Source organism: Falco cherrug, chromosome 2 (assembly GCF_023634085.1).
Source record: "Falco cherrug isolate bFalChe1 chromosome 2, bFalChe1.pri, whole genome shotgun sequence".
In the NCBI taxonomy this organism is placed as follows: Eukaryota; Metazoa; Chordata; class Aves; order Falconiformes; family Falconidae; genus Falco; species Falco cherrug.
Genome location: NC_073698.1, coordinates 72,567,389 through 72,711,567, shown reverse-complemented (window position 1 = coordinate 72,711,567; position 144,179 = coordinate 72,567,389). Strand labels below are relative to the sequence as shown.

Genomic DNA, 144,179 nt, shown 5'->3' with positions numbered 1-144,179 from the left:
ATGCCCTGTTGTATGTCATGGATCCTAACATAAAGTGGGTTTTAGTGATGACTTGAAAAGGCTTGAGTTGAATTTGGTGTGAATTCACACAAAGCAGTCAGCAGGAATGCTAACTAACTTAGGTGAAAATGGAAGTGATGTTTCTGGTCCTTGGCAGATGAGGTACCAGGGACACAGGACAACTATTAGACTGAGTTACTGAGTTTCTTCTTGTTTCAGGTATTCTACTTACACATTCGGGGTCTCTCTGGCACGCATCTGTTTTAAAGATTTCTTTCATGGTGTTTGCTCCTCAAATACTTATTCCAAAGGGGTCAGTCCCTCTTACAGTTCCGCTGATAGTTGGCACAGTGTTATGTTTGTCCTGGGTATACAAAGATCATGATTACTGGTACCCTGACAACTGACTTGCACACAAAAGGCATTAGGGTTGCTACACTGTCAGAATGAGCTGCAAGAACAGGAACCCCTGTGCTTAGCTGTCAATAGCTTTGAAGTGCCTAAAACCATTTACTGGCTATATGTGATATCCAGCAGATATTGTAGGTAGCATCAACATTCGGGGCAAGTCTTCCTATGTACAGACTGCAGAGAGAGAAAGTGGTCATTAGTGTACATCATACTATCTCTAGTTTTAATGATTAAGAGTATATTAATGAAGATTTTAATGTTAACCACTGCTGACATGAGAACTTGTGATTGAGAGTCAGAGACGGCTGTAACAAATAATAGTGTCTCAGGTCTAATGATCTAATCCTAAACTCAATGAAATGATGAGGTTCCTATGTCAAATAAATGTGATTTAAAAAAAAGAAACAGAACAAACCAACACTTTACAAAAGGAACTTGCGAATGAAAGAGTATTTTTAAATCTTTTGTCTCAGAACATCTTTCCTTCAAATGAGGCTGAGTGCATAATAGCACTGTGAAAGGCAGATAAGATAATTGCTACTTCAGCAATAGAACAGCAGGAGTGCCTGAACCTCCTTCCTCTCTGTGATTTAGCCAGTAGCTGAAAAAGAATAATTCTCTACCTTAATGTTTCTTTTGGACTCTATTTGGCTGACTTTGCCAACCAAGTTTGCCAACCCCTGAAATTAGTATCTGGGAGACTTCCCTATTTTGGCCCTTAATAAATCATCGTTTTGTCTGTTAGTTTTGTTCTTTTTAACTTCTGCCCCACTCTGAGTTCAGGGACAATGCTAAGTGCAGCAACACCTGCCAGGTTAGAGCAGGGAAGGCTTTCAACCACCGTTGTCAGAGCTCCTATTCCACAAAAAACAAAAGGCCAGCTGGATTTTGAGATGGCCATTAGTCTGATGTGTAGGGAAAAGGAAATAGGCCAGCTGCAGTATCAAGTAGGAAAACAGAGAACTTGACTCAGGAACCAGATGTATACTTCACTAACACTGCACTGCACCCAGGACTATTGCCTGGCTTAGGAGGAAGACACATTTTGGGTAGAGGTTGGTTCTTTCTGCAGGTTCCTATACCCACGGCAATTCTTCCTGCTGGGGGAATGGCTAAGGAGTGCTGTGCATATAAGCTGTCATCGTGTACAAGTCATGGGGGGCCACCAAGCATCAGCTTATTCTTCCTTTGTGATGACAGTGTGGCTGAGTGGTTGATGACAATATAGCGGGATGTAAAAGTGTTCTTCCCTGTAGAGCCTGGGCACCTATATTGTGACACAAACTCTTACCAAATGATCTAAATAACGGGAAAAAGAGTAGCAGCAGAATCAAAGCCATGGCTTGCTTTGCTGCTAGCAGATAGGCTACAGCCATGCAGTAGTTTGAGAAAATGACCACCCTGCTGAGATGCTGAGACAAAGTAGATGGGAATTTTTTTTTCTGTCAAGTAAGAAAACAGCCTGCTATTTGCAGTAGTGCTTAAAGCAAATACATGCAAACACTTGCTCATCTGAACTGTGAAATGAATGCATTACAAGTGAGCCGCTGAGATTCAGTCCTGAGCTCTTCTCAGTAGTTAAGATGAAGCACATGGATCTATTAACACCAGCGTGCTGAGCAGGAAGTGGCACACCTAAATACTGCCTGAGTGTCTGGGCTGTGAGCTGTCTTCTCCACTGATTTGCTAATGTTTAGGTATCTTTTTCCATGCCCAGAGGATTGCAAGCAGCAATATACAGGCTTTTGAGTACAGAATGATTCTTCATTGGTGAAGACACAGAAGATAGCTAGGTCTAACATACTTAGCATGCAAGGCTCAGCACCCCAGGGTGACATGTTCTTGTTGGCCACACCATTGTCAGTCATGCGGGAAAACACCTGTCTTCGTTGCTCCTTGGAGCAGGTTAGTCCTCTGTCGTGTTGAATTGCTGTCTTCTAACTACTTCTGGTTTTTTTCCTCAGTTTTCTAACTTTCACATTAGTGTTTTTTCTCTTGAGGCCTTGAGTTAATAAGTAATATCAATCAACATCAACAATTCCACTTTTATGTGTGTGTGTGTGTGCTTTTCTTGTCTTGCCTGGCAACAATTTTCTTCAGTAAAGCCACACAAATTACTTAGTTAATTGGACCCTGGGCTGTGGGCTACTGTTTATAGTCTTTGGGGAAGATGTGGCAGTTTAGCACAGCTATTCTCAAACTGATAATGGTTGCTCCTTTAGGGACCTGGGGAATACAACGCCTAGTGAGGGAAGGTGGCCTGTCCCTGGGGAGCCGCTGAGAGATGAGTAGGGAAAGGAGGAAAGCAAGAAGATGGCCTGGGAACACAGTCAGGAGGTGAAGTGCTTAAAAGGTTCCCTCTGGATGAGGAGACAGGCAGCACCAAGAATTGTGGCTAAGGCAATCCACGGACTTTGAGAGCTGCTGGGAAAAGCATTCTCCTATTTTCTCTGGTCCTGGTGTCCCTGCTGAGGGGTACTGGTTTCACTCTGTGGCTTGCAGCAGTTATAGACTTCTGTGTCCATTCTCAGCCTGGCTGTCAGGAGCATCTTTGCCCCCTTCTCCTTCTGCCCTCTTCTTGCCATGTCCCCTGCTGCACTCCAGCCAGCACTCCCCCTGCACCCATCCAAACCAAAAGCAACTCTTACGTGGGAAGAACGCCCCAAATCCAGAATGTACTTATGGTGGGGGGGATGTAGAAAAGCAATCTGAAGACTGCTGGCTTGGTGCATCTTCTCCCACACTGCCGAGGAGGAAGCGGCACTTCTCTGCACCCCAAAATAGCATGACAACATTTGAATGCCCAAATGGCGCGGTGTGCATATATGACAGGAGTTTCTCCTTTGCCACAGGAAATGTCTCTGTAGGGGTGAGGTCATGCTAGTACCTGGCTGGCTCCCAGGGGAAGAGCTAGGGAGCCTGTGGGGACAGATGGTCACTCCGAAGAAACTGCAGGCAGCATCCATCCATCTTCTTTGGCCCTTCTAGGCAGTTGTCCACTGCCTAGCAGTGACTTAGGGGTAAACATTTCAGTGCATTGTTGTTGATGAGCTCTGGTTTTCCTTTGAGCTGGTGCTCAGAGGTGCTCCCTCCATCAGAGAGAGCCTTAGGTCTATCTCCTGTCATCACATGACAAGAACTACAATCTGCATCATTCATACAAAACATAACAGCTAGGAAAATTGTCATTTTGGCTGCTGGTTTGTACTTGGTATTTGAGTGTTGACAGAGTTCCTCTCCTTCTCTGGAGCTCCCTCTCTGCTGTTTATTTAGTGGTGTTTTGTTCCTGGATTTTTTTTTTTTTCAAACTTCAAACTCTTCTCCTGTTCTACTCTTCTTGCTCACCTGTGTTCCAATGACTAATGTTTCTGAAGGGGTTTGAAGGTGGTTTTGTGCTTTCTATCTCCTTTCTAGTCAGACACTTAAATATTACTACAATCGATCTCTTATACTGAAACGAAGTGTAGAAACAACAGGAAATCAAGATAATTTCTCGAAATGTTATGCAACAGCAATCATTAACTTCAATTATGTTAGAAATAAATGAACAAAGTCCTTGCTATGAAACTATTTTTCTTCAATATAATAAATACTTGCAAACTGAACCAGTAACGTCACTGTAGCACACATATTTTTATAGTCAGTTAGTTTGACAGTCTGGCCAGTTGTGTGTTAAACATAAAGTAAGTTTAAAATGATGGTTCAGACAAAAAATGCTCAAATTCAGCCTTCCCACGCAGTTCTAATATGGCCTTCTAGTGAAAGTATATGCTGATATAGCAATATTGTATCATACAGCTGTGACTCATTGTATTTGTACAGGAAAGGTAGAAGTCAGGAAGAAGGCTGCTATGAGGCAGAAGTCCTCAGCTTCTTGGGGAAGTTGAAAGATGTCAGATCACTTGGGCATCCAGATAAGGGGGACTGTCATTTTCTTCAACAACAGAATGCTGTGTGAGAGGGCTGGAGGGTGCTGCTGTCGGGGCCCTGTAGGTGTGACTTGCCCTGACCAGCCTCAGCCGGGACCCCCACCCACACTCCCTGCCCATTGATGCAGGAGCTCTGCTGGAGCTCGAGGCCGGTGTGAGCTGTGTCATAGCGGTGTGTGCTCTCAGCTAGGTCCCTGGTGTGCCTGAACTGTTTGCATCTCTTAATACTCACCTGAGACCGGACTTGTCACCAACCTGCCCTGCTTGCCCAGCTCAGAGGACTTAATCCCCTGTTGCTGAAGGCACTGCCTGCTCTGTGGTCACCCTCAGCTCCTGGCTTGCCTTCCCTTCTAGAGTAGCTCTCCTGTGGCTGCTCCCTGGCAATGAGCTCACATCTTCCGGAGCCTGGGCCTGAGTGCCATGGAGCCTGTTCACCAGGCTATGACAGGGTCTGTCCCCAAAAGCTTACACACTGGCTCCCAGGCTGCACACAGTGGCTTGCTCCTGTGGTTCCCCCGGCTGCTCCTGGCTGACCTCCAAAGCCTGCAGGAAGCTGTGGTCAGCCGTGCAGAGGCAGGCAGCAGCCAGTCAGGTTTCTTTCACATTCACCGCACCCAGAGCAACCTCTGTTCCCCAGCTCCTTGAACCCTTCCGCTGGAGTTGGGCAAGGCGTGGTGGTCCTGACCAGCAGACCGTTGTACACTGAGGAGTTCATGATCCACATAACAGTCAACGTGAATAAGCCCAGGTCTGTGCTTTGCTGCATGTACAGGTTGGCCCTCAGGCTTGTGCCGTGCTGCGCACCTCCCTTGGCTGCAGGACAGCCTCTGCCAGCCCACTGCAACAGCTTCCACCCAGTCCTGGTGATCTCACCACCTCTGTGTCCTTGCCCTTATCTAGCAGCACAGCATAAAGTCCTCATGTAACCATCCTTTCTGTTGGACAGTAGCAATGATGAATAAAGTTGTTTTCTTGTAAGAAAATCCCATAATAGCTTGAATGACCAACATGATATAACCTTTTCCACAGAGAGGGTCTGCACAATGTGCTGTGTGTGGACCAGAGGCCTGTTCAATGCTGTGTGACTTGGCGTTTCCAGTATTTCCACCATCTAAAGGGACATAAGATTATCTGTACTCTCTCTTTATAGTTTAAGTTTAATAAATAGGATTTTATATGACACTTACAGAGTCTGAGTGACTTGTTTACTGGTATCATCATGGACTGGCATCTCCAGGTGCAAAATATAAGGATACAGGATTCACTAGTCAGGTGCAGCTAACCTTTACTGCCTACCCAGGGACCCACTCAATAGATACCAGCTGCTCAGCAGTGCCAATCGCTGCACCAGAGAGGAGTGTACTCAGATCCTTGGAGGAGCCCTGCCATGTCCTCCCTTACTACCCCCAGAAGGGGAGCCCACAGGGGTAGATGGCTGTTGCAGCATTCTCCAAACTATCAAGCTGCAACAAGGTCTTTTACCATCTTATACCATCATACCCTTCATGCCAGTCCCTCTGCTGTCTTCTCCTCATCTCTCCTCACCGAGGGTATGCATGCACACTCTCTTCTCCTTCTCTTCCTCCCCTCTCTTCCTTGGCTGCTCTCTCTTCACTGGCTGCCCAATATCTTAACCAGCCACAGCTGCACCTTATCTACATTGACCAACCCGCCGCCCCTGAGGCCAGCCCACAGCTGTATATTATCAATGCTAATTAACCCAGCTTCATTCCTCTACAGGTGTCATCCAGCATCACTCCCCATCCCAGAGGCAGCCTGCAGATAGAAAGAAGGGATGAGAAGGGCCACTGTGCTGGCAGAAACTCTGCCACCCCATTGCTCATATAACGGCCCCATTGAGACGAACATGGGAAAAGAGGTGCCCTTTGGGCACATTTATGCCTTGTCACACTCTGAATTAGTGGTACAGCTCAAGGGCAATCTGGCACATGGGTTCATTGATCCCCCTGCCTCTCTTGCTGGGGCCCCTATGATTTCTTGCCAAGAAGAAGGGTGGGATCTCCATCCCTGTGTAGATTGCTAGTCTATGTATTAGACTGAATTAAATAGCTGTGAAAATGAACTGATTTGTGGATAGTTTTAGAGCTATCATCTGTTAAGAGTTTTGGGAGAAAACATAACATTATATTTAATCTCTGGTTTAAGCAGCTGAAGAGACAAACCTTCCTCACGCAAGCCTTTTCTTTCATTAAAAGTTCAAATTAGTTGTAAGATGCTGCCTCAGTATCTGGTGTTCAGCATCTAAACACACTAGGAATTGATAACGAGATGGGCCCAAGCTGCAGTATCAGAGCGGGAAGAAGGGAGAGGCTTATCACTCGCTAAGTTTCAATAGAGTATAAACACGGAAAATTAAAGAGCAGTGAAAAAGATGATGGCTGGCTTGTCAACAGTAAGGGAAGTATTGTGAGCAGGAGAAAGGTGATTAGATTGTCAACTGCAAAGAAGCAAGACTTAAAACCAGCCAGAAAATGTGTAGGTCAGCAACGGCAATGAGAGGGGGTGAATTCTGAGAGTAAGAATTGTGCACCACCCAGGGGTGGCAGAAATTAGTCTCAAGTGAAAAGCTGTCACAGGGAATAGGCTGGCCACTGTCACTAACAGGGTGGAAGAATTTTATTACTTTTTTTTAATTAAAGTTTTTGCCAGGTGCAAAATTGGCACAACAAAACGTCACCCAATCACACACACAATATTTCATGACACTGAGCAACTTCATTTTTAAAGGTCATGGCATTCTGATTCTCCTATCCTGCATTTTAGGTAACTAATAGGCAGTGCCTCCTTTATTACTTTTTCTTAAAAATAAGGGAGGTAAGCATCTACCTTAGAAGAAGCCAATTTTGATTTTAATGTCTAAAATTGATTGAGAAACTAAACAGGTATGAAATGACAGCATAGAAAATTCTAGTACATGCACTTTCTAAGCAAATCATCACTTCAGCAAAAGGAAAACATTTACTAGCTTCAGATTTAGTTGTTTCTGGATGCTGATCTGTGCCTATGATTCCAAGGTGTCTAAACTTACCATCAGCTTAGCTGGGTATGTATTTAAATAGCTGGTTGACCTAGGATGACTCTCCCTTTCCCCATTTCTGTGCTGTATCTTTTTGTAACAGGATTGACATGTTTGGGAAGAGTGGAGTAAGACAATGTTGTCATCATAAGTCTATCCTCTTTGAAAAAGAGAGGTCCAAGTTTTCATCTGACACTCCCACCATGAGAAACTGATCAGTGAAATAGCAGAGTAAATTTTGTGTAATGCTTTCTCTTCTCAGCATCACTTATTTTTGTTGTTCACTGTGCACGTTCCTCCCACGATGTGGAGCTCTCTCACCAGGGAAATGGGAGGATGGGCTGGTAAATCCCACACTTGCACTGAAGAGCAGCACTATGCTAAATTATTGGGCAGTAGGCCGTCATTTTAAAGGGAAGGACGGTTATTAAAGAGAAGAGCATCAGTGATATATTTAACACCTTGCTCTAATGCCTTAAATGATTTTCTATTCACTTAGTGAAGGAAATCTAATGTTTAAGATAAGCAATCGGTGGCAAACCATCAGGCAAATACTTCCAGCTCTCAGGGTTGCAGCCCTTGGTTTCCAGCGTCCTTTCCCCTTCCTTGCCAGCACTGAACTAGATCTTTATAAATTATGGCTCACTCAAGGCCAAGATGTTGGAAAGCTTGAAAGTACAAATACTCAGGCAGCTCTTGTGAAATATGGAAAAAAACCAGGTTCTTGAATGTGTATCTGAAAAGAACACTTCATATTTCTTTTAGAGAGATAACTCATTTAAAATCCTTTGCAGCTAAGGCAAGAGCTGGCCCCAAACCCTGACAAATGTCATTTGTAAGCCATTTCAGAACAGCTTGCGTAGACCAGTGGCTACCTCTGTACTATGTGGTTTACTGTACCTGTATAGCCTGATTACACCCATGTGTAGGTTTCCTCCCCTCCTTTATGGCAAAGGAAGGGAAAGGTGTCTGAAAGATTTTGGCAGTTGTAAAAGTCTTGATAAATTTTAATCTTGTGCTACATGGCTACGAAAATGGAGAACACCAGTATGAGTACAAGTATTCCCATGACAGAATTATTTTTAACTTGCCTATGCTTCAACATGGGAATATAGCATGTTGCATACCTATGGCAAAGCCATGTCCGTGGGCAGCAGGGAGAGAGGCTGCCTGTTTACCTCCTCCCAGCTGCTGAGCTTTGGTCACGCTGGACCTTACGGCAGGGAGGCAGGAGGGACCACGACTCCTGTGGAAGGACCAGCAGAACAGACTCGCTGGCAAAGTGGGAAGAAAGGCAATCAGCAGGAGGGGAGCAAGTATGAAATGGGGAGAGAAACTCTGGATGAAAATGGGCAACTGTCGCTGCAAAAGGCAGGCCTGCCACGATGCTTCATGGGAAAGAGTTTCCATATACTCTTCTTTGGGTCCCCTTGCACCTGGTTAGCATAAAAACTGACTGTGAGGAGCTTTTAGACTTCAGAGAAATGGGGGGGACCCCACGATTCAATGGACACATTCTCAAGTCTTTTTAATATGGCTCTCCCAACAGATCTGAGGCTGGGTGGGTGATCTTGCTCCACTACAACACACAAGACTCACACAGAAGCCCTTTGGCCTGTTTACTTCAGGAGAAAGGAGGGAAATCCATCACTGCTCTTGGCTGACTCATGGTCCTCTAAGGCATGGAGAAAGGTGTAGCCTCCACATGGACTGTGCATGGTCCTACAGCCATGACATTCCAAGTTCCTAATCCTGTGAATATTCATACCAAAACACAATGCAACTTGTACCTATCCTTTTATTTTAAGGGGTGGTATTTATCTGAAGAAAGTGGAACCTACAGTTTTTTATTTACATTGCATGCAGACTAAGGCAATCATAAGTTAGATACTTTATATTCAACTACCCTACTGATGCTTAAATGAGTAAGATTTATTCAAATGATTTCTCATTCAGGGGAAGACGTAACTGGTGAAACTATAGTATTGGAAACATCGTGGAAGTTCAGATGGGACATGAACTCTTAGATTGTCCATGAGAAGGGAAAGGTCTGGAGGAGAACAAAGGACCTACTTGTTCCTCTACTAAAAGAGCTTCAGGGCTTTATGATGCCTGCTGCCTCCTAGGGCTTTCGCTGTCTTTCAAGGAGAGGCTGGGTAGGCTGTTGCTCTTAACCAGTACTTTTGTGAGTAATCTTCATGAAAACAGACATGTTCCTAATTCTACCACTCACTGTGTGTAAGTGCTCACTAACGTGCAAGAGGCTTATGGTCTAGTCTGTGCTAAAAAACACCCCAAACCTATGCAGTCTTTCATGCAACTGTTAGGATGTGCGCTAGGTAAATAATTTTCACTTTCTTGTAACTCTGAATGATGCACTTCAGCTCAAACTCCTCATTCTTGGCCTCAACCCAAGGGGACCCAGTTAAAGTTAGAGGGTCATATTTTTTGATACAGATTCCTGTACTGAGTTTTTAACCATATGCAATATTGCTGTGATGCCATTTCTGCCTTAAAGAAAACTTGTATTGTTACAGAATTAAGGCTTAAAATATTAATGAGTTAGACACTGAGACAGAAACAAATATATATGCTTCCTTCAGTAATAACCTATGTGCAAATATATGTGTATTGCTAAAGCCTAATGGGAAAAGATTTAAGGAAAGGAAGTGTCAATTTGTCCAGGTCCCCTTCAGACCCTTCCCTGAAGCCCAGAGGACTGGCAGCAGGGAGGAGGCGAGAGGCTAAAGGCAGGCAGGGTTAAATGACAATCGCATCCTCGCTGCTCAAGAACTGTGCTGCCAGTGAACATCGAAGCTGAATTCTCTTCTGGAGCACTCGCTTGCCTATTGAGGAGCAGGATTTGCAGGAGGCTTACTTTTAGTAAATGAGCAGACGCTGCTGAGGAGAACGGACATGCCTTTGAGTGGCTGGGGCTATATACAGCTTATATATATCTTATAGCAAAAGCTAAAAACAGCAGAGTCAGGTGAGTGCCTGCTAGCAGAACATGGGGGAACCAGGGTGTGTGGAAGGACAGCCGGTTGTGGCCCTTGCTGCTTCTGACTGGAAGGTAAAGGCAGCACATGTCTCTAATAGCCCTTTCCCTCTTTGTACAAATAAAGCTTGAGGATAATCTCTGTAAACACAAGCAAGCTTTCTTTCCCTGTTCCTCATAAATAGTCTTTCCCCCTCAAAATCCAGTTCCTGTGAAATTATTGTGGGTGACTTGGAAATGAGACCTAGCTGGCTCTGAAGCATTAAATAAAAAGGGAGATACGCTTGTTCCATTTGTATAATTCCTTTCCCCCCCCGTTTCCCCCCTCAAATTGCAAGTACAAACAGAAGCTGATTTTTTTCTTTTTCTTCCTAGAACAATTATCTTCTTTTTTGGGCTGGAAAAGGAATTGGTCATCTCTGAGAGGGCAGAGGTAAAAAATTAATTAATCCAACAATTTTAGTAAGACTAATGCTGACAGACGCACTGAATCATTTGTTTTCCTGCTCACAGTGGTATCCGACATGTAAATCAATAATTATATTTCTTGGCTTAATCTCTAGTGTGATGAAGTTAATCCCAGCAGCTGGGCTGGGATTAATGCAGGCCATGTGCTGCTCTCCATTCTCTCCCTTCATAAAAGGTGAGGATAAAGCTCGTTAGCTTCATCAAGCCAGAGAACAAGGTACCTTCCCTTTCTGAGCCCCCTTCTGGGAAAAAAGGTTGGCCAATCAGCTCCAGACTGGTTTTGGGGCAAATGTTTGCCATTATTAGAGACAGCTTATGCTGCCAGCCAGCCAGCCAGCGGAGCAGCAGGTGCCATCTCGAGTCTTTTGCCTTTCATAGTAAAAGTGGATCTACCCATCCCAGCTCAGAGGCACAGGATATTGTTGACAGTAATTAAGAATACTTCATCTACTATAAAACATGATTTTAGGCTGAGACTAACAAACACTAGGATAATGTTCAATGTGAATTTTGCAATTTTAAATGGCTGTTGTGGGAATAGCTGCAGTTACAAGACTGGGAAAAGATGAACAATAGTTAGATTTAAATTCAGAGAGCACTGAGCTCTCAAAACAGTCCCAAATGAATACACGTATCTGAAAAGTATGATAGAGAAATAAAAGCAGGAGGACAAGATGGGATATGACTTAAATTCATTTCCTTAGAGAGACAACTGATACTGGCATTGGTCCAGAAATGTAGATTAAAGATCCTGAAAGAAATATTAAGAAATAAATCACTCTGAAGCTTAAATATGTGGGTGTTTTGATAAAGTGGAAGGGATTCTGGAAGGATGATGGGTGGAGGAAATAGGCTGAGCTTCTGACATTATGAAGAAACACTTAAATGTATTTTTCATTATGATTAAGAGTGAAAATCTAAGTCATATTGGGCAAAAGATGTGGATAACTCTATTAACCCTGTCTCTACCCAGTAGGTAAGGTACTTTTCTGCTATGCCATGGATGAGGAGCAAGTGCAGCAACACCATTTCCATCATCTCTGGCATGAAGAAGAAAAAAACTCTCATGAGTTACCCCCAGATCTTTTCACCACACCACACAAGCCATTTATCTTTGTGTGCTAAGTTCATTATGTATGCAGGGAAGGGGGCACAGTCTTTGGCAGTCTCCTGCCTATAGCGTTTGAAGACTGTGCCCAAGCTCGGTGGTGTCAGTGGTGCAGACACAAGGTGTGTAATGATTATCTGAAGTCATTGTCTTACAGGCTTTGTACATTCAGCACTTTGGGGCTGAAGACTTAAATGCCAGCCTTTCAACTACATAAAGCCTATATGATCAGTCCCAGTCAACAGCAGTGTGTGTCTCATTGCACTGTACGCCCTCTCCAGTGCTCCTCTGGGCTGCTGGTATCATTAAAATCCCTGATCTCTTTTAGAAGCCAAAGGATGTGGAATTGAGCTGTCTTTATGGTCACCTTTTCATGGATCAGATCTAAGTAACTTCCCACAGAGATATTTCAGCTGAATTTTGCATTGCTTATGCTAATATGTCGGAGAATACTGGTGGAAATTAAAGAAAGATGGGGTGTTAATGGTGGTCTGGCCTTAGGACATCTCATCTACCCTTTTTGATTGATTAGGTTTGTTGGATTGACATTGATCCTAGGCAAAATAACAGGGGGAAAACTGATATAGCATTACGCTTACAAGAGTTAAAAGAGAAGGGATCAATGTAAGGAGATTTGGAAAGCATCCTTGCTAAGCAAAATGGATCTTCATTTTTGCTGAGATGACAAATTTGATAAAAGTAATTCTATATATTTAATAGACATGTCTTTCTTTAGATATTAGACTTTGTTTGGACTAGAAATTAGTTTTCTACAGCATTAGGCAAGTACATAGCCGATGAAATAATTGGGAGGGTAACTGCGCGATATCAAGATCATGAATATACACTAATACAGCTAATATAGCTGTTGTTTTGGAATCACTGAATAGACATGTTCCAGTGGGGCGCTGCACTATTCCCAGTGCGCAGATCACAAACCTTGCAGATGACACAGGGACAGGACGAGTTCCCCCCTCTCATCAGGGAGAGAAACCTACACTGTCACATAATCTGGGTTTCATTAAATTCGGCCTAAGAACAAGGAGGGCAAATTACAACTTGCAGAAGCAGGGTGGGAGCTGGAGAAGAAGAGGAAGAGGAAGCATATCCTCAAAAGCAGTTTGCTGTGAATAGGATTAGGCACCTTAGTGGACAAGCACCTGAATGTGCAATCTTGATATACCGGAGCAAAGAGGATTTATGGAAATAGGTAATGGGACACAGAATAGGATCTCTGTGTGATGTACTGTATATAGCATACTGAAATAGGATGTGTAGCTCTGCTCATAATGTTTTAAAAGCATGTTAAAAAGCCAGCGACGTAGAAAAAGCTTGTAAATTCTTTGAGAGATAAAAGAAAATGTCTGAGAGCGCACAAATTCAAGAACTTGGTTTATATCTCAACAGGCAATCAAAGGGTGATTTGATCAAAACATATAATCCCTTCCTTCATGGTGAGAGGGTATTGATGTTCTTCAGTTCAGTGGGAAAAACAGCAAAAGTGAGCAGTTACTAGTTAGAAAAGAGTGTATTTCTTTGATTTTGTTTAGCAGTGGTGATGACCTGTTGGAGCAAAATCCCAAGGAAGTAATAGAAGATCTGGTCAGGAAGCACCAACATGAGCTGCCCAGTAAAGGAAGGGGAGCGAGGTGTGACACAGGGCAGGGAAGGGCAGTTACCTCAATGACAAGGGGTGCAGTCCCATAGTAGGGTGGGTTCATCCAACAGTCCAGATCACTCGCCAAGTCCAAAGTGGTGAATCAGGTCTGAGGTCAAGCCTGAAAGTCAGGACAGCAAGTCAAGGTCTGGATCATTGGTACATGCTAGGCACGGTGGAGCTGCTGTGTAGCTTAGGCAGAGACCAAGGGCAAGAGTCTCATCTTAAAAGCATCTCTTGAGAGAAGAAGGGTGACCTACTACCAAGGGTTCTTACAGTTCTGATTCAAGTCTGGACAGCTGCACCACAGAACAGCCTGGAGCCCAAGCAGCCAAACCACCAGGAGCTGGGGGAGCATACACACAGTCCCCCGACTGACCTTCGCCTCTCGATGACTTCACATCCAGGCTGGGTACGTATTTTATGCCATTCTTATTTGATCCCAAAAGCATAATTTTTTACTTTACAGCTTATGTTATGTGGAAAAATGGACCGGATGATGTAATAATTCTGAAATTAAGGTCTACAATTGTATGCATGAGCAAGCTGTAAAAGTTACCTTTGTTTAAGATATGGAAGGTAATAATGCATCATTTAATAATGCAAGTGGAAGTTGATCAGAAAACATTTAGTGAAGAAAAACCATTGTATCTGGCCAGCTTTTCTTGTTTACCTATGCAAGCAGGTAGTACAGTAATTACAGCCACAGTTTCCTTTTCTTGGTCCTGAATCGCGCTGAAGTATTTTAATTCATATCCTGTTAGAATCTGCAATGTTAGGCTTTTCTGGTTCTAAGGCCAGTAGTTCACTACCATTTCTTGTTTGGTCTTATTCCTTCCTGCTCTACCGTTTTCAGAAGCTTTGTTCTCATGGACTACAGCACCCAAGTCACTCAATCCCATCTCCCAGTATTCTGGCTGCCTCACGGCTGCCCTGAAATACTGGCAAGCATCTCCCTTCTGCCTCGGAGAAGCCCACTGCCTCCAGAGCCCCTCCCACCATGTGAATGCATGCTCGGCCCCCCAGAGCGTGTGTCATCCAGGCTGCTCTCAGGCTGCGCGTATTCAGCCCATTAGCCATACTCCAGGCCGTTGGGTCTTTGCTCTTGACAGACTCAGCTGCATCATGCGAGGGCTTGGGCTAGTCCAGCATCCCTTAAATTATACAAACAGGCCTTGGACAGAGAGGCAAAAGTGACTGTACTTGAATTCCAGGAAACTTAAAAGCTATGACCCTTTCTAACAAAACCACACAAGGTGAGCGCTTCAGCTGCTCTTTTTGCATGGAGCTGCAGAAGACCTCTTGCACAAGAAAGACATTGAATCAACCATTTAAATGGAGTTCTAGTCAGCATACCTCTTATCTGCTTGAAGCTAAGGAATGCCTTTGTGATTAAGGTAGAATTATCCTGGTTTCAGCATGCTGAGAGGTCTCGGGTATCCTAGAACTTAACAGGCCTTTTGCAATGTATATTTATTTAGTGCATATTTTTTTTTTAAACTGATGCAGTGCAATTCCACCTCCAAATATAAGGGTAGTGTACTGGAAATGAGTCTGATTAAAGGCACCCAGCCAGTGCTGCAGCTCCTAAAATCTTCCTTCTGTCCAATAATGGTAGGACGGGTAAAAATCACCCTCTCCTGTCCTTGATCTCCACAATGTTCTGGCTATGGTGAAGTGGATGTGTTCCAAAATACACAAAGCTGTTACCCCTAATTGTTGTGCAGTTTCAAATGCAACGGTTGCATAAATCTCTGGCTCTTCTCCCAGGCATTGATCTTGTACTCCAGTAAGCCTATTCTAGAACAGGAAGGGTTTTTTCAAGTTCATTGAGATCATCTGAGATTTTTCTTATAATATTTTTGCACACTGAGATTACGGGGTTTGCCTATGACTTCTAGTAGTCCAGATGTTGTCTCAGCTTTGCCCATTTGGTTGCTGCAACTCAGAAATTTTTAATTGATTTTTGTCACAAGTACTCAGGAGGTCATTCATCTGCTTATGCAGTATACTGTAAATGCTGGTCAATATTTTTAGCAAACGAAGTAATTTATGAGAGGTTCTGTTCAAAATATGCAACAATAAAATTGTTCCAGACTTAGCCATGACACAGCAGTACAGTAGGAAGGAAAATGTTTACAGAGTTTGAACGATGTGACTTGTGAAAGCAGAGCTTATAAATCTCACCCAAGTGGGTAATAATCAAACAAATGGCTACTAGTCTGCTTTTCCTGCAGATGCTTTGGCCTGTGCTGTTTAGTTCTAATATTCAATTTTCCTTTAGTGTCATTCTGATGATCAGAGACAGCTCTTCCATAGTTTTCTTAACCTTGTTGGTGCTCTCTGGTAATACAATAGTTTTTGAATGTGTTTCAATGTTTACATTATGTTCATAACACAATTAGAATAGGATTTTATTAATAATTATATTTAGATAATTACATATACTTGCATTTATATTTATATGATTATATGACATATAATCTATTCATACATCAATACATTTATTATATTAATTATACATATTGACCAATTATATAATAAACTCTATATTACTAATATAATTTTAGTTCAGAATTGCAGTAAATTAAAAAAATCAAACAAAAAATTGGCTGATATATTATTATTGAAGTCCACAACGAATTACTATACATTATAGTGACGAAAATAGTAAAGCTTTTGTGGTCTCTATGGCGTTGTAATACCCTTGAGTGAAACACAGAAAATCAAGACTGCTCAAGAGCTGTAACCTTTAATTTAGAGGACGAATTCTGTTAAGTATATAAGATGGCTCTGCAAGATGCTTTCATTATAAATGACACTGATCAGAGAAAAAATTGATTGCTTATTACTTTATTTACCAGTTGGGTTGTTAATGGAAACTAACTGCACACCATTTGTCATTTATTTTCATGTCCAGGGTGGGTTTCTTAAGGAAATACATGGAATGCTGCTAGAGGTAAATTTGAATGTAGTATTTGCATAAATGTCTTACAGTGCAAAATCGCATTTACTCTGTACTGCCAGCACAGTTCTGAAACAAGACTCTGAAAAGCTAAACAGCAGAGCTGAATTAATGCATGCAAATTAATTTCCATTGGCAGAGTTACTTGTTTTATACTTTTTCCATTATTATCATTCTTTATACTAAAATCAGTGATGTGTTAGTTTTTATTGCAGTTATGTGATAGACATTTAATGCTTTAAGGGTCAAAGTCTAACTTAATTTAGCCCAGTAGCAGCCCTTTCCAGCTAAACTAATTTAACACGTCTGTCATGTGGATTTAAGAGCAGGCACTATATGCCAGTGAAGTAAGCCAACACATCACTGAGAGTGTATCCAAATTGTCTGTCTTTGTGATCACTGTAATCTAAAAGACATCCAATTTACCAAAATGTAGTCTAGTACTACAGAAGCAGTTGTGAAAGACTGGGATTTAAATTATTTCCTTTTTGTATTAGAGCAGCGAAATATGAAAGCTACATCGATGCCCTCATTGCTGCTAAAATGCCACTCAGAGTCGGCAGCCAGAGGCTTTGTTACATGCAGAGGAATTGGTGATGTGTTAGCTACTGAAACAACAGCTGTTTGTATACATACAAGTCTGCAAAACTTCTGCCTATCTGTGAAGCCACTTTCAACAGTTACATTAGTTAGTTAGTTAGTTGGAGGTCTGTTTGTTGCTGATTTTATGAAGAGCTAAGGTGTTAACTAATTTTGGCTCATTGGCCTCTGTTAGGGAAGCCAAACGACAGCTAAGATGGTGCATGACTCTTCCACAGAACAACAAAAGATGATAAAATCAAACGTAAAATATGTTTATGCAAACTGTTGAAGATAATTGAAACTTACACTATTTTCTGAGTGTGTGAAAAATCTGCCAGGATACATACAACTATGTATGTGCAGCATCTCCTACCTTACCATCTTTATAGGCATGGGACTGACATAGTGGTGAGGATGTTACCTCAGCATTGTCTCTAATACTCTGGACAATCTGTAAAAGGTGAAAAATTAGGGCATGAGTTGGTGGACATGCAGCAACATTTGCACGGGCAGGCCTTTTTAGCTCCTCCCTTTTGTTTCCAATTCTATTTGCCTTCATTCCGTGATAGCAAAATTTTGTATCACCAACTCTGCTCTGTGGAGTGTTTCTTCTTCCAGTGACGCCACTGCATTAAATGGTGGAGGCACTCCCTGAACTTTTAAAAAGGTTCTAAAAGGACCTAACCAGCTTTTTGGACTGCGGTCTGAATAACTCCTGTATCTGGTAACCAGAAGAAGGAAGATAGAGGCAAATTACTATTAATTAACCACTGAATGAACAATGAAAATAGACATCAGACACTTCTGTTTGCAGCTTCCTTTTGCATCCAAAGACTGAATGAAGTAAGAAAGATTCCAGAGAATAATCTGCTCTAATGCCCCAATCTAGCATGGATTCGTGCCAGGGTTAAAGATCAGAATATGCTAAAGTAATTTGTAAAACAGAGGTATCTAGAGCTTCTCCTCAATGCTGGAGAATCTTACTATCTCACTGTACAAAAGTCTTCAGTAAAAGATACCTCCTGGTGAAACTCGTGTCAGCTTGAAGGTCTGAGAAAATAGATGATCTGTGACTATAAGCTTAATAGATGATAGATGATCTGTTCCCAAGTGGATCAAGTATCTGTTTTGTTAAATGTAGTCATCTTATATTGTAGAATTACTTTTTTCCTAACTTGTTTTTTATGTACATTTGAAATGCTTTATCCTATCTTGGTATTTTTCTATTAAACAATGAAAACTTAATATGACAATTGCATTTGTATTGCTATTTTTGCTGGGGTGGCTTAGGTTAATAAAATTTATTTATACTTGGGTAGCATAAATTATCTGCTGGAAAACTATTCTGATACTTCAGGGAAGTTGTAGTGACAATTTTGAACTAGCATTTTCTGCACAGAGAATTCAACTGTCCACACATAATATGCTAACCAAATCCAGTTTGTAATTTCCTGGGAGTAAACCAGCTCTAACATAATGTAACAGGACTAACATTAACTGGAGCAAGTGGAGTTCACTTTATTATCAGAATTTATTTTAGAAATAAGATTGGAGTCCTGTGACCTTCCTTCTCATTAAAAAAAAAAAGTATTGCATATTTTTCCTAAAGATCAGTGAAAGAGCCAAGACAAGATTTTATTCTCAGCACCGCCAGCAGAAGTCCATTCTTTCAGCTTTACCATCTTACCATAGAATTCACTTCACTATCTTGTGCAGTGAGTGGAGCTGTCTGTACTTCTGAGCGCAATTCCTCCACTCTGCTTTGGCGTAGAATGAGTTGCATTTGAGATGCCTATCCCTCATCACTGGCACTAGAAGTAGTTGAAAGGACTAGCTTAGAATGGATAATACTAGCCAAAATGAATCCTGCCTGTAGTTTACAACAGTGTAAGTGGGACGAGAACTGAGGATCACAGATTATAATAACAATAGTATGTCTCTAGAGGATTATTTGTGATATTTTTGTATTTTATATGTACAACCCTGGTGACAGCCCTCCAACTACATCCAGTTTATAGCACTGAAAATCATTTATATCTGCTTTACTCTACATCAGACCTTGTGCCTGCAGTTGTTTTTCCCAGGCAAGAAGTAAATACAACTGCAGATTTCAAATGGGATTGCAGCTGTTTGTCCTCTAAGCAGGAAGAAAGCTTTTATTATTTGAGTAACTCATAAAAGTAAAGGGATTTTTTTACCTATGAAATGTTGTTCATTAATAACATATTAATAAACAACTTCATTAATGTCAGCCTTAGAACTAGTTCATTATAAATGTGACAGGCTGTAAAATTTGATTTACCTTTTGGCTCTGCTTTCAAGTGTAGTATATTAGTTTCAAAGCCAGCTCAGATTTTCTCAGCTTCTTTTGAGGCTGTCAATAAATCATACAATCAAAGCAAAAAGAGAATAAACAAGCAACTGAAAATAATGTAAAATGCCACCAGTAATTGAGAGGGTTGATGGTATGAGTGACAAAGGCTAAAAACTTTAAAAAGCATTGCTGTCTCAAATACATTATGTTGAAAGTTAAGAGTTCATCTGGGACAGAAGCATGAGCAGGAATCAGACTCCGCAGGTGGCAGTGGAGGAAGACAGGCATGTAATGTTTTGAAATGCGTGTGTATACAGAGCCAAAAGTGCACACAATTACAAGGGGCCATATTGTGAGTGGCAGGGATCCTGTAGAAGATGGACCCTGAACAACTTTGTGATAAGGTGGAGTCTTACCACCACAGCACAGACATCACAGCTTTCTATCATAGTGGAGCAGTCAATCAACCTTATAGCACAGGTTTCATAAATGTTTGTTAAAATCTTATATACTGTCTGTAAAGGGAGCAGTAATTTGAAATTGGTACAGAAGAGAAGATTCACACTGGCAATTTCCCAGGCACTAATTTTCTTTGAAGGATTATGAATGAACCAAGATGAAATAGCCATTCAATGTCTGATTTTTCAAAAATACCAGTAACTGGTATCTTGAAATGACACGGTATAGAGACAAAACTGTGATCTGCTTGAGAGGTGACACAAAACTATGGCTCTGAAGAAAGCATTAAAAGCTGGGTGCAACTGCTATACAGTATTTAGTGGTGTTAATACGCTTGTACTGAAAGCAGAAAAGATAACAGGTGCAAAAGCTGTTGGTTGCAACAGTTTGTTGTGCTTGCAGTGAACACACCACAAAATCAACAGAAGACTGGTGCTGGAACAAGCTGAAGCACACATTGTCTTGGTAGATTGTTTTCCTTCCTGTTTGAACTAATTACTTCATTCCTGTTTGAACCAACGACTTCATTTTAGACCACTAACATTGTCGGTATCCCCTCTTCAAACTTTAAAGGTGCAACATACATTAGCATGTCTGAAATATCATGATTCTCCCTTGAGGATAAAACAGTTTCTGAAATTGTAGTAAGTGGGGTTGAGGCCGGCAAAACAGACGAGATACAAACCCCTCCCTTTATACAAGGGCATGTTGGAGAAACACTGCAGAGATGCTCTAGAACTGTTACACATCTGTGGAAAGGGAGCTGTGGACAGTTGCCCGATTCATAAGCCAAGGAGCCTGAAGCTGTTTTGGGCTGGTATTCATTTTACATATTAAGAGTAGACCTAACAATTTGTCTTGATTGCCTTCCCTCCTCCCCCACCCCATCCCCCGCCCCAGCCATTATCCCTGGGCTTGTGCTTTGACCAACCCGACCTTGACCTTTCCATTCCGCTGCTAGCACCCCTCCCAACACCTGGCAATAAGGACAAAACATGGCATAAGGCCAACTTGTTTACCTTTTTTTTTAAAGTTTTTTTCCCGTTATGAACCGGTTTTGTATGAAAGGATACCATATGGCTCTAAGCTTAACAAATCCTTTATAGAAATAATACTTCCTTTCCCGCTTAAATGAGTAAAGATTCCTATCAGCATTCATAAAGTGTTTCCCTATATATTAAGCAATGTCTAAAAGCTGAAGTGTTTTTGGCCACCTTCCAGGTATTAGGAGAAACTCAATACTTGGTAGCTTCTAAATGGAAAGAATTAAAATTAGCATCATGCCTCCTTCTTATATATTAGGAGATTTTTCTCATGCTCTGATCGTTGCCTAAAGAATATAGTTCCCATCTCTGTCTAGTAAAGTTTCTTCCTACTGCACCCACCTACCCTAACTAAGGGGCATAAGACACTTTTATTTCAGAGTTCTAATGGATATGCTTTTCTCATTTTGCTAAATTATTTCCATTTTGTTTCTAGGTTTTCTGCAATGACCTATGCTTTGCATAATAATTTAGGAAAAAAATACAACATTCTTGTTTATGCACTTAAAATTCAAAATGTTCTTGCTGATCAACGTGCCTTGTGATCATCCCTCCACCGTTTTAAGTGATTGTGAAGCATATTGCATTGCCTGTTGGTTGGTTAATTTGTAAATGATAACTAGGCAACTAGCCTCCCATCAGGTAGAATATATTCAAATACTGATAATCTCTTTGCATGGTATTATGATAATACAGACTCATTCTGCCCTCAATATATGGGTTAGTATAATAGTATATTTCAATTTCCAGTGTAATACCATGTTGATTTCTACTACCCTTAGCATTGCCTTGATGTTTGGGCGGATTTTTAAATTGTATCTTTATCACTTTGCAAATCTAGTATTTGTAGGTGAAGTTTTATGAACATAGCTTAGTACTGTAACATATCTTTAGATCGTATTGTTAGCAAATCTTATACAGAACATTCCTGTAATTGAAAATGCCTTTTAAATACAAACATTTTCTGCTTGGCTTTAAGTTAATAATTGTATTTAATTTGAAAATGATAGAGAGCTTATGGAGGTTGCTGTTTTTTAGTATATATATTTTACATCTGAATTTATGATATATCCATTACTGTATACCAAATGCTTTTAATTTCAACAGGTCTGTAATGGATATCTGAATATTTATGCAGTGTTCCCTTCCAAGATCTCCTGAAGATCTAAGCATACTCAAGCTGGCATTTCCAAAGCCACTTTGCAAGTCAGAAAACAAAATCCATCTCAAATATTTTATGAACTGATTATTTTGAATTGATAATTTGAAGAAGTAACAGGAACAGCCATGGAGAATTCATTATTGTTGTTGAGTTCAGAGATCAGATCAGACTGGTTTGGGCTGTAAGGCAAGAGACTCCCCGGACAGAAATGCAGGGGCTGAAGAGAAGAAAACAACCTTTCTTCTCTGTATCGGAGGACATAATGTGGAAAGCAAGCTTTTGGGATTGTGTTTTTCTGGGAGAATAAAAATTAATGTGGTTGGCACTGGATGACTAAAATAAAGAATATATGAGGCTGAATTTCTGAGCTTAATGAAGTCAATGAAAATGTTACTGCTTGCTTTAACAAGGACAGGATTCACTCCAATTTAAAAAATAATTAACTATGCAAAATGTAATTAACAATGGATTCTAATAAGCTACCTGTGGAAACTGTGCCTTTATTGTGACTGTTTTTAGTTGCTCCATCCCTCTTTTTTCTTTTTTTTTTTTTTTTTTTTCAGTTCCTGGTACTCTGAAATTGCTTTTCCAACACCACCTCTGCAATTGAGCTGTGTCAGCTGTACAATATACTGTGATTCACACAAGACTATTTTCGCAAAAAAAATTGTCACAGAAGAACTTGTTGAAATTTTGGGTGTAAGCAATAGTCATCATTTAAAATCAGGGTGAAAAAAAACAGGCAGGGAGGGGTTACTCTAATTCTGTTTAATGGAGGAACAATACAGTTTCCAAACTAGAACAAGTATGTATCACTGCCCAGTAAAGGTAGGAGTGTAATGATCCTGAAAGTGTGAAAGAATGTGAAGGATATCAGTTGGAACAGAGATATATTAGAGAAAAAGATGAGAAGTAGCACGGCTGTTACCACTGAAAGTGGGAAAGGAGCAGAAAGCCATGCAGACATACAGCAGATCTTGTTTCATTGTCTTGAGGAGGCATGAGGAAAGAGAGTTAGGATATTGATTGCAAGAGGCTTCGGTTTTGGAACATGGAAGCTGCTTCCTTTATTTGGTTGTTCTCCTCCTTATGTAAATAATATTTATTTAATAATAAAAACAGCTAGTAGAAAGTGCCATTGTGACTATTTACACACTAGTGTATGTGGGAAGGAGGAGAATCCTATTATGTCCCTTCTGCCCTGTTTTCCCCCTGTAGGAAGCACTGGTGCGGCGTAATAATATGTATTGATCCATTTGAACTGATAGCATTTTTTGCAAATAATATAATAAAGACATAATGGGCCTCATCATGAGCTTTAATTGTATAAAACTGAAATTTTGGCCAACAGTTCTGTTCAGAGAATATTAAAATAACAAAATTGTAGATGTTTCTAACCTTCTTTGGGAATGCCTTCATCACCGAGAAGTAAGCCAGGAAATTCTTTAAACTTGTTTGAAGCCCAGAGCGGACTGGATTTTGCATTTTGTGGATAATAGTACACAAAGGCTTCTAAACTCAGTGGGAGAGCTCAACACAAATGGCTCTTGAAAAAAATTACAAACAAAAAAGGCATTGTCTTGCAGTGAACAGTTAGGCACTGCTCTTACAGAGACGGTTTTGTGTTCCAATTGCATGCACAACAATTATTGATATTCACTAATGAGAGAAAAAAATGCCCCACATTCCACTGCTTTTATAACTAGAATGGATTTCCTAGAGCTCACGCATTTAAACTAATACTTAATTAGTGAAGATTTCATGCTTATACCTAGAAGGCCTGCATTTAGGACTAGATACTATTTTTATGTAAACATACACTTGCTCATTTTTGTCCTTTTTGATTAAAGAGTCCATTCTCACCATTTCCTCATTGGCTCTTAAGGTTTTTGATTTAGTTAGCTAAGAAAGCAATTGCCTCAATTTTTGAGACTGATCTTGTCAATACTTAGGATACCATCATCACATGTGAAACAAAAAGAAATATGGTGCTGCCCAGATTGTGCAAAGATACTTTTCTTCCTTCTGCCTGTTCTGCTTCAGATTACTGTGATAGTTTCACTTTATTCAGTTAGTGTCTGTTCTTCCCCATCTCCTCAGGCCTGCCTGACAGTGCTACAAACTGGCATTGCACGGAGGTGAGGGGAGGGCACCAATCATGCCACCAGCCCTGCGTTCTTCTTCATGGTTAACACGGATCCCTTGTGCACCACTATCCTTTCCCTCTAAATCCTGCACCTCTACAGTGCCTCTTCTCTTGCAGAAACTAGTATAGCTTCTCTGCCACATTTACAACAAAAGAGAGGTCTCTTGCCCAGAGCCAGCCATTTTTAAAGCACTCTGTATGTAGGTGTTCTAAGAGGTGGACCAGAATATGTAATCCCTTGGTTTTAGCGTGCCTTTCATTCTGATGTATTTAATTCTTGCTTTAATCTATAATAACAGTGATTTGACCATATGGCTAGAAGCAGATACATATAAATGAGTGACAGTATGTGACCACAGCAACTAGATTATTCCATGTCCAGCCATTTCTCTGGAGGAAGTAAGAAAGATGTAAAAGGATTTTGGCAGACTTGCAGTGAGAGTAGAGAGCTGAAGTTACTTCCACCTCACTAGTGGTCTGCCCTGCAGCTCCTGAGGATGCCGGTGTCTCTTAAGTCAGGGCCATCAGATCCATTTAATGATGTTCTTGGGTGTAACGTAGGTTACTTTAGCAAGCTGGAGCACAAAAGAGGATGGTTGGAGAACTGATTTGCGGGATCATATAACCCTGCATTAAGATGGAAATATGCATCAGGAGAGCAGAACATGAGGCTTGAGTGGTAACACTTCAACTCTTTGGATTGAACTTGCTTTCTGAAGTCCATCAGACCTGTACATCACCTTTATTACCTTAGTCAATCTGAAGTGAAACAAAACACCATTGTTACCTAAAAATCAGAATACCAGTTATTGGTGGACTTAATAACTGCAAAAGCTTCCAGAGTCTTTGAATTTTCTGATTATTTGTAGAATTTTTAATAAATTAGTTTTAGTAATGTTATCAAAGTACGTATTCATGTTGTTGTACCAGACATACTTTTATCTTTGGAAACCATGGTGGGTACATATTTTTATAAATGAGAATGCCATTTGAGATTGTACCATGCTATTACAATGCATTTCAAATGCAAACAAAAATTATTCATCAGAAGTGAAATCTAAATTTGGAAATACAAAATAATTCATAAATTCTTCAGAAGTATCTCTAGCTTTGAATTTCCGTGGTTACTGCACCCAAATATATTTTGTTTTTTGTTGAAGCGCGTGTGTACCTGCTAATTGGGCCAGTGATTCAAGTCTAACAAGTTAGCTTGTTATGCATTCTTCAAATTATTCACATCAAGAGTCCCTGCAAAAGGCTACTGCCATTTGTTATTTAGTAAGAAAACTCTCCAAAATAAATGCAGATTGTCTAAATACGATCTCCTTGAAGACACAAACAAAAAATGGCAGTGAATGTTGCACATGCAAAGTATCTCGTATAGATCTGACTTGCAAATCGTTTAAACAAGCAGTAGGCACAATCAGTAGGCACTGTGGTTTCAGCGAAGTTTTCCTAATTCCTTCTGGTTTGGGCTCCATACATTGCAAAGCGGTTTTTATCTCTGCTCAGAATATGTTAAAATGACTATTTTCTTCTATTTCCAGTCTACTAGGTAAGAAAAGACTAAAATATTTCCCATCCTGGTGTACTAGCTCTTGCCCAGCCATGGACTAGTCAGAACAGACACAATATGGTATGCATGACAAAACTTCCAGTTCCTTCATATTAAAACTTTTGACATGTAGGCATTTAGGCAGATTTTTCAAAGGAAACTACTTTTGGTTTTGAAGATTTGGATTTTTAGTTTCTGGGAGTAATTTGAGGAAATTGGTAATTTCTATCTTTTTATATAAATTTTCAGACACTTCAGAATTTTTTTACAGTATTTCACTTTAAGTGACTACTGTGTCATGATCCAAGAGAGGTCTGAGATGGGACAGGCTAAGCAGTTAGGTCCTAGTTGCATTTCTTACTTTGAAAATGAACCCCAGAGAATCAAGTTCACTGCGTCTTACAAAACTGCTTCCTAAATAATAGCGACTAAACATTGTGTACATTTGCCCAAATGTCAGCAAACGGTCTCAAGTTCTGTCAGAATTTCATGGACATTCAGGCTGTGGATTCACGTTGGCCAAAGCCAACCATAGCCCCGTCTGCCAAGCCTTGCTCTCACCTTCCTCACTCCTCAGCCGCCAGGGGACGGGAGCCTAAGTACTGTGAGGAACTTCACCTTTGGTTAATTTGGGTTTCAAAACACTGATGTGTTTCACTGTCCCCAACAAGGTTACCCAAAGCGTGGTAATTTGCTGCTTCTCAACTGGGCGCTGAGGCAGCCGCTGGTGTGGCCCAGTCGCCACCGGCCGCCCTCAGCCAGGCTCCACACCCTGCCCCACCATCCTTCCCGCTCTGTGTAGTAGCAGCGTGTTCCCGTCCCCAGCCTCCACTTTTTTAGGCTTTTCTGCCATTTTGTTTGCTCCCAACTACTCCTTATTGACATTTCTGCTATGAAATACCTAACGACTGCTTTTTTTTCCTCCATAAGCGACCTTAACAGTGTAGTTTGCCGGTGGTCCCTAAAGCGACTTAAGAAAAACAACCCCAAACGCTCTTTTTTTTTAACCTCTGCATCCCACCTAAACACAGCCACCGCTCCCCACCACCACCGGCCTGGTTTCAGGCGCATCTGCCAGGCGGCCCGACGCCCCCGCCCGCCCCCGGCCCCGGCCCCGCCCCCCCGCTGCGGCCCGGCCGGGGCAGGATGTCCCGCCTCCCCCTCCCCTCCTGATTGGCCGAGAGCCTTGCTGGCGCAGCAGGGGCTGAGCCGCGAATTGGCCGAGTTTCCCCCATCTCCAGTACCGAGGGAGGGACCGGCGAGCGGCTCGGCCGGCGGAGGGGGGGGCGGGCGGGCGGGCGGGCGAGGGAAGGAGGGGCGAGGATTACCCGGGGCCGAGCGGGCGGCGGTAGCGCGGTCGAGGCGAGGCAAGTGGCGAGGAGCCGCCGCTGCGGCCGGCCGGTGAGTGCGAGGGAGGCTGGCGCGCGCGCCGGCGCCTCCATCTGCCTCGGCGGGTAGAGGGGGGGAGCCAGAGGGCGGGCGCGCCCCCCCCGCCCCGAGGAGCCGGCCGCAGTGGGGGGGCGGTGGGCGCCAGCGCGCCCGGCCTCGGTGTAGCGGGGAGGGGGGCAAGGGGCCGCCCCTCCTCAGCTAGGGAGCCCCGCGGGGGGGAGGGGGGGAGGGCGGTGCGGCCCCCGCGCCGTGTGCAGCGACCCCTGCCCGGGCGGGGCCTCGCCCGCCCCTCCTGCCCGGCCCCGGCCCCCAGGTCCCGGCCGCCCCCTGAGGTCCCGGCCGCGGGCTGCCCGAGGTGGGATGGAGCCGCGGCTGGTGGCCGTCGGGGCAGTGACAGTGGGCCGCGAGGGTGGGGGGGATGCGGCCGGGAGAGGGGGTGGTGCGGCCGGGGGGAGCCCCCGGGCCTCGGCTGCTGGCGGGGGAGGAGGGGGCGCGGGTGGCCCTGGTAATCGCTTTATGCTGGCCTGCGGCTTGCGTAATCTGCGATCAATTATTTATTTCATGCACCACTTATGGGGCTGGGGGGGGGGGGCGCGCGCGTTAGGCCTCTGCTGTAGCTCGGTGCAGCAGAGGGGAGGCTGCGTTCCGCCAGCGCTACAGGGAAGCGAAGTAGGGGGTTTGGGGGTGCCAGGTGTTCTTAATGTGTGTTTTACTCCCTGTGCATTTTCAGGGCTGTGATCGGGGGAGGTCCTTATTCGCGATAAATTTCTAAAGATCCAAGTGGAAGCCATCCTAGTCTGAACAAAAATAACCTTGTGTGGTTAATTTCATGCACTAGGTTGTTATTTTTCTCGTTCTGTGGCAGGTTGGGCTGCAAAGCCAGCCTGGAGAGGAGGCTGGAGAAGGAAACATGTCTTCTGAATCTTTTTGTCTGGCTGCTCAAGCTAGATTTGACTCCAGATGGTTGAAGACAGACTTACAGGTAAGGAGTTAGATAGTTGTATTGCATTGTGACCTTTCAGGTGCAGATCAAGGATGCTTTTAGTCCAGATAGCTGACAGACAGAAGACTGCAGCCTTCCTCTTGAGATAGGTCTTTAGGGTTTTTGAGTATGCTGGTTTAAAACCTATGTTGAAGAAACACTAACTTACTTTAAGCTGCAAGTAGATCTGTATTGTCAGTCCAGTCCCTTCTGCTTAGATACAAGCTGGGCTATGTACGTATGTTATTTTTGCAGAGTGTCAAAGTGCATAGCTGTGAATGCTAGAACTATTATTATTTTGTTCTAAATAAATAATAAGTATTTATTATTATTAATATTAATGATACTAGTATCATTACTGCTAGAACTATAAATTTTTCACTTAGGCTGTTGCTATGCTTCTTGCATGTATATGAGCTAGTGGCTTTAATACACAAGAGAACTGAAACAAAAGGTGATGGAAGTCCAATGTATATTTTGAAGAAGTCAGATTAACTTTGACTGTAGTTGTTTGTATAATGGGTATAGGCTTCCTTTAAATTTTGTTCTTTTTGAAGGGAGCAAATTTTTTGTCAAAGGTATGTGCTTGAGATTTGTTGAAATGTGCTGGTGTTTGGTGGAAGTTTTGTTTTAGAAGATGATCTGTTCATTTATCAAAGTTGTGTGATACAGAGATGAGGATACTATCATGTTTTCCCAATTCAGGTTTGAATATTAAGTGGAAAGTACAGAAGAGTAGAGTGGTTTGGGTCAGTTGATGTTTGTTTCAGATGAAATGGGTAACTAGACTAAGTCCTCGTCTTGTTGGTGGTCTTCCTTCCCCCAGGTGTTGCACATAGGTATCTTACTTTGAATAACCTTTCCAGGTTACTGCTCAAAACTCTGAAATTCTTGTTGGGATGCGTCAGCCTGTGTTACTCCTTTGTTACAGGTTAATATTAGCAAAATTTTAGAATTGTCATCTTGAGTGACTTTACCCCAGATAACGTGCTGGTAGTCTGAATGGTTGAGTTTGGCTGCTCTTTTGGTTAGACAAGGGTGTTTCCCCATGCAGTTGTGATTCAAAAGCAGCCTTTCTCCAATATTTTATGTCAAACAACCTAAATCGGAATCAGAAGTGACAGATATAGCCTTAGAGGTTACATTATTTAGTAGGTCTTATATGTAAATGCTATAAAATGACAGGGCTTGCTCTTGATTTGGCTAGATTTGTTCTATTTTCATCTTTTATTCTTACCAAAGTTAAATGTTCTGGGTAATGAGGTAAATAAGCATAGTAGAAAACAATTTAAAGATAAACATATTAAGAAATATGGAAATGTTCTTGTGTTCCCTGGAGGGTGGCTTCTAGATTACAAATATGTTGCTTAAATTTTTTGTAGAATAGAGGAGAATTTTAACTGAAAAAGTGGCAATCTTTGTAACAGCTGCTGACTATGGAGTGCCTATTTTTCTTCTGTATTAATGGGGTGAAAAATGTGACTGTTCATGTGATTTGTCAGATTTTTCCTCATTTGTAGCACTATTTTTCTACATCCCTTTTTTTTGTTTATGTAAACTTTTGACAGGAGGGTTTCAATTGTGATCCAGACGTTAAGGATTATTTTCAGCTGTGTGTGTAAAACTGCAATGAAATATTTGTCTTTTATGAGACTGTTGTTTAGTTAATGTATTGTAATAATTCCTTTTAATAATAAAAATCTTAATTTGTAACAAATTTCTATGAATAATCTCTCTTATTTATAAGAGTTCTTTATGAGTAATAACAAGGTAGACTCTAATTGCCAGGGTACTCCCTTTGTTTTCTTCCAGTCATGCTGTAGTCAAAATAATGTGATTAATGAAATAAGAGAACAGTAATCATTTGTGATCTGCTGGATGCAAACATCACTTCTCTGGAATCTGAAGACTAGCCAGGCCTCCTGGCTATAATGTAATTTTCTTATTAGATTAACTGTTTTTGGTGTTACACAGGTCCTCATCACAGAACTTTATCTGGATGTATGTGTTCAGTATTTTAAAAAATGTGCATGTGAATCTTGAATTGCTCCTTTTTAATGCATTAAAAGGCAGATGTTGTCTGTCAAGTAATGGGGTTTTGGGCTCTGGGGAATTTTTCTATTGCACGATTGGCTATTTTAGCTACTCTTGACTAGCATGACCTAGCTGAGTGTGAAATTTCTTTATAGGTATAAATCCTGTCTCTTAATCCTTTAAGTTCTATGTGTACGGAATACGCTGATTTCCCATTGTGCATGTTTCTGCCAGCTAACTATAGAAGAGTGTTATTGGTGTTCAAGAGACTGTCAACAGGAGTTGAAAAGAAGAGCACGGTATCTAGGAGAGGTTCGAAGAAAGACACACGAATTTATGTAAATTAATCAAGCTGAACTACAAAATATTGTTTGGAATTAGACCTTGAAACTCTTAGCTTTGCAGCTAGTTTTTTTTAACTTTTCACTGTACAGCCATGCAAGAGTGGGTAGGTGAAAGACCTTGGAGAAACAGTTATATGGGGGAACTCTTACCTTAGGAGACATATAGAGATGGATTAATCTTTAAAACTATTTTTTCCTTGTTTTTAGATAAAGTTTGTTGCAAATTTTGGGGAGGAGTGTAGAATTGGAAGTGAAATGTTTCATTTGGTGGGCTGGTAGTCTCTGAAGTTTGACTTGCTGCCGCCTTATTTTTTTTTTTCTTCGGTGTGTTGGTTTGTGTGGATTTTTTTTTCCTTTTTTTTTTTTTTTTTTTCTTCTTCTTCCTTCACTGTGGCCGGGCAGTTCGCTCTTTAGACTTGATGACTGTGGCAGTTGTTGTGGATTAAGACAGTGAAATCTCTTTGAAAATCATTAGATTCTTTTTTGCCTTAGCTCAAGATGTTGCATCAATAATGTAATACACAATATTATAATACTATGTGCATTAATAAGTCTATAATATAGTGGTACTAATATAATAAGAAAAGAATGACACGTGGATTTTAGCTTGGATTTTGTTTAATCACCTGCGTGCGTCACTGTTCCAGCTGGCATCCAGTCCAAATTTAAATGTTCTTATGCAGTTTTGGGATGTTACTCTTTATGAGGCAAAGCCAACGTGATGTAGCATATTACTACTGTTCTTAAGAGAATGTCAAAGACAAGCCCTTTTGTAATAGCAGTGAGTCTCTAGCCTGCTGGATTAACTGGTGTGGAATGTTAATGGAACTGTATCTTATTCCATTATATTTTTTGCTTATATTAGTTTATCTGAAACTATTCAATATTAATATAGGAAGCCAAAATGTTCTACAAAGACCCAAGCGCGACTCATGACTGTTCCATGTCGTTTTACTAACTTTATAAGTTATTGACTTATTGGTGTATGATTTACAGCTGCTAGTATAATTTTGAACTGATGAGAAACACTTGTTTTATTAAAAATCTAAATTTCATGGTGGAGCAGAATTAAGATATTCTGTGTTGTCTGAAAAAAGACAAACTTAGAGCAGCTGAAAAATTAGGATAGCTCAGCTCAATATGAGGTAGCATCAGTAGTACAATATGTAATGTGTTCTCATATTACCTACCTCATTAATATGTGTATAATATAATTAATAAAATAATACCATGAAGTTATAAAACAGGTGGATTTTAGTACAGGCCACTTTTTCATGGGTCACATTTAATGTAGTTGCTAGAAAGGTTAGTATATCACTGAAATTTCCAACTTGTTTTTTTAAGTTGAATTTATACATTTAAAAACACCTACCTATTTATGTCTATTACTTGTAGAAACCATCACATTTATAGCGATATCTGTGTGTAATGGGAAACTGTGTTTTAATGACTTTCTGAGGAAGGCATCCTTTTTTTAAAGAAAGAAAGTATAAAAAAATACACAAATTGAAAGCAACATTAAAATTGTTTCCATAAACCTAGATACCTAGTTTGCTGAATCAAACTGTGCTTAAAATAATTCCAACTAAATAGATGTACTGTACTACTAATTTAGAACTTTATACAGAGAACTTTAATTAGTGATGACTGAATAATGAAAAAACTAGAATTGCTGTTGACTAATGGGATGCATGTGTGTGTTCAAATGGTGTTTAATTAGGCTGCTTATTCTGGATCCTGTGGAGAGCTATTGTGCTTAATAGCAGGGATTAGAGGTGAAAAACTTTCGTTTTCCTGTAGTGTGGAAAAAAACTTCAGGTAGCAGTCAAGGTGCAAGAGCTGTCTATGAGAGCAATATGATGCATTTTAATCAGTTTTCATTGAGTTCATGGTTGGCAGGCTATTTCTGTCATCTTTTGCCACAGAGATGAGAGTAAGCTTTTTAAAATTAAATAGCCAATTGTAAGAGTTGCATTGGTCTGAAATCTTTGAACCTTCCCTTCAAAGTTATATTTGACATTTTGAGTTACATGAAAATTGCCCTCTTGTAGCATCTAGGTCAGTGTTTTTGCTTGTGAGAAGATAAGGTAAATAAATGATGTCCTGACTATTAAAAGCAATAAGTTTGTGAAAGTTGCTTTCTCTGTTTGTTTGATTTCCTGTTAATTTTCTTCTTAATTTGGGGTTTCTGATGAAAAAATGAAGACCTTATGTAGAAAGTCTTACAGCAAGCAATTACATTTTTAAGGGAAGTGAAGTTTGCAGTAGGGATTTTTAATATTATTTAGAAAATGAAGTAGTGCTGTCCTCCAAAATAATGGATTTCAAGAGGGAGGAGTAAGGACTATATATATGGAGTGATAGATTAGAAAAATCAGGTTTAATGTTTATGCAAATATTTGGGCTCAAACTACTGTCTGCAAATGAAGCAAGTTAGAGAATTTCTCTTCTAAGTTTGAGGGAGTTGCATGGTATTCCTTTGCATATGACCATTAGCTGATATTGAACTTTTGCAACACATGTAAGACTGGTAGACTTGTTATGGGGACGTTTCTAGTTTAACCCCAAATCTGCTGAAGTAATGTGGGGCTCCTGAACTTTTCTGTCTCTGCTATCAGAGCTTTAGAGTGGTATGTTTAGATCTAATGATGTTGCACAGTGCTTTGCATAGCAGCTGTGGTTTCAGGGCATGCTTCAGCAGGGAAGGAAGGAAGTTAGGTGACAATGAAAAAGGAAGCACAAATTGAACGGATTCAAAAAAGCGAAAACAGCAGAGACTTGGGAAAGGATTTACTGTTCTGTGATTTTTCTTCACTATTACTGGTCTGAAAAAGTTTTTTCTTTTAAATCTATTTCTGAAGAAAAATGTTTTTTAAATTAGTGTTTAAAATGTAGCCAATGACTAATGCAGAAATAACTGAATGGAAGAACAGATTCTCTCCCCCTCCCTGCTGCTGGCAATTCTGAGGTGAAGATTATTTAAGTAGCTTATATTTTAAATCCATATTGACATTTTGTGATTATGAAGTCACTTTCTTGAATTTCCAGTGCAGTTACATAATCAGAAATCCTTCCTGAATCATTTCCTGTCCTTTTGTGTCATTTTCTTCTCCTGGTTTCACTCTTCTTGAGCTCGAATTAACTTTTATGGAGGCTTCTATGCTTTCTGCGTGAAAGTTTGTGAAACCATATCAAGAACATGATCTGCAATACCACATGGAATAAGCTTCACTTGACTTAAATAGTTGACTTGAGAACAAAATCACAGCTGCTGATTATTCTGAAAATAAATTACTAAAAGCAAAAATGTAGTGATGCTTTGAGAATTCTCAGAAGCTTACCCAGTTAAGATTGCAAGATTTAATTTTCTTGAAATGTAAGGAAATGTCAATGTCGATGCCTTATTCTCTAGAGTTGTTGGGGATGGACGGGTGTTTCACTGCCAGCCCTGTTGGAGGGGTGGCAGCAGCACATGCCAGCAACCAAACTAGAGATCCCTTTGACTTAATTAAATGTTGTAGCAGACAGAATAAATTATAGTTTAACTGCAGAGGTAGGATTAGCAAAAAGTTAGAGTGGGGGCTACCCAGTTTACAGTACAGTAGACGTTCACTTTGAAGTCTTTCTGTTTAGGCTCTTGTATTTTTGGCTTACGTTAAATGAGCACGGCTGAGACTTAGGTCTGTGCGGTAAGTATGAATTTGGTGAGATACATGCTGTATGAGTGCAGAGATCAAGACATGGTTTGGGGATGAGAATGTGTGAGAAATGGTTGAAGTGGCTTGAAGGTGAAGTGGATACGAGATGAGGATATCTGGCTGTGGTCTTATATGAGAGGAGGTCAGGAGATGCCATGGGAAGAACAAGGGAGATCTTGGGCATGGGGAATGGCACTTGATTTGGTGGAATGAGTAGGAGGATTAAGAACATGGGCCAAGGTTGTAAGGGGCAGTGGATAGTGGTGGTGGAGCATGGAGCTACTGTTGTCTCTGTTTTGGGAAGGCAGCATGTATGTGGTCAGGCAAGCAGGGACGCGGGGCCCTTACGGGGTCTTTACAGAGTGTACATCTCTGGTACTGTTGCCAGTGGCAAAAGTTCAGTGAAACTTAATTATAATTAATTTGTTATCTTACTGAGTTTGTAAAGTTCACCCTTTTAAACATTCACAAATGAAGTTACATCATTAGAGAGTCAGATGTCCACATAAATCAAGCAATCTAGTGGGAGAGTGTTAGACTTAACAAAACACAGGTCGGTGTTCTTGTACTTCAGCTCCAGGATGTCAGAAACAATGAAGATGCCAAATGTGTTTTTCTTCTCTTACGCTGCCACCATTACACACCTTTGATTGCTCTGTGAGTTTTCTTTGAAGAAATGAGTGGAAGAAGAGCCATATTTTTGAAGAAGAGTCTTATATTTTGGAAAATAGAAACCAAGAGAGATGTCTTCTAATTTTGTTCTGAACAAAGTTCTAGTTTTTCCTGTCTCAGCACTTGGATTTGTTGATAGACTCCTTGCAGGTGACTGAATGCAGGATGTATTGGTGGGAGCAAAAGAATTAAATAATACGTGCTTGTGCTGCGTAAGATAGTCTTAAAACACTGCAGAAAGAAAGAAAAGCAAGATTGTGTAGTCAGAGAAGGTATATGACTTTTGTACAACAGAATTGACTTAATCTTATCTTCAGCTGCTAGATTCACAGAATCGCAAATGGTTGAAGTTGGAAGGTACCTCTGGAGATAATCTGCTCCTGGCCCCCTGTTCAAGCAGGGCCACCTAGAGCCAGTTGCCCAGGACAGTGTCCAGATGGCTTTCAAATATCTCCAAGGATAGAGAGTCTACAGCCTTCCTGGGCAACCTGTGCCATTGCTCGGTCAACCTCACAGTGAAAAAATGTTTCCTGATGGTCTGAGGGAACACTGTATGTGTTTCATTTCATGCCTACTGCTAGTGGGCACCACTGAAAAGAGCCTGGCTCCATACTCTTTGTGCCATCCCTTCAGATGTTTATATGCATTGAGGAGTTCCCTGCTGAACCTTCTCTTCTTGCGGCAAAATAGTTCCAGCTCTCTGAGTCTTGCCTCATAGGAGAGATGTTCCAGTCCTTTAATCATCTTTGTGGCCCTTCACTGGACTCTGCAGTACGTCCATGTCTTGTTCATACTGGGGAGCCCAGGACTGGACGCAGTACTCCAGGTGTGGCCTCATCAGTGCTGAGTAGAGGGGAAGGATCACCTCCCTCGGCCTGCTGGCAGCGCTGCTAATGCAGCCCAGGACACCCATTAGCCTTCTCTGCAGCAAGGGCACATTGGTGGCTCATGTTCAGCTGTGTCCACCAGGACCCCCCAGGGCCTTTGTGCAAAGCTGCCTTCCAGCTGGATGGCCCCCAGCATGTGCTGGTGCCTGGGGTTGTCCCTCCCCGGGTGCAGGACTTTGCACTCCTCCTTGCTGAACCCACGAGGCTCCTGTCAGCCCATTTCTCCAGCCTGTCGAGGGCCTGTGGATGGCAACACAACTTTCTGGCATATTAGCCACTCCTCTCCGTTTCTGTTAAGTGAAATATTTCTCTTAAGGGAGTTGTGAGGCTTCTTTTATAGTTACAGAGTTTTGGGATCATGAAAATAAAATCGCTTGAACGATTTATCACTTAAACTCAGGCTTTTTCACTTTTGGCTATCATAGTGGCAATTTACTGTTTAATATGTCTACCAAACATAAAGTAGATTAATAGTGAACTTGTTACAGTTGGAATTGAGTAGCCTTTAGTTATGTCAGATTACTGTTTCTTGATTGTCCTTTGAGTTGGTTGCTTTGATTATTGCTAAAAAAAATAGTTCAGTGTTCCTTTGCTTTCAAACATGTCTTCTTTCTCCACTCCAACACATACACCACCCGCAAAATGTTAACTACAACCTGAGTAAGAGCAAAATTGTTATCTGAAGGCTGCTTGTGGAGTGAGCTTCCACAAGAAGTATTTGGAGGAGGAGGAACTCTCTCTGACCTATAATCCTGGTGGTTTCTCTATCTATATGCAACACACCAAGAAAATGACTTTGATAAGAATTTGAATGCCAAACCCAAAGCAGAAGAAATTTTGTTTACTTCTTCAGTTTTTAGTTGTGTGCAGGACATGTGTGAACTTTGTGCCGTGTGAAAGAATTAGAGGTTACAAAATAGAGAAAATTCTTGATTCTACTTTACAGCAATGCTTAGGAAAGTAGTAAGGTTTCTGAAATAGTGCTGCATTATGAAGAACCTTGAATTCAAAGCCTGTAGGTCCGTAGATGGTAAGCTTAAGGTCTGTGAGAATAATTTTCCATATGAAAGTGATCTCAGAATGTAGAATAAAAGGTATGAAAAGGCAGTTTATTAGACAAAAAACTCTGTGACAACCATAATTTATTATGCGAACCATTTGGAGGGTTGCCTCACTATTTTTCCAAGCTTCTATTTTAGCATAGGTTAGCATTCAACAGGTTAATGTAGGTTGGTTTGTTTTTTTTTTTTGAATCTTCTATCATGTATGAGCCAAAAAGAAGTGTCTTTAGCTGTTTTTGCAAGAAAAAAGTTGTGAAAAATAAATTCCTTAAGTACCCCTCTAAAGTATACGACCACATCTGATGAAACAGAAAGTAAACGCCATTTATTTTTGAAATATTTATAGAGTAAGAACAACGCAAGAAATTTGGTCAGTGGTGAACGGCTGTTGTATTTTTTTCCTTTTTGCATTGTTGAAGTGGAGCTTTACTTCAAACTACTCCATTTTTTAATTTAAGAAAAGCCAAATGTAAAGCTTTTAGTGAAACACAGAATCTTTGCAAAAGCTCTTATGTGCTCTCTAGCTCTGGTAGAACAGGGACTGTACCTTTTGGTAAAGCATGGTCACAGTGTAATTCTGGTGTTGCAGAACTGATAAACTCTAGGTAAGCTGAATGATGTCTAGCTCACACTGTGTGATTCTTTTCCCTCTTAGCCCCCGGAGATAGGAAATAGCAAGTGACAAATAGGTAGGATGTGACAGCTCATACTTTATGCCGAAAGAAAAAAGGTGGAAATCATTAATGAGTGGATTTCTGAAGTATGCAATATGAAAGTCACAAAACTACTGTGGTGATTTACTGTGTTACAGTGGTGTCAAAACATGAAACTTGTCTTTAATTCTTCATGGTAAGTGAGATTAGCTGGCTCAGCAGATGGCTTCCCTGCTGGTGGTTGTGGCTCTTCAAAATCTGAAATCTTCAAAATATCTTCAGGAGATAGATCAAAATAAAGTATTAAGTGGGCTTCTGTGTATAATGGGAAATATTTTGCAGCGATTGTGTAAGTAATGTCTTTGTGGTACTCCTCAGTTAAACCACTTCAGATCTGAATACTAGTTACATAACACAAAGATGCTTCTGAATAAGCCTTCTGCAGTTTTTTTTAAATGTCTCCACTGCACCACTTCGGTATGCAAAAGGTATTCTGTTTTTCAGTTTCGTGTACTCCCCTCCTCCCTTACGCTGCATGGCTGCAGATTACTGCCTGGTTATTATGGATTTCACTGGGGATGTTGACACCTGTTTTGCAGTGTTTTATAAAGCAGAGAACAACATCAGTAGAAGACAAGTTATCCCAGTCCTTAGGATTCTTCAAGGGAGATCCAAATTGATAAATCATTAGGAGACTCACGTTACTGCTGGTGCTTTCCCGAGTGCTGCCAGCTAGCACAGTCCTGCCATTTGTTCTGTTGCAGGTATTTGTCCTATTGCACACATAACATATTGGGAGCTGATCTGGGCTGAGGTGACCCTTCACTCTTCCCCAGGCACAGCTGGTTTTAGTCCTGATCGGTTCCATAATCTGGCTCTGCATGTGAGAGGAGGCGTTATGGCAGCTGGAAGGAAGAAGGAGGGCTCGGAGAGATGCTTTGCACAGCAGAGCCAGTTTGAACTGGTTACATACCTTTATGAACCTGTGCCTTGGTGTAATGTGTTCTGGTTGAGTGCCCAGCTCTTCAGTTGCTGGTTTGGATAGGGGACTATTGACTTCCTTCATGCATCCCTGTTTTGTGACTTTGTTTGGATAGCTTTTCCTGAAGGAAAAAAGGACACCTCTCCCCATGCCCCCCCTGATTATTGCATGATGTTATCTTGAATGTGTGGATAGTTCTGAGGTGACCAAATCCATGCTTTTGAGAATTTTTCAGAGAACGTTCATCTTGCTGTATTTGAGCATATCAAAAAGTTACTTTTTTGTGCTTTTAGTCTGAAAATAGCATAGCTAGAGAATCAGATATTCTGAAGATATTTTAAACCCGTCATATATACACACAATGAATATACTAGTGAGGTGATACATGTGTGTTCTTTCTTCTGGGACAAAATATAAAATCTGATGTATTTTGAATGTTAGCTTGAAAGAAAATTGTTTTGTGTAACTATATATTTATTATTTTTTATATATAAATATATTTATATATTATTTTTAACAGCTTGCTTTTACACGAGATGGACTATGTGGCTTGTGGAATGAAATGGTAAAAGATGGGGAGATTGTATATCCTGGAACAGAGTTAACACAAAGTGGTGAACTACCTCCAAGAAAAGGTACGGATTTTTAAATTATTTTTTTCTTTGTTCATTTTTTCTTTCATCACAATGATGAAAATGGAATTCAGATTTCATAGTATCACAGAACTTTGGATTATTATCACCTGTTTATACAATTTGGTATTCATGTTTTGAATTAAATACAATTGAAACTGATTTCTTAAACGTACAGAAAAGTAATGTCTAACCCTTCAAGTGAAGACTTAAATATTTTCCAGCCCTTTGAAATTAACTTCATAACTAGGCATGTTGTTATGAGAGAGGCTTGGCAGTGTCCTCTTGTTTGGTATGCTTGATGTGTTTACAGCTGAAGCCTTTGTTTAAAGGAAGTGGACTGAGGAATGGGGTAAAGCCAATACTGCTATTTCTAATCTTGTTTACAGTCTTCATAAAGTAACTAAAAGGTCAGCTAAAAAAGTGTGCACAATCTTAACTGAGAATGTAGTGTTGTGGGTTGTTTTGTTTTGGTTTTTTTTTTTGTCTTCTACTGTACTTGAGAGCAGTTCAAATGTGAATCTTTCAAATGGAAGAGTAGTAGATTTATTTAGATTGCCTTGGTGGAGTGGATTTTGTTGTGTGATGGGCTGTGACAAAATGGAGTGATTCTACTTTTGCCTTTTTTCCTTTTTCTGATTGTGGTGCTCTTTTGACTGCTGATGGAACAGAAAATTAAACTAGTCAAAAAAGGAAGAGGTTTAGGTTTCCTAACCTGGGGCACCACATGGTCAGATGAGTTTTGTCCATAATTTATGTGACCCCCAAATAAATGAGGCTCTATCTAGGTGAGGAGTGGAAATACTGCTTTTGGTAGAAGTGAACTATTATTTCAGCTTCTGTTACTTCCTGAACTGTACTGTTGAATAGACATGATATTTCAAACCAGTAACGCTCAATTTCTTAGGGAGTTTTTTTTTTTTTTTTGTACCTATGGTTCATCATTTTTAACAGAGGGGAGGGGGGAGTCTTTTTGTCTAGAGGAAGTTATTTCTACAGGAAAGAAGCTATAATAAGTAGTTTGAGAAGAAAGTGAATTACACATTATTTTTATTAAGAGTATAAGCTTTCTGGATTGGGAGTGGCTGCAAACTGTAGTAAGGACTGGAATTATGCTCCTGTTTCAGAGTTAGAAAACTCTTTTGTCCTGCTGCTGCTGGGCCTTATGAATATTATTGTTGATACTGGAAAAAGATACAGCTGATCTTATAGAAAAGGGTACTACAACAGCTGCTCATTAAATGACTGGAGGTAGTGTAGTATTTCTTTTCTTGGGATTGGCTAGTTTCATGTGTATTATTAGAAGGCATCATGAACTTGATGCAGTGAAGGGAGGGGTTATCCCCTAAATGAACTGTGGGCAATGCTTTGCCATTCACTGATAGCTCACGATAGAGGTATTGTGACGGTAGTGGTATAAGGATTCAGCACACTCTGCTCTCATGCAGCAAAAAGATAACAGACATCTATAATAATAAAGACAATATATTAAAGTAAATATCTGCTTTACATGTGAAATCGATGCAGTTTCCTCTTTTTGTGCCAGATGCTCACACATTGTTTTTAGAGTTGTAACTGCGGGTTTTTGACAGAAAACAATTCTTCCAGTATCTTTATTGCTAAATACCCTTGGAGAATTGGGATATTTGTTCGTTACGGTGCTATAGTACTTCAATGATTCTGAGAAAGCTTATGGAGAGATATCATAGTATAATTGCTATTTGTTTTCAGGGATATCATTGAAATGTCAAATAGGAAAATGCAAGCTGTCAGTTCTGATCCAAAATGTAGAGAGCAGTATAATGTAAAAACCCAGAAGTGCTAAGCAAGTCAATCATCCATGACTTAATATGTTTATTCACACTTGAGACATCTATTCTGAATGATGTGAAATTTCTTTTTTTTTTTTTTTTTAATGCTGGAGGTATGTACATACACATGACTTTGAAGGATCAAAAAGACATGAGGTGTTAAAGGCGGTAGGGTACTGTTACTTAAAAATACAGAAATTCTGACAGCTTACTGTAGAAATAAGGCAATTTTTAACCTTAAAATGTCAGTGGTTCAAACTGTGATAAGGCTTCTGAAAGCTTTTCTAACTGGTGTGTTTTGTGCTTGGTGTTGTCTGTGGGTTTTTTCTTTATTAAACCAAGACTGCCACTTGTTTCCTGTACTGTATTGTGGTGGGCTGACCTTTGCTAGCTGCCCACCCAGCTTCTCACTCACTGCCCCTCTTCGACAGGGCAGAGGGAGAAAACAAAATGGAAAAGCTCATGGGTCAAGATAAGGCTAGGGAGATGACTTACCAGTTACTCTCATGGGCAAAATAGACTTGGTTTGGAGAAAATATCTTAATTGGCAATAAATAAAATTAAATTAAGAGTTGGATAGTGAGTAGCAAAGAAAAACTGAAACAACACCTTCCCCTTGCCCTCCCTTCTGGAGGGGTTAAGTGTAGGTATTATACAGCACAGATCACGTATGTTCATTTCCTCAGCTGGAGTGTTTGCGTTCTTCTGCATAGATGCTTGTAAAACATCTATTTCTTGAAAAGCTACAGTAGTTTAGACATTTAAATACAGCTTTTTCAGGCTCTTATGTCTTTAAAATTAGTGCATATGTTGTCTTTTGGTGAAATTAGCATTCATAAATACCATTGTGCTGGCCTACAGGATTGGTAAAATACAACCATCTTGCTTGCTGGATTTGAGCTTTGAGAAGAAAAACTAATCAAGTCTTTTTTTGGTTAATATCGATCAGATTGTTTGATTCTGTTAGGCAGTAGTGAATTGTGGAACCAGAAAAACTGGTGGTTAGTTTACATCTCTGAACTTGCAGCTCAAATTGAGTTTCATGAAATAAAAGGCTGGAGTATTTTCGTCTGTTTAGTTGGTAGTTACTTTTTTTTTGCCTAAACAATCTATAAAAGTAATTCAAGAAGAGAGGGAAAAGTACATACAAATAATGGGGTTTATATAAAAAGCAATACATTTTAATCTCAATATTCAGATTTTGCTGCTAAATTGACTAATTCGGAGATAAATTGAAGATGTTGCTGAAGTAGTCTTTTTGTAAAAAAAAATCAGTCTGTTTTAAAAAGCTTTGATTTATCCCTATCCATTGTAACTCCTTTTCTTCACTAGTGCTGTAGTGCTGTGTTGGTGCTGACTGGGCTGCTCAGAAGAGGTACTTCATTCTTTCAGTGGGTATTGGCACTGGCAATAGATTGAAGAACCTGCTATTGATAGCAAAAAGCATTCCTTTTCTCTCTGGGAAGAATATGCAAGGGGTGTATTTTTCCCCCTCTGTTAGCAAGAACATGTGGTTAGGAATAACCTCTTTGTTTTTTCTTCATGGCATTTTAAGCAAAACAGGTTTGATAAACGTGTTTAGCAGATTTGCTTGTTTCCAAGTATCATCTCAGGACACAGCTGTGACAGAAGTGATGTCCAGATACAGGTGCACTTGCAACATGGCATGTACTTAAAAGATAATTAGACTGATCTGAGGAAATCTGGATGAGATTAATATCTTGTGTGCTGGAAACTATGTACTAAAAACAATAAGAAGTATTAAATAGTGTTGTTCTTACTAAATTTTTAAGTTAGAGAACCATTAATGCAAAATTTTAAGACATTACCAGTCAACTACATGGGTCTCTCTTTTGTGGGTGGTTGTTAAATTTTTGATTCTGCAAACTTCTGTATAAGTGGGGATTTCTGTTTCAGTTAGCTATTTTAAGTTCCAGGGCAAAACCAGAAAATTATCAGCTTCATGCCTCTGTCCTGCCTTTGGTAAACATTGTGGGCTTCCTCTTTGCTTCTGTTCCCCCTTTCCTGAAAGCTGGACTTTTGTCAGCATAGTGCCATTGAATCCACAAACCTCATTCAGTGTTGCACCTGCAAATAGATAATAAAGTCCAAATGCCACAAGTGATTCCAGAGAGGCTGGCAGAAACTAAATCTTTATGATACAGTACGTGGGAATTTGGTTATGGTGGCTACTGTTCAGACCATGTATGTACCAAACTGTAGTAGTGAGCAGGCATATAGGGTGGCTCCTGCTTTGAGCCTCCTTGTGCAAGAAAGAACTTGTTAAAATTGAGAAACGTGCGTCTTCTATTTTCTCCTTGCCTCGACCCAGCTATATTGGCTGTACCCAGTGTCTCGAGCATTCAGTACTCAGCTGTAGATTATTATACTCTCTTTGCAGGATAAAGGGAAGTCTGTAGTCACCCTGTTGGACAGTTTGACTTCATAAGTGTAAAATGCTTTATTGCATATTCAACAGATAGTTTAAAAATGCTTTTTAAAATATAGTATACCAGGGAGGAAAAGAAACTTTATTTCTGATTAGGATTATGAGATCAGAATTTTCTGTCACCTGGACTTCTACACCTGGAAGGCTGTGTAAACATGATTTGCAAATGGTTAGGCATGCATCCTTCCTTCACAAATAATTATCAAATGAAGTTTATGCATGTGTATATACATATAAAAGAAAAGCTCTTTTGACAGAAATAAAATTATTATTTTGTATTGCAGCTGAAAGATTTCCTGGATCTGGGACTGCCGAATACTATTTTAGAGTGCTTGTAAAATACGACCCTTGTTTAACGCACAGCGTGTAACTTTTTGGCTTGTGAATGGCAACATCTGTTGGGAAACTGTTGCATGCTTTTTCCTTCTACTGAGGGATTCCTAACACTGTTGACACTCTTCATTGGCATTTAAGAGCAACACAAGATCAAGCTGTAGCAGGTGCCCGAGGCAACTGTACAGTGACATTATTTTCTTCATTGACTATGGAATGTAAGTTCCACCTTTAGCTGTTTCCTTTTTATCCTCTGCTTATACTGGATTAGGCTATTGCTGTGCAAGGTAGAGCACACGTGGTAAGCTACCTCTAAGTGAGCTTGAAAGACGAAGGAACTTCTTGAGGATGGCTACTTGAGTTGCTCAGTTTTGACTGACCTCAGCTTGGAGGCTTAAAATTGTAAACCAAAACAGTTAAGAGAAAGTTCTTTCAGGGAAATGGTACACATTTTTTGTTTCCTCCACCACAATATTCATGCTTCAGTCTGAGAAAAATGAAATTAAAACAGGTTTTCACACTGCATGCATTGTTTTGAAAACTTGTTATTTTGGCCTGTGCTGGCTTCACTCAAGATTTCTTCCTCCCTGCCCCTCTTCCTGAAAAATCTTTGGGGCTCCCTTTTGATAAATCCCTCTCATTAAGCATAACTGAGTCTCCACAGTTAATGACGTCTGTGTTGCTGCTTTCAATCTAGAGTGATACCAACTTTGTCCCTTATGAGTTTTTTTGCAAGTATACTGAAAAGTCTGTTGAACTTTGACATGGGCTTTTTAGCTCACTCAGTCTCACTTCTTCCTCGTTGCTCCCCTTTTCTGATCATACAGATGATGGGGGAGGGGAAATCCTTCTTGTGGATTTGTGTGTCAGGGTTGTTTCTGTACAATGCAAAGCTGAAGTTCCCACCTGGACTGGGACCTTCTCCATTTGCAGGGAGGAGCTGAGCAAAATGACTGACTGTAGCCCTATGTTGTCACCCTTTCCCAAGGATCTGTTAGAAAGTGTAACAAGTTCTCTTACAGCTGCCTGCAAAGTGCAATGTCTTGGCACAAAACCCTTCTACCCACTAAGTAAAATCCCAGACCCTCTGGAGTGTGCCTCTAGATGTGTGGGTGAGTGGAGAGACAGTGACATTATGGTGTTACAGTGGGAATATTCTGAACTACTGGAGCTAAACAGGGTCCTTAGTCACTGATTTAACTCTGTTACGGAATGTGCTTTTAATATTATTGGCTTGCACCTTGGAATAGAAACAGCTAGATTCAGTCACATTTTGGACATGTGTTACCAGGCTGATGATTGCTGTAGTACTGGCTGTTCTTGGTGTTTGAGAGAAATGGTTATACACTCTATGATTGCTGCTTACAAGTGGGATGTCCAAACTGCTTTTTCCTGTTCTTAGGTGGCTTTGCTATTCCTCCCTTAGCCCTCAATCTCAGCTTCAGCATGCATGCTACAGTTCTGTCTCCTTTACCCCGCTCCCAGTTCTCCCTGAGTCACCTCCTGAGCACTAGTGTGTGTTATAGGTTAGGAAGCCTTGGCTTTAATTTAAAACTTGTATAATTAAGGCACCTTAAAAAGGTTTATTTTGGGAAGTGCTGTTGTCTACAGTCTAACAAATATTTAACAGAGGCAATCACAGATCCAGTTGCAACCAATTACCCATTCATTTTTTTCAGGCCTGATAGAAAGAGTTGAATGTTTTTGTACATTGTGATAGGTATATTTTGTGTATTTGAGGTGATGAGAGCCTTTGATCTCCAAGTGGGGTCCTGGTGAGTCTGAGGCAGGCTGCGGTCAGATATGCCCTGTCTGGCTGCAGCTGTAAACCTCTTGCTTATTATTGTCTTCTGACATACACTGGTACAAATGTGTATGTTTTGGGTGTGTGGGTTGAGATAGGGAAAAAGACAAGATTCTAATGGTTGACTGGCTTGTTGTGGCCTGGACTTTTATGAGGGAGCCTTTGTAGACTAGATTGGCAGATGGGAATGGAAGACCAGTAATCTTTAAGAGCCTGGTGAAAATGGGTAGAACCTAAGCTCTTAATGGGTAAGTTCAGTGTTGGACTTGAGAAATTTTGGAGGGTATTTGTAGAAAAGGTCAGGGTGAGGAAAGCAGTTACCAATACGGCCCTTGATTGCAAGGCAGTCTTGTGCATTGAACTGACTGAAGGTATGGATATGGTTTTCCATGTCCCCAGTATGAATAAGGACAGACTTCCAGGTGTCTAGTTCTACTGTGTTTAGAAAATTGGAACTTAAATGCAACCTTTGATTAGAGAGATAAGTGACTATAGTGTCTGTGTTCTGTCTTTATGAAAGTGATCTCAAAAGGATTGTAAACGCTGTTTTGTTGCTTGGGCAGAAAGTGGTGGTATTATTTTCATTATTAGCTGGTAATTACTAAGATGCTGAATATGTTACAGATGTTGAAATACTGCTGCATAAAATTAGCGTAAATGCCAATGTATAGCTCTCCTTAACTTTGAAATTAAGGTAATTGCTGTCTTTTTTCCTGTGTTGGAAACGGAATATGAAAGCAAATTAATACTACAGAAATGTGGATAGTTGGGAGCAAAATCTGACTTGAAAGTGCATTGTTTGTGATACCGTGTGTTGCAAATCCTTTGTAAGTCTTACATATGGTATTGATATTAAATGTTCATCCTCAGTAGGAGGTTACAGCAGTGATTTCTGGATTCTAAGGTCACAGTCTTATGAAATGTAACGTGAGACCTAGCACCTGTGGCAGTTAACATGGTAAAATGCTACTTCTTCCCCTGCTTGGCCTCCCCTCCCCCTTAATGATAAACAATATTTCTGCAAACTTGTGGGCTGGGCACTTCACCTTTACATTTCTAATAACTGAATTAAAGGGGAAAATAGCTTAACTGGTCTCTTTTTCTACCCTCCCCCCCCGCCCCCCCCCCCCCCCCCGCTTTGTTTCTTCAGATGATAGCACTGAATGCCAAACTGCATCAAAGAAAGAAGAGCAAAATGACAAAGAAAAGAAAGATGAAGAGGAGACTCCACTGCCCACTTACAGGGCCAAATCAATTGTTGAGAGTTGGGTGTGGGGCAAACAACCAGGTATTACAACTGTTTTGGATATTCTTACTGAATCATTACATATTCTACATTGATCACTACTTCTGTAGCATCAGGAAGTAATTGGATCAAATGTGTATGCTGACAGATGCATCTGTTAGGTTAGTGGAGTAAGTTGGATAAGTGATTAACTGTGGTGGAAGTTAAACATTTACTGTAATTAAGTTCAGATTTGATTAGACTCATGAAGAGTCAGTTTTCACCTTTCATGCTGCTGGAAGGAATGATAAACTGACTTGGGACAAATGCAGTGAAATGTTATAATGCCTTCAGAATATTATTTTTTTGGTTGCAGATGCTAAAAAGAAATGGCTTAGTTTCTGAAGCCTGAATCTTCTGCAGGCAATAAAGGTTTAATAGGTGATTTTTCTTCTGATTTCATGGTCTGGTTGATAAGTTTGACCTTCCTCCCATGATTGATTCAAAATCGTTAGTTCAGTTAACTGTCTTGTCCTGACCTTTGCTGGCAGTAATCTCACCTATGATGGCAGTGGTAAAATGGTTTGTGTGTTCACATCTTCATGTATGGCTCTGTAAAATACTGATTTTGATGTTGAAGCTGAGACTGTTTATTACTGCAGAGCAGCAATTCATTGTCTAAAATTGTCTATGTTTAAAAATAGCAGATCAGAGGCAGCTTCACTTCAGTGGTTTGTTTTACAGTTCTGGGGCATGATTTTGCCTGATTCAGATGTTGGCATTTACAGCTTTGGAGACATCTGTTGTGCCCCTTTTCCTTTCCTCTCATGCAGAAGCACTTGAAGATCCCTAGGAGAAGTATCGTCTCTTCAGTGCCAGAATCTGCATCTTGTGTAGCCCTGTTTGCTTGAGAAGCTATTTGCTTCTGTTGAGCCACAGGTCAGCTGCCAGTCTGCTGTCCTCTGCTCTGTGCCAGCCAGCTTGCTCCCTTTTCTTAAGGACAGGAGGACAGATGGACTTGCTGTCACTCTAGTAGTGAGACAGAATTTTGCAGTGTAGGAGGAATGAAAAGAATTGCCACTGCATTGGAAGGGGGAGTGAGAATTGAATATGTTGAAGTGATGTAAGCTGAAGGTCACATTATTTTTGGTTTATATTTTTATTTAGTGTTTGTTGCTGAGGAATGAAATAAAACTGTTTTACAAAATAGTAGTCTAAATGCCAAGTATCTTACCAAACTTCTCCCAACTGACCAAGGTGTTTGGGGCAAGAACTGGCCTTTAAGCTCACCCTACAAGTATTTCTTAAAATTTGGTAAAAACATTGTTTAGAAAAGAAGGGATGCATGTGTTTGGAGTTTTCAGAAAGAAATAACTTGCTGTCTTGTATTTACTTTTAGTGCTTACATATAGTATGGTTTATTGATACACATACAGATACTTATTCTAGAAATAACTTAAAGACTTTAATAAATTTGTATTCCTTGGTCTCTGTTACTATTTGTGCTCTAAGTTTGCATCACTTAGATGTGACATACAAATCCTTAAACAATATTACAAACACACTTGCAGTTTGTTTATAGAAGTGTTACAGGTGGCTTTTGTTCATGATTGTAGGTAACTTTGTTTTGTATTTGTCGGAAATAACAGCTAACAGTTGCCTTTTGAGCCATCCTAGCTTTTGTAGCTTGGTAATTAATTTTGAAAAAATACAGAGAATCATTTGAATTTTAATACTTTGTATAAGTGTTTCATAAAATAAGGAAAACTGTTTTAAGCTTTTCTTTTGTCAGCCTTCATAAACAAATAAAATGAACCTTTGAACATTTGCCTGTCAAAAGTAGGAAGGAACTTTTGAAAAGGAGAATTGATTCTTAAATACGTTGTTCTTGATCAAGTAAGAATTAAAGACATACTTGTAAAGGAATATAAAACATAGTAAGATACAATTTGGAGATGTGAGCTTGGAGTTCTACAAAAAGAACTGAAGAGGCATTTGAAGTCTGTGTTTCAGGTCCATATCCTGAATGATTTTTACTGAATTTAATGATTTACAATCTTATAATATGAAAATGGTATCTAGACATTAGACACTTTGTATCTGTGTATTACAACACTTCTAAAATAATCTCATTTTGTAAAGATATGTGAAGGATCATGCTATTGAACTTGAGCAGGCTAATTCAGGTCAGTGGGCCTTGTGACATCCTTTCCCCATGAGGGCTCAGATTTTGACAGCACACACAAAAATCTGTTCATGAAGTGTGTTGAGAAGCAGTACTGCTTGTACCCCCAAGCCCTGTGCTTGTTTTGTCATCCTGGCACAAGTTCAGAGAACCAAAATGCTTTCCCTAGTTCTAATATATGCCAAGATCACTGCTCTGCCAGAAAAGGGCAAAGAGGTCATATCCCTTTTTTTTTTGTTGTTTTTGGAGTGGCCTTCTTACACCAAGTGCTGTAAAAATTTGTAAGATTAATTAATACATGGGTAAGTCATTATTTGACTTTAAGGTGTTTTTCCTTCTCTCTTGCATCTTGGTGTTAACCTATTTCATATTTGGCTGTTAACTGATGGCAATGTTGAACTATTCAGGCCTCAGTTTTGACACGAGTGCTTCTTTACAACATCTATTCCTGCTGGATGTTCCTTATTCTGTTCCTACCAGGTTGTGTGTTCTTTAACCAGTTCTTGTGATTCTTCCTAAAAAATCTTGTTTTACTTCTTTCCTCACTTTTCTTTTTAAGAAAATACTTGGTTTTTAACATCTTACATGATTTGGAGAGAAGTCTTGGTGTTCAGCCCTGCATATGGGGAGAAAAAAAGAGGAAGTAGTTGTTCAAAACCTACAGAAAATAGAGCAGTGTTTAGGTTTTTTTGGGCTGCTTTTTCTTGGTTGTGATATGCTTTAGATTGGCTGTATTGAGTCAAACCAAAGGGCAGTCTAGTCCAGTGTCCTGACAGCAACAGCATAAATAGCAGTAGCCAAGTGAGTGATTAGGTCTTATATTTATACATTATCTGTAGCCTATAGACTTTGAGCCGGAGGTGGTGGTATGGAGGAATGAGAAGGTGTGTTTGGATTCCTCCGCATTTTGTTTTGCTGGAGCATGAGTGTGCATGGCATAAGTTGGTAGGCTTTAAGATCTTTAGCGTTGATTTTTTTTTTCTATTTGTCCCTTTTGAACATTCTGAACTTTTAGCATCCACAGTTACATGTAGCAAGGAGCTTTGTAATTCAACTGTTGATCACATGAATATTATCTCCTCCTAGTCCTTGACTTGATGTTGGCATCTGTTGGTTTCACCTAATGCCCTGTTGTCCTTACATTTGGAAGAACCAGTGAGTGGTTGTTCCTTACCTATCTTCCCCAGCGCTGGTGGGGTGTGTTTTTTGTGTTTTAAGGATTCTGTCATAATCATCCCCGGTTGTACTTTTTCCTCACTGAGGATTTTATCTCATGATAAAATCTCTTTGTGTACAGAAGGTGTACTAAACATTTAGCTCTTTCCTCTCTTGTTCCTACCCACCACTCTCCCCCTGTTTTATGCTGTGGAAGATGGGTTGGGAACTGTATATACCACTTCAGCTGTGGGTTTTGTGAAGTGATATAATGATCTCTGGTTTTCGTTCTGTCTCGATGCCCTGTTTTTCCAGCTGCTATTTACAGTGGACCAATTTCTTGGATCTATCCTGCTGTAGTGCCAAGATCTCATTCCTGAGTAAAAGGTCCTTTGGAGACCTTTGAACAGGGAAACCTGGGATTTTGTTTCCCTTGCTCATCAGTGTACATCTACCATTTCATTGTTCCCTTACTTAATTGCCTTCATACTTTTGCAGTTGGCTGTCATTGTTGCTTAAGTAGTACCAACAGACCTAATGAACTAAACAGTTGTCTCCATTTTGATACTATTTGTGCATGTATGGAACAACAGAGGAATTTATACAGGTTTCTGTGGGACTTGTTGCTCCTAAGCGTGTATCAGCTATTCATTTGTGCTCCTGGATGCATTCCATATGTGTGTCTACCAGTGTTGAGAGTTCTAACCCCTAGCATTTAATGTATGTTAATATTGGGTGTTTAGAAACGTCTCTGATACACTGTATCTTCATAGCTATAAAGCGTGAAAGATTTGAGCATTTTCAACTTCCATCTGAAAGTGCAGTTTTCCCTTAAGATGAATCCTGTTTCTTTTTTTGTTGTTGTGTTTTGGTTTTGTTTTTAGTTCTTGTTTTTTGTCTTAGGGAAAAAACACTGGCTAAATCTTTCTCAAGGCTTAACATTGTAGAGCCAGCTCCCTTTGTGGGTATGGTTTTAATAAATATATATTTATTAATACCACTTGAGGTAAGGTAGTTTTTATTTCTTGAAGAAAATAAACACCCCAACTGGTGCAACAACTATGTGTATAAAAATCCCCTTAACTTTTAGAGAGATATGATTCAAATTCACTGTAATCTGATCTCATTTTGTGTGTTTGAGATAACTAGATATTTCATACTGGTAGACAAGGTTAGTTTACATTCACCTTCATTGCTGTCTGAATAGAAAATGCTACTTTATGCTTGTAAGTTTCAGGAGGAATGTTAGTGTTCTGTTTCCTATGTAGGGCAACTAAGTAAATAATCTTAATGCAAACATCCTTAAATGAATAAACAATACACAGCTGAAGTGGGAATATGATTTTTGTGTGTAGTCAGATCTGGTTTATATTATGAATTAATCTTAATCTATTATGCTGGTAAATCAGTGTCATGATGTAGCACGTCTGCGGTTTCCTCATGTATGAACGAGGGCTTGTTTACAGACGGTGCTGCATCTTATTTTTCCAATGTTGTTAGTGTGGCTGATTGCACCAAGAAATGCTTTGGAGGCTATACTGAAGGGGGCAGGTTAAAATTACCCATGTGAGTTCAGTGAGATACTGTTGAGAATGTGTTGCTACCAACAGCAGTCAAATCTTCCTGTGTTTGCTTTGTGAGAGAGGAGACAGGCAGAACTTTCATCCTGTAAGGGCTCTTAGTTACATGATTAAAATTAAATTTGTACTGGGTACAAAAGTAGTTAAAAGCAGTCATGGCATTCGAGAAACTTTTTTAAGCTCCTTTATAGTGACATTTTCTACTTTAATAAAATTTCTTGATGAATGCTTTCAAATTTACATTTAGAAATGCTGATAAAAGAATGGTTTGGTCAGAGGTTGAAATCTGACCTCCTGTTTTACATTTCTTAGAACTCCATCTTTTTTTTCTTTTACTTTTTTACTTCTTGGAGGAGATTTTAACTTGTCTCCTTTCCACACACACATCCCTCACCCCCCTACCCCCCCCCTCCAACTTGAAAGCTGTTGTCCAGCTCTAAGTATCTTATGTGGTTGCTGTTTATGTTCTTAAGGGGTATGTGCATGTGTGTGTGTATATTTTTACACACACAAGTCTTAGTTCTTGCTATTCTGTTATGTGCACGACTATTTGAGCATCAATTTAAACAAGTTTTTCTCAGAATATAAAACTTTTGAAAATTAAGCACCCGGCCACATAACGAGATGCATTCTGAATGTGCATGCAACCATTCATTATTTCTCCTACTGAATACTAATGAGGTGAGGTCTGCTGATGGTCAGTTTCTGAATACAGAAGCAGACAGAAGGAAGCTAAATGCCCTGTAGAAATTATATTCTTTGTTAGTATAAAATAATTTGGGGAACATATTTAGCTTTGTTTTTTTTAAGGAAATGATGTGTCTGTGATTGCATTTTTGTTTTTCCCTTTTAGATGTTGCATCCACTCATTCTGTGGTGATGGCTTATAGGCATCATTAGAGGTCTGTTAAGCCAAGCCAAGTGCATCTTCTGTCTGCTCTTTGTCCAGTGAAAATACTGTGTAGTGGAAGGGGAAGGAGGAGACAAAATATAAAAATCTCTAGGAAATTAGAGCACGTTAGTTCTGCTGCTTACAGGAATGTGTGCTCATTATAACAGTAGATTCTTGCCAGATTCTCTTTGAAATGTGTTTTGATTTTTTTAGGTCTGAAATCTCTCCACACCGTAGCATCTATATTTGCCTTTACTGAAGCTTGTGACTCAACCAAAGTCTTTGAAGCTTTTCTGTTTGATATTGGCATTTTTAAGGTCCTTAATATGCCAGTTACAAGCCCATGGTGTTCCATACAAGAGCTAATAAAATAAGCATTAAGAAACCATTTAATATGTTAAATGATTTATTTTAGCTGCTAAAACAGGTGCAAACATGCCTTTGGCTACCTGTCTTAAGGCTCATGTCAAGTTAGTGTTCTGGCTGTGGCTGAAATGGTTAAAGAAGCTACTGTCTTCAGTTGCTTGGTTTGCCCCCCACCCCGGTTTTGTTGGCATACCTAAATAACATGGAACTTCTCAGTTCTGATTGTTGGGGTTAAACACAAATGCTATTGTTCCTTCTAATGCAGAGAACTTCTGGCAGGAGGAATGAAGAAGTGAAGATACATAGTTATGTTAGTTGTTGAGGGGAGGGAGGGATGTGATAAATTTTAACAGAAGATGGTAAGCCCCTTACCTATCTCCACCACAGCCAGAATCATACCTTACTATAGTTGTCAGTTAACAAGTATTCTGCTAATGGTAGTTTGAGGATTTAAACTTGTATGGTATGACTTCAACTTTGATATTGTAGGTATGGATTAGTAAATAGTGTGTCTCCACCCTTCATAAAATAACAGACAAAGCAAAGCATTGCAACGGGTGGTTAGCATCAAGGACTGATGTAGTGGCATATGAACAGTTTTGTTTAAAGTGTTCCCTGCAACCTTTTCAGATGAAATTTGAATCGTTACTATTAATAAGCTATTCTCTCATCAGACTATGTAGTTCATTGGTAATAAGTGGTGTTCAGACTTGAGGTTTTATTGAAATCAATTTCATTGGGTTGATTCCAGATATATTTAAATCTTTCTGAAGTTGAACTGAATTTTTTTTAAAGATAAATTTACTTACAGTATAAGAGAAGATTTAAAGTGAGGAAGCGTATAGATACATCTCACTTAAAAATAGTGTTGCTTTTAATAAAATAGGACAGTCCTTGGCTCGTTTTTGAGATGTCTGAGTTACAAGACCGCTTTAAACTGTTCCAGCCTTTATTGCATTTTGCATGAGAACTTTTATTTTGCATTCTGGAAATACTAAATAAATGTATAAATGGATAAAATATTTAAGAGTGGAATTATTTAATTTCCTTAGAAAGCCTTTCTAAAATTGTAGCCACTTGAGACTGTGAAGGCAAGGTGAGAAGGGGGAAAGAAAATAATTTTATTACAGCTAAATCCAGAAAACAAGGTTATGCTTCATACAGGTTATTTTTATATGGTTTGAATCTTGGTGAGACTAAATCATGTTTTTGATTAGAAAAAAATACTTTTCCATACAGTGTTTAAGTATTTGAAAACAGTGTATTGTAACTTAAAAGTTCTTCATATTACTAGTTTCTGAATATAAGACTTCGTGATTTTTAGGGCTAATCACTTGAAAATTAAATTCTTTCCAGATTTTTTCTTTCCAGATCCCTTTTCTTCCTAACAAGTGAAGACAAGATTTTAATTGATTCCTCTTCTAGCCTTGTGTTGTTTAAATTTGACTTTTTTTGTTGATGTTGACTTCATTGACGGGAAAGCAAAGTAACTTGCTCTTACAGTCTCTTACTTTAGAAAGTGCTATTGTGAGGTTTTGTTTTCTGAAACATTGCATAGTCTGTGAACTATTAAAACAGAATTGAACCTTTGAGGCATTTAAAACCAACAGTAATGTTAACTTTTTTTCTCAAATGAGCCAGTTGTCCTATCAGATCATTGCATAGGATGTTGAGTGTCTTGCAGGTTACCCCTCGTATTGCTGACCCATTAGGAATTAATTGTATAGGTGCTGCTATGAAACTTTTTTTTTTTCTGCAGAGACACAGTATTGTGTGTTTATACAATGGCCAGCTTTAAAACTGGTGCTTGATGTGCGTTCATTGTATGTGCTTCCATAGGATTCTGTTTTCTATGCATTCAGAGTTCATACAGTAGTTTGTCACATATTGCATCAGAATGGCTGGGATGCTGATAATGACAGTACTGTAGTTGGTTGAAAGTGGTTTGAAAGATGTGCAGCTGTAGACTTTTGGGGAAAGTTCCTCATAAAGTGATTGCTGGAAGATTGTAGGTAGCTTCTGCCTGTCCTAAGGGTTTCTTTCCAGTAGTCCCAATGACATATGTTTAATAAGCATGTTATTTTGAAATGAGGGGGCTGCTTCATCTAATTCTCCAACTCTCAGAAATAATTTTAGAGGGTGTCCACATTTAGATAACTCCCCCCAGGGAAGGAACGGTGAATGCTGTAGCTGTTACAGACTCTGCTGAGTCTGGCACCTAGTACTTGATTTCTGTAGCACCAGAGACTTTCTCTTACCCAAACATATGCATTAATTAGAGTGCCTTGGGTTTTCTTCGCTGACTGTTACTTTACTTTTCCTGTAGATATATGAGACAATAATGTGGGGAATGAATCTGCAGAATGAAATCGGCTGCCAAAAAGAACAATGTTAAGAAAAGCCTCTTTGTGAAGTGGAGACTATGGTCATTTTTTACTTCATTGTAAAAATAATATCTTGGTGGTATTTAGAGGTTGATTAGGGCTTTAGTGTTCAGGCAGGGAAGAAAAACCCTGATTTTTGTGTCTTCTGATGGTTTGTTTACATGGATCATGGAACTGGCATGTCAGTATTGACCACGTTCTGTTATGATACTCTGAAGCACAGAAGCCATGTGCTTGCAGCAATATGGTTTTTTGTATTTCTGCCTACAAAATAAAGGTTAAGGCACACCTAAAATAACAGCAGCAGCCTCAGAACAAACAGTTTATATTTGGTGGAAGTTTTTAGTTTAGTGTTCTAAGTAATGCTAACATTTTGCATCTGAGATTTTTTTTTCCTCAAAATTGCGGTTTTTAATGAAACAAAATTTTAGTTGGATCAACCTGGAGGTAGACTGGAGCTTCAGACTGGGTATTGATAGTCATCCATTAAACCTTCCAAGTAAACTTCTATATGGTCATAATAATAAAGCCAAACCAAACCAATCAAACCTGCCTTTCAGGCATCTGTTTTATTCATGTGTTACTTTACATTGTGATCTGGAGTAGCTGTATGTATGTAACCTGGCCATTGTTTATGTAAGTGGCTATAGAGTTCTTTGTAGGGCTAATGTTAAGGACAGTCTGGATTTTTTGTCATACTTCTTGTGGTTTTGTTACATTTCGTGTTGTTTGAGTCAAGGTATGAATTTGTTTAACTGCTATTGCTTTTGTCTTTTTTTTTTTTTTTTTTTAAGGTCTAGACTGCAAGGAACACTTTTTAATCTATTCTTACTTGTTGAAAAAATAAGTTGTTCCTCATAGTCAGGTGGAAAGATGTAAATTGCCTTAGGGAAAGGAATCTTAACACATTATGAAATGGTGAAATGTGAGTAGCAATGTTGAAAACAGGCTGGGATGAAGGCTGACGACAAACTGTAAGTGACTGTGCAATGTGATCTGGTGGCAGAGAAGGCCCCCTTGAATTCTCTCCTGGGCGCTTAAAGATGCGTTGCAGTGAGGACAAAACTTTGAAATACTTCATATATTTACAGTTGCGCAAAAAAAAAAAAAAAAGGTTGTGCCTCATTAGATACAATTTTCAACTCTAGAGACTATTGTAAATGTGTTTACATTTCTATAGCTTGGAGGCAGCTGTTGCAATAAAGTATTGGTTTTCTGGGGTTGTTTGGTTTCGGGTTTTTTTAGGTTGTGTTCATCTTCTCATGAACACTATTACATACATGCAGACATAGGCTTTTTTTCGTACCCCTTAGTCCAGCATCAGTTAAAACAAAGGTACTTCTGCAAAGCAGCCAGGCAACAAATGTGGTTGGCTTAGGGACGAGTACAATAATGCAGTGCAAAGCAGGCTGGGGTGGCTGAGTGATTGGACTGTTAATAAAGGGACAGAAAAGAACCCTTCTAAGAATGCACTGCTTTGCTGTTTGTCCTAGGAATTAAAGCTACAGAGAATGTAAAAATGCAGTTTCCAAATTTTTATTTTAAAATGGTTGAGTGTGTTGGGTTTTTTTGTATTTTTTTTTTAAACTGTACTTGTTACCATCTGTTAGTAGATTACTAGGACTTTGGGCTGTGTTGACTGCTTTTTCTGGTTAGTGAAGAATTAATTCTTTAGTTGTTGGTACAGAAGTCAGATCTTCTATTTGCTGATAGTACTTGCAAGCATCTTAAATTTCTGATGTTATTTGTTTCAGAAGCTTAGCTGCTCTTGGCAGTGTTCCTGGAGCTTCTGAGAGTAATTTTATAACTTCTGAGAAACTTAAGATAATGTGCATTAGTGCAAAATGAAAGCATAGTCTTGTGAGGACTTGCAAGGTTGTTGCAGGCGCTTAAGAAAACTGTGACTCTGAGGTCAGATGATAAGAATTTGCTATCTAACTTTATGTTAAAATGTGTGAATATTTCCTATGATGGTTTAATTTCACACATGAAATACGAAGGTTCAGATGTGTTCACACAAACCCAGTTTTGATTATAACCTTTTTCTAAACACCTGCAAAGTATGATTGTGATTACGTAATACTGTGGATGAGAAATGTGCAAATTAGGTAAGGAAATGGGGAGTTTCCCTGGGTTTTGAGGTTCAGGCTTCTGGTTGGTTGACAGTTTCCAGTTTGCCTTGATTTTACTTGATACTGTATATAGCAAAGATGAACACCCATACAATGATACCTTTGTCTGATTCTCAGATGTGAATGAATTGAAGGAATGCCTTCAGGTACTAGTGAAGGAACAGCAAACTCTGACTACACAAACTGCTACAACAGCTCTTTCAGCTATGAGGCTAAAGCAGAGGCTAGTTATCCTGGAACGATATTTCATTGCATTGAACAGAACAGTTCTTCAGGAGAATGTCAAAGTGAAGTGGAAAAGCAGTAGTATTCCTCTGCCTGCTGTGGATAAGAAAAGGTAATGACACGCGCATGAGTAAGTTAATACATTAGAAAAGTCATAATCAACCTGTGTGTGAGAGCTTAATGGGGTCTCTTCCTCCTCATACACATTAGCACTAAAGAAGCTCTTCTTATTTCTTAAGATGGTTTTACATGGTGTTATCTGCTATGTAGTTTTCCTCCTTGGCTGATGCTTGCTTATAGTGTCTCTGTTCTTACTGGTGAGTTTTTATTGTAATGCACTGCTGTAAATGTTATTCTTTGAGCTGTAAGTATACTTTTATTGAGGTATTCCTTTTGTTCTACTCAGCTAGAAAGTATGGAGGAGCCTATTTCAGAAATGATGCTGGTGGAGGTTACATTAGTATATCTTTTGTCAATATTTGGTCGGTTAAGGTACATTACAAGTTTAAAAATACAAATACATATAATTTGAACATAGTTTTCTGTAGCTTGGGTGAGAAATGTTGTAATTGAACATTCAAGTGAACTAACTGAATAAGAAATTGTCTGATTACTTTCCCTGTCTAGATAGCTTATTGACCTAAAACCAGAAAAAAAATAATCTGTCAGCTAAGGAGATAAAGAAGTTGTTCAATAGTTGAAGAGGGTTGCTGTCTGACAGAACAAGCTATTGAGCCAGGGAAGTTTTTATGTTAGATTGTCTCTAGCTTCAAAAATTAAAGGAGGTGTTTAGTAGATACCATGACTAGTTATTATGGGATTGGAGTTCTTACAATGATACCTTTGTCTGAATAGTCTGTTCTCTGAATTTTTTTTCAATTCTGATTAAAAAGCACTGGTATATTTAATGTATCATATATCTAAAAATGCCGGTTAAAATTTTTTCTGTCTTGAAAAAATCACAAGTAGTTCACTTTCTTTTGATGTGAGGTTAAAACGAACATAAAATTGTTGGTGTCTTTCTGAGAGGAAGCAGTAGAGAATCTCCTGTTGTTAAGTACAAAGGAAAGCTTACTTTAATTAATGTGATTGTTAACTTTTTTAATGCAAACAGAAATGTATGCAAGTGCAGTGGGTATTAACAAAAGTTCAAGCTATATGTATTCCTTATGTACACCAATACCAAAGCTGCAGAGAGATTTCTAACATTGACACTTGAATAGAGAGATGAGAAATGACAAAATTGATGGAATTAATTATCAGTAATTGAAGATTCATTTAAAAAGCCTATAAACATAGTTTATGCAGTCCAAATTAACAAGAAGTATAAACTTCCTGAGTGAATAATGAGTACATGAAGTACACTGCATCTGTGTATTTTGAATACACCATTATAATTTCACTCTTAGTAACTACAGGCATCTTTCTGATGGCAGTCAATTATGCCAGTCTTTTTCTCTGTGAAGCTTTTTGATACTGGGAATTCAATCAGTCGTTTTTTGGAGCAACTTAAATTGTATTTTGGTTGTTGACATTTTGATGTTGGTAACCTTCATTCTTAAAAGGCAATTACAATTCTTTGCCAATAAAAATTGTGTAATATGCATGCATATAGCTAAATTATAAAATCGTAGGACATAAAGTTATACAAATAATTATATTGTAATATATATTTATACTAGTAAATTATATCAAGACAATGCATATATAATGTTATTTAGCTCAAGACCTGTGGGAAAAGGTGTAGAAGGACTCGCACGAGTTGGATCCCGAGCAGCACTTTCATTTGCGTTTGCGTTCCTTCGTAGAGCCTGGAGGTCAGGTGGGTCTCCTCTGTAGCATACTTCATATATTTTTTTATTATAGGGCAGATGATTCGTTAAAACGTGTGTATATTACATATTTGCATAGAACTATACATTTATAACTGTTGGATTTGCATAATTGTGTTTTATGTTCATCTGGTATTATGCCCAACGATAGTGTGGATGATCGAAGACATCGGAGCCAGTACCAATACTGTGTTGTGCTGGGGCACTTTTATCCTTAGGAAGGCAAATTGAGATTTCATGAAGAGAACATCTTTTTAATGCCAGGTTTCAGAAAAGTTGGATTTAATCTTCAGACGGGGTTGATCCACTGTACTGCAACACGAATAGTAGCAGCTTAGAAAAGGACATTAGAGCAATAGTGTGAAACTTGTATTTAGTTTGTGTACTTGTCAGCAATTGTCAAATTGCAGAGGTTGGCAGATTGGTCAGCTGTGTCACTTGGACCTACCTGTTTATCTCAGTCTGTGCTGTTTGTTCAGATGGCAGCTGTTCAGCTTACTCTTTGTCTAGCCAGTCCTAGTTCTTCCTCTGATTTCCTCAGTGGATGCATAGTGGGATGAGTTGTCACCTTTCTGAATGTTTGTTTTTTTTGTAAAGCAGATAGTGCTTCAGAAGTCTTGCAGTAAAAATGGTCATTTGAAAACTGGGAAGTTTGTACGTATTATTATGAAGTAACTTGTAAGCTTGAGGTTAAAAAAAATCTCTGTAGAACATTGTATACAAAAATCTGTATAACTTCGCTAAAGATGGAAGTGTAACTAGTATTACTGTGTTCCTTAGGTGAAGATGCAGACCTGTGCAGTGAATTGTTACAGGAGTCACTTGATGCACTACGAGCTCTACCAGAGGCATCCCTTTTTGATGAAGGGACTGTATCTTCTGTATGGCTGGAAGTGGTGGAAAGAGCTACTAAATTCCTAAGGTCTGTTGTGACTGGGTAAGTTTCTTTTTTCAAGCATTGCGAAAGTAGATGTTAAATGGCAAACTTGCATCTCTTAGCAGCTGATGGTATAAACATATTAGTTTATGGAACATTAAAAATGTTGCTTTCCTCTTCTAATGTTATGGAAGCAAGCAAAAAAATAAAAGAACTGTTGAAGTGATGGTCTTTAAATATGATTTAATTACTTTTAACTGTTTAAGAAAAATCTGAATTTGAGTATTCTGAATCACTGTAGATGTACCTGAAAAACAGCGTTTCACTAATGTAAACTGTACCCACATAAAGAGTGATTTGGTAATACAGTATATGTGTACACTTAATTGTGCCTTCATAGTGTAATAAAATAATGCAGATTTTGTATATGAGGGAAAATACGCTCATATTGGACCTGGAGCACTTACCTGCTTTCCCCTGTGATTTAAGGAGGTTTGAAGTTACCCTTTTACAGTATTTAACGTAAATTCTTTTGAATACTGGAACTACATTCTTATAGTGAATATCATAAAGAATATTTGATTTTCACCTGTGAAAAATGTTTTTCGTGTTCTTAGCATGTTTAATAGTGCTATAGAGTAGATAGTGAATCTTGGGGCAATGTTGAAGCCTAGCTGCCACTCTAAAATTTAATCTTTTGTGGGAGGTGTCAGCTTTTCTTGGCTGCTTTCATCACTAATTTTCTGGTTTTGTGTATGTTTAGTCGTTCTTGGTGTGTTGTAGATCCTTTCTGGTAAGCAAATGTATATTGTTTTTAATGGCTACTTAGTTAATGTATATTGTTTGACTTTTAAATAGGGATGTGCATGGAGCTCCTAGTACCAAAGGGCCAGGAAACATTCCGTTACAAGATCAGCACTTGGCACTTGCCATATTGCTTGAATTGGCAGTGCAGAGGGGTACACTAAGGTAAGAAGCATGAGCAGTCTGGTTTTATAACCATTACTGTCTGTTGACATAGTGAGCAGTGGCTGTCTTCAGTTTACATGGCTTTGGGTTTAACATAATAATTGTGTTTCAAAGCATATAAACCTTTTCTATAATACAGCAGCGATCAAAATCTTATGTTGGTTAGATTGAAAAATATGTTTTTGATATTTTGATAATCTGTTTAAAAGGGAAAGCTGTGACATCTGATCTCACTCAACTTCAAAATGTAGAAAGTGAATTGTACGGATAACCTAAAATAATGTTTTTAGAATGCTTATTAATAGAACATGTAAATTTCATCTTTCAGCCAAATGTTGTCTGCAGTCATGTTGTTGCTTCAACTTTGGGATAATGGAACAAGGGAAACAGATAATGAGAGATCTGCACAGGGGACAAGTGCACCCCTTCTACCTTTGCTACAGCGATTTCAGAGTATAATATGTAATAAAGACATGCCCAATACTGAGGACGAGATTCAGGTATTTACGCTTGAATTATTTGAAAGGGGCATTATGTTGGTATCAAATTTCATTTGGCTGGCTAAAATAATGGTAAAATTATCCACACAAGATTGGTGGTGGTGTTTTCCATGTAAGATACATATCATATATATGATACATACATACATATACACACCACTGTTGTTTGTTTTTCATGTGTATGTTTGAGTTTCTTGAGGTAGGAGGAGGAATGTCATAATATGGCTAGAGGTAAGCATTGTGTTTCAGAGTTAATGCTTTTGTGATAATTAAGTTAGAGATGTGGTTGGTTAACTTTTTTCTTTGTATTTGGATTATTTTTATTTAGTTGTGATTGAAAGTAATTGAACTATGACTTACAGTGAATATAATTGAGGTTGGTAAAACATAGTAAATCGGTTTTATTATACTTGCAACTTTCCATTTTCACAGTCTGATTAAATTTTCTCAATGTGTGTTTGGAATTCTCTACTGTAAGAAAAAGGTTGTGCGGAGTTGATTTGATTTCTCTTTAAACTTGTGCAGATACTCAGCATGTCTAAAATGTATTGTATATCTTTATGTGTAGTGGCATAGAAATACCTTGAACGTTTTTCTGACTGCTCTTTTTTTTCTTTTCTAGCTCCTGACTTACCCTCTGAGTCCAAATGAAAGTTTCCTGAGGTATCTGACTTTACCACAGGACAATGAACTAGCAATTGATCTGAGACAAACAGCTGTAGTGATCATGGCCCATTTAGATCGTCTAGCCACCCCGTGTATGCCTCCACAGTGTAGCTCTCCTACGTCTCATAAGGTAACTGTTTCCAATGTCAAATTTAGTAAGATATTTTTCAAAAAAAAAAAGTAACTGATTTTCAGTTTGGAAGGAAAACAACTCGTAAGATTCTCCAAATTTCCTTTTGGTTTTCACAAGATAACCTTGAGTTGCCTAAATTTGACTGACTTGGGTATCTTTTACTGCATCAGTGCTCTTTCAGTCAGACTTGGAGTACAATTCTATGGTTTGTGAACTATTCTTTCTAATCACAACACTATGACTAGTTCTGCCATATTTTGAGCTGTTGCCTGTGTTTATCAGAGTAAATGCTCAGGACCACACTTTATAAATGTTGGGGGTCTGACATATTGAAAGAAGTGAAAAAGTTAGATTTCCCAGTTTGAAAAATCTCTTGAAAACATACTGTAGATCTTTACAGCTTATTCAGTACCAGATTAAACTGAATATGTTGTATGTGAGTCCTTATTTTTGATACCTTCTGATAGATAAGCTTTACTGACTACTAGCAGTAATGACTGGCATAGATTTGAGTATATTTGGTGTATAAAGATTTAAAAAAAATGTCTGCTCTATGCATTTTATGGTTGTGTATTTCAAAATCGGTACTTACAGAATTTCTTATTTTCTAGGGATCTTTGCAAGAGGTCATTGCTTGGGGTTTAATAGGTTGGAAGTATTATGCTAATGTGAGTGGTCCAATTCAGTGTGAAGGACTTGCTAATCTTGGCGTTGTGCAGGTTGCCTGTGCAGAGAAACGTTTTCTAATATTATCTAGGAACGGGAGAGTTTATACACAAGCGTACAACAGTGATACTCTGGTAAGACTTTTAAAAATATGTTCTGTTCTGTATTATTTCATAGTATAAGTCTGCTTCTCCAGCTGTTTACAGTTTCTTTGGAAGGTAGATGGAAACATGCTGATTTTTGCGAGCTTTTGTGTTGTTTTTGACCTTTCAAAAATAGTTTGATCTCGTGTTGATTTGATGAAATGCATCTAGTTACTGTAATTTCTATCAGGCTAGAGGTTATGAATACAATGATAATTACTGTCACTGGTATGCTGGCCTTGGTAACAACTTTAGAATGTGGCAGATATGAAAGGGATTTTACTTCAGTGATGTAACACTGTGCCCGAACTGTGTAGTTTCTCAAACAAAACTATACTGTAACAGAAACACTTGTTGCCAAGATTGCCTGTAAGATAAACAACATTTTCATATACACTGAAGACCTTATAGAGATGGGAACAAAAATACTTCAAAGCATTGTTTTTGACAGACTTCAATAGTGGATTTGACCTTTTTTCTTTATACCTTCACTTCATTAGAGTGCACAGTTTTGATGAAGCCTTAGGAAAACTATCTAGTTCTTCTGTGTGTAGACAAGTGATGGAAAATATAAGCCGTATTTGTAAGCATATTGCTTGTGTTCACAGGGACCACAGCTGGTGCAGAGTCTAGCTTCCAGAAATATTGTGAAGATAGCAGCACATTCAGATGGGCATCACTATCTTGCTTTGTCAGCAAATGGTGAAGTTTTCTCTTGGGGTTGTGGAGATGGTGGAAGACTAGGCCATGGGGATACAGTGTATGTAATAAAAATAATCATAACATTTATTTGTTGTGTTCTGGATTCACAGTAAAAACTATTTGGTTGTGTAAATAAGCACATTCAGCATTTGATATTTGTCTGTGTTACTGAACAGAAGTTGCATTCTCCCTGTGTGTTTTTTCTGCCTGTAATATTCCCAGTTCTTTATTAATGCTACTTCTGAAATACTTGTAGATAGAGGGTGTGGTAGTGGATGCACTGTTATTAGGCCTTTTATTTGGGGTTTGGAAACATTGACTCAAATGTTGGAGTGGGGTCATAATTTCCTGTGCATTCATGTTGCATATATAATTCCTTTTTTTCCCCCCGTGTTAAACAATCGCATTGCTACCCTGCTGTTGTGTAGGAGCAGTCTTCTACAGGGGTATTTTGTAGGTGTATATGAATCTATTGTAGAGATTTTAAGTGCCATCCCCCAGTGCTGAATTCCCTATAAAGCAAGGAAGTTACTGCTCGAGGGTTAGCAGTGTCATGAAATTAATTGTTCAGGTACAGTAATTAAAAATATTTTTTTTATAATAGACAAATATTTTTTTAAAAACACTTCATTAATTTAGTTGAAAGTAAAATCATAGTTGTCAGACACACCTTCGGTGTTTTCTACGTTGTTGAACAATCTGAACTTAATTTTTGGCTTACAGCTGTATTTATATCTTGATACCTAAGAATAGTCATAGGGTTTGCAGGTAGAATTGTAGCAATTGTTTTCTAACAAGTATTTCACACCTTTTTATTATCTACTCATTGGATTACCTTTTGTGAAATGTGTTGCCTTCTCTTTAAATAGACCTCTGGAGGAACCTAAAATGATATCTGCTTTATCTGGAAAGCAAGCTGGGAAACATGTTGTTCATATTGCATGTGGAAGCACCTACAGCGCAGCCATTACTGCTGAAGGAGAGCTATATACATGGGGACGAGGAAACTATGGCAGGCTTGGGCATGGTACGTTACTTGACATCTTCAAGTAATTTTTTTGTCAAAGAGTTGTTTAGTGCCTGTCTCAAATAGTCTTTTATCCAGCTTACCTAAAGCTGATTTGAAAATGTGTGGTTTCACATGAAATGAAACATAATTATGGGAGGAATTGTCTCAAAACCACTAAGTTTCTATGAGTTATGTGAAAATAAGTAATTGGATGCAGAAGAAAAACCTGTGCTGTTCTCTGTTCCCTTCCTTGCAAAGCAAAGACTGTCTTACGGGTTAAATCCATATTGGATACCTTAGAAACCATATGGGAGCTTAGTCATGATGCTCGAATCTGACAAAACAAAATCAAACCAACAGCCCCCAACCCCCACGCAACAAAACACCCAAAAGCAAACACAAAACAACCTAAACAAGAGAACTTACCAGGCCTTCTTTTTTTTGTTCTGCTTCTCACATAACTACTTTGTTTTGAAGGTTCCAGTGAAGATCAGACCATCCCAATGCTGGTCACGGGGCTAAAAGGACTCAAAGTTATTGATGTTTCCTGTGGGAGTGGAGATGCTCAGACTCTTGCAGTTACTGAAAATGGTTAGTAGCAAAATATCACGTAACACTTTAAGTAAGCTTACCTTTACTTCCTTTCATTCTGAAGATATTTATACTGCAGATGTGCCTATTTCTGGTGGCTTGAATTCTTTAAGTATTTCAAGTTGAAATTCCTTTTGGGGTAATATGTATATGCATTTATACATTTTGCATATAATATATGCAGATATATTTCCATGCATAGATACACAATATATTAATAATAAACATGCAAATAGATATTTCTGTTTGACGTGTATTTAAAATACCCATGTAAATGTATAATAAATGCACATAATATTACATGTATGTACATGCGCATCTAAATTTGATTCATTGTTATGTAAGTACAAGCAACTCATGTTGTCACAACACCCAGAATTTTGAATAGGAAAGTTGTCTGTGTTAACCCACGGGAAGTGCCAAAGAAAGGCTGCATTGAAATTCTTCTTCCCAGCATCCCTGAGCAAGGTGCCTGGGGTGAGACAGACTCAAAACCTGAATTTCACAATGTGAAGTTAAGCCCCAAGGTCATGCCTTAGAAAGTAGATGGTTCTTGGAAGCCAGTTGTTCTTCTAAAATATAGCTGCTTATGGTGATGTGCAGTATTTAAAAGCTAAAAATACTTGCTTATCCAGAAAATGGAAGCCCAGATTTAATTATTTTTTTTTTCTTCCCTCTTGGTGTCCTTGCATGCTTCCATGTCTTATCAGAGTACCTTAGAGACTAGCTTGTGCAAATAGGGAACATAAACGCATCAGAATGTAAAACAAGACTTTTTTTTTTTTTTGGATATGCATGGGTTTACCATTTTTGAACCATAATTTTATTTAATGCAGATGCAGAATGACTTGATTATTTCTAAGTTCCTACATCAGGGCTTAGAATTAGTAGTGTATTTAAAAGAATATGCTAGACAACGGCGTTATTAATTTCATTTTGTGAAATGTTTGAATGACAGGAAATGAAAATTCAAACAGGTTTGGCAGACAATTTGACCATTTGATGTGGAAGAAGATTTTGAAAGTTCTTTTATTACAAGGTGTTATTTATTTATAAGAAGGTAGTCTTTAACTAAACACCATACTACAGGCTTGATTTTTAGTAAATTCCATACTTCATAAGGTTTTTAAGAAGGACTTCTTGTACACATGAATTTTCAGTGTATGTTACCTGAACACTTCATGTTTAGTTTTATCAACATGAAAAATTGTCAAATCTTCCTTCTTATTTTTGTGAACAATTAGAGATTAATTCATAACTGCTATTCTTAGATCACAGTTTGAAAATTGTGCTTATTACAGAATCTCAGATTTTTAAAAACTTGCCTGTTGAAACAGATAACTGCATTACGTGAAAAAGCAATGCAGGATTTTTGTTTTCTTTCTCTTGATTTAAAGGCCAAGTGTGGTCTTGGGGTGATGGAGATTACGGAAAACTGGGAAGAGGAGGCAGTGATGGTTGCAAGACGCCCAAGCTGATAGAAAAACTTCAAGATCTGGACATCGTGAAAGTACGCTGTGGGAGTCAGTTTTCTATTGCTTTAACCAAAGATGGCCAGGTCTACACCTGGGGAAAAGGTGACAATCAGAGACTTGGGCATGGAACGGAAGAGCACGTTCGATATCCCAAACTGCTTGAAGGCTTGAAAGGTAATGACCAGAGCAGGAAATACTCCAAAGTTCTTTCTTGCTGTTGTTGGAATTTTTTTACTGGGCACTAATGATCTCAGCTCTAAGAGTGATGGTAGTGTGTACTCTGTCATATTTTATGCTGGTTGCATTGAAAAAGGTAATAGTGCACATTTACCCATCTCTCCAGCATTTATAATTTCTAGCAGACTTAGAGATACTATGTTATGACTACTTTAAGTGCTGCCTGTCTTGTGTTCTCTTGATCCTTCCTGCTTTTCTTTTAGTAGGTTCTCAGAAATGCTTATTTAAAACAGGTATTTTTCCATTGTCATGCAAATAAATATATGTAATATATGGATGCTTAGATTAAGGTATGTGAATGGAATGAATGAAAATCACAGGCAACAAGTAATGTTGTTAAAGGTGTGTTTGTGCCAGTACTTCTAATTAGTTTGTAACAGAGTTGAAGATTATTTCTTGAATTTGTGAGAAACCTGAAGTTCTGTAGTGGAGGATGAGGAAGAAGCCTCTTTTAGTGCTCTGTCTGTCTTAAAATTGTTAGTCATATATGATGAGTGATCTAGTTCAAAGTAACTTCTGAACTTATGGCTACAATATAACTTTACAGTCTCTGTTCATAGATGGAGAGGTCTTTTAATAAACCTTTCCTGATAAAGTATGAGTAGAAGGGATACAAAATAGAAGATATTTTATTTTAAGCCTGTAAATTTTTGTACTTAAGCTGTCTCTTAAGAATCTTTAAATATTTCCTTAGTTTTTCTTTTGCTCTACTCTTCTACCAATCCACTACTGAGGTGAAGGTGGGACTCTTGACATCCATAAATTGTTCATAGTTAAATGGGGTTGCGATTAGCACAGGTTTCCTTAACTTCTTCTATTTTTCTCTCAATAATTGTAATGTAAGTTATATTTTCAATATTTGACTTTCCTATTAGGAAAAAAAGTGATAGATGTGGCAGCTGGATCTACCCATTGTTTAGCACTGACTGAAGATAGTGAAGTGCATAGCTGGGGAAGCAATGATCAGTGTCAACATTTTGATACTTTGCGGATCACCAAACCAGAACCTGCAGCTCTCCCAGGATTAGACACAAAGCATATTGTTGGAATTGCTTGTGGGCCTGCTCAGGTAAGTTTTTTGTTTTCTAGTTGTGAATTACAATTTGTCTTTGTATAGAACAGTCTCAGTGAAAGACACTAATCCTAGTCCTTCTTCCTGTGCTTGCATGACTTTTCTTATTCTTATTTCTTGCTCTGAATAAATGAAGGCTTGGAAAAAACAAATTTTTGCAGTTCCTCTGCAAAAAAGAATACTCAGAGGGAAAGTTACTCATCCCTGAGAAATAACTATTTACCTGGGTTGTGTTGTGGTTTTTTTTTTGTCTGGTACAGCAATTGAAGAGCTGTCAAGCAGAACATTTAGGCAGCAAAGATAGTGAGGTATCTGGACTGGCATAACAGCACTTTGGAAAATGATGAGTTCTTTTCTGGGGTTGGTAGGGTTTTATGTATGTTTACAAGGATGCAAGCGGAGGGTTGTCTTCAACAGATGTGCCGGTATTATTTCTGCAGCTTCTATTACTGTTTGAAGGCAGATGTTAGCTTTACACTCCTCTCTCTAATCAGTGTCACCTTATATTTGGGAAACAACTGTTGAACTTTGTATATTGTTTCCATTTACAGAGTTTTGCTTGGTCATCGTGTTCAGAATGGTCAATAGGCTTGCGGGTGCCTTTTGTGGTGGATGTTTGCCCCATGACATTTGAGCAGCTAGATCTGCTACTAAGACAAGTGACAGAGGGAATGGATGGCTCCTCTGACTGGCCCCCTCCTCAGGAAAAGGAGTGTATGGCTGTGGCAACATTAAACCTTCTAAGGCTTCAGGTACCTTCAGTTTCTTACACATTAAGCAGTTGTTGAGCTAAATGTTTCAGTAAATTGTTTGGATGAAAATAGTGGACTTAATGTGCTTTAAAACATTTTTATTGATTTTAAAAAGTGTAATGAGTACAGTATCACTTTCTGCTCTGAAATTTGGCAGCTAGTGGCTGTTTTTTTCTTTGTGACAGTATGTCATTAAAAATGAACTATAAAAATAAAATGCAAATTATTTAAGCCTTGTATACTCACTCAGTAAGCCCATACACTCGGAGTTTTTGAGCATTTCTAAGAATTTTAAATAGTATTTTTAAGAGTGAATGTCCTCTTCAGAATCTGATAGTGGCTGAAGATGTGCTACTTTTCCTGGCATACTGTAGCAAAGGTTGTTCAGAGTAGTTCATAATCTTTCATTATTTGCTTAAATCCAGTATGTCTTTTGGCAAACCAGGATTTCCCTTTAATTTTACAAATTTAAAGATGAAAGTTTGCATCTTGGTCATTGAACTTGAATGACTCCAGTTGCTCCAGGATTGACTTCCTGCTCTTCCCCCCTGCCTCCAAGTTCACATCTCTTCTTGATTAAAATGTGCCTTTTTTTGTCCTTTTTTTCAGCTTCATGCTGCTATTAGTCATCAGGTGGATCCAGAATGCCTTGGCTTAGGTTTGGGCGGTATCCTGCTCAATAGCTTGAAACAGACAGTGGTAACATTAGCAAGCAATGCTGGCGTTCTTAATACGGTGCAATCAGCTGCTCAAGCTGTGCTGCAGAGTGGATGGTCTGTGTTACTGCCAACAGCAGAAGAGCGGGCTAGGGCTCTCTCAGCACTGTTACCCAGTTCAGGTTAGTCCTAAGATTTAAACCTATTTGTTTTGTGCTTGCATTTCTGGTTCACTAAATAGCTTCTTCCATTCTTAGTTTCAGGAAATGAAATGAATGTGAGTCCGGGCCGTAGATTTATGATTGACCTCTTGGTGGGCAGCTTGATGGCTGATGGAGGCTTAGAGTCTGCACTGAATGCTGCTATTACTGCAGAAATTCAGGTATGTTTTGCAGTTCTGTATAAACACAATAAGAAGACATATCAGGTATTTTCTGGAGTTTGTGGATTGATGCTATCCTCTTTTGACCTGCAGCTTGAGCCAGTGTTTGTATGGAAGCATAAATCATATTCTCCTTTTTCACAGAGTGTTTCTTTTCATTGCCTAGAGTGATGATTTTAACAACGGTAACAAAATTTTTTCATAAAGCTGTGTAAAACCAGCGTAATTTTACAAAGCACTTTTTACCTTTCTGTGGGATTCTTGAGTTCTTCGCTTCCTTGATTTCACCCATATATCTCCAGCAGGAGTTTCAGCCTTATTTCGTATGAATTCAAGATGAATGAATTCTTTGCAGCATCCTAGATTTCCATAGGTTCCATTTCATACTGGTTCAAATGTTTAACAGATGCTGACTAATTGTGTGTGTGTGTATATATATACATATATATGAAATAAAGGATGAGAAACATTTTGCATATACTGGCTTCTCCATGAGCCTCTTGGAGATGGGACATACTCTGTACAGACTGCTTTTATTTGCCATATTTATGTATGACTGAAAACAAAAATGTGCTTTTCCCTTGCCTCTTCATTTTTTTTTCATTCTTCCAAGTGTTTTCTCCACTGTTGGTAAATGAGGTTTGTGATGCAGAGGAAATGCATGTATTAAGTTCTGCTTTAACGCATAGTCTAGTGTTAGCATTTTCTGTTGTATTTAAAGACATGCAGGTCCTTTTGATCCTTGATTGAGTCTACTACAATGTAAATGAGCCCCTAGGATAGGTCAGAGATGCTGGAACCAACTTCAGATGTATGCTGAAACTGATCTAGGTGGCAGCATACAGCATTGCACAGGTTAATTAAACATTGTCTAAAACCTGGGTGAATTTAGTTTCCATAGAGTTCTGTATGATTATAGCTCAGTAGCAAATCCAACCCAGGTTCTGCTGCAGTGGACTGGATTCATTACTTCTATAAATATAGAGTAAACGTGCCTTCAATTGTGAGCTGTTTAGCAGCTACTGGCATATTTACATACTTGCAATAGAAATCAATTGTTAACTTGGCTGGTGGAAATTGGATTTGGAGTTTGTCTTTGAAGTTAGTCTACTCTTGTTTACCTTCACACATTACCACCACCCTGCTTTCTTTTTATATTATAATTGTTTAAAAACATGTGCCAGTGTGGGGTTAGGGAATATACAATACACATTTGGTAGGAATTGTTCTGGTATTGGTAAAAGTAACTTGATCTTGTTACCATGAATACTTGTTAATAAAATGTTTCATAATCACATTGGCAGTTTGCATGTTTTCTTTAACTTGATTTACTTTTTTAGGATATTGAAGCAAAAAAAGAAGCACAGAAAGAAAAAGAAATTGATGAACAAGAAGCAAATGCATCAACGCTTCATAGGAGCAGGACTCCACTGGACAAAGACCTTATTAATACTGGAATCTATGAATCTGCAGGAAAACAAAGTTTACCATTGGTTCAGTTAATTCAGCAGTTACTGAGGTAATTGCTTTGAATTTGTCTTTTATTTTTTACAAAAGATCTGTTTGGGTGTTTTTATGAACTAGTCAAATAAAGAGTGACTAATTTTGGGAATAGTCTCCTGCTAGCATTTTAGCTCCTCAGGATTCATAATACTGAACATTCTTCTAGCTTGTCTGTAGTTTGCTAAGGAGCACAGTTATATATATCACCTGGTTTTAGAAAGACTTACTGCCTTGCTTTTATGGATTTTGATACTCATTTCTGTACTCTGAAAGTCTGGGCAACAAATATAAGGACAAACATTCAAAAGCCTGTGCTTAAAGTATGAGAACCAGCACAAATTTATTTGGAACTGAATGTTTTGCCCTTTTTATTTAGAGCTGAGTATTTTGTCTCAAGGAGACTGTAGCTGGGGCTGTAAGTGGGGAAGAAACCTGAATTTTAAATTCTTGACACTGAGAAAGAATTGTGAATGCATGACTAACAGGATACTGAGAACAAAGCTTTTTCTTATGTCAGCTACACCAGTTTTTAACATGTAGCATATGTAGCAGGAAGTAATTATGAGGTTACTCAGAAATTTATTGTGCTTTTTCACTTAATTGTGATAACTATGCAGTTTAAGCAGTACTGAGACTGTTTTGAGTTATGCAGGGTCATGACTTCCATTACAACCTTTCAGTGAAAATTACCAGATCATGTTTTTTTGTAGCAAGTAATGACAAAAAATACAAAATTAACATGATTCATAAAATACATCAAACAAAATGGCTCCACAAAAACCATTAACTTTTTGGGGACTATGATGCAAGGGAACATCCTACAAAGAAACTTCGCATAGGTTTTTATATATTTATATGAAATTGTAGTAAAAGGTTAACCCATGTTTCTGTGGACTGTCTTCACTAGCAGCTCCCTTTAAGTACTTTACAATATTTTTATACCGATTAGGAACATCGCTTCACAGACAATAGCCAAGCTAAAAGATGTTGCTCGTCGTGTTTCTTCCTGTATGGACCATGAGCATTGTAGCAAAGAGAGATCTGCTTCTCTGGACCTGTTGCTCCGTTTTCAGCGTCTGCTTGTTAGTAAACTTTACCCAGGAGATTGTGTTGGGCAGGTCCCTAATACATACAGTAAGTTATTGTTAAAAAAAAAAAAAGCTTCCCCCGGACCCCCAGCATTTCTGTAATACCTCTTACAGGATCGTAGTTTCTTACTTCATCTTCTTGTCTTGTTTATCAGCCTAGTTGCTGAGCCTGTCTGAAAAGTGTTTGAAATGTCTTTAAACTTTTTTCTGTAAAGGAAAATGTCTTTTTGGAAGGTAACAGGATCTCTGTTATCTATAGTAAACTTTCTATATACTTGTAAAAATTCCTAAAAAGATGTGGTTTCTTAATTCAGTGCTAATACTGGGTGGCTGCATTTCAGAAGAGTTTGACAGCTTTTGAAATCTGTGTCTTAAATATGACTATATGATGGTTTTCTGTGCTCTTCCTCCTTCGTATACAGGTCCTGATCTCTTAGGTGTTGGCTCTTTGCTGAAGAAATACACTGCTCTTCTGTGCACGCACATTGGTGATATACTTCCCGTGGCAACCAGCATTGCTTCTACTAGTCATAGGCATTTTGCAGAAGTATCTCGTGTTGTGGATGGAGATTTAACAGGTAGTTTTTTTTCTTTGCTGTTCTCCTTTCCTCCCCTTCCACAAAATTATGAAGTTAGGTTGTAGATGTTCTTGAAAGTCCTAAATAACTACAGGAGTCAATTTAATCCTTCAATTTGATGGGAGAGAAAGGAAATTTGACGAGGAAGGCAAGAGCTTTGTACTAAAGCAGTAATAGAATAGAATGTATTGCTTGTTGATTTACTTCTGTGATGCTTTAAATGTAGATCTTGAATTAAATGAGTACCTTCTGTGTTCTAGGCATTCTTCTTCCAGAATTGGTGGTTTCTGTAGTGCTGCTACTCAGTAAAAATGCTGGATTAATGCAGGAAGCTGGTGCTATCCCTCTGTTGGCTGGTTTGCTAGAACACCTAGACAGATTTAACCATTTAGCCCCTGGAAAGGAAAGGGATGACAATGAGGATTTGGCATGGCCAGGAATAATGGGTATGTACTGTTAGCATCTGGACTACTTATTTATGTTTTCATAAAGTAGCTATATAAAAATGGTGACTGTTCATGAACTACTCTCAGGAAGGGAATTCTGCTTTACAGTACAAATTTTTATTAACTAGTTCACATGGCAGTCATACAGCGCTATTTCTGTCAAATTCTTCAGGAAGTTATGTATAGAGCTGTATTTGTACTCTGCTTAATCCTACCTACTTAAAGTAGTAGTTCACATTGTTTTGCATTTTGAGTGTGAAAAGCTGCAGTGGAAATGTGAGTAGTACATCCTACATCCATGCATTTTGTTCCTAAATTCTATCCATAACATAAAGGGAGAGAAATGTGGAAACTTTGAAATAAGGGAACTTTTGTTTTCCCAGGGCATTTTATGGTATGAGCTTTGTCTGGGGTGAAAAGAGAAGTAGAAAATTGGTATTTCTGACTATTATTGGTGGAGGGCGGCATGAAACATGGCTGGTGGAACCCAAGAGAGCTAAAGGTCACACTGCTAGACAGTAGTGTGTTGGGGAGAGCAAAAGCTATGTGAAAATTCAGTTACTGGTCTAATAGTATTGAAGATGAAGGTGTATGTGTGTGAACATTGATGTTTCTTATTTTGATGCAATTACCTTTGAAATAGTTTACTGATATATAGGTTGGAAGACTTGTAAGACTTGTAACCTTCCTCCTATTTTTTTAAAAGATCTGGATTTAAACTGAAATTAAATACACGGCCAATGTCTTGCAGGCAAGCATGTAATAAAACTGAAGTGATTTGGTGGCAGAACTGACTAGAGCGGTGATTTGCTGAAATAGTGGTGGTTCTGCTCCACCTCCAAACAAAACATTTTTATAGTTGGGCAGTGCCAGGTCTTTGACAGTGTGATGTTGGACATTAGCACATAAAAGAATACAGCATACAGACAATTTAATTGCATAACATGTGGACAGGAACATATTAATACTCATTTTGACTTTTGAGCATACCAAAAGACAAGCAGCCTTTGAATAGGAGTGAAGAATTTGGTTAGACAACTATTAAGAGAACGTTCACAAAAAACTTTTACTTTCTGTTTTATTGTTGATAAATTTTCTCTTCTGTTTTATACCTGTAGGTTCATTTTTTACTGGCCAGAGTTGCAGAAATAATGAGGAGGTGACACTTATACGAAAAGCTGATCTAGAGAACCACAACAAAGATGGAGGATTTTGGACAGTGATTGATGGGAAAGTGTATGATATAAAGGACTTCCAAACCCAGTCTTTAACTGGCAGTAGCATACTTGGTGAGAATCAGCATCTGAATGAAAGACACAAATTACTTCTTTTTCAAAACTAGATGGCATAAAGGGGTTTTTAGACATTATACTGACTACCTCCTTTTTCCATAGCTCAGTTTGCGGGTGAGGACCCAGTTGTTGCTTTGGAAGCTGCTTTGCAGTTTGAGGACACACGGGAATCAATGCATGCCTTCTGTGTTGGCCAGTATATGGAGGTAAAAATACTATATATTGATGGATACACACTTTCTAAAGTAAAGTATTGCTTTGCTTTCAAAATTCTTGTTGGAGCTCAGTTCTAGCTTTCAACTCCTGTTTCTTTTGATTAGCCTGATCAGGAAGTGATTACAACACCAGATCTCAGTACTTTGTCATCACCTCTAATAGACACAGAAAGGAACTTGGGTCTTCTCCTTGGACTGCACGCTTCCTACCTGGCAATGAGTACACCACTTTCTCCTCTGGAAGTTGAATGTGCCAGTAAGCAGAACTTCATTTGGAGCTTAAATAAGTGATAAATACTTGTCAAAGCATGCAAGAAAAAGATACAGGCCAAATAAATTAACTTGAAATCTAGCACCTGTTTAGTCTTGCTGTCTTCTGAAGTTCTTTATTCTTGACATGAATTACCATAGTCATCAAGGTCCAATAATTTAGCAGGATTTAAATGGGGATTGGATAACCTTGAACAGTTAAAAATTCCAGAATTCTTTAATATGCCAGATAGAGAGAATATTGGAAGAGAAAGGAGACACTGTATAGCACAGTTAACTTATTAATTTGTGTTCAGTTAAGAGCGCCTGAAGCATCTGATGTTGGATTCTGTTGTGTATCTTAGTTTGGTGAATAGAGGGTATAATTCAATAGTAATCACAGAAGAATAGGTAAGAGCTGTTACCTCTGAGCTGGTGATGGCTGCCCTGTTACTTAATCGTTAACTTAGTTGCAGTATCCTTTTTTTTCCCTGTGAAGAAGTTTCAGCAAATGGAAGAGCTACTAAACCTTGTTTGAAGCTATTTATGCATTTTATTTGGGGGAGTTGTTGAATCTTGATAGCTTAATCTTTCCTCAGAATATATAATTGTGTTTTCTTTCTTTAGAATGGTTGAAGTCATCTATCTTTTCTGGAGGCTTGCAAACTAGTCAGATTCATTACAGTTACAATGAGGAAAAAGATGAAGACCATTGCAGTTCACCTGGTAACACTACCCCAAATAAATCAAAACTATATACACATCGATTAACTTTGAGTGACCATTCCCAGCCTTTTCTCCAAGCTATTGCAGATAATAATATTCAGGATCATACTGTGAAGGTAAGCCCTCAGTAGTTCTGCTAACAAAAAATGTTGCTGAGGGGTGACAGTGGTGGCCTGAAACAGTTTTTTTGGGAAAATTCTCCAAAAGTTATAGCAAAACAGTCAAAAAAGTTATTTGAGAATTAATTTTTGTGAAGGGAGTGGTTGAGTATTACTAATGGATAAAGTGTATTTCACTCAATATCATATCAGTACAGTTTTTTCTTCTGAATTTTTGAGTGGGAGAACTAAACATTTTAGATGTATTCTTACAAAAAAAATTAATAATACATTACTTTCCATGTCAATGGAAATGTCAATCCATAGTAGTATTGGCAGATCCTGCTCACCTCCAGTTGAACCAAGATGGAATTTTTTTTGTCAAATTGCAAATGTGTTTTGTGTGTCAGGTGCATGTATGCCTTGGTTTTAAAGTCCCTTTTGTCCCTTGAGGTTCAGGTTTCACCTAGCTGGTATTGTGGATATTATGAAACTCCCTGAGATTTACATTGGTCACTGTCTTCTGTAATACTTAAGCTTTTTTTAATGTTTTGAGTTCACCTCCTTTATCAAAAAAATCCACAAGTAAGTCCTTGATAGGAGGATAGGATGCCAATAATGATGAGTCAGGAGAATATAATCAAAAATCAGGTGACCTGGTTAAAAGCCGTAGTGGCTTTGTTCCTTGTTCTTCATACAAGAAGAATAATATAAGGTAGTCTTTGTAGTGTTGTGTATTAAATAGTGCATACGGCATGTTGTATCTTACTTCTGAATGTCAGTTCAGATTGTGGAGGTTACTCAGCGTTATTCAAATGCTGGCTGTAGTATTTTGGGTCTTTTCATTGTATTTAACACCAAACTTAAATAGAGGCTGTTGTTGTGTGTTTTTTGTAGGACTTCTTGTGTCAGATAGAGAGATACTGTAAACAGTGTCACTTAACAACACCAATCATATTTCCTCCTGAGCATCCTGTGGAAGAAGTAGGACGTTTGTTATTATGTTGTCTTCTGAAACATGAAGATTTGGGTAGGTAGGCTTGTGGTATAGCTGTCTCAGCATACATTTTGGACCAGTTTAATCTCTGCTATGGATGATTTTGGAAATGCGTATTCAGAGATTGTCTCTTCCCATTAAGGTCATGTAGCATTGTCTCTTGTTCATCCTGGTACCCTTGGAGTTGACCAGGTAAAGCACAAAACCTTACCAAAATCTGTAGTGGATGTGTGTCGTGTTGTCTACCAAGCAAAATGCTCACTGATTAAGGTAAGCCTCCTACCTGCTGAAGTTTAGATTATATTTCATTTGAAGTATTTTATTAAAAAGCTATGTATTCACTTTGTTGTATATTGAACAGTAACCTAGTCTTTCAATGGCTTTTCTAGACCCATCAAGAACAAGGACGTTCTTACAAGGAAGTTTGTGCTCCTGTAATTGAGCGTTTGAGATTCTTATTCAATGAACTACGTCCTGCAGTTTGCAATGATCTCTCTATAATGTCTAAATTTAAGCTTCTGAGTTCCTTGCCCCGATGGCGGAGGGTAGCTCAGAAATTAATTAGAGAGAAAAGGAAAAAAAGAGGTAAGGTGACATTAATATTGTATTTTCTTTGAAACAATGAAAATCAATCTCATTCCAAGGTTTGCTGCTTTATATTTGAGGCTCTTGTTAGCTAAAGCATCAAAGCTGTTTGCTTTCTGCTGCTTTTTCATGACACTTTCTAAATCTGTGGTTACACGTTAGTTCCTACAGCAGTAACAGGCAGACAAGAGTCAAGTGTAGGTGAAGCATGCTGCTTTGTGATCCAGCATATTAAAAACGATCCATCAGTTTCAGTCCCTCTGAATTGGTTTTAGTAAAGTTTAATTAGAAGTGGCATCTTAGTAAAAATGTTTTATTAAAATAGCATAGTCAAAGAACTATTCAGCTGGAAATAAATCCATGTGGTGAACAAACACCAAAGTGCTTTTGAAGTTGGTCTTTACAAATAAAAGCATACTGTGGATATTACCAGAGCTGATTTGATAATAATTGGACATAGAGTTCACAAAGGGTACATTTTCCTTATTACAGGCAGATCTTAAGCATTCTGTATGCTTAGGTTACCGTGCAAACCTAAAAATGTGATACTGTAAATGTCATCAGATTACATGAAAGAATAGCTTTTTTTATTTCTAGTGCCAAAAAAATCTGAATCTGCTGATGTGGAGGAATCCAAAATTGGAAACGAAGAGAGTGATTTAGAAGAATCCTGTGTGGTACCTCACAGTCCTGTACCTATAGATAAAAGGCCCATAGCAATTAAATCACCCAAGGTAGGACATCAGATTTTGAATCAACCTTGTGAATAAAAAATAAAAATAACAAGAGGAAAAAATGTGAGCTAAAGCATGATTGCTATAACTTGACATTTAATATTCTGATAATGGTGTTTAGGATATATAATTAAGCATGGCGCATTGTTTTAGTGAAACCTGAAATAATTCTTAAAAATAAGCTTGTGCATTGCATATTTACAAAATGTAAAGATACCTTCTCTAATTTTTAGATTACTTATAATCTTAGAAATGTTCAGGTAAAACTTCATTTCAAAATAAAAGGTTGTGATATGTTACTCCCTATTTTTTTCTCTTAATATTAATGCATGTGAAATCTTATGTAGCAATTGTAAGCAAGATAGTGAGATACAAATAATGCTAATCTCCTGGCTTTGAAGAATTTTTTTTCCCTCCTAGTATTTAAAATTTGGACATGATTTTACATAACTTATATTTTTAGTAATTTTAAACAATTTAATTTTTAACATACTACCTTCCTGTTTTGCAGGATAAGTGGCAGCCACTTTTGAGTACAGTTACAGGTGTCCACAAATACAAATGGCTAAAGCAAAATGTCCAAGGCTTGTATCCCCAGTCTGCCCTCCTTAACACCATTGTTGATTTTGCACTTAAAGAAGAGCCAGTGGATGTAGAAAAAATGAGAAAATGTTTATTAAAACAGGTAAAATAGATGAAAATGGGCTTGTGTTTATTAGCAGTTCAATCAAGTATGACAATTTTTTTAATTTTTTTTTCTCTTGCAGTTGGAAAGAGCAGAAGTTCGTCTGGAGGGAATAGATACTATTCTGAAACTGGCAGCAAAAAATTTTTTGCTCCCGTCTGTGCAGTATGCTATGTTCTGTGGATGGCAGAGGCTTATTCCAGAAGGAGCCAATATAGGGTAAAACTTTTTGTTGCCTTTGCTTTTACAGTACTTCATTAAAAAAACCCCAAACAACCATATTTATTTTTTTCTTATTGTTTTCCTGTGAAGGGAACCTCTTACTGACTGCTTGAAGGATGTTGATCTGATCCCACCATTCAACAGAATGCTGCTGGAAGTAACTTTTGGAAAGTTGTATGCATGGGCTATTCAGAATGTCCGGAACATCTTGCTAGATGCTAATGCAAAATTTAAAGAACTAGGTGAATCTCATTTTATTGCTGTTGGCTGGGGTGAAAACTATTTTAAATGAATATAGTTGCCTTTTTTATTTTTAAAAAGTTTGCCATAATTGGGATCTTAAAAATGGTTCCCTTCGTTTGTGCTGAGAATTACTTTGATTTTCTGCCTGTCCATGTGTCATTCCACAGTCCCTGGCCCAACCTCCCTGAACTCACTTTTCAGTGTTTGATTACCCATTAGTAATACTTTACCGTTAAAATCTAAATTATAAAAGGTTTCTTGGGACTTCAGCTTGTAGGTTCTTAAAGCCAAGCAGGGAATAAAAAATGTTACATTGTCAATCAAACAAATCTATAACCTTTTTTGTTGTAGCTCCCAAATGCCAACTGACTTTGTTGTATTTATATTACACAGGTGTGCAGCCTGTTCCTCTACAAACAATTACTAATGAGAATCCAGCAGGACCAAGTCTTGGAACTATTCCACAAGCACGTTTTCTGCTGGTCATGCTCAACATGTTGACACTGCAGCATGGTGCTAATACCTTGAGCCTCCTTCTTAATTCTGGCATGCTAGCATTGACGCAAACAACACTGCGGCTGATAGGTACAAGATCTTGTTTGGAAGAAAGTACATGTTTCATAAATCTCCTGTATTTTTTTACCTGTTGGTGTACCCAAACTACAGAATTACTTTGCTGCTTAAAGATAGGACTTAATGCTATTTACATTTACCCTGATACAAACCCCGCATCTGTAAGCACTATTGAGAAGGAAGTTAGTTTGACCTTTAGCCTTTATTCAGTCATGATTTTTCTCCTAAGCCTTTGCTTTGGTCATCTGTTGCTAGAATTTAGGAGTGATAGTGTAGTTTTGGTGGAAACATTACAAATAAATGAAAAATGGAAAATATAAAATGAAAACATTAGAAACTGCCTACTCCCTTCTCATTCAGGTTCACTTGTCCTACCTATTAAAACCATTCCCAGTCTGCATATTGAAGCTGGAAGCTTCCTTTGTTTGTTCTGTTACCAGTTCTGTGGTGTCTTTTGCCATGATTCAAGTTATCATGCCTGTTCTTTCTTGGCTTTCTTAGATAATAGCAAATATTTGTTCCTGTAACTTGTATTTGACTGGAGTGCTCATAAGAAGTTTTTTTTTTTTTTTTACAAAAAATCTGTTAGTAGAACTAATATTTGTCAATTGTTTGTCATTTACTTTTGTTCAAAGTCCTGTGCATTGAAAACCATTACATCCTAGTTCCCTAAAAGCTCATCTGACTGTATCATGTGTTAGGTCAGCTTTCCTATTTGTTACTACTTTTCTATTGCAAACTTTATGTGCCTTAAAGTTTGTGTATATACCTTTATACGTATAAGGTATGTATAAAAACTTGTAGCTAGTTTTAATTTTTTTAATGTTTTTTCCTGTTTAGGACCTAGTTCTGACAACATTGAAGAAGATATGATTACCTCTTCTCATGGAGCGTCTGCCACAGTCCTAGAAGAGTCACGAAAGGAAAGCACACCTGTTCAGCTCCCTGTTTCTGGACCAGAGCTGGCAGCCATGATGAAAATTGGTACCAGAGTGGTGAGAGGGGTAGACTGGAAGTGGGGTGATCAGGTACAAATTCTTTCATACAGGTTTGGCTGTGTTAAAAGCTAAAGTCTCTATTCAGTGGACTGTGTGAATTTTATGTTCAAACTTTAGAGGTCATTTTTCATTTCAAAGACTTGGAGTGTTAATATAAAATATGTTAATCATTTGTTTAGCATCAGCTTTGGAGATGAAAGTTCTTTTTTAATGAGACTGTTCTGATTCACAGTTTAACAAGAAACTGCTTTTTTTCTACAGTATTATACACAACCATCTAGGTGTGTATGGCACTCTATGTAGTACACAGTAAAATAGATTTAAACATGAGTGTTGCTGCAGTTTACTGAGGTGATTGCTTTTTGGGGACTATGAAATGCTTTCCAATTTTATGCTCTCTTTGGAAACATTATTGAGTGTTTTCTACCTAACCATTAGGTTAGCAGCAAAAAAGAGCAATTACATTATTATCTTATGAACTTTGGATGCGAATTAGCGTTGTTGGTTGTGTAACTTGAGCACCTCTCTTCGGTCAGGATGGACCCACTCCAGGTTTGGGTCGTGTGATTGGAGAATTGGGAGAAGATGGCTGGATCAGAGTGCAGTGGGACACTGGAAGTACAAATTCTTACAGAATGGGGAAGGAGGGAAAGTATGATCTCAAACTAGCTGAGCCACCACCAGCAACGCAACCCACAACAGAAGATTCAGACACTGAGGACGATTCTGGTAAAAAAGCATATGTATTTTTTTAAATAAAAGTGGAGGCAGGGTTTTCGTTGAATTCAAAAATTGTTATCTTGTAATATGAAGAAGCTTCTTTCGCAGGATGAAATGCTTCATCAAAGATGATTAAATTAATAGGTGTATGTGACTATAATCTTTCTTAAGGTAGCTTTACTGTCAGAAAGGAGGATAGAAAGGATGGTATCACATTTGCTGCATATTCATGGGACAAAGAAAACACTGTTATCCAACTGAAATAGTTTGTTACAGATAGCAGGAGGTATAATTTTCAACATATGGTAATGCAATTCTAAAGTATGGGGGTTTTATATGGCCTAATTATACATCTAGTCACGCTGCTTCCCTATTCTTGGCACTGCATTTGGAATTTCTTTTGTGTACTGCTAGAGAATTAACTTGAAAATATCTGCACAAAATATCTGGTTTATATTTTGCTTTTACAGTTGGAAATAAGTAATCCTCTTAATCTGAAATCATCTTAGAAAAAATGTTTATAACCAGTTTCTCACATCATGTTTGTTTCAGAACTCTTTGTGAAACAGATTAACTCTAATATTAATTTGCCTTTTGTATCTCCCTTCAGAAGGAGAACAAGTTGAAAGGAATCTCCACCCCACTTCCATGATGCTGACAAGTACTGTCAACCTGTTGCAGACACTGTGTCTCTCTGCTGGTGTCCATGCTGAAGTCATGCAAAGTGATGCTACTAGGACTTTGTGTGGTCTACTCCGTATGCTTGTGGAGAGTGGAACAACAGATAAATCAGGTATATCATATGGAAACAGTCTGATTCAGCTATGTGCGTCTATTTTGTGTGTTCTTGTCTCGTAACTTTGTATATTTTTTGTTACTAGTTTTTAATCCTTTAAGGCCAAAGGCTAGAAAATGCATTTTCAGAGTTTTTAAAATCTTAATTGTTAGCAAAGGAAACATTAAGTGATCTTGAGCATTCTTAGAACGTAAGCAGTGAAAGTAGGAAACATGCATGAGATGTGGAGCATGCGGATCTGTATGGTTGGCTTAGACAATGAATTTCTTTGAATTTCTTAGCAGTCTTTTTCTGTTTGGGGACAACAGTATAGCTGGATATGTCATATTAATTTCCATAGCTGCTATGTAATATCAGAAGTAATGCTGTTAACTACTTCGAAATGAGGGAACAGTATAAGGATGAGAATTGTTTTAAAGGCATATTTAATAAAATTAATTACAGGCTCTAAAACAGAAGTTAATAGTTATGTAAAGACAGTGAAGTAGCTCAGTGTTGTGATTTGTCCAAAAAAAGCCCCATGTAGTATATAGAGAATTACGTAGCTGGTGGAAAAGTCAACTGTTTTATGTATATATCTTTTTGTTTTTAGCTTCCTTGCCAAATAAATTAGTTTATAAAGAACAGCATAGGAGTTGGTGCACGCTGGGATTCATTCGAAGTATAGCACTCATGCCTCAGATGTGCAGCACTCTTAGTACATCTCAGTGGATAACTTTGCTAATGAAAATTGTTGAGGGGCATGAATCTTTCACTGCTGCTTCACTACAGAGACAGGTAATGTGTGTATTTCCAAATTACTTTGATAGGCAATGAATTTAATAGACTTCAGTTGTCATTTTTTTTTAAAAAAGTATTTTAAAAAACAGATGGGAAATGTCATATCAGTTTTAAATTAATTGGGAAAAAACGTCGTCTTATATTTAGTATTCATTGTTTTAGATACACATCTGTAAGTTTTTGAGCTGTCAGGGCACTACAGAAGACTCCTGCGTTCTGTTGAAAGCCTGGAAGTTTTGTACAGATGAGAGACCAAAACAGTGTTCCAAAAATATATTCCAGAAACTTCCGATATAATGTTCCTAGAAGTTGAATAAAGAAAAGAATAACAAAAAGATTGTTAGGAAAGATGTGCAATTTCATTTTCATTCATAACGTTATCAAATTGTGTATTATCTCCTGTCCTTCCTTCCATAGTAAACTGCTGTTACTATTTTAATTTGTCTCTCTTAGGAAAGCTGCATCTTTGTATCTTATTTTGGTGTTGTATGTCCCCTTTCCCCTTTTCTTTTTTTCTTCTTTTTTTTCTTTTTTCCTTTGTTTTTTCCTTTCCTTAGTCTTTATCATGAGATTAAAAAGCAACCTTATCATGGAGTAAGTCTTCCAAGTTTTAAGGCCTAGGGATCAAAAGATCTTAATCTTTCCCTTGATGAGGCATCAGCATTTTTTAACTAAAGCCTTGTATCATAAAGGCATGTACATTTTTGTGTCATCTTCCAGCAAATTCTTGGCACTGTTTTTAGTTTGATGAGAGATCTTTTATCATCGAGGAGTTGGTGCGTTAGTCATCTGTGCTGCTCGGGGAATACTTGAGAGAAATGACCATTCCTCATGTACCAGCGTCTAACTTAAAGAGAAAAAGATGAGACTTGGAAGTTTTAGAAAGACGTGTTACTGACAGAAGTTTACAAGAAGACAGATCTTTTCACTGTTATCGGTCACTTGTATTGGTCTTCTGGGTAGAAGATGAGGAACTTCTGAGGAACCAGAAATACTCCAGAATGTGCAGCTCCATCTGCTCTTTGATACTGCAGCACTACACCTTCCCATGCTACTCATCAGTCCTGCACTGAGTGTCTAGGTTTAGAGATGCCAGTCTGTTCCTTCTGTACTGTGTCAGAGGCTGTAGTTTCACAGTAAATGCTTTTGGGTGTCACTGCAATTGCTTTTTGCCTTCTTGTATCATTCAGCTTTCTATCTCATGACTTTTAATTATCATACCCTCATTGCAGAACACTTGGAAGCTTTCATTCTGAAATACATCTTAATACGAAGTTCTGAGTCTGGAGTCTGAACAAACCTTCCCATTTCTGTATTGCTATTTTTCCTATGCATTTTAGTCATTTATGTTGTTTCTCAGTGTGTGTTTGTGTCATGTACTGAGTATTGAAGAGGTTGGATTCACTAATATAATGTGCCGATAAAATTGTTACTGACTTTGAACTGGCGCAACTTCTTTTAAAATATTCCTTATGAAAGTGAATGGAAGATCAGTATGTCTGTAATTTCCACAGCTGGAAAGAAATCAGCATAGTAGAAAGAACTACGAGGAAAGCTAACTTTTAAAATGCCTTTCTTCCGTGCTTAGTATATTTGAGAATTTCTTTAATACTTGGTGACTTAGAATGGAATAACGCTCATTTTGTTCTCTTTTTAGATTCTTGCTGTACATTTATTGAAAGCAGTACTTCCATCCTGGGATAAAAATGAAAGGTCAAGAGACATGAAATTTCTTGTGGAAAAACTGTTTGGATTTTTAGGCAGCCTGCTTAGTACTTGTTCTTCAGATATCCCACTGCTCAGAGGTAGAGGAATTTTCCCTCAGTGGCTTATTTTTATGTATAGTAAATGTGTGTGTTAAATTGATAAATGTTGTGCAATTGCTTTTGTCTTCTTAGAATCTACTCTGAGAAGGAGAAAGGCCAGGCCCCAAGCATCTCTAACTGCCACTCACAGTAGTACTTTAGCAGAAGAAATAGTGGCACTGCTGAGGACGCTCCATTCGCTCAGCCAGTGGAATGGACTCATAAACAAGTACATCAACTCTCAGCTAACCTCCATCACCCACATCTTTGCAGGAAAACAGTCAGAAGGGGTAGTTTCCACGTTTTAAAATAAGCTCATTTTTATAGCAATATTTATTTTGAAATTATAAATACTAAATGTAAACAATATTAAGCTTAATTTTGAAACCATTTTTCTATTTTTATATATATATATGTATTTATGTCGTAATTTTTAAATTGAAGTATGTGTGCTTAACTGTATTTTAAAGCAGATAAAAGTGTATGTTGTTCTCCCTACAGTTAATGGTGTTGTTCTTTGTTAGGCTCTGTTGGATGACTACTTTCCTGACACTGAGAATCCAGAGGTGGGAGGCCTAATGGCAGTGTTAGCAGTGATTGGCGGCATAGACAGTCGCTTGAGACTGGGTGGACAAGTAGTTCATGATGAATTTGGAGAAGGCACAGTGACGCGCATTACCCCGAAAGGGAAAATCACTGTACAGTTCTATGACATGCGAACATGCAGAGTGTGCCCTCTGAATCAACTGAAACCAGTAAGTTTGTTTTGTTGAGTCTGCAGTAGAGGGAAGAGTATGGGTTAAGATTCTGATACAGTGCAAAGAAAATACTTGTTCTTCTTTGGGTAAATACATTGACATTCAACACATACCATGCTCTGAATGCAAATCTAAGATGGTATTCATCCAAACCCCTATAAGGCCTTTAAAGCCTGTCCTTATTTTTTGAGGAGGTGAAAGGAGAAGGAATTTGAGCTGAACTCCTTTGACTTGAAGTAAACTCTCAAGTCATGAAAATATGATTTATAGCTCTTACATGAGAGGAACTGTTTGTTTATATTTAACTTGATTTCCTAACTAATGTAGAAAGTCTTGGATGTTTTCATTTGAATCTTAATGTCAAGTTTGTTGATATGGCTTTAGTGAAAGTACAGTCAAAGTGCCTGGTCTGCTTGAGATGCTGCAGTTCTTCCTTGCTCTGACTCTGTGTTACTTTTTCACCAAGCAGACCTGCAACTGTGTGCTACAAGTAGAGGAGCTCTGTAGGGAATAGCAGTCCTCTCCAGTTGTTCCTGGTTGTTGTGGTTTAACTTCAGCGAGCAACTAGGTACTACAGAGCTGCTAGCTCACTCCCCACCCCCTCGCCCCTCCCCAGTGGGATGGGGAGGAGAATCAGAAAAAGGTAACACCCGTGGGTTGAGATAAGAACAGTTTAATAGTTGAAGTAAAGTAAAAATAATAACAACAACAATAATAATTGTAATAGAGGAATAAAATCCAAGGGGAAAAAAACAACCACAAAACCCCCAAAGTGATGCACAACGCAATTGCTCACCACCTGCTGACTGATGCCCAGCCAGTTCCTGAGCAGGGATTGACAGGTCCTGGTCAACTCCCTGCAGTTTATTTACTGAGCGCCATGTTCTAAGGTATGGGAATATCCCTTTGGCTTGCAGGTTGGCTGTCTGGGCTCTGCTCCCTCCCAGCCTTTTGTGTACCTGCTCGCTCTCAGAGCATGTGAAACTGAAAAGTCCTTGATTTAGAGTAAGCACTAATTAACACACTGATGTTTTAGTTGTTGCTATCAACATTATTTTCATACTAAATCCAAAACACAGCACTGTACCAGCTACTAAGAAGGAAATAACCCTGTTCCAGCTGAAACCAGGACATTAGTCAAAAGCAATAAGATGAATGATTCTTTTTCTCTTCTTCAGTTAATAACCATTGAAACTTCTGAATGATTTTGGAAAATGCTTATCTGTTGGTTTGCTTTTTTCTTTTGTCTGGTTCTTCCTCCACTGTCTAGCTTCCAGTTGTGGCTTTCAATGTGAACAACTTGCCTTTCACTGAACCGATGCTATCCATTTGGGCTCAACTAGTAAATCTGGCTGGAAGTAAAATAGAAAAACAAAGGATGAAGTCTCCCAACCAGGGTCTTTCAGGTACAGCTGGAGTTCTTTTGTTGTTTTTGTTGGGTTTTTTGGGTTTTTTTTTGTTTAATAGATGGATATACTGTGGGAAAAATACTAGTAACAGCAAATGTACGTAAGAAAAAGGTTTTCTGGAACCTTACTTTTTTTCAGTCGACGTTGAATAATATGAACTTACGAGACAAGTTTAGCTAGGAGATTAATTGCTCTGCACTGTAAGTGGAATATTGTTTTTACTTAGAGAAAATGTAAATGGGGTTTGGGGCTGGACTTGTATTGAATTGTTTAAAATATTGGATCCATATAACATCTTAACTGCACTTATTGTGCTGTTAGCTGTATGATTGTGCAGGGCATGAAAGTAGGAAAGCAGTGTTTTTAATATCATGAGTCATAGAATACTTTTTATCCAGATGCTGTTCAGACTACCTCATATCATCAGTATTTCACAAGCTTTCACACAGTGAGTTAAGATGCAAACTGATTTTTGAACTGAGGCTGTATGAATGGTACTTTCTTCTCTAACACAAGAGATTCCTGTGTATTAGTGCTAATAGCTGCTTAATATATCTGACAGGTCAAGTGGATTTGGATCTACTGCGATGCCAGCAATTAAAGCTGTACATACTGAAAGCAGGCCGGGCTCTGCTTTCTCACCAGGATACACTAAGACAGATCTTGTCTCAGCCAGCTGTTCAGGACTGTGCATTAAATCCTGCAGGTATTCTGAAACACAGCCTGAGTGTGCTGCTGTTTGTTTAGATGGTGGATAAAGTAGGTGACTATAACCCTTGCTAATGGCAATTGGAGGGTAGAAGCTAGGTTTGCCCTCTAAAGACTAAAAATTAAAATTCAGGAATGCTTTAATCTTACATATTAAAACTGAAAGAGGGTAGATTTATGTTAGATATTAGGAAGAAATTCTTTAGTGTGGGTTGTGAGACACTGAAACAGGTTGCCCAGAGAAGCTGTGGATGCCCCATCCCTGGCAGTGTTCAAGGCCAGGCTGGATGGGGCTCTGAGCAACCTGGTCTGGTGGAAGGTGCCCCTGCCCATGGCAGGGCGGTTGGAACTGGATGATTGTCAAGGTCTCTTCCAGCCCAAACCATTCTATGAAAAGCATTTTGACTTTTTAACTTAGGTTTTGAAGACTTACGTGGATCCAAGTGTTTGAGGCTTGAAATATATTTATTTTATTTGTATATTTCTGGGGTGGTTTGTCAGTTACCAAATTTTAAGTCAATGAATCCTTAATATTTTCCTGGGAATGGAATGTGGCTTGACTTCTACCATGAGGTTTTTGTTTTTGTTTGGTGGTTTTTTTTGGGGGGGGGGGGGGGGGGGGGAGGGGGGGGGTTGGGGGGGGGTGGTCCAGAACAGCATAAGTTACATGAGGACTACTGCTTGTTTTGTTACTGTTTCAAATATGAGAACTTCCTTTTGTTGGAGTTAAATGAAGAATCAGAACACTTCCCTGAGATAGCCACAATAAAGATGTAGGAAACATGAATGTTTATGCCAACAAGAATACAAAATCAACGATAAAAGTTGCAGAGCGTGAGCCAGTTGACTCAAAAAAGGTGCACCCTTTTAAAGGGGCAATAAACACCTATGGGGAGCTCTTCTCAAGAGCTGTATTAAAGGAGGGAAGTGACTTAATCCAGGAAGTATGCGCCATGGCTTTAGGGATCAATGAGATTGTTGGTTTTCTCTATGAAGTGTTCTGTCCTGGAAAGACCTTTCTATAATAATATTACTGTAAAAACTCAGAAGATACTTGTGCAAGTTCACTGTCCACTGAGCAGTTTCTGCTAGACATGTCTTAGGTGTGTTTTAGTAAAAATAGTGTTTATCTACAAGTTTCTCATTTGCTTTTTTTGTATGGAGATTGTGGCACACATGATTTAATCTTAAGCATGTGATTCCTGTGGAGACAAAATATGGAAGAAATAATATGTTTGATCAACCAGTATGCCCCAGAATAAGTCTCCTTATTGACTTCTATTACATGGTTTTGGTTAAAATAATGTTTTTGTTTCAAGAGGATGGAGCAGTTGCCTCTCCCGACATAGGAGATATGTCTCCTGAAGGACCTCAGCCTCCCATGATTCTTTTACAGCAACTTTTGACAGCTGCTACACAACCATCACCTGTGAAAGCAATATTTGACAAACAAGAGCTTGAGGTAGAGTCTGTCTTTTCTGCTAAGTAACCAAATAAATAAGTCTTTCTAATTCACAGTCAAACTGAAACTTGTTAAGCTATAGGCTTTAAAAAAAAAAAAGTGATACTGAACCCTTTTTGGCAAATAACCTTTAATTTCAGGTACACACACATGCAGAAACATATAAATACACTTGTTTTACTTGGACTGCTTGCTTTGTTCTCATTTAGGCTGCTGCTTTGGCAGTATGCCAATATCTGGCTGTAGAGTCTACGCATCCTTCAACACCAGTGTTTGAAGACTGCAGCTCTAGTGAAGCTACAACACCCATCACAGTGCAACATATCCGACCTACAAAAGCAAAGAAACGCAAGCAGTCTCCAATTCCACCCCTTCCCATCGTAGTTCAACTTATGGAAATGGGTTTTCCTAGGAAAAACATAGAATTTGCACTAAAATCTCTGTCTGGAACCTCTGGAAGTGCTTCTGGATTACCAGGTATTCCATTTAGTTAAATTAATGATTTTAGAAGTAGAAGGAAAATTGTGAGCAGGTTAAAATGCTACTGGGAGCAATTGTCACTTATCATTTTGGATACTATTTTAAGAATGTCAGAGAATCCCTTAGAGACAGACTTTGTGTTCTATATTAGGAGTAGAAGCCTTGGTTGGCTGGTTGTTGGATCATCCTGATGTTCAAATTACGGATCTCTCTGACGCTGATACTATCTCTGATGAATATTCAGATGAGGAAATAGCAGAGGAGGTGGAAGAAGCTGAAGCTGCTTGCCCTGTGGTAAGTATCAGCTAAGTAAAACCCAAGGCATGCTACCTGGCTGCAAATTTTCTAATTCTTTCCTTTTATGAGCTTTGGTTAAGAGTACAAGGACATTCTGCTTTCCCAAGCTTTCAAGACTGTAACGAGGACCACATTTGCCATATGTTTCTAGGGCATGTCATATAAGAGCTCAAGAATAATCTAGAAGTACTTATGTATGAAGAGCACAGGGGAAGAGTGGAATACATGTAGACGTTGAACGAGTGGTGGCTATAAGTATCCCTGATAGTTGGTCTCAGTTTCATCTGAGCAAACACTGTATCTGTAAAGGACTCCTTCCATGCTCCCCTCCCCCTCTCCCTTAATTTGATCTTGAAAAAAGTATGTTAGCTACAAGGAATGATGAGGAATTTATGAATAAATGACAAAAAAATGTCAGTGAAATAGCTTTTTCCTTACAAAAGCTATTTTCACTTACAGGTGATAAAATGACCTTTACAATGCCTATTGAGTGTGATGGCTTTAATGTGAATTTATTCGTCTTCTGTTGGCTTTCAGGAACTGTTTCAGTAAGGATTCGGCAATAAAGTGAAATGGGTTCTATATTTTTCTATTTGTTTTTTTATGGAGCTATGTTGAGTTTTCTGGCACGTGGGATTCCTGTAATTGAAAGAAATGTTTTATGTTTTAAAGGAAATTGACTTGACGTTGAGTTCTGGTACCTTTATCAGTATTTCAGTGAGAAACTGTGCTATGTATTGCCTTGAATGAAAAAAGATTTAATGCTCAATACAGAACAAAGTTTCCTGAAAATTGTCATTACAGCTGGAATGCAATAGTTCTCTTAACATTTTTTAAGTTAATCAAATCTCATAAGGAATAAGTTCTGATAGCTACAGTCTCGTCTTATCTTTTTCATCAGCTTGTTTTTCTATGGGAATAATTTAAATCCCATTGTACTATATAACAAAAAAAAAATAATTAGTAGTGGACTTTAGGAAGGATTACCGTTTACCATTGTTCTTTTCTTGGGTTCTTTTAATCTCTAAACAAGTAGCCTAAGAAGTGGAATGTGAATGTGTATCTGTGAGGCTAAGTTACTCACAAATCCTTTTTGTTCTAATTTCATTTGGCAAGCAGATTTCATAAAAGCAACTTGCAGCTTGTTTCACACGTTTTGAAAATTTGTGGCTATGTTCCTTGGCAAGTCATTTCTGAAACTAAACTTTAGCTTAAAGTAGATAGTAAATATTAGCACTATAGTTAGTTGAAGGTTTTTCCTATTTTTGGCATGCAACTTGGACATTATATGTGTTTGCTCTTGTTGGGTTATCTTCAGTCTCTGTTAACATTTTCATTTATCTGAATTAAAGACAGATTTTGTGACTGTTACATGTTTATTTTGGATCTTTTTCCAGGCAAGTGGCGCTGTTGTAACAGAGAGCCAGACCTATAAGAAACGAGCTGATTTCTTAAGTAATGATGACTATGCTGTGTATGTGAGGGAGAATATTCAGGTAAAGTATGATGATCAAAAACTGTATTGAAACTACTTTCCTTCTGCTACAAAAGTTCTTGCACAGCTATGGCATTCTGTTGTTTGTTTTCCCCTAGGTGGGGATGATGGTTAGGTGCTGCAGGACCTATGAGGAGGTTTGTGAAGGAGATGTAGGCAAAGTTATTAAATTGGATCGAGATGGATTGCATGACCTGAATGTACAGTGTGACTGGCAACAAAAGGGTGGTACTTACTGGGTCAGATACATCCATGTTGAGCTTTTAGGTAAGTTCACTGCTGACTGCTTTTGAATAAAAAACTGAATGATACATTAAAGGGAGATTTATTTTTGGAGGGGAAAAACTCACTCACCCTGCATTTATTCTTGCAACTGCTAGGATTCCCACCGCAGAGTTCAGCCTCTCATATCAAGATAGGTGACAAAGTTCGTGTGAAAAGCTCTGTTACCACACCCAAATACAAATGGGGATCAGTTACTCACCGAAGTGTGGGAGTTGTCAAAGGTAATGTCTATTTCAAAAGGGGCATGGGAAAATAGTAAAACTGGAAACCACAGACTTTCTGCAGTGTTTAAGGAGAGAATCTTTTAGACACAAATCACAGTTTTGTGGAATGCTGCCTAATAGGAAGAAAGTACAGAATGCATTTGATGTGTGTGATTAATTTGTAGACATGTAATCTGTGGCAGCCCATTTTGTTAGGTGTGTTCATCTGCTTTTTGAGCTGCTCCATTCATATGCAGTAAAGGACTTTCAGAATCTGTGCAGCTTCCTGTTGTAGTTCTCATTTATACTTTGGATGAGCCACAAATGCTTTTCCTTTAAGAAGGAATTCTAACTTGAAGACTTCACATGGTAGTGAGGAGGAAGTGGGGTGCACTAGTATCAAGCTGTAAGGAATGTTGTAGAAGTAATCTGTGGGGCACAGATTCTTTGAAGAGGTACAGATCTTGGTCATAGTACATTTGTGCTTAGAAGTACTCTCTCCATTCAGTAACTGTTAAATAAAAACAAATAAAAGAAATCGGAGTCAAGTAATTTAGATAGAATAATATATGTCTTCTAAAAAAAAATCTTTAGACCTCCCTTTCCCTCTGCCCCTTTTCCGGCTATCTGATGAGTTTAATATATAGTTCCATTAATGTGAAAGGTTACTTTTGAAGTTTTTTTTTATTACATATTTCTGCTCTGATGTTGCACTGGACACTTTCTGCTTCATTTTTTTATAGACGTTTGCAACACATTGTGTTTTCTCCATGTTTTTGTCACAGCTTTTAGTGCCAATGGAAAAGATGTCATCGTAGACTTTCCTCAGCAGTCTCATTGGACTGGCTTGTTGTCAGAAATGGAACTGGTTCCCAGCATTCATCCTGGAGTCACGTAAGTGATGATTTACATTTTTCTTAACTTGTAAGAGTTATCCTTTAGCTTTATTATGTTGTTTCCATTATCTTGACTTGTGTTACAAGTAACTTGTACTATGAAAACTACAAGAAATACACTTACTGTTGTTCTTTTGTGAAATCAGGTGTGATGGCTGTCAGATGTTTCCTATCAATGGGCCTAGATTCAAATGCAGAAACTGTGATGACTTTGACTTTTGTGAAACCTGTTTTAAAACTAGGAAGCACAATACCCGACACACTTTTGGCAGAATAAATGAACCGGGTGAGTTTCAGAATCTAAGTTTTCCTTAGATTAATTTAAAATGCATTGAATTAGTTTCTAAAAAAACAGTTCTAAAATTTCTGTACCTTAATGTAATGAAATTAGTGTTCAGACTGACCCTCTAGACAACAAAACATTTTTAGCAGATCATAGCACTGCTACAATGGCACATGGCAGACTACACCAGAACATCAACCCTTAAGCTTTCTTTGTAGTGTAAGAAAAGTTTTAAAAATATGCCTACGTGGCAGTAACTCGTTATGTCAGAATGGCATTTACAGCTACACCAAGAATAGAACATAGAATTCTGTAATCCTACTGCCTTTTGCAATCAGCCTAAATGTAGGTAAATGTAGCAGGTGCATCCTGAAATACCAAAGATACTGTCTTACCCCTCACTTGCTCTTCAGCAGTTTTGCCTATCACTGTGTGGTGGCTGTTACCTCTTTTCCTCCATGATGTGGAGACTTCAGAGGGGTGTGGTGGGAAAGGGAAGCCTTTTGAAAGACTTGACATTTTTGGTTTCTAAGTGAGGAATAGGTGCAGCCATTTTCACTCCAAAATTTTTGGGGTTATGCATTATTACGCAAAACTTAACTGACGCTAGCTTTTCTTTCTTTTCTCTCCACCTGTTTAAAAATCAGTCCAATCCCTAGCGTTTGCAAGGTGATGTTGGCTTCTGGACTAAACTCCTTCATATTTACACATAGCCAGGCTAATTGGTTTGGAAAATGATTAAAACTATTTCCCTACTAGAAAACACGAACGTGCATTGCATGTGTATGATGGTTTGTTTAAAGGGCAAGAAAGACTTTCCATTAATAAATCAGTTAATACAGTTTTACAGCTAGTATGGTGTGAATCTGTAATCCTCCGCGTTGCCCTGGATAGGGTAACAAGAGTTAGTATTCTTTTAGTCAGGCTTTCTAGAAGCTGCAAAGATCAGTGAAGGAAAGTAGAAGTGGGTTTTTGCAGGGAAGAAATCAACAACTCTCCAAACTGCCTCATCCTTGAACACGATTCAGAATTTGTAGTGTGGTAACATTAGCTGTGTCTGTTCTCCTGAAAGAGATTTTTATTGCAGGTTGGTTGCGTATTTTTCATATGCTGTGGTGGTGTACAAAATTTGTGTGCTGTGGGCCTGTGTTTTGAAGCATTTGTCATTATAAATATTTATTTATATTTCAAAAGGAAGGACCCTTTCAAGTGACTATTTAGTCAAGAATGTTAGTCTTTTAAGGATTCTGTCAGTTTAAAGATGGCATGCCCCTGTAATGTATTATCATTCGATTTTAGGAATTACTCTTAGCGTCTTACATTCCTGAAGAGAGTAATTATCTTAGTTTTTTTAATGTTTTTTTTTTTTACTAAATTATGCTTGGTTTCTTGGTACAAATCAATCATAAGTTTAAGAACAGAAAATGTGATTATTCCAAATGACAGACATGAAAACTTGTCTGGTAAAGTGCTTGAAACTAATGTAAAAAAAAATAAATCTTGAGCTATGCCCTTTAGGTGTGAGTAGTATTACTATACCTACGTGACGTGCTTCTGTGTTCTGCCTTCAGACTATGTACCCTAAGTCTTTGATATGTTATATTTCCTTTCACATTGCTTATGGGTTTAATAAAAGCAATTTTCTTTGAGAGGTATGTGCTTAACGTTTCACTTAACCATGCAGGTCAGTCTCCAGTCTTTTGTGGGCGTTCTGGAAAGCAGCTGAAGAGACGGCATAGTAGCCAGCGGGGAATGCTACTGGATGATTGGTCAAGAATAGTTAAAAATTTGAATGTCTCATCCTCTGTGAATCAGGCTTCACGTCTTATTGATGGTAGCGAGCAATGCTGGCAGTCTTCTGGCTCACAAGGAAAGGTAAATTCAGCCATAACTGCTTTGTTCTGGCATATTTCCTCTTAAGAGGATAAGTACCTTAAGTGAAATGTATTTGTTTGTTACCTTTGTGTAAGATAGAAGAGCACTAAAAACAAACATCGGAAGTACAAAACTGTGTTTCTTCCTAGTAAATGTGCCTATTTTTTTAAAGCTGAGCTTCATCTTTCTAAGTTACAAGGAACTTATACGTGATTTTTTTTTAATACAGGGTAATTACTGTATTCTGTAGTTGGTTAGGCGGTTACAGTTGTCTTTTCAGTACAATAACTGATGATGACAATTGTTCTTAACAGTCAACTTACATTTTACTTAAGCAAGTTTGTTGCAGCACAAAAAGCACCTGTGCTCTCACTAGCTAAAACCACCTCCAAGAACTCCCTCACTTGCATAATAGAATATCTTGAGTTGGAAGGGACCCATAAGGTTTGCTGACTCAACTCCCTGCTTCTTGCAGGACTACCTGAAACTAAACCATATGACTAAGAGCATAATCTGGATGCTCCTTGAATTCTGACAAGCTTGGTGCCGTGACCACTTCCCTGGGGTGCCTCTTCCACTGACCAACCACCCTGTCACACCTTTTCGTAATGTCCAGTCTGAACTTTGCCTGACACAGCTTCATTCCATCTCCTTGTGTCCTGTCACTCCTCACCAGAGAGAGGAGCTCAGCACCTCCCCCTCTTGAGGAAGTTGTAGATGGCGATGAGGTCTCCCCTCAGCCTTTTCCAAGCTGAACAAACCAAGTGACCTCATAAGTCTTGCCCTTGAGACCTTTTACCATTTTAGTTGCCCTTCTCCGGATGTAGTCTAGTAGTTTGATGTCTCTCTTCTACTGAGGCGCCCAAAACTGCACGCAGTACTTGATGGGGTCTCACTAGTGCAGTGCGGAGTGGGACAGTTTCCTCCCTCAACTGGCTAGCTATGCTGTGCTTGATGCACCCCAGGGCACAGCTGGCCCTTTTGGCTGCCAGGGCACACTGTTGATTCATATTCAATTTGCCATCAGCCCACATCCCCAGATCTCTGTACATGGGCCTGCTCTCCAGCCTCTTGTCCCCCAGTTTATATGTATAAGGAAGATTACCTTGTCCCAGGTGGAGAGTCTGGCACTTGCTCTTGCTAAATTTCATGTGGTGATTGCCCAGCTCTCTAGTCTATCCAGATCTCTCTGTAAGGCCTCTCTACTCTTCAGGGTGTGCACAGCTGCTCCTAGTTTACTATCACTGGCAACCTTGCTTAATGTACAATAACTCATGTGTCCAGGTCATTTATAAAAAACATTGTTCCTTAGTTTATGGCTTACTGGTTTTATTGGCCCACAGCATTGCTTTGGGACCAGGATTTGCAGCTAGGCTTCTGTCCAGCGTGTTTAGATGCTCTGTTGATGGTTATGCTGAGAATATTCCCAAGTACCTTTTCATCAGTTTGTCTACAGACTGTCACAAAAGTTTTACATTATATCCCATTGCTTGACCTCTGATGGTATTGTGCTTTCTCAGTCTTCTCAGTGGTGTTGCTCTTGGGTGAAATAAATCATTTGCTGCAACTGTTTTTCTTGTATTTGGAGGCTGGACAGGTGAGAAGTTCACAAAGTTGTTTTCTTTTGGCCAGTTCCCATGCATTACAGCTATTGAGTACCATTCAGAAATGTTTTCCATGCTCTCTTCAAAAACAGCACACATTTATTCTTGTTAACCATACAGTGATCCTAACAGTATTATCTGAAAATGAAACTGTGTCTTTTCCCTAGCACTGGATTCGCTTGGAGATTTTTCCAGATGTTCTCGTTCACAGACTAAAGATGATAGTGGACCCTGCAGACAGCAGTTACATGCCCTCTTTAGTTGTAGTTTCAGGTATGTGTATGTTCTCTGGGAAGTCTTAATTTTTTATTTTATTTTTTTTGTACACACCACAGTAGGTATTTGTCTGGTTTCAATTAACGTAGTCATCAATTTTAACATGCATCATGCCTGTTTATGAAACAAATACCATATCTTAAAATGTTTTTCTTTCCATGTTTTGTTTTCTAGGGGGGAATTCCTTAAATAACCTTATAGAGCTAAAGACAATCAATATAAATCCTACAGACACCACAGTGCCTCTTCTCAGTGATTGTACAGAAGTAAGTGAAATCTGTGTGAGAATTACTCTGGTATGCAACAGAAAAATAGTTTTCTGCAAGAGATGAATGAGAAGCATGTTGTGGTGATTATAACATGGTATTTCACTTTTCCTCTAAATTAGCACTGTTTCTAGCAGTTCAGTAAAGTTGATTATCCTTGTAAGTTTTACCATAATCACGGTGTAACTCTGTAATAGCCTTAGTAGTAAATATACTTTAGGGTTTTTTATGTAAATCAATATACCTATGAACCAAGAAGACATCTCAATAAACTTAAATTTCAGGATAATTTTGGTGGGTGATAAAGCTTATTTTGGATACTTGTTCTGATATTTTTTAGTAACAGCAAGGAGGAATGCATGATGAATTTTTAGAAGATGGTAAGTGAAATCATTCTCAGATTAATGAGGCTATATGTTTTTGAAGTATGAATTACGTAGGGCTGAAAAGCCAAACATTTAAAGTTACAGATTCATTTTGTTAAGGTGACAAAGTCAAGCAAAAGTTCTAGTTTTTTTCCTGTTCTATAAAGTTATATAGGACAGAAAATATGGCAATTTTTTTTTTTTGTCTTAGTACCACAGGTATATTGAGATTGCAATCAAGCAGTGCAGGAGCTCTGGAATTGATTGCAAAATACATGGCCTCAGCATACTGGGGCGTATACGTGCAGAGGATGAAGATTTGGCTGCAGTCCCTTTCCTTGCTTCTGATAATGAGGAAGAGGATGATGATAAAGCTAACACTGGGAGGTAGGTCACTGCAGCGGCAAGGGGGAAATGAAGAACCCTGGTGTCTATATATTCTTCTAATTCAGGAGATTGTTGTAAGAATTACTACTTAATTAGGTAGTGAAGAGAAATCGGTATCTTTGTTAGAATTGTAAGTAGGTAATTTGTTGATAAGTAACTTGTTTAAGATTATCACACTGGTAAGTCAGTAGCATTTTGTGCAACTCCGGTTTCTGCGGTATGCTTGGAGTTGAAAACCTAGCTGAAAACTTGATGTATTTGTGTGGTATGGGGATGTATATATTTATCATTGCTCAGCAAAACATTCTGGGATTTTTTTTTTCCTGGTTTTTAGTTGTTACAGCCACCAATTAACTGTAGTGGTGTAGTTTGAGTACTGTAGAATCAGTAAATCCAGTAAAAAGGTGTTTGTGCTATAGCATGCAGGTTGCTAAACTGACCTTGCTTTTTTTCTCTCAATATGTTCAGCCTTGTTAGAAAGAAGGCAGCTGGGCTCGAATCAGCAGCTACAATAAGAACCAAAGTTTTTGTTTGGGGGCTGAATGACAAAGACCAGTTGGGAGGGCTTAAAGGTTCCAAGGTATGTTTCTTGCTTTCATACTTCAGTACAAAACAGAAACAGCTAAAAATAAAAAGTAGAAATCTCACACAACTCAAAATTCAAATTTAATCTGAATATTACAGTTTTATTATCAAAAGCTAAGAAGAGTAGGTTTAATGGCTTGTTACTGTTAAGACATGTAGAAGACATCTGCTGGATAGAAAATTGGAGAAAATTTGCATTTTGGTTGTTACTCTGAGATCCAGTTTAATTTTTAGCAGCCACTTAATTTGTTTAGATGGTGAACTAATTGTTCTAAAAATATGTAGCACTCTATACATATTCTGTTCCTTTTGAGTTTGTGTGTATAAAATGAAGATACTGGTGAACTTTTTTATGTATTCTGTGTTCACGGAGCTGGTGCAGTCATCAGAAAAAAAAAAAGTTGAATTCTGATCTTTTGATTTGTGTATTTGCTTACAATTCAGTGTAATTTGAGAGGAATTTCAGCCCTGTATGAAGCCATTTGTACATAATTTTTAATATAATGCAAGATGGGAGATATGTGGTGATTGTTTAATCAATTTAAGTTACCATTAATCTGAAAAGTATGTTAAGAGAGCATTTCTTTAATCTATGTGGTAAATACAATAGTACACATTTTATCAGTAGAGTGCCTTTCAAGAAACAAAAAGTTACTCTTTTCTTCAGTTTTTTTAAAAAAACTACTGAAAGGGAAGTCCCTGTTTATGTCACATTTCATTTTTTCTTAGATTTTGTATTTATCATGGTTTCAGTATTAAATGCTGTTTCTTAGTTTCTGTCTTTTGTCTGGTGTATATATATAAACTGGTATGTGTGAAGTGTCTGAATAATATTGGGAGTTTCATGTATTTAAAAACAAAATTCATGTGGTTTAAAAACAAAAAGAAAAGTACATATTAGAGTGACTGGTTTATCACTTAGGAATAGCTCTTCTTTTTAAAGTGTAAAACTTTAAAGTGTGTTGTCATGGTTTTTATTTCCTGTCTGCTCTAGATAAAAGTCCCTTCCTTTTCTGAAACCCTGTCGGCCTTGAATGTTGTACAAGTAGCTGGAGGATCCAAAAGCCTTTTTGCAGGTAATATAAGTTTAAAATAAATACAATTATTTAAGAGCAGAAATAGACTTCCAACTGTGAAACATTAATGGCATTTCAAACTTTTTTCTTCCTTCATTTTAGTGACTGTAGAGGGTAAAGTATATGCCTGTGGAGAAGCCACAAATGGAAGGCTGGGTTTAGGAATATCTAGTGGAACTGTGCCTATTCCCCGCCAGATTACAGCTCTCAGTAACTATGTGGTGAAGAAGGTGGCTGTTCACTCAGGTATCAGTTATTGCTGTTCTTTATATATATAAATATAACACATTAAGCCTGAAAATACTTGCTTTGCAATTTTTCTGGATGCTATGACAACTCAGCATATCTGATATTTTAAAAATAAATACAGGTTATTAAATTCTGTCTGTTGGATACAATGTCAGATTAATAGGTCTGTTATTAAAATCTATGAATGTAGACCATACGTGGTTTCTTACTTGCTGGAAGTTAAATTTGCTAGCTTTTGAATAGTTTTTCAGTCTGATCCAAAGTGTTTCCATTATTTAATATTGCGAAATGGTAGCTTTTCTTTTTTTTTTTCCCTTGCAGCACTGAAAACAGCAAATTGCACGTTCATTCTTTTTGTTTTAATGTGCCAGGAAGCCTAGTCTCACAAAAGTTTTGTGGTTTAAGTCAAATCACATAAAAACTCTGAAGAAAATAAGTAATGTATATTGGGTTGAAAGGCTTATAGAGTTACATTGTAGAAGTACAGCAGTGCCAAATATTTCTCTGAGATTTCTGCAAGACCTGCTGCCTGCTTGAAAGCTTGAAAATTTAAACTTCTGTTTACACTTTTAGGTGGCCGGCATGCTATGGCATTAACTGTTGATGGAAAGGTATTTTCGTGGGGTGAGGGAGATGATGGAAAACTTGGTCACTTCAGTCGAATGTAAGGATACCAAATGTGTCTGTATTTCAGTAAGAGAACATTTGTGTTGCATGTTCTAACACAGCTGACCACCACTATTGACTGGCAGGATTTTTAATAGAACTGGGGGCAGAAGAATTGTGTTTGTGAAGGGATTTTTTTCAGCAGTGCACATCAACTTAAGGTGCAGCACTTGTAGTAATCTTCAGTCATTTAAAAAGGAGCTATTCAATTAATGCAATAATTGGAAACATACTCTGTGGATGAAGTCTTTCATAATAAATTTCACATAAATTTCTTACCCCTTTCAGTAATATATAGTTTAGTCTTCCACAGAACAGCTTTGAGGAAAATTTGGATTTTTTATTGTATGCACACAGAGCAATGTTTTGAAAGGAGGGGTGGGCAGGGAAGGGGGAGATAAATATACCCCATGGGGAAATGTTTGTTTGCTATTCTGATATATTTTGAACACCTTCTCAGAATACATAAAAATATTACAGCGGCCAACTCAGATGGTTAATATGTGACAACAAATGAGTGTTCGTAGGGGTATGTGTGTCAATATCAATGAAAATGGAAGAGCAGTATTGTTGTTTATTGTTCAACTGCCTTATGTCTTCTGTAATTTTATTGGAAGTAAGACTTGGAACCAACTCTTGGGCATGTCATGAGAGCAAATTTTCTAGAGGCCATGCATAATTTTACAAAAATAGTGGCTCTGATACACAGTGTTAGAAAACCTTGAGTTGAAACTCTTCCCTGAATTTAAAGAATATTGTAACCATATGAAAAGTTTCTGGTACTCTCATAGAAGCCTAACAGTAAATCCCAGTTCTAATTTCTCTCTCACGAAGAGTGAAGTTAGGATGGGAGTGTCATCTCTTAATCTTGCTATCTGACTCTGTGTCCACAGATAACAAATGGCTTAACTTTGGGCAGTGACAGGATATCAGTTTTCACTTTGTATTACACACTCTTTGATTGATTCATCACTTTGGTATTTTGGCTTTGTCACCTAAGTTTTGTAGCATATACATAAAATATTTCATTAAATAAACTTTGAAGTACATTAAAATAGTGTAAACTTTAGATTTAATGGTGCTACCTGAAGAGTACATCTTGGAGTCATGATGTTGCATATTACTTTATCTTTAGGTTAATGTTAGTTATTGCACAAAATGTTTTTGGATTATGAAAGTTGGAGTATGTTGTATGACTTTTTCATAACGAATGCAATGATTTCTTTACTCATTTTCTGTAGGAACTGTGATAAACCCAGACTGATAGAAGCGTTGAAAACCAAACGCATCCGTGATATCGCTTGTGGCAGTTCTCACAGTGCTGCCATTACCTCAAGTGGTGAACTGTATACATGGGGTCTTGGAGAATATGGAAGGCTAGGACATGGAGATAATACCACACAGCTGAAGCCTAAGATGGTAAAATGTTTCTTGTCTCTGATGAAATGTGAATGTGTTTGTTTAATAAATGATAACAATAAAAGGTGAAGTACAGTGAAAACCCATGAAAGCAGTACGAAGGCATCATTTTGGAGTGATCTAAATTAGGTTTTGGTATACATACCTCTAATAATGGGCAAGCTATTTCAGGAAGGCCAGAAAGATCCACTCTTTTTCTTGGGAAGTGATATGAAATGGCTGGTGCTGTTTAGAACATTCATGTCCTGCATCTACTTTGATACATAGGTGAAAGCTGCTACTGTTGTTGAGTGATGTTGGACCATAAGTGAGCAAGACTTGATAACCCTTTGCTAAATGGCATGCTTAGGCTGGGCACAGTGAACAAGATCAGTCATAAGATCTTGAAAAATCGCTGTAAAGTTTCAAAGAAATTATGTTTTAAAATGTCTTGCTTAGTTTTTCTATTTTGCAGGTTAAAGTGCTCCTTGGCCACAGAGTCATTCAGGTTGCTTGTGGAAGCAGAGATGCTCAGACTCTTGCTTTGACAGATGAAGGTAGGAATATCTTGTTCCAGAACTGTTATAGCACATGGCAATGCTGTGATCATTGTTTGACCTGCAGTTTTGTGTTTGTTAGGTTTGGTGTTTTCTTGGGGCGATGGTGATTTTGGAAAACTGGGCCGAGGAGGAAGTGAAGGATGCAACATTCCTCAGAACATTGAAAGACTGAACGGCCAAGGTGTTTGTCAGATTGAATGTGGTGCACAGTTCTCATTGGCACTGACCAAGTCAGGAGTGGTATGGACATGGTATGTTAACGTTTGCCAGAAAGTATTAACAAAGCAATTATTGTGAAGTATATCGTGCATTTATTGCTATTTGACTGTCTTAACTCCACCTGTGCCTTATCTGTGTGCTTTGTCTTTAAAATTGGCAGCTCTTTGAGATAAGCTGTGATCTGTTCAATTACACTTAACACTTTCTTATAGTATGCTGAGTTGTATATTGTACTCTGTTAGGATGCCTGGGTCTTAATGAGTGGAGGAAGGGGAAGAGCATTCCCTCTCTTGGGAGCAATGGAGCCTGTAAAGGACTGTAAAAAACCCTGTAATTCAAGACTTTGGAGTGGAGTGGGAAAAACAGAACCTGGGAATTATTGTTTGCCATATGTAGCCTACAGCTAAAGCAGAGACTGAGAGGGTAAGGCTGTAGTAGAGTAAGGAAGTAAGCTAAAGTTCAGAGGAGATGGGATGAACTTCCTTGGGAACACAGGGTCTCTACAGAGCTCGTTGCTGCTCAGAAGGCCACTGAGTTGTCAGTAATGATCCCTTGAAGCAAGAACTGGTATGAAGTGATCACAAAGTTATTTAGAAACCCTTCTTACTTGTCTTCTGTGTGTTCAAAACAACACAGAAACAAGACAACAAAAACTTGGTTTTTTGAGTTTATAAATAATTCTGTAAAATTTGAGAGCTTACTGTATGGCAGGTCAAAATCACAGCTCTAACCAGATCAAGGTCTTACCCCATCCTTGTGTAATAAGACTGACCTGTTCGACGTATATCAGAACTAAGAAGACTTAAAATAGTAATTTTTGTCATTGTTTTTGAGCAGTTGATGAATGATATGAAGAGAAATCCACAAAGCTTCTCTTTCAATAAGTAACTTCTTTTGAAAGGGAGAAAAACTTTTAGCAGAGGTGTCATTTCTGAGTGGCCACTGGAAACTGTATTTTTCCCTGTCGCTTTCCCCCTCTTAAATTTTTTTTTTTTGAGTGACAAAAGGAGTAAGAGGAAAGGGAATTGGCAGTCTTTAAGAACGTTTTGCAAAATTTTTGTTCGTTCATTCCTTCCTTCCCCCAGCTTGTCTTAACAGTGTTATGTGTAGTCATAAAACCTACAGCTACTTCATGATGCTACAGGTCTACAAGGAGTTTTTTTGCCTCTGTTTCAGCTGTGCATGCCTGCACTTAAGGGTGGCTGAGTTGCTTTGAGACTTCTTGAATTTGTGCTGGTTTGAGGGAGAAGTCACAATGTATGTGTTACAACTTTTTGTAGGCATCATACTAGTCTCCAGTGTAACATAACCTTTTTTGAGAAAAATTGGTGGTGGTGAAGAGCAGAACTGATTGAATGGCTACTAAAAACACAGTAGAAGAAATGTCAAGTTTTTTTTTCTCTGTACATCACTTTTGCCTGTGGTGTCTTTTTAGTGCAGTTTGTGTAACAGCTTTAGAGAATTTAAATTATGGAGGCTTTAGAACCTATATTGAGGCTTGCAACAGTGTGGAAAAAACTCAATTCTGAAAACATGTTAGTTCCTGGGTTTGTTTTTTTTTCATGAGAGTAGATTTAGAGAGTCTGTTATTGTTAGATTTATCCTCTGTAATATAAATCTGTCCCAAGTCTATGAAAACACATTGATTTTGTAAGTATTATAAGTATTTTGGTTTGGGAAGCTGCGTTGACAGAGGAATGTGTAAACAGTGGAATTGTTTTGAATTTTACACTTACTATCTGTTGCAGGGGTAAGGGTGACTACTTTAGGCTAGGCCATGGCACAGATGTGCATGTTCGAAAGCCACAAGTTGTGGAAGGACTGAGAGGTAAAAAGATTGTGCATGTGGCTGTAGGCGCACTCCATTGTCTAGCAGTTACTGACACTGGACAGGTACGTTGTGCATCGTCCTTCTTTTCCCTTTTTTCCTTCATCCAGAAAGGGTTAAACCTAAATTGTTGAGGAGGAAGAGTGTAATAGCGTCAGTGCTGATTAAATGGAATAAAAGTTTCTAATGATATTTATTTCCTTTTTAAAGTCTTGAGTAAAATATAACCATGATTGTAATTTAAAATATATTAGCTTTTGTATTACTGTTGGAGTTTAAATGTTTTTGTTGTTGTAGTAGCTTTTGTAATGTTTTCCTAGCTTATGTGTTATCTCATGATCAGTTCCCTGCTTCCCACTGTCGAAATACAGAAGCAGTCACAGTATTCTGGACAGGTTTTTCTGCAGTGATCCAGCATTATCATCATAGTATTTATTCAGATCCCCAATGTAATTACTATGCAACTAATTCTTCTAACTTACTGTTCACTGTGAACATTGAATAATTTATGAATCAACTGATGATTTATGAATTGGTGATGATTTATGAATCATCTGATAAAATGCTGCTATAATTTTTTCTTTTTTTTTTAAATTTTTTTTCAAGTGTATGATAATACCTGCATTATTTAATGGAGGGGGGGGGGAAGTCATGGCAATAGGTTCTCTACAGTGTCAGATTTTAATAATACAAATCACTAAGATTCCTTTGTAGGAATTTTTAAGAAAAATATTAAATGCGGCAACCAATGAAGCAAAGTAATATGTGGAAATGTTTACTGGCAGGTTTATGCTTGGGGTGACAATGACCATGGGCAGCAAGGCAATGGAACTACTACAGTCAATAGAAAGCCCACTCTTGTCCAGGGCTTGGAAGGCCAGAAAATCACTCGGGTTGCTTGTGGGTCTTCCCACAGTGTAGCATGGACAACAGTGGATGTAGCTACACCATCTGTTCATGAACCAGTCCTTTTCCAGACAGCGAGGGACCCTTTGGGTGCTTCTTATCTTGGTTGGTATTTATTGCCTTATGTTGGTTGGTTGTGGGTGTTGTTTTTTTTTATGCCATTGGAGAGTTCGCTCTGTGTGTGGTTTAATAGGTGATAGAGTGCAAAAACAGAACTGTCTTTTAGAAAAACGCCACAAAACAACAAAAAAATATACACTCCTCCAAAAAAAAATCAACAAAATCTCTTCCTGAAAGTGAAAGTTGTAAAGGTCTTGTTCAGAAGTAGCATTAATTTGACCTTCTGTTGTTCTTCAGGAAATTAAAATGCAATATGCTTTTATCAAATGTCCCAGAGCTTTATGGAGGTAATGGTAGATGGATGCTGCTGTAATATTGGTAGTCTTAAATGTTATCTCTTTCTCTAATTCTTGATGTTATGTTACCTTTTGTTTCTCAGGTAAGCGACTTAAGAATTAAGGAGGCAAAACAGCCCCAAACATTTTGCTAATTGTGAACAAGGCAATGCATTTAAAAAAGAGCAAGGATTATATATATATAGGATTTGATTGATATTTTTAAGGGTATCTAATAAATATTCTTGCTATTTGAGAAATTTCTGTGTAAGTAAAACTTGTTTTAGATGCTGATCACCAAAATATTTATACTGTATTACCTTAATCTTCATGAGTAAATAAGAAGGTAGTACACTGTTTCATGAAAGCCCTTATTGCAAAGCCTTAGTATTGACTTCAATGTTGTAACTGTAGGCACTGCATTTTAAGAATCTACTGTAGAATTAGTTTTACAATCATCTTTCTGACTTAACTGGAACTGATTTATCTATTTTGTTGTTATGTATTATACCATTAAAAAAAGGTATGCTGTCTTTTTTTTTTTTTTTTTTCCCCTCACTCCAGGTGTTCCTTCAGATGCAGATTCTTCTGCTGCCAGTAACAAAATTAGTGGGGCAAACAGTTCCAAGCCGAATCGCCCTTCCCTTGCTAAGATTCTCCTGTCACTTGATGGGAATGTTGCCAAACAGCAGGCATTATCTCACATACTGATGGCTTTACAAATCATGTATGCCAGGTAGGCATGCAAACATTTCTGTCCTTTGCAGACCAAAAGATGATATAATTTACCATCTGTTAGGGTCTCTCTGAGTCAGTATAAATTGTTTAACAAATCTGGACTCCTCAGGATAGGTCCAAACTTCATTTAAACTTTCTTTTCATGTTGATGTTAGCTTTATGCTGTTGTGTTCTCTTTACAGAAGCTCCCCAGTGCCTGGGGGGAAAAAAATGTTTATTTAGCAATGCTCAAGTAAATCATGTAAAAGGAGTGTAAGTAAATCATGATAGACGATATGGAGGGAAGCAGTGGGGCCAAGGTTGAAACAACAGTGAAACATTAAGGTGCCCTCCATGTTGTTGGTAGGGAACAAAGTATTTGTGCTAAAACTTATGAAGAGGAACTTAGGTAAAATAGTGGCCTTAAAACACAGTATTTAAGCATCGGGCCCAAAGGAGAATGGAGTTAACTAGTCTCTAAATTCCTGACCTTGGAAACCTTTCCTTATTTTATTAAGACAAGCTAATGCCACTTCTTCTGAGTTCAACAAGAGAGTATAATTAGTTTTATATTTATCTGCCCTAAATGATTTCAGGGATGCAGTTGTTGGAGCATTGATGCCTGCAAGTATGATTGCACCAGTAGAATGTCCCTCGTCATCACCAGCCCCCCCCTCAGATGCTACTGCTACAGGAAGCCCTGCAAATGGAGATGAATGCACGCTTGGAGGAGATATAGAAGAGAGGCTGAGCCCAAACCCATGGCAGGACAGGAGAGGAGAGGTAAAGTGTCAGATTAATTTCTCCATCAGTGTTTAACAGTAAAGCCGAAAAATATTGTCTTGTTTAGTTTGATAGTAACAGAGCTTAAACAGTTCTTTCATGCTTTAATTTCAGGAGTGGGTAGTCTGCATGTGTCAGATTTGGAAAAACTAAAATTTCGGTGTGGAATCAGTTTTGAACTCTCAGAACGCACTGTCATTTAAATGCAATTGTGATGATTTCTAGTAGTATTTTAGAGTTAGCATGAACATATTAACCATTTGATCAGATATTAAATTCATTTCACAGGCGCAATCTTTAAAAACAAAAAAAAGTCAAGACTAAACTTATATTTAACCATTATTTAATGAAATTTAATTGTAAACTTGTATCAACTAATGTAGACAGGAGGGCCTGAATAGAATTCTGCTCTGATTCCCAACTGCTCACAGAAGCAGGAAAAAAGGCTTGCTATGAAGAGATCGTTTCCTTTAACAAATGGTTAATTTGACATGTATTATTAGGGCTTGTCTTCTACGTTGTAGACTTTTCTGCAGGCACTCATGTTTTATTGTATGCTTTTCTAGCAGCTGGTATTGAGGAGGGTGTTGGCTGATTTGCTGAGCTAGGAACATAAAATAGAAGCTAAAAATACAGGGAGCCTATCTTGGTTCTGAATTTATGGCTGGTTTTAAATTGTTGCTATCTTTCAACGTAAGCCCTTCTAATAAATAGTTAGACTCTTACAAGGTTTTACAGTATTTTGTTGCAGCTTTTGTTAATGGTTTGTTTTGGCTAGGTTGTTTCCTCAGAAGATGCTGTGACACCATCTGCTGTAACTCCCTCAGCTGCTGCTGCATCTTCTCGTCCTTTCATTCCAGTCACAGATGATCCTGGAGCTGCCAGTATCATTGCAGAAACCATGACAAAAACCAAAGAAGTAATGTTATTAATACCTTCCTTAAAACTTAACTCCTTACCATGCTTTTATCAAGCAGTTTTTTTTTTTTTTGTGCTTTTAAAGTTATGCCATAAATTAGTGCGTTTTTTAAAATCATTTCGAAGACAGTGCTGTTGTGTGGGTGTTCTTGTTTTGTTTTGTATTTTTTAGGATGGTGTTCTGTGGAGTTTTTTTGGGTTTTGTGTATGTGTCTTGATGCTAAAGTAGGTTAGTTTTAGGAATGCTTTTTCATTTGAGGAATGGGTTTAACAATAATTTGGGGCCATATAATCCCAGGTTTATAAAGTGTGTTTTAAACTACCTTTGAACTTCTTCAGACAAGTTAACTTGTTCAGATTCAGTGAAATATTTCTTTCATCTTCACTGTCTAAATATTTCTGCAATTTGTTTCGTAGGATGTAGAAAGTCAAAGTAAAGTATCTGGCCCAGAACCGCAGTACTTGGATGAGTTTACTAGTCTCTTAGTACCAGATGACACGCGAGTCATGGTTGACCTGCTAAAGCTTGCTGTGTCCAACAGAGCAGGTGACAAGGGAAGAGATGTTCTTTCAGCTGTGCTGTCTGGTATGGGCACAGCTTACCCACAGGTCAGGTTTTGTTTCTTTTGCATTTGAACTATGTACTTTTTAGTAATAGCTTACTAGAGTATTTTCTTGTATTTGAAGTGCAGTTCAGCGTACTGAGAAACTTAATAAACACGAAGATTTGACTTGAACTTGAATGCATGTGAAGCTTAATGATTTTACTGGAAATACTACATGAATATATGCATGTGCTGCAAATGTCAGTGACAGACTATTTCCTCGTCTGTCATGCTGCAATTAGACATTAAAATAGAAGCTTAATGAAATGTATTTATGTGTTGGACAAGTGGCTGTGGCTATTGGAATGAAGCTGAATTAACCAAGCCTATTTCCTGGATCTGTGGAATGTTAGTTTAAAAACTTACATACTGGTTTTGGTTTGCATCTGAGTTTATTTCTCAAACTGATGCAGTCTTCATTGCTAGCTAAAAATGCTGTTCATATACTGTTAACAATATCATAATTCTTCTTAATTTTTAAGATTTAAGTTTGATGCATTGAAGTTTCTACCTATTTCCAAGGTATCCACAGGCGTGAGTTTTTTGGGGACAACAAACAAACAGAACTAATAAATACTGTTAATATTGGATACCAGCAGCTATATGAAAGAATGTTACAAATCATAAATTATAGAATATCTCCTTGTACTAATGAACTGAAAGTTGTTTAATGTTTGTTGTAGCTTTACCCATTAAACAATTTTTTCTAATGAGTAACAGTGCACTTCTTTAAGATGCTCATAAGATGTAGTTAATTTACGGCTTTGCATTGCTCAAGACTGGTTTGAAACATCAGAAGTGATTATGCAAAGCTGATTTTTGTGTTCTTTTATTAAACTTGGCTTCACTAACCAAAATGATGAATAGTGACTTCGCTAAGGAGTGCACATTGAATCCGAGAATTTTTATTTATTTATTAATGGTATAAATGACAAGACTGCTTCAGTTTTAAACATTGAAATCTTATGCTATCTCTGTCCTGAGTAAACTAGGACTGTAGGAGTGCCTAACTGATGCTATTCATGCAGAGGCACTTGAGTGGTATTTTCAAACTGCTACTTTCCCTGCACCCTGGTTTTCATTGATCGGCTATCTTATACCCATGTTCTTGGTTTAAGATGTAGTTATATTCCCTTCCCACCCCAGTTAAATGCATGCTATATATGTATGAATACATTAATTCTGGTTTTTTTGCTTGTAGCGTTAATAGTGTAAAGCTGAACAATGTTGTGGGTGTTTTTTGTGGTTTGGGTTTTTCTCTTGTTGTTGTTGGGTGTTGGTTGGTTGTTTTTCTTTGACCTTGAGAGTCAAATTTTATTTGAAAGTGCTCTTTAAAAGTGAGTACTACTGAGATTTTCTCTAAAGAGTGTTTTGCAGTATTACGTAGTGGTTGAATATTTACACCTTTCATTAATTTCTTGGCCTACGCTTTACAGTTTAGATTTCAGTTTGGTATTTTTATGTAAGGGTAAGCAATTATTTGTGTTGTCATTTACTTATTGGAAACGTAGGTTTGGCTTTTAGTTTTACGAGTTCATCTGGCTTTAACAACACCAAAAAGAACGTTTTTTGAATGAGTCTGATTTATTAATCAGAATTCAGAAAACAAGTGATTTATTTATTTTAAATATGGGAAGAATAGTAGTTGGCTTAGATTTCTTGGACTAATCAATCTTACTTTTCATAAAGTGTATGTTTTTCTTTTCTTAGGTTGCTGATATGTTGTTGGAGCTTTGTGTTACTGAACTAGAAGATGTAGCAACTGATTCACAAAGTGGTCGCCTCTCTTCGCAACCAGTTGTGGTAGAAAGCAGCCATCCATATACTGATGATACATCTTCTAGTGGCACAGTTAAAATACCAGGTATAGATTTCTTAGAGTTACATTAATGAAATACAGCTGTTTTCAAGCTTGCATGCAGAAAAGTTTTCCTTAGCTTGCAAAAATGCGTATTGAACTTTTAAAGCCATGTTATGTATCATGTCACTATAATAAAGTCTTTCTTAAAACACTTACATACTGCATGAATGCTTCAGTCCTGTGAAATACGCATTTTTGGGTTCACGGGCTGTGACTGCAGCTGTATATGATTGCTGTATTCTGTTCAGTTACGTACCTGAGAAGGACTGAGTCTTTTTCAGGGACAGTAATTGAACATCTGTCTTATAGTCTTGAGCATTAGGGAAATACTTTCCTGTTTTAACACTGTCTTTTCACTTAGTGCTTCCTTCAGTATGTTACCTAGTATTTATCAAAAGGTACAGGCAACAAAGAGCTATTTGCCTTAACTGTAAACAGACCTTTTTTTGTCTGTTGCAACTTTAGTTTGTAATGTTCTGATTATAGTCTTCTGTCTGCTAGTCCCTACTCAGGTGAGCTTGCTATGATGTAAGCCTTTCAAGAAGAAGAAATTATGGACAAATAATGTCTTTAAACCAAAGGAAGTTATTTTTATTAATGAGTGCTGTGGCTTCCAAACAGCTGTTTGATTTCATGTGGATTTCTGAAGTACTGCACTTGCTTGTGGTAGTGATTGCTCTGTAGAAATGTGTAAACTCTTTGTTGCTGTTTAGGTGCTGAGGGACTGAGGGTAGAATTTGATCGCCAGTGTTCTACAGAGCGGCGTCATGATCCACTCACCATAATGGATGGTGTCAACAGAATTGTTTCCGTCCGATCAGGTTATGAGAGCTAGTGCTTTTCAAAAATGTCTTGTGTGATTTACTGTTAAATGCTGATTGAAATGTACCACTGTCTGTGACTGACTTTCTGTGAGGGATATCAGGAAAAACTATGTAAATTGTTACTCTGTTTTAAACTAAAAAACATGCAGGGTCTAGACACAGACATGTAAGAGTGATCTTGCATCTTTGAATATAGAGAAGCTCTCAAAAGAGCATCTTGTCATGCTCTTCCTAAGAGCAGTTAGAGAGCAAAAAAATCAGTTTAGCACCCCTGCCAACATATGTGAATTTTTGTGTAATCAAAGTATATTTTAACAAAGTGGAACACAACTGGAAAAGGGTACTGCTTTTGTTAGCTTTTTTCTTTTTCAAGTCGTACTTAGAGAAATTTGAGCTTTCATGCAGTCAAGACAAATGCTCTTCTGCTGTCGAATGCCCAAAATAATAGCTAGGTGCTCTTTTCCTATTCTCTGTGCTGGCCTAATTATGCGATGCTACATCAAATCTTCACATCTTTTATCTTGCTTCTGATTTAATTTTTAAGTACTATTAATTTTCAGTAGTAATCTCATAAAATTTTACATTGAACTTACTCATATGTTACATCAGTGCAAGGGTCTCAGTAGTTGCTGCCTGTGCTTAGTGTTTCTGAGCAGTCGTGAAGTGAGCTTTTACTATTGACCAAATTACTTTTTTTTTTTTTTTTTCCTCTCCTTCTTTTCCCAGACTGTTTCAGATGCACGTGTGTTCCATTATTGAGATATTTCCTGGCTGGAAAAAGCTGCAAAGCATAATTTAATGAATATGCTGTTATATATTTTTCTAATATGAAAAAATAATTTGAAAATAAGACTGGATTTTATTGAGCTCTTAAAATTGTCTTTTGAATGTATGTTAGCAGTGCTAATTGAACTGTTTCAAGAAGCAAGTTTTGTTGCTATAACTTCTGTATGTACTTGTGCTTTACATAGCTTTTCTTTCTTGAATGCATTTATGTGATGTTTATAATATATAACCATGGAAGGAAGTTGCTGTTGGTGAATGGCTTGCATATCAGCTCAGACAGTGCAGATGAATATGTTCATATTACTTATCGTAACAGGTCGTGAGTGGTCAGATTGGTCTAGTGAATTGCGAATTCCAGGGGATGAACTAAAGTGGAAGTTCATCAGTGATGGTTCTGTGAATGGATGGGGATGGCGATTCACTGTTTACCCTATCATGCCAGCTGCAGGTAAGGTATATAAGATATTTACAGAAGGGCAAGAGAGTAGATTTACTTGTCTGTTCTTCGCAGTTGCATTTAATGCATGGTATTTACATGCTGAAGTTCAAGAGTTCATTTGCATTCACACTAAGAAAATGTTTTCATTCGTATTTAGGAGTTTGTTGAAAATATTTCCTGAGAAGATGCACTTGTATATAGGGAAGAGATAAAAATATTTTGTAATCGCTCCAGTTTGCCTCTTAATCAGTGAAGACAGGATAGAGAGGATACTTTGGAGGCACAATTAATCTGAAATTCTTTTGGAGTTGTGGGGGTTTTGGGTGTTTTTCCTGTTTGTTTTGGATTGGTGTGGGGTTTTTTTGCGTTTAATGCATCTGTTTTGGAAATAGATGAATTATACATGAAGTGCCTCCTCCTTCCAGTCCCTTCAAAGGGAAGTGGAATGGACCAACTCAGATACAGACTGGCAAGCTAGACTGTGTTTTGGTCAGCTAAATCCTGCCTATGTTCTGTATTTATTTCAGTCTGAGGATGAATCTTCCCCACCTCTTTTTTCATTTGTTTTTGCTTTTTGTTTCTTGCAGGCCCTAAAGACCTTCTCTCAGATCGTTGCATTCTTTCATGTCCCTCGATGGATCTGGTTACGTGTTTGTTGGATTTTCGCTTAAATTTTGCTTCCAACAGGAGTATAGTTCCTCGCTTGGCAGCTTCTCTTGCAGCTTGTGCTCAACTGAGTGCATTAGGTAGGTGTAGTCTTTAAAATTAAATCTGTTAGAAGTTAAAATGATTGCTTTAAGTAATTGCATTCTTTGTGTGCTTATGTTTCCTTAGCTGCTGGCCACAGAATGTGGGCCTTGCAGAGACTACGGAAACTGCTCACAACGGAGTTTGGCCAGTCTATTAACATCAACCGGATTCTAGGGGATAATGATGGAGAAACACGGGCTCTGGTAAGAAGGCAGTGGTGCTTGCCCGTCATTTTTTCATGTTAAGATATATGTGAAGCATTGAAATGCTAGCTCTGATTTTTTGTTGTTAATGACAAAGTAGGAAATGGGCAAATAAATAGCCTTCTTGCATGGGTCTGCAAGTTTGTAAAGATACTCCATTTTAGAAAGAAATGGCTATTTCCAATACTGTATAGATGTACTTTTGGAATTGCTACAAAGCAATAGAAATGCTTTTGTGTTAGGAAATGGAAGCTACTAATGTTTTGTCATGGTCATCTAAATAATGTGCTTTTTGTAATACATATAGTAAGGCTAACTTTTCTGTGGTTTTTCTAGAGTTTCACAGGGAGTGCTTTAGCTGCTTTGGTTAAAGGTCTTCCAGAAGCTTTGCAGCGACAGTTTGACTATGAAGACCCCATTGTGAGAGGTGGCAAACAGTTGCTGCACAGCCCTTTCTTTAAGGTAATGGAGTAGAATCAGTAAAGAATTCATTACTATAGTTCTGGATTTTTTTTTGTGAGACATGGTAAGTTCACCTAGTCCTGTATTGGAAACATTTTCTGACCAAATCAGAATACTACTTCTGAAAGGAGAATTAAATATACAAACAAGGAGTACCTAGCTAGGCAGAGGTATGTGGTTAAGAAAAATGTCTTTAAGTACAGCAGACTACACTTTTTGGTAAGTGAATTCTGAGTTGTCCTAATAGTGTTGTATATTTTATTTATTTAAATACTCCTGAAAGTTTCATTTACATCTAGTTGGAACAAATAAGAATGTCTTAAAAGGAAAGCTGTTCGGGCTGAAAAAGCCTCCCATGTGGTAAAAGTTAAACTAAGAGGACTTAACTGTCTTCAGGAAGAGAAATTCTTAAAATACGTAAAAGTTTATACAGGGAAGAAGTAATCCATTTTTCACAATCTTCATCAGTAACATTGATTTGAAATCTAATCAAATCAATTTCCAATTGTAGGAAGGAGGCTTGGTTTAGGAATGGAGTATAAAAAGTTCAGGACATTGTATTTGATATGGAAAAGTTAATTGATCTAGGAGTTTTTCACAGGGTGTGTTTGAAAATATCTGGATTGGAGCAGGAAATTGGGTGCTAACAGTGTGAGATAGTGTGGGTATTACTTGATGCTGCCCCATCAATGAAGGTAGCGAAGATGGCTTTTAATGTCACTTGCACTTTACATGTCTTTGTCTTCCAGCCCTACTAGTCTGTGAGCTGCTGAGCTGCATGAAATGCATATTGCTTTTCATTGCACATTTTTGATACATCTCTAAAATGGTTTTGATTGCTTGTAGGTGCTTGTGGCGCTTGCTTGTGATCTGGAGTTGGACACTCTCCCTTGCTGCGCAGAGACGCACAAATGGGCCTGGTTCAGGAGATACTGTATGGCATCCAGGGTAGCTGTGGCTTTAGATAAAAGGACACCATTACCTCGTCTTTTCCTTGATGAGGTAATGCAAGAATGCTTGAAATGATTTGTGGAATGTATGGAAGTGTTTCACTTAAAAAAGATGTACCGGAAGTGGGTTTTGCTAGCTGTGATAGGAGTAACTGATAGTTTGAATAATGTTGTTTAATGCAAAATATTTTACAGGTGGCAAAGAAAATACGAGAATTAATGGCAGATAATGAAAATATGGATGTTCTTCATGAGTGCCATGATGTCTTTAAGAGAGAACAGGATGAGCAGCTTGTTCAGTGGATGAATAGGTGATTTCTTTCAACTGTCATTGGTTTGGTCTTGTGGTGCTTCGTCATACAATGATAAATAGCATTGTTGTTGGCTTTTTAAAAGCTCTTTTAAAATTCTGTTTGTTTTGCATTTTCTGCAGACGACCTGATGATTGGACACTTTCAGCGGGAGGCAGCGGAACTATTTATGGTTGGGGTCATAATCACAGAGGACAACTTGGTGGGATTGAAGGGGCAAAAGTCAAAGTCCCAACTCCATGTGAAGCCCTTGCTACCCTTCGACCAGTGCAGTTAATCGGTGGTGAACAGACTTTGTTTGCAGTGACTGCTGATGGGAAAGTAAGGATACAACAAGTGACTATTAGACTCCCTTGAAAAACTTCATCCTCAGTCAGAATGATGGGTTTGGCTATACAAAAAATTATTACTATTGTTAGCAGTAGTAGTTTTGTGAGGTTTTTTTAAAGAAACTGAACTATACCAACTCCACCAGTGCAGTCTAGGAATTCAGTGTATTGTAGCATTAAATGCATGAAACAAGACATGTGTTTTAGTTCTCAATTCAAAACTGTGATCATGTTTTGGAAAACAAAGCTGAAGACAGATGATGTGCTCAGAATCCCCGAAAACAGGACAGACAGTGAAATGTGGTGATTATGTGTCTCTGACGGGAGAGGTGTAATTGAAGATTGTTCACAGTTGGCTAAATGCCTGTAAGGTAGATATTGTGGGATATAATTTGCAGATGCTTAAATCCCGATTGAAAAGGAAGAACACCATGCGGAGGTTTAGTGTAAGGTATGGAAGAAAAAAATAAGTGCACGAATTTGAAAAAGTCCCTATTTTAAATACAGGTTGCAGCTTTGTGTTAAGTATGTGATTGAAAATTTTAGCGAGAGCTTTCTGTAACGGTTTCATCTAGTGAGATACTGTAAGGATTCCTCAGCAGTCACTATCATCCTTGTTAATGACTCACAGCAAGGTAAGGGACAGGTTAATGACATTGCTTGACATCATTCTGTTGAGAGAAGTTACTTTCAGATAAACAAAAAGCGAGTGGAAAGTAGTACTTAAAACTGTGTTTATAGGATGGAAGGGGAAGAAGCAACTGTGTTTAGGTGTGTATATTCCACAGAAGGAAGAAAACTAGAGTAGTGCTGCTTGAGAGAGACCTACAGGTGATAGGTGATTTTGTAATGTTGTCACACAAAGCTATGGTTTCGTGACACTTTTGCAAAATCAGCATTAGGATTTAAAACAAAACCCTTTAAGTCAGCGATAGTTCATATTGACTTTGAAGATAGCTGTACTTTCACACTTTTTTTGTAAAATATTTCAAAATATTTCTTATTTTCTAGAAGAAGCAAAGTAAGAGGCATGTAAGAAACTTTTTTTCAGGCTTTCCTTTAATTGTATTCTAGTGTACATTCATTAAGAACTCTTCTGTACAGCTCTAGCAAATATTCTTCAAGAGGCAAATGAAATTAAATTTTATTCTTCACTTTAAAGCTGTATGCTACTGGATATGGAGCAGGTGGTAGGCTTGGAATTGGAGGAACAGAGTCAGTTTCTACTCCAACTTTACTGGAATCCATTCAGCATGTGTTCATAAAGAAAGTTGCAGTGAACTCGGGAGGAAAGCACTGTTTGGCATTGTCTTCTGAGGGAGAAGTTTATTCTTGGGGTGAAGCAGAAGATGGTAAACTTGGTCATGGAAACCGAAGGTAAGTAACACTTTGAAATGTTATTTTAAAAAAGTATTAGTGGATACTTGTTGCTGTGTATTTGAAGTGTTGTATGAGTACTGCCTATGTGTAGAAGTCAATGTTAAGTACTGATACGGAAACGTACATTTTAGAATTGGAGAATCACAAAATATTTTTCAGGTACAGTTACTTGGATTTCTGTAAGTAGATATTGTGTTCTAACTTATCTATGGATGCTGAAGTCCATTGGCTTTCCTTTGGGATCTGTCTTGTAGGTATGTGGAACTTCAGGGAGCAATATTGCTATTCTGCTTCTGATCTCTACATACATTGTTGTCTCCATTAATGAGAAGTTCTGCTGTGTTAGAAGTAAGAATGTTCTGATCCAAAAAGAAGAAGAAATGCTGAAGTGCATGGGGGCAACAATACATTTTTATGCTAGAAATTCTGTTGATGTATTTTAAATTGAACTGATTTTCCAGGGTAAATGCTTAGCTTTGACTAGATTTTAATGGAAGTGGTTTTGTAGTTTCAGCTTACCTGTAATGCTGTAGTGTAACATCTGATAAAATACTTCTAGCTTTTACAGGCCTCTAGAAGTATTTGTGAATGGCTAATTAAACATGAATCTTTAGGCTATTAAACTGGAGCAAAAGCAAATACTCAGTTATTTTAGGTGTCCATGTACTCATTTTAAAAACATCTCTCCATACCTTGTTGAAAAGTTTTGTCAAAACAAGTATTTTCATTTCAGCCCTTGTGACCGTCCTCGTGTAATTGAATCTCTGAGAGGTATAGAAGTGGTTGACATTGCTGCCGGGGGAGCACACAGTGCATGTATTACAGCTGCAGGAGACCTTTTTACGTGGGGAAAGGGAAGATACGGACGCCTTGGGCATGGAGATAGTGAGGACCAACTAAAACCTAAATTGGTAAGAAACCTTTGGAGTTCTACACAGTCTTAGTCCAGTTCTTGCCTTCTGATCTGTAATTTTTAGCATTTCTGCATGTAAGGAATGAAAAGGCAAAATGGTGGCATGTATTTGTAAGAATGAAGAGTTGCTTTAGAAAACTGGAATGGATTGGAACAATAAAACTAAAGTGGAACTGCAGAACTTTGCTGGGGGTCACTAAACAGCTTATAAGGAATCCCTTTTATAGAAGACTTAAAGAAAACCCCAAATCAAACACCCTACCCCCCGGTATGTAAATTGCACCCCTTCACGGGAGTAGTTTGCACTGAAAGTAGCAGGTGAGCTCCTTGTCTCCTGGGTTCCCTCATTGTTTACTTCCTGGAAAATACAGCAGTGATTCCAGTGATGGCCACTTAGTCACTAGCAAACTTCTTTTTTTCCTGACATAATAGTTATACTCTTAATTTTCATGGTTGAATACTGAGATGTTACTGAAGTATTTACTGTTAGTAAGATTTTACCCGAAGTAATTATGGAGTATTTAATTGCTATTTGCTAAAGAAATTTGAGTTAAGCAATTATTGAGGAAGAAGATGGCTGTTTTCATTTGATTCTTCAGGGGTAAATCTGCAAACTTGGCCAGTATGCAGTGTAGGAAGGATGAGTATACTGATTAGCTGACAAGCTGTAATTCAGACTGTCATACTCCTAGTCCTAGAACTAGGCTGTAAAAGCTTCATGTTAGAATAGTGGTATTAAGAACACTGCCATGTCTTTGAAATGAAGAGTTCGTTTTGCTACATGTGTTCTCTTGCTGAAAATACAGCAAAGGAAAATAATTGAATCAAACAATGCTTGGATTTTTTTATTGATAGCTCTGTGCATATATTTCTATTCATGCAAGTGTTAACTGTTTTCAGTGCTTGAATTTGTGGGATGAGGTATCATACATTCTTAGTCCACTTTGGGACCTTATGACCTGTATCCAAATGTTCTCATTCCTCTGCGCCCAAAAAACCAAGATCTGCCCACCTTTCCTATATATCTTTATACATCTTTCCCCTCTCCGTGTTCTGGGTTAGTATGAAAATAGATAATAGGTAAATAAGTTGGAAGTATGCGAAGTTCAGTGCTGCTTTGGATGATGGATTGTGCTACCTGTGATCTCTTTCAAATAGGGGTGAGGATGGGGCGGATGTTTATATGTGGGTCACCATCCTTTTACTTTGTGAATCCAAATCCCATACTTCATCAGTAGATGGCAGCATTTCAAAAGATGCTGATTAAATTCAGATTATGATCCAAGTGCTAGAAAATTGTAAACTAGTAAAAGAGTATTTGAAAATAAGACTTACTTTTTATCTTGCTGTATGCAGTACTCGCCCAGAGAGCCTGAAATTATTTCAATAGTATATAGTCTTGGATAACCGTATGTGTTTTGTATGGATTGTTTTTCCTGACTTTTTAGGTCAAAAAATTTAACTAGTTCACTAATTAAAAAGAATAATCCAGTATTTAAAATACAGTTAATTTTCATTTTGATGATTTGAAAAGAGCAAAGCCCTTTGAGTTGCTTTTATTTGCTAGTTCTTGTGATGATTCAGTCTTGCAGTTCCAGTGAAGCATCTCTCCAAGCTGAGTTTGTCATCTTTTCTGAAACTAAATGGCTGAGTCTTTTATTGTGAACAAAAATGGGTGACTTCTTTACAGGTGGAAGCTCTCCAGGGCTACCGTGTGATTGACATAGCCTGTGGCAGTGGGGATGCACAGACATTGTGTCTGACTGATGATGATACGGTCTGGTCCTGGGGTGATGGAGATTATGGAAAACTTGGGAGAGGAGGCAGTGACGGCTGTAAAGTACCAATGAAGGTATTTGAATGTAACTTTTTCATTGTTTTAGAAACCATGAGGTTGATGGAGAACGCCAAAACCAGATTTGCCAGTATGGGCAAACTTCCACCCATCTGGGGACATCAGGGTTTCTCTGATTGTTGTTAAGAATGAACTTTGTAGGCTAGAGTGACGAGTCTTTAGATTTTGTTTTGACTGCTGAAGTTGCGCTTAAATGTTTCTTCTTTTGAGAGCATTGCTGGTTCCAGCAATATTTCTCATTTTAATTTCGGTTCCTATCAAAATGTTAGATTTTGCCAAGAAATTTTTGTGTTTCCTTGTGTTAATAAATCTCCATAATACTGCTGAAGTCATAACTTCATTTCAGAAAGGGGTATCAATTGATTAAAAAGTAGTTTTACTTTATATTAAACCTTTCATGTGAATGCATGGTTGACTTGGAATTTCTTCACATGCTGCAAGTGAAATCCATGTAGCCATCTAATTTGAATTCCAGCACTTGTTACGAAGATGTACATTGTGTTTGTGAGTGTCACTGTGTATACCTGTGCCCAGTGGATTTTAGATTGTTAGTCCAGAATCACACTTTATTACCTGAATACACGGTGTCTCATTCTGTTTCTAAATGGACAAAGTCTACCAGTCTGTCCCAAATAAGTTTTCTTATGGCATGATGTAACACGATATGAAACTAGCTTGTGTATGTTTCATCAATTATCAGTCCTATAGGATTAATCGTGAAGAGGCATAAGGACCTACACAGAATACCTAGGAAAAGTGTACTGGAGTTTTGAATGTTTTTATTACATCGGCAGAATCACATCAGTGTTATGTGAGCTAGGGAGGATTAATGTTGAGTATTTGGAGACAGAGCCTTACCTTTTCTACTAAGGGGCAATTGCAATCTATTGGCAAAACACACTGGAGATGATCTTCAACAGTCTGCCAAATCTGAGCTCCTTTTTAATGTTTTAGTAAATAGAAAGATGAAGGGAGTAGAACTGTGCTAAATGATCTACATACACATTTTAGTTTCTAAATATAAATACAGACACAACTTGCACATTATATTTTACTTAAGACAGTGCAGTCTATGAAACTATAGCCTCCTTAATTAACTTTGATTTCATTTTGATGTTATTTTCCTAGATTGATTCCCTCACAGACCTTGGAGTGGTTAAAGTAGAATGTGGCTCACAGTTCTCTGTGGCTCTTACCAAATCTGGAGCAGTATATACGTGGTAAGTATTTTGTATTAGTTATTTTGACAGCGTTGTATATAACCTTGACTGCAACAGATACTGGTGTTATACTGCTTTTGCTTTGATTTCCCCCTCTATCAAAACCTTTGAGTTCCTCTGTCTTGATTACTGGTAGAATCTACCATTTTGGGGAACATTTTATAGTGTTATTTGAATGAAAAATCATAGTATTTTGTCTTAGAGACCTAAGCACAGAGTTGTTGTTCCAAGCATTGACCACTACAAGACTCAGAAGTTCCAAGGAGGTCAGTAGAAGTATAAGCCTGAAGTGTCATGCAGCGTGAAAGATGATAGCATAAATAACATTCTCCTATGTTATCAAAATTATGTATAGCTTGTGGTGGCTGTAGTTTGAAAATTTGTTTTTTGTTCATTTTCTTAATCTTCCTGTACCATTCCAGATTTTATAGTTTTAAACTACTAGACTTGTGTTCAAAAAGACTAAGCAAAATACCTTCCCAATAACCTTCTACATCTTTGTTTGCATGACATTAGAGAGATCCCTAAACTGTATGAGGTTTCAGTCTCTGAGGTCAATAAACATACTGGTTTTGCAGATGAATGCTTCTAGTACTTGACCCTTTTAAAAGGGAAAGAACCAACCCAAACAACCCCCTGCAAAAGTGGTAAATGGACCTACACAGAATAAGTAGGAAGAGCGTATTGGAGGCTTAAGAAATTTGAGTACATCATTAGAATCACATCCATGTCATGAGCTAGGGTTGATTAATGTTGAATATTTGAAGAACTGTTTATAAATACATCTACAGATCAGATACCAGACACTGTCTGTCTTTCCAATTCTGCAATTGAAACACAGTTTTGAAATGTTCTGCTTTCTCTGTGCAGGGGCAAAGGAGATTATCATCGGTTAGGCCATGGATCTGATGACCATGTTAGAAGACCACGACAAGTGCAAGGACTGCAAGGAAAGAAAGTCATTGCAGTTGCTACCGGGTCTTTGCACTGTGTTTGCTGTACTGAAGATGGTATAAAAATGTTTACTTAGTTCTCAGTACTGAATTAAAAAAAGATGAAACTTTACTTTTTAGTCAGCTGTTGGTAGGTTGTCTTTGCTAAAAATGCTGGTCCTTTGTGGGCATGGGCATTATTTTGTGTTTGCAGCTGTTCAGTGTTTCTTGAGCAGCAAGCATGTCATCGGTGTAAAAAGATCATATAAAAACAACTGATGGTTTTTAATTAAAAATAAAAAGGTGAAGTTTCATAAATTCTGATGGTCAAAGAAAAATACAGAGTTTTAAAAGTAATTACAGATCGGTCAAGCAGTAGAATGAATGGATTTGGCTGTTTGGTTGGGTTTTTTCAGGGTCTTCTGAACCTGCTGAGGTGTTTACCTTGCTAAATGAAGCATTGCACAAACAATATTGCTTCTTACAGAGTGAGCTGAGATACTGAGTATTTTTTGCAGCAGACTCACTCACACGTTTAATTAACAAGTCTGCCCAGTAACTGAGTGTTTTATAGATGCTAGTGCAATAGGATGTAGCAGCGGAAAATGAATGCTGAGAAACAAGATTGCTGTTTTAAAAGTATTTTCCAATTGTCTTGCAACAGTAAGCACCCATTTTAGTGTCCTGTCTAGTAATACAACCTATTACAGGCTCTTTTCTTTTGTCTCATACAGAATGTTAAGCCTTTCATAATTATTTTTTAAATACCAGCTTTTTTTGCTATGAAACTATCAAATACAGGCTTGTTCTGGTCTGTCTGTTGTTACTCTTCTGCTCCACCACTTCCTCCTGTTCTGGAACAGAACTTTAAAGTTATATAAACTATGAGGAAACGAATGCATCTTATACTAGCTGCTCTACATAGACCATGGGCCTGACAGTGTCATTTGAGATTCATTTGCTCTAGATAGTGGTTTTCAATATAGCCATCAGTCTGAGAAATACTTATTACAGTCCAAGGCCTCATTCGGTTAAATGGTTTATAAATGCTAATTAAAAAAAAGGCAAAAAGCTTCTGTCTTAGCTTCACAACAATTAATTTACTTTTATTGGTTTAGGGGAAGTGTATACATGGGGAGATAATGATGAAGGGCAGCTTGGAGATGGAACAACTAATGCCATCCAAAGACCACGCTTGGTTGCAGCACTGCAGGGTAAAAAGATCAACAGAGTAGCCTGTGGCTCAGCACATACTTTAGCTTGGTCAACCAGTAAACCTGCTAATGCTGGCAAACTCCCTACACAGGTAATATTTTGGACTTATTTAATTCAGATTTTAAACATACTTAGTGTGCTTATTGCTGATCTTTCAGGAGATGTATTTCCTTTCTAAATCCCTGCAATAGCTCAGTGTGCTTTAATTTGACTTTGAGTTTGAGCCAGTGACTTCATTTTTACTTCCATATTTCCAAAGAAGGATTCCAGTTTTCTGAGGTGAGAAAGCATCTTCATTCAGTTGTTAGTCCAATGCAGAACAGTAACTCAGTTTGCAAATGGGCAGGAATTTTAATTTTGTATTCCAGCTATGAAAATCTTACACCTTTCAAGGGAGTTCTTCATCGCTTGTTTTTTTTTTTTTAAGATTGTTTTTTGAATATTCTTTCAGCTGCAGTGCCTGGGTGTAGTGATGACAGGATGTAAAATGTGTCTGTTTATGAATAAAGAGAATTGTAAAATATGGAATAGCAATACTAGTCTAACCGCCATGTTTCAAGATACTTGTTTCAGTTTGGAGTATTAAGTTTTGACGATGTGAATAAGCAAATACCGAGTTTCTAACAGAAATTTACCTACAAATCTTATAAACTGTTGTCCTGCTTAATAAAATAAAGTATAAAATATTTCTAAATTACATTCCTTATCATAGGTTCCTATGGAGTACAATCATCTGCAGGAAATTCCCATCATTTCATTGAGAAACAGGCTTTTGCTGTTGCATCACATTTCTGAACTCTTCTGTCCTTGCATTCCGATGTTCGATCTTGAAGGAAGACTTGATGAAACTGGCCATGGACCCTCGGTTGGGTTTGACACGTTACGTGGAATACTGATATCACAGGGGAAGGTATCTGTCAGAATCTTTTTAAGGCAGTGATTCGTAACTGTAAGCAAAATGTACTTTTAAAATTGTTTCTGAGCAAAATAGAACTATATATCTCCACTTGTTCTTGTCCTGGTTTCTGCTGGGATAGAGTTTAATTTTCTTCTTAGTAGGTGGTACTCTATATGTCAAATATTTGCATTCTGATTATGCAAACTTCTTCCTTTGTGAATGTGTTCTTTTTATTATGTTTTCCTCAGTTCTTCATCATAGTGCTTTTTTGTGTTGATCTTGAAAAGAACTTCACACTCTAAATCTTCAGTTTGTAGTGTAGCCAGATTTTTCTAGAGTATTCAGTAGATACTATCTTGGAAGAAAATGTAAGATAGGTATGAAATGGTCATTGTCTCCTTGTATTCCTGTTGTCACGATCAGGTGATATACTAGTTGATGCAAAGGTCTATGCAGGTAAAAACTTGTTTTAGACGGGGCTAAAAGTGAAGACGGGATGCCTAGGAGTTCAATCTCGGATCAGTAAAGAAAGTACATTTTTATAATTGTAAGTGAAGTCAGTTATGAGAAAATGCAGTTAATTATAATGCTTCCAGGCTACAACAATTATCTGAAGTTTTGAATATGGAAAGCCTTTAAAAACATGAATTGCCTTCAGTATGTTCATCAGCTTGGGATCTGAATTTTCTCACTGTCATAGTAACTTGTTTAACAAAAAATGATAACCTTACATAAAACAGACAGATACTGCTGGGAGATATATTTGAAAGGAGAAGCAGTTAAGTTTCCCTCTGTAGTGCTGTTCTGTGTCCTTAAATAACACATGGCCTGTAACTAGAATCCTTAGCATGTGTTGTCTCAAGGTCTCTTTCTCTAGAATCCAATAAAACTGTGTAGTAGAGCAATCCAACAGAATACATATGTCACAGACCAAGAGAAGACCACACGTTTTTCATCAAAACCTAAACTGGAAAAAAGGAAAAGGAAATCCTACCTATTCTGTTGATGACACTTTTATATGTTAGCGCTATAGGGAGTCTTTAGGTATATGATGTGAAGTGCATGAGACCCATGCAACATGATTTACTTTGTCTGCAGAACAGTTACATAAAATAACATAAAATATCGTATCAGAACATAAAATGTCGTATAAGGCATATTTTATGTCAAAAGCATTCAGCAGCAACACCAGAAGTTGCAATGCCATATTCATATCTAGGTATGTAAGTCAGGCTTACCTTCAGAGATTCTAAAGAATTAAAAATATTTTTAAAACTTGCTGGAAACTGGCAGTGTAAAATTAGATTCAAGTAGTTAGTGAGAGAACATCAGATACTTGAATCTGCATGAAAAGGTGTTTATTTTTATTTGTTTGTTTATTGCCTTCCATAGGGAGGTGATCTTATCTTTGGCTTTTTGATTGGTTTTCTCTGACATTAATTACTGTCCATTTACATAGAATATTCTGGTATAAAGTAAGCATGTTGGTTGCTTAGCAATAACTTAATCTGGGTGCAGTACAACCTTTCAAGCCATGTTTTTAAGTGGTACAGGAGAGACTTTCTTCTTTACTTTTTTAATATCCTGACTATTTCAGACTTGAATTCTATTAGCAAAAATAACATGATCCTTAACTAACATCTCACAGCTTTCTCTTCTGTTGCTTTTGTTTGTTTTTAGTATTTCAGAAGTATTTGATGTTTGTTTGTTTCTTCTAAAGAAAGGCTCAGTGTTATGCCTTTTCTAGTGTTTGTGATGTATTCAGAAGGAAATTGCTGAAGGGTAGTGTTGTGGGATCAGTTTCTCTTTTCTGCTGAAGGGACTGTGAGATATGTGCAGCTTTCTTACTTGATGGCAGTTTTGTCACAATTTTAATTTTTTGTGTTTTCCTTTTTTAGGAGGCAGCTTTCAGAAAAGTTGTGCAGGCAACTATGGTGAGAGATCGTCAGCATGGGCCAGTTGTAGAGCTCAACAGAATACAGGTATCTTAAGCTGTAGTCTTGATTTTAGTATCTGTGTGTTTAGCCCACAGTGCTATACATTTGTCAAGTCCCTTTGATTCAGCTGCTTGGTGTCTTGAGTACTGAAGAGTTGAATTTTTATCAGGGCTGCTTGTTTTCTTTTCACATTGTGGTTGTTTGGGTGGAGGGGGACGTGTTGAAATATTCAGTGAATGATTTAGACTCTAGTGAGCAAAGTACGTCTTACTTGACAAAGGACTGCTTTTTCAAAACTCAGTACATTAGATAATTTAAGAGAGTAGCAATTCTGATACCTTTCTTACCTCTCCAAATGATCAGATGAATTATTTGGCTGTTGCTTTCATAACAGAGAACATGAAGGAAAAAAATAAGGCAAGGAAAAAAGTGCCCTTTAATATAATTAAAAATCAGGCTGATAAACTCTTGTCCTTTGCGGGTCATCACATGTAGTCATATTGATTGCAGAACTCTTTGATACAAAAGGGCTTTTTTCCTTATCATTGACGTTAGAAAATGTAATGTTGTGCCTTAGGCCAGATATGTCTTTTTCCATAGATGTTTCCGCAACGTAGAATAGTAGAACATTGTTTTCATTTAAATGGACTGAAGCCTGGTCTTAAGAGTCCTCACGTGTTTCTTTCCTTTAGTGGTGGTTTTATTTTTTTGTGTATTGTAAAAAGTAAAAAAACCTAGTCTTTGTAAGGTTAAATGGAGAAAATTGTGAAAATTTTGGCTAAACGGTTTTCTCTTAGTGAACAGAAATACGTCCTATTGTGGCCAGACTGTTTCTGCTTTGCCTTTTCCTATGGGCACTTAAAATTTCTTGTAGTAATGTTATGTGATTAAAAAGTGTTGGTTTAGTTTATTTATTATTATTAGCTGAAGTGAGTGCCAGAGATTTTCTTGTTAGAGTGTGTGTGTGAGTGAATTAAGGAAGTTGAGTAACATAGGGCAAGTATTTAAGCAGGAAACTGGTGAGTGGGTTTTGGGCTCGTTTCCTAGGTCTTCCTCCTATTGTTCACTTAATTAAGATGGGCTTTCTCTTGTATTCCAGTTTAATACTTGACTGTATCTTGAACTCTAGAAAAGAACTGGTGGCTGCAAGACTTCCCTTCTTTGTACCTTCTGGGGGAAATGAAATATTGCTGTAACACAAGTCTGTCCTAGATTTAGCCAAGTGAAGGCTAAAGAAACCATCTTCGTAATCTGGCCTGATTACACAGTACCAAGTATGGGTCACAATTTTTTGAGTTAGCTTTTGCAGACAATGAAAATAGGGATTCTTAAATCACTTGGTCCTTTATAATATTTAATTGAAGATTCAAAACTGCTTTACCTAGTCTGAAACAGCTAATTGTCAATGTTGAGTTTTCGTCTTATTTGCAGTTGTGTTTAACTGCAGGTAGGCTTTAAGATCAGTTTGCTTTCAGAAGCCTCTTCCTACAGTTTATGTATTACATGATGCAGTCAATTCACTTAATCGTCTTTCTTTTATAAAATAAACAAATGAGTTGTTAATTTAAAGTTGTTTTCCAGATACTGACCTGTTTTTAAAAATATTTCCTCAGCTTAACCTTGTTGCTTGGTACTTTCTTTGGAAGTAACCAGAACTGGACATAACAGCTGCCTATCTTGCAACACAAAAGCAAGCCTAACACCACTCCCTTGCCCTGAGGTCAGCTTTTACATGGACCAGATTCCTTTAGAGTAGATCACATTCACATTACATAGTACTTGGCCCTGGATTTTTTTCTGTTGGGGGCCTCATGATAGTAGGATGCAGTAGTTTTCTTGCTCAAGGTGTGTGAAATTCAGTGTGGTGGCTGTACTGCATGTTACCCAAGTGCCAACCTGATATTTCTATCACATAAAATTGAGAGTAGATATTTTGTGCTTTGAGGTGTAGCAAGAGGGCAAGTTTGAATACACAGAGACAGTTTGGGGCAGTGCTGGAGGACTCCGTAGGGCAGAAGAAACCCAGCTCCATGCAGTTTTAATCCGTATTACTTTTGGGGAATGGTCGCTAAGTGAAATGTTCCAAACAGCACCCAGGCCTTGTTCTGGGAGGGTGTAACGGGAGTAGTTGAAGACTGAGCCAGAAAGTGAACTCGCAGTTACATGTCTAGGTAGGTCTCCAGTGCTCAAGTTTACTTACTGACCCTTTTACGAGCAGATCAGATTTGCCTAGTATTTAAGTACTGGTGTAGTTCCTGTGGGGTGAAATGGACAGTGTTTTATGACCTATAGGCAGACACATTCATAATGCTGTTAAATCATATCTTTGCCTTTAGATGAAAGAGATTAGCACAGCAATTGAAAGGAATTTTCCCCTCTTAAAAGGGAAACAAATTTCAGGAGAATGTCTGCATTTAGGAATGTAATATTGCAAAGGTTTAATGTTCTCTACTGTTATGGGAGGAATGTCACACATGGATATATGAAATTCCATTTCAAGAATAGTTTCTCCCTCCTCATTAGGGCTTCTTACTGAATGTGGGTTACAGAAATCTCACTACCATGTCAAAAATGATCTAATCTTAAAGTGGGCACAGCATATATCAATGAATGAATGATTTGTTCTTTTGTGTAATGCTTCAGTTTAAATTACATTCCTCCTTCCTAGTCACTGTCTTCTCCTTTATCAAATGTGCTTTTCAAGAACACTCATTTCACGACAGCCTTCAATTTTCTCCACTGATTGAGCTAAGCTTTTTTTGCCTGCTGTGTAGAATGGTCTCTCTCTACTCCTCATCTTTTTATACTGTATTTTTTCTGTAGCATTTCATTTTGAGCATAGGTAACTGAAACCTCAAGGTACAAGTGAGGCAGCGTGCTCTAGCAATTATCACACGGATAATTCTCTGCCTCTTCTGGAGTTCTGTTTCATGACACATCATAGAATTGTGTTTGTTTTCTTCATAGATCTGTTTTGTTAACAGTACATATTTCTGTTTCTTAGCTGATTCCAACTAGTAAGTTGTCATCTTTTTGTAAACTTTTTTTATTAGTCTCTGAGTATATGGCTTTATGTACATTTCTCCCAAGTTCTGGTGGATTGGAGAGAGTCCCACAGGATGGCTGGTATTTCAGTGGATACTCTCAGGGTGCTTGAGACAAATATAAAGTTTTGTTCTTCAGATTTAGAGAAAGAACTTAAGTTTTGTCTTCATCGCTTCAAAAATGCTTTAAGCAGATTACAGATAGACATGAGTGTCTCTCCCCCTTTGTTACAATGGTTCTGCTCATAATAAGTGATTATTCACTGAGACGAGTTCTTGAACTCAGTTCTTCCATGCTTCACTGTATGCCGCTTTTGATTGTCTGCATTTCTCTCTGGTCCAAGGAGAGTTGCTTTTCCACAAGCTGGTATCTTCAGATGGCAGATTTCTTGAGCTCTAATCAACATATTAACTTGTTTTATGCTAAAAAGTTATCAGCAAGAAGGCTGGAATGTATTTCAAAAACTTCGAGATGCTGCATAATCTGTGTTTAATAAGACATGTATTCAATGAGGGTTATATCTGACCCTATTCAGTAAAATAGATTTTGCAGGATACTGTTTATGTCTCTAAAGGGTATGATTTGGAAACATGAGCAAGATGCTGTGCTCCAGACCTCTACAATAAAGAGCTAAAACACCTGTGGTGGATTGTGGCCTTAAACATATTTGTATGAATTTTTACCGTTTTTCAGTGAACTGTTTCACTTTTTGCTAATAGCCTAATAAATTTTAATACGGGCATCTGTCTTCGTCAGCAAGCAATATATTAAGGTGCTGGCAGAAACACCAATGCTCCTTCGTGGCGTTCTTACATGCTTTGTTAAAAGTCAAATTGTAACCATTCCTAAATGATCAGATTAAATGAAAATTCTATGTTTCTAGTAAATAAATACTAAATTAAACGTATAATAGCAAATGTGCATGCCATCCTGTTCAGTTCAGGCAGGATTGCTTGCCTTTTTATTGTCACTTTATTAATTTGTATTTTAGGTCTAAAGTTTGAAGAAACAGTGGATTAACTACTGCTTTCCATAGACCTTCTTCTCATACTTTCTTTTTTTTTAAGAGAAGACTCAGTGATTTCTCAAAACTCCTTGGGCATTCAAATTTCTTAAACATCCATTAAATTAAAACCAGCTTGTGTTGGTACAGAATGTCTTACACATGAGGAGGACTTGAGTGTGTGAGCCTTTTAATAAAATCTGGAAGAAATCTGGTGGGTGTTTCATCCAAAGCATCAGAAGTATGCGGCATAAGAAAAGCTGGATTTTGAGATGCACTGTAGCTTGGAGTGGGACCAAATATAGATTAGATGGATGAGTGGATGAGTCTGGGTTATTTTTGAATGAGCAGTCTCAACAGTTAATGGTGAACTACGTGCACCGTGAGAGTCCCTTTGTAGGGCAGGTTGAGAATATGAATTACAGAACACCAAGTGGTGGTGGAGGGGAAGGGCAGGGGAAATATCTTGGTTTTCTCCAGCCTTTCGTTTACTTTCCATTGCTTTCCTCTCTCTAATGGTGAAATGCTTTTTTGTATTCTTGTCCACTCTGTGCGCATCTCTTGGAGCAAAATATGTGGCATTTTCCTTGCATGTTGTCTTATGGATCTTCATAAAATCTTAAAATAGACTTTTTCTGTGGGTGCCTAAGAAACACATTACTCTGCGTATATACACATACATGTTTTGGTAGTGCTTACTCATTTTTAGAAGCTCCTAGTAAGTATCATAGATGCATATTTAAATATTATCATTAATTAATTTAAGAATAACATGTATTCAGTTTTCTGGTCAACACCACAGCCTCTGATCTGTCTTACGTATGGAAAAACTTGCCCAGATTTGACAGTTAAATGCATGAGTAGAGATAGGATGCATTAACTAAGTGGATTGCAATCCAGAATAACTGAATTACCAAGGCATTGGCTGCTGCTTCAGAGATAGGGGAAGAAAACTTTATCAACAAATCTTATCATTGATACCCCTCTGTCTTTCCATTTTCCTTTAATGATGAACAGACACAATGCTAAATAGAGACAGATGAACAATGAAAAACTGAAATTAAAGCCAAGTAAGTTATTGATGGTTGGGGAGTGTAAAATTTCTTACCTACAGAAGAAAGCTCACAGGTGAACTAGTAAACATCATTCTGTCTAGCTGCAGTGAACACACCTGGTTTTTTTGCATTTTTCCAGTGCTAAAATTACTAAAGCCTAATCAACCACCATGTTTTTAATTTAATAAAATAATTCAGCTGTCTTTAAACTAAGATTGTTTCAAATAGTTATAACTATATCAGGTCATAGAAATTACCTAGAGCAATCATTAAGCATTGTCGGGTCAGTTCAGTACCTGTAGGGGAAGCATCTGGGTACCCAGATACTGTTTTTCATGTTTGTAAATCCAAGCATTAGTCAAAAAATTTCTTCTGTTAATGAGGTGCAGTCATTTGCAGTGCTTGTAAATGGTGATAACTGGAGTAACAACTGACAGTTAAAGAGCGATGTCACAGAGATGGGACCTATTGCGGAAGTTGAAGTGCAGCTTATCCTGGAACCAGTAACTCTCCTTGATGTTTAGGTGTGTGCCATTTTTATGTCAGAAACAAGCTGACAAAGTATGGGCTGGATGAGCTGATAGTGGGGTGGGTGGAAAACTGGCTGAACAGCTGGATCCAGACTGGTGATCTGTGGCATGAAGTCTAGTTGGAGGCCAGAAACTAGTGGTGTACTCCAGGAGTCAATGCTGGGTCTAGTCCTAGTCAACATCTTCATTGATGATCTGGATGATGGAGCAGAGTGTACCTTTGGCAAGTTTGCTGATGATACAAAACGGAGAGGAGTGGCTAATATGCCAGAAAGTTGTGTTGCCATCCACAGGCCCTCGACAGGCTGGAGAAATGGGCTGACAGGAGCCTTGTGGGTTCAGCAAGGAGGAGTGCAAAGTCCTGCACCCGGGGAGGGACAACCCCAGGCACCAGCACATGCTGGGGGCCGTCCAGCTGGAAGGCAGCTTTGCACAAAGGCCCTGGGGGGTCCTGGTGGACACAGCTGAACATGAGCCACCAATGTGCCCTTGCTGCAGAGAAGGCTAATGGGTGTCCTGGGCTGCATTAGCAGCGCTGCCAGCAGGCCGAGGGAGGTGATCCTTCCCCTCTACTCAGCACTGATGAGGCCACACCTGGAGTACCGTGTCCAGTCCTGGGTAAAGGACTGGAACATCTCTCCTATGAGGAAAGGCCCAGAGAGCTGGGACTGGTTAGCCTGGAGAAGAGAAAGCTCAGGGGGCATCTCATTGATGTATATTTTTGCACACCTGAAGGGAGGGTGCAAAGAGGATGGAGCCAAGCTTTCTCCAGTGGTGTCCATTGGCAGCACTGGAGGCAGCAGGCACAAAATGAAACACATACAGTGTTCCTTCTGACCATGTAATGCAAGTACTTGGTCACTGTGAGGGTGACCAAGAGTGGCACAGACTGCCCAGGAAAGCTGTGGACGCTCTATCCTTGGAGATACTTGAAAGTAATCTAGACATAGTCCTGGGCAGCTGGCTCTCAGGGGCCCTGCTTGAGCAGGGGGGCTGGAGCTGAGGACCTCCAGAGGTCCCTTCTGACCTCAACCATTATGTGATTCTGAAATAGTTCTGGGCTCCTCATAGCCTAAGATTTCAAGTGCTTTCATCCTCCTGTGGAGGATGGGGATATGTAATAGGAGTCTGTGATACCTGTATCTACAGGTGGATGTGAGATGGTTCTGAAAGATACTGTAGTGCTGTAATTTGAAGTTTGATTCTTCTCTATGTGTCACATATATACAAGATACACTGTGGACCTCTGCAAATGTTTCACTGAACACGTTAGTAATTTGTAAACACTAATCTTATGGTCTGATGGCAGCTGAAATAATGTTTTTACAGTGACTTTTATAATCTGCTTATTCAATAGGTAAAACGTTCTAGGAGTAAAGGAGGACTGGCTGGGCCTGATGGTACAAAGTCAGTGTTTGGACAGATGTGTGCTAAAATGAGTTCCTTTAGCCCTGATAGCCTTCTGCTTCCTCATCGTGTTTGGAAAGTCAAGTTTGTTGGTAAGAGGATTCTGCACACACACCCACACACCCCGCCCAATTTTGCACTTAACTTGCAGTTTTCTTCAGACTTACTTTTTTGGAGAACCCAAGGGAAGGGATATAGGAAAAGAGTGTATGTGTGTAGGCAGAGGAAGGTGTTTAAAATGCTAGAAAGTAAAAAAGCCTTTTAAAATGATTTTATAAAACTCCTTAAGATTAGTGGAAACGTGTCTGTAATTCTCAAATTCTGGAAGCGGCTCCTCTGCTTACACCAAACATTCTGCAAAACCTAAACCTGTTTTTCAGCTGTCTGAATTGGTAAATAATCTTGGCTAGCTGGTTTTACTGATAGGATTGTTTTTACAATTCACATATCACTTTGAGATTTCTGATGAAAAATATTTGAGATTGAAGAGCGATTCTATTTACATATATAAGGTATACAAAATATATCTACTTTAAAATGTCACTTAGGGATCATGTTGCTTTGACTTTCTACCTCTGTTCTATCTTATTTTGATCAGTGTCCAACACAATAATGTTAGTTACACTCTGGCAAAAGATTATTTTTAACACTGTGATATGTTGTATAATCTTCTAAATAGTAGGATTTACAATGAACTGGAAATACCAATTAAAAAGCAAAACATAAAGGGCTTTCATGTGCAAACAGATATGATAGCGTAGCTTCTAGTAAACTTTTATTCACTGAGTCATCCTTAAACTTTGGCTGAAGGAAGTACAGTTTATTTCAGTGCTTTATTTATTTTGGAAAAAAAAAATTAATTTTGAGCTTTTTTTTTTCTTGTCCAAGGTGAATCTGTGGATGATTGCGGTGGAGGTTATAGTGAATCAATAGCAGAAATGTGCGAGGAGCTTCAGAATGGGCTTACCCCTCTATTAATTGTGACACCAAATGGAAGAGATGAATCTGGAGCAAACAGAGATTGTTTCCTATTAAATCCTGCTGCCAAGTCACTCTTGCATATGAACATGTTTCGTTTTCTTGGTAATTTCTTAGCAACACTCTGACATTCTGCTTGCATTACATGATCAGAGTATTGGGAATCTAACAAAAAAAAAATAAAAAATATTATGTTTAAACTTACAGGTGTACTTCTGGGCATTGCTATCCGGACTGGCAGCCCTCTGAGCCTCAATCTGGCTGAGCCAGTGTGGAAACAGCTTGCAGGAATGAACCTAACAATTGCTGATCTCAGTGAGGTAAGTATGAAGCTCCTGAGTAGGAAATAACTTACAGAAGACAAGCAGACTCCAGCATAGATTTTTCTTCAGTGATTGGCTTCCCTGGCTTTTATATGCTTGTATTATGACAGGCTTTTTACATTTTGAGCCAGTATATAAGGATGACTAAAATTTACAGTTTTAAGAGTGAGTACATGTTGTTCAAAAGTAGTTAAATAAGGTATTTGTATTCTAGAGCATTTTCCAGTCTTCTCATGGGTTTGACTAGACAAATGTTTGTTGTCGAACTCCTACATTCCAGTGGACCTTTCTGTAGCTGTTACCATCTGTTGTGCCAAGATGCAGTAACTGATGTGGTACACACATCTACACTGTTCTGAAGTAAAAGAAAATGAGTTCAAACTACTATTGAAACTAGTTTGTGCCCATGTACTAAACATCACAAACTTTCAATTTCTGTGTACTGAGTTCAGTAAATGTGGAGTAAGAAGCTAGGTATTTGTTATGAAGAAAAGTTCCTTCTCAAATACTCCTATGTAGAAGGGTACTTACTATAAAAACATTGAGTCATTTACTTGTCAGTAAAGGAGGTTCCTTTTGTACCAAAACCAGCATTGGAATTCGTAGGCGTTACAATGTTTTTAAGCTTTAAATCAATTTTCTTGTATAGTGCAGTTTCTTGGCAAATGCTCCCCCAAAGGATTGAAATCTAGAACACGTGCACCCTCCCACATCCCAGCATAATGAAATTTTATGTAAAATACTCAGCTACTTTATGGCTTTGAAATTAAGTTAGATGGGTTGTGGTCAGACATTTGACATTGCTTTTGTTGGATGACACGTGATGCGCTGCCTTTGGTACACAAGAGACAATGTTGTATAGTGCTAGCAAACTGACTAATTCGGGCTTGTTATTTTTCAAAAGGTTGATAAAGATTTTATTCCTGGGCTTATGTACATCCGAGACAACGAAGCTACTTCAGAAGAGTTTGAAGCTATGAGCCTCCCATTCACTGTGCCTAATGCAAGCGGTCAAGATATTCAGCTGAGTTCCAAGTACACCCATATTACACTGGATAATAGAGCTGAATATGTGAGGCTTGCAATAAACTACAGGTTTGTTGAATAAGTCATTCAGATTACTGACCTGAGTGTTTTCTTTTTAAAAAATGTGTAAGAGCTTTTAAACAATATACCACTTTAACCTCTATTGTAAGTATTTCAGTATCTTCATGTGATTACAGTGATGATTTTCTGATTTCTTTTAATCTATCCAAGAAGAAAAGGTAACATTTAATTTTTAGGAAACAATAAATTAGCAGGTATAGTTCTGGATTTGAATAGCTGTCCTGACAGAGCAGTTTTGGCAGCCAGCTTTACAGATGGAGAAATGCCCCATCTGTCTAGCTCTTCCTGTGCAATACAGGCTGAGGCCTGATCATTAAGTTCTTTGTGATGAGAGCTTAGATTTAGTACTACTGCTCCCGCAGTTTTTCATATCGTCAGTTGCAGTCAAGAGCAGTCCCAGCTGAATTCTTACTGTGTTCTGTTGGAATACACAAACAAAAACATTCATTCCTTGGACACCATAAAGTAAGTCTGACACCTATGTGCAGACAAGTAAATTCACCCACAGGTGCCAAAATCGGAACGTTATACTGAAACCAGTGGGGAATAATTGTTCAGTGTTTGAGAAGACAAGCCTTTTGTTACTTAAATACCCGGGTGGCTAATCTAGACAATTTCATCTAAGAAGCAACCATAGGCATCTTGTTACGTGAAGCAATGGGCCTAGTGCCTATTGAAATACAGAAATTTAGATCATTTGAACAAGAAACTGATTCGTAGGTGTTTTATTCTCTCTGCCATAGTTCACTGTTTTAGAGTCCTTGAGCAAGACTGTATCATCACTATATACTTGTTTATTAGTTTGTAGTTATAGTGTCTGCCAACAATTACTGAATTAGTCTTTTTTTTTCCCTGTAAGTGGTTTTGAACTGATACTTAAAGCAGTTTTTTTTTTTACAGTAGAGAGAAATTTCATTTTGAATAGACAAATGATATGCCTGTATAAAATGTTACGTTCCTTTGAAGAAATGGGTTTGTTCTCTTGCAAATTCAGGCTCTCCTCAAAGGATACGAGCAATTCTAAAGCGTTTTGCAGTTAAAAGGCCTTTAGGGCAAACATTTAAATGTTTAGATGATGTATCACATTTTTTAATTATATGAAGCCTTTGAGAGAAAAACTAGCACCTGGATAGAATCCGTGTGGAGAAGTGGATGTAAAAGACCAAGTTTTTCCTGACATCTTTGTTTATTTTGGTGACAACAAGCCTGAGGACAGTACTTGTCAATGATGTGAATCTCTGTTCTGGAGAGCTGTGTGAAACATCTCAAAAATTACTTGACCAGGGCAAGGGGAGAGCAAAACACTAATCATGGATGGCAGCAGAAGCAGCCTTATTCGTGTCTGTCTTGAAAGACAACTCCTGTCCCCCTCGGACATGGTATTTTAGTTCAGGCCCATTTTTCTTTTTACCATTATGTCTGTCTTGTGTTGGGCATGTTTGAGGGCAGGGTTTCAAAGCAAGCTATTCTTTTCCCAAGAGCATGTTGTTTTCAAATGGGGGTATTGATTTGATCTTGCCAGGCACAGCACATGAATAATACTGGAAATAAAATATCCTAAGCATTAGGAGATATCTCTCCATACTGAGCTTGTTATGCAATATGAATTGGTGTAGAAAATTGGTGTTATAAGTCAAGTATCTTGTGTGATAAATGTTTATTAATGTTCCTTGGCATACAGCTGGAGAATTGAGGGGATTGCTTGAAGTTTCCTTGATATTACTAGAAATCGCTAGAAATAATCGCTAGAAATGGCGTTCACAGAAACTCTGAAAATATGTCTCTGCAGGCTTCATGAATTTGATGAACAAGTTGCAGCAGTTCGTGAGGGAATGGCCCGTGTTGTTCCAGTTCCTCTGCTTTCACTCTTTACAGGATATGAACTGGAAACTATGGTATAAATTTCTGCTTTGCTACTTCTGTCAGACTAACTTGGAGTGAGATTCTTAACTTACATCTTACTAATGCAAACCCGCCATTAAATACTGTTTACAGTAATTGCTCTATGATTGCAGACGTTTTGTCCAAGGAAAGACTAGTAAATGTTTAATTGCCCTCTTGGTGTTAATAAGGTTATTTTTATATAGCTGAGCAGTGATGTAATTATTTATTTTTGGAAGAAACAAACAAACAAAAAATTCCACAAAACAGTGACCTTGGAGGTGAATTGGAGATATTAATCTCAAATAAAATGTTTAATTCTTTATGTGATTCGGGAATATAAAAGAAGAATTATTGTCCTCTGATGGATGGAAAGATGTGTATTTAGTATTACTGTAATAGGAGACTATGCTCAGCACACCAAATACTTGACTGTTTGTTTTGTAAGTGTAAAAGCTGGTAAAATATTTTAAAGGAATGGAGGGAAAAAAAATCATCTGTAACTGACTTGATCAGACTTTTATAGCCTATCACTAAATTTTATTTTTCAGGTATGTGGAAGTCCAGATATTCCACTTCACCTTCTGAAATCTGTAGCAACTTATAAAGGCATTGAACCAACTGCGTCCTTGATACAGTGGTTCTGGGAAGTGATGGAGTCCTTCTCCAATACAGAGCGATCTCTCTTCCTGCGTTTTGTGTGGGGCAGAACAAGGCTGCCCAGGACTATTGCAGACTTTAGAGGCAGGGACTTTGTTATTCAGGTAAGGTGTATGGGATGGGACATGGGTTTCTTTCTAAAAAAAGCTGGTAGTGGAGTAGTAGTAGCACGACACAGCAAGAGAACAGGCTGATTTCTTTAAACTGTGTGGGCAACATTACAGTGTAATTTCAACAGTGCAACAGAGACCTTTAACGTGTGTATATATGTATCTTTCCTTCTTGACTTGGGCAAGTGGGTATTAATTTCATTTCCCAGCCATTTGCTGGGAAATAGTTTCAGCTAAATTAAAAAATCACCATCTCCAAATGATATTTTGGTATTTACTGAAGTAATACATTCTTTCTTAGATTGTTCCCAACCACATATTCATAGTCACAGAAGCTCATACGTGTTTGTTCTTACTTATCTACTTAGTGTAGGGAAAATGGGTTTAGTCTTTTCATTGTGCATTTAAGAAACTTCAGCATCAGAATCACAAATCTAACATGCCTGTTAAAAAAAATTCTCAAGTATTATTTTAATACTTATTTGTGGCTTGGACGGTGAATCAAACATATTATGCTTTTTGTTTCCAACAGGTATTGGATAAATACAATCCACCAGACCACTTCCTCCCGGAGTCATACACTTGCTTCTTTCTCCTGAAGCTGCCCAGGTATTCCTGTAAGCAAGTACTAGAGGAAAAACTGAAGTATGCCATTCACTTCTGCAAGTCTATAGACACTGATGATTATGCCCGGATAGCACTGACAGGAGAGCCAGCGGCTGATGACAGTAGTGATGATTCTGATAATGAAGATGCAGATTCTTTTGCTTCAGATTCTACGCAGGACTACTTAACAGGACATTAAAAAAATAATACAAGGGATAGTTGTCACAAGCACTGAGGCAACATGCCAAAATGACAATGAAGCCAAGGACAGTTTAGGTCTCAGAATACAGGCTGTGCAGTCAGAGGGATGGTAATCTTCTGAACATGGGGAAAGTGTGTTTGCTACTCACTGTAGGAGCTAAGGGTTACAGCTTAAACCATCATCTTAGAATAAATGGCACAGTATATGGGCATTTAACATTTATTTTAAGAGCTGAAAGCAGCCCACCATAATGCTGCACTACATGTAGAACCTTTGTGTTTACTGAAGTGTTGTAAATGTTTATATAAATATGGTAGTGCAGCATCCAAAAGGCAGTGAAACCTTTAAATTGTGGGTGCAATAGATTTTTTCATATTAAGTGTTGTGTTCTGTGCATCTTCTTGATTGTATATTGGAAATACTGTGCAACAACTGAATAGTATTATAAATATTTCAATTAACTTTACTAGAAGTTTGTTAAAAATTTTTGAACATTGAATTAACATTATTCCTTGGAATTCTTCTATAGATAATAAAAATGGCCAATAGTTTCACCTCCACCCCTGATTTGTATATTTCAGCTTATACATTATTTATCTCAAATTTGATACCTTTCTGTGAACAGCTTCATAATTCTTATCATGGAAAGTGTACTGTATATAATTTGTGCCATGTAAATGCAAAAGTTATAATTTCCCTCCAAATAAAAGTTCTGCCACAGAAAAAAATAGTAGTGTTTTTTAATAGTAATGCAAGTGTTACATGGGGTGAACATTGCAGTGGCTCTCCATTTCTGCTCCACCAATACCTGGTGTGTTGCCATAGACAGATTCTGAGCTATAGTAAACTCAGAGCAAGTCTATGCAACATGTGAATGGTAGTGATTAGGTACGCTTTGTTTATGCAGTTGTTCCTAATCCTACTGTTGATGGTAATGGTAAATTTGTTCTTATACATCTGGGAAAAAATTGCTTTTGAGGAAGTGTAAGGGACAGATGTCTTCAAGTACCTGAATGTGAGTAGAAGGGTATGATGACACTTGTATAACATATTGTCTCTAAGAAAATTAGATCAGTTTACAAGCCTTGATCACAAAACATCGTGCATCCACAGTAGCCTGTTCGAATAAATCCTTGAAGTCAAGTGGCCTTTGGGCAGGTATTATGTATTTCCTTCACAGTGTATGCACTTGTTTTTCAAAGTAAGAAAGTAATATTTAGTTGTGCCAAAGCACTAATATTTTACTTTAAAATCTAGCATAAGATTATGTCATACCATTTCTTTACTAATTATTAGGGTAGGTATATGTGAATATTTAACATTTCAGAATTCAGAGTGGATTAATTTTTTTAAGTGTTTATTTGACTTCTGTAACTTTAAATATTAACTGTGGTCATGAAATAAATTTTACCAAGGCATACTTGATACTTCAAAATAGTGGTGAAACTACTTATTTTCTGTTAAGATGTCAGAGTTTTGAAATTCATTAGCTTTAGAGGCCTCTATTTAGTGCTGAAGATCATCTCTTGCCATAAATGCTCCTGTCCACATCCTCTCTGGAGATTCCTGAAGTCCTGTGCCCTTTCCTCCAGTTTTTGTCTGCTGATGAGAAATGCTGAGGGTTTTTTTTTAGTCTTGAAAAAGATGCAAACCCCAAAAACCTTAATTCAGCAGCAAAGATAAAAGAGGCTGCGCGTAAATTTCTCCTCAAGGTAGAGTGGAGAATCTAGTACAGAAGTGCTCATGTGGTTGTCTGCTGTCCTTCCCCATGGTAACACCAGAGCCCTGTAGGCATCCAGCTTGATCAAAAGGATCCTGTAGTCATCTTCTCAGGAGATGTGATGGGTGAGTCATGGCCAAATGCCGCAAGTCAAGGACTGAAATGGAGTTCAGTTGCCATTCTTGAATGTCCAACCTTGTTTCAGGAGCATATGAACTACTATTAACATGGAGAAGCTTTATAACTTGCTTAGGAAAGAAAAGAGAATGTCAAGTGTTTGTTGTTTGGTTTTTTCCAAGAAAAGCAAAAAGGAAGTATCCATTACGTAGAGAAGCAATTTGTTGTTCATTAGTGAACTGTGTGAAACAAGTTTTTTACTCCTCCTTTGCTTTCCCATCCTAACAGAAGGGTCTCGGACACCCTTCTATGGTGTGAAACGCTTGTCACCTATGGCCTGACTTACAGCACTTCTGAGTAGCCAGTTACTCTTGAAAAAACATCGAAGTGGTCAAAACGTGGGATTTGCTCTTAATCGACTTTTAGATGCAAATTTGTAGTCTGAGAAGGAAAAGGACTCAACCTTGCAAATGAGGAATGAATTGCTAGTGCTCCTTTACCTTCCTGTGTAACATCCCTGTAAAACCAAAGATGATAGTTTGATTTATTGTAAAGCTTTACCATTAGGAAATTGCAGAAGACTGAGACAAATCCCTTCCCATGTTCAAAACTGCTCTTTGTTGCCTGGGTAAATTCCTGATGCCTTTAAAACCACCTAATGGCTGCTAGACAATGTAACGAGAGAAGGTCATCGAGTCCCATCAGTGTGCTTCCCTCTAGATGCTGCCTTTCAAAGGTCATTTCCTGATGAATCTTCAAGTTAAAAATTACGGTGTTAGCTAAAGCATGCCAACATGGTTCTTTTACGCAGTGGGTGTTCAAGAGTGTAAGATTGGTGGAAAAGTTCTATCATGGAGTCAAGTCTTGGTCACTTAAGGAGTCACCTTAAGTGAAAACTGCAGCAAAGCAGCACAACCGTGAATGTGGCACACAAACTGTGACTGGCTGCTCCTAACGCTTGGAAAAGATTCTGCTGATTCACATTTGTCTCAGATGTCAATGTTGATGGTGTGTCTGCAAGGCACCGTTCCTCAGCTTTGTGTTCAGTTACCTGATAGCCAGTGAGTAAGTATGTGCAAAGATCTCACAGAAACACAGAGTAGAATTCTCAGTTGTTTCCTGATTGTGGTCATCCTTGATGAGCTCTCTCCAGTGAGTTTGGGTGTGGTGTGCTGGCATCAGGACCTGAAAAAGGTTTCAGCAGAAGCATTCCGAGCGGTTTGTTTGGAGGGTGTAGAGTCACACACAATGACGTAATACAAAATCCTCCAGGATCCTCTCTTGTAAATCAGTCAGCGTTAAGTTTCTTTTAACTTAATTCTCATTTGGCACTTGCATATACTCACTACAGATGATAAGCCTTAATAGGGATGGGGTACAGCACTTCCAGAACGTCCAAGTCCACAATACAAGTGCACCTTCTTGTTTCACTGTGACAACTTTGTCAGAGTGCGGGGGCAAAAAGTGCCAGTGTGGTTTGGTCTTGGTGGTCAACTGAAGCTTTGTTGTCTTGTTTAACAGCAGCTCATGGGAAAGGAAAATGCAAGAAAGTGTAAAATCACAATGCATGAAATTAGGATGCTTGTGGCCATAGGAGGCTGCTGTCCCTTCTCGCTCCTCATACAAAGTTTGACCTGTGGGCAAGACGTGACAGTTAATGCTTCTTCCCAAACCAGCGTGCCGCTTTTCAAAGGTCTGGCAGGGGAGAAAATAAAGAATGACCAATTCCATGAAGCTGTGCTTTGTTTTCCTAGAAGGCAGGCTTTTGAATTAATACTTCAGTGTAAATTATTTCAGCACTATTCTGAAGAAGAGATGCTCTTTAGTTTCAGAAACTGATCTGTTTTGAGCAAGTTCTCTCCATAATTCCCAGCTGATAATTTTCCCAACGTTTGTTCTGATAAGCTTGACATTTGTGGCATGAACCATGTGGATTTGCCAACGAAAAGTTACGAAACCATTCTAATGGTCTGACCTAGTAGTTAACAGATGAGGCGGGTTTGCTTTATTATGGCTTTTGATACTCTCCCTTCCTTTGTAACATTCTTTTATAAGTAAACTAAGAAGACCTCTTAAATGAGGTGAAGCTGCAGACAAAGTGTGAAGATCACTCCTAAACTGGAAGAACTTTTTGAGTAAGACTTCTGCACGTGTCCTTCCTGGTTCTGCTGTTTCTCAAGTTTTTCATTGATCTCATCATGTGGACTTAAAAGCACCCCTAAAAACAGAGAACAGGGTCTATCCGTGTCCAAAATGAAGCTGATATGAGAAGGGCTGTCTGACCTGTGCAGTGCAAAAGCCAATGGATTATGAAGTTCCGTGCATAGGAGGAAGAAGAAATCAAATGCCTGAAATAGCTGTGTGGGGAGGCCAGGCAGGATCTGGGCCGGCCCGAGCGAGTTGGTTGTCTTCTGGTTCTTGCAGAGAACAGGGGGTTCCTAGAGGGAAAACTGGATGGACAAAACCAGGAAGAAAATGGACTTCTTGTAGTGCAGTCAGGCACCTTCCTTCT

At 38.2% G+C, this 144,179-nt stretch overlaps 1 protein-coding gene across 3 annotated transcripts; it reads left to right on the top strand.

Moving 5' to 3' along the window:
* Positions 1–27,115: 27,115 nt before the first annotated feature.
* On the top strand, positions 27,116–140,558 carry HERC2 (HECT and RLD domain containing E3 ubiquitin protein ligase 2). Of its 3 annotated transcripts, none has more exons than XM_055701450.1 (93): positions 27,116–27,235; positions 28,089–28,205; positions 39,057–39,171; positions 46,716–46,853; positions 57,602–57,821; positions 59,431–59,531; positions 60,322–60,463; positions 61,277–61,387; positions 61,716–61,887; positions 62,510–62,683; positions 63,298–63,486; positions 64,104–64,255; positions 65,067–65,224; positions 65,684–65,797; positions 67,195–67,446; positions 68,385–68,578; positions 69,133–69,333; positions 69,943–70,171; positions 70,247–70,371; positions 71,712–71,890; positions 72,824–73,008; positions 73,385–73,540; positions 73,801–73,986; positions 75,105–75,275; positions 75,381–75,484; positions 75,599–75,749; positions 76,370–76,584; positions 77,464–77,596; positions 77,706–77,833; positions 77,953–78,148; positions 78,746–78,882; positions 79,394–79,567; positions 79,650–79,786; positions 79,880–80,031; positions 80,426–80,617; positions 81,446–81,633; positions 82,140–82,332; positions 82,934–83,116; positions 83,712–83,896; positions 85,557–85,704; positions 85,798–85,994; positions 86,229–86,459; positions 87,733–87,868; positions 88,434–88,577; positions 89,899–90,041; positions 90,251–90,518; positions 90,673–90,815; positions 92,216–92,314; positions 92,412–92,580; positions 92,694–92,819; positions 93,587–93,695; positions 93,844–93,983; positions 95,665–95,855; positions 97,627–97,732; positions 97,910–98,001; positions 98,578–98,753; positions 99,222–99,333; positions 100,333–100,414; positions 100,517–100,660; positions 101,237–101,327; positions 102,571–102,748; positions 103,203–103,284; positions 103,367–103,538; positions 105,255–105,399; positions 106,120–106,345; positions 107,200–107,371; positions 107,949–108,135; positions 108,914–109,054; positions 109,471–109,662; positions 111,369–111,522; positions 112,233–112,340; positions 113,446–113,577; positions 114,156–114,314; positions 114,403–114,521; positions 114,858–114,983; positions 115,830–115,985; positions 116,129–116,244; positions 116,367–116,565; positions 117,736–117,950; positions 118,687–118,864; positions 120,557–120,718; positions 121,850–121,941; positions 122,812–122,951; positions 123,992–124,179; positions 124,801–124,998; positions 126,885–126,968; positions 133,914–134,055; positions 134,852–135,046; positions 135,149–135,261; positions 136,169–136,359; positions 138,161–138,266; positions 138,804–139,016; positions 139,555–140,558. In XM_055701450.1, the coding sequence occupies exons 2-93, from the start codon at positions 28,134–28,136 to the stop codon at positions 139,825–139,827; spliced, it is 14,505 nt and encodes a 4,834-aa protein (XP_055557425.1). In that variant the 5' UTR covers positions 27,116–27,235; positions 28,089–28,133; the 3' UTR covers positions 139,828–140,558. The 3 variants fall into 3 exon arrangements, with proteins under 3 accessions (XP_055557425.1, XP_055557424.1, XP_055557426.1); XM_055701449.1 differs by having other exon boundaries at positions 60,322–60,478; XM_055701451.1 differs by lacking the exon at positions 112,233–112,340 and having other exon boundaries at positions 60,322–60,478.
* Positions 140,559–144,179: the final 3,621 nt, after the last annotated feature.

Bases quoted from the DNA above. Each gene is read 5' to 3' on its own strand.
- HERC2 (XM_055701449.1), top strand. From the start codon at position 28,134: ATGTCTTCTGAATCTTTTTGTCTGGCTGCTCAAGCTAGATTTGACTCC. The intron at 57,822-59,430 runs GTAATGACACGC...AATGTTATTTAG, and splicing joins CCTGCTGTGGATAAGAAAAG to CTCAAGACCTGTGGGAAAAG. The intron at 85,705-85,797 runs GTAGAGGAATTT...TTGTCTTCTTAG, and splicing joins AGATATCCCACTGCTCAGAG to AATCTACTCTGAGAAGGAGA.